The sequence below is a fragment of the Dipodomys spectabilis genome, unplaced genomic scaffold (genome assembly GCF_019054845.1).
Source record: "Dipodomys spectabilis isolate Male_0828 unplaced genomic scaffold, ASM1905484v1 ptg000043l, whole genome shotgun sequence".
Lineage (NCBI taxonomy): Eukaryota > Metazoa > Chordata > Mammalia > Rodentia > Heteromyidae > Dipodomys > Dipodomys spectabilis.
Genome location: NW_024870720.1, coordinates 25,114,242 through 25,258,420, shown reverse-complemented (window position 1 = coordinate 25,258,420; position 144,179 = coordinate 25,114,242). Strand labels below are relative to the sequence as shown.

Sequence of the window (144,179 nt, the reverse complement as noted above, 5' to 3'; positions counted from 1 at the left end):
CTGCTGGGTGAAATATTCGGTAGATGTCTGTTAAATCTAGTTGATCTATGCAGTTGTTTAGATCTGTGGTTTCTCTGTTGAGTTTTTGCCGAGTTGATCTATCTAGTGGAGAAAGTGGTGTGTTAAAGTACCCAACAATTAATGATTTTGAATCTAAGTGCGATTTGAGGGAAAGTAGTGTTTCTTGGATAAATTTGGGTGCTCCGTTGTTTGGCGAGTAGATATTTAGAATTGTAATATCCTCCTGAAGGAGAGATCCCTTAATCAGTTTGTAGCGACCTTCTTTATCTCTTCTCACAAATTTTAATTTGAAGTCTGATCAGATATTAGGATTGCAACTCCCGCCTGTTTATGGGGGCTATTTGCTTTGTAGATTTTGTTCCAGCCTTTCTCATTGACAATGTGTTTGTTTTGATGGGCAAGATGTGACTCCTGAAGGCAGCAGATAGAAGGATCTTGCTTTTTAATCCAACTAGACAGTCCATGTTGCTTAATTGGAGAGTTAAGTCCGTTAATGTTGAAAGATAGGACTGAGAGGTATTTGGGAGTTCCTGCCATTTTATCCACCTTCTTGGGGGCTGCAGCAACTGGGTTCTTCCTGTGGTTCTTGGATTCTCAGTTTGGGTGCGGTTTCTTGGCCTTTATTGTGGTCTTGTTGGTTTTCTATGTGTAGGACATCTTTAAGAATCTTTTGTAGGGTTGGTTTGGTGGAGATATATTGTTTCGATTTTTCTTTGCTATGGAAGGTTTTTATTTGACCTTCGGTTATGAACGAGAGTTTAGCTGGGTACAGAATTCTTGGTTGATAGTTGTTTGTCTTTAGGGCATGGCATACATTATTCCAGGATCTTCTTGCTTTTATTGTCTCCGCTGCGAAATCTGAGGTGATTCCAATTGGTTTCCCTTTATAGGTGATTGATCTTTTCTCCTTGACAGCTTTAAGGATCTTTTCCTTGGTCTGAATTGATCCTGTGTGGATTATAATGTGATGGTGGGATGTCCTATTCTGGTCTGGTCTATTTGGAGTTCTAAAAGCTTCTTGAATCTGAATAGATCTATCTTTTTGCGAGTTTGGGAAGTTCTCTGCTACGATCCTGTTAAACAAATTTCCTAGACTATTAACTTCTGTCTCTAGGTGCTCCTCTACACCCGGTATCCTTAGACTAGGCCTTTTGATGGTGTCTTCCAAGTGTTATATAGAGCTATCATATTTCTTGTATTTGTCTTGGATGGGTGTATGTTCTTTCTCTATAATATCTAGGCTGTCTTCAATCCCCAAAATTCAATCTTCTGCATGGTCTAACCTACTATAAAGACTTTCTACTTTGTTTTTTATTTCTTTTCCTTCTAGTTAGTCGGCTTTGATCTCTTTCAATTCTTTGTTGGAGCTTTGCTTTAGATCTTGAATGAACTTTTTTACTTCCTTAATTTGGTGTTCAGTGTTTATTCTCAAATTACTTAGTCGCTTGGTTATGGTTTCCTTGGACTACCATTCCTTCTGTTGGGTTCCATTCAGCATTGCCTTTGTGGTCTCCCTGACTTCTTTCAGCTCTCTGTTTATGGATTCCATGAATGCCTTTAGTGATTTTTCTGTATTCTCATCCCGTTCTTTCAATTCCTGTATTACTCTTTGATTAGCTTCCTCACATTTACGCAGTTCCTGTAGTTCTCTTTGAGTGTTCTCAACCTGCTTATGCCATCCTGACTTTCTCTTTGAGTGTTCTCAAGTTGCTCATGCAATTCCTGTATCAATCTTTGAGTAGCTTCCTTATGCTTATGATATTCCTGTATTAACCTTTGTTTTGTCTCCTCTCTCTCCCTATCATGCTCATACAGGGTCCTTTGCAGGTTTTCAATTTTTTCATTTACTGTGTTTACCAGTAGTGTTTGTAGAGCTTTTTGGGAACTCTCCTCTGGATTATTCATTATCTATTCTGTTCCCTGATTATCATGAGTGAGAGTTGAGGTACCCAGACTTGCCATTTTTCTTGTTTTTCCAGGTTGCTCTGCCCATTTGGGATGAAAGTAACACCAGTTTTGTGCTAGCACACTATTTTAAGGCAAGCATCAACCAAAGTCTGTAGTTGCACAGTCAAAATCTGCAGATACAATCTAGTTCAACAGATATATCTATTCAACATCAAATAACTATGTATTAGTGGGCTACAATCATTAGTCTTTATAAAATAAAAATTCAGTGTTTGAAAAACACAGCATGAAGTTACGATGGTTGAAATCCTACTCTTGTGAACTGCATGAACATATCCATCCTTTTAGTTTTCAGTTTTTCCTATCAATATCCCAACCTCATTCTTCAATAAAATAGAAGAAGCAATGCACTTCATTTGGAACAATAAAAGATCCCAAATAGCAAAAACGATCCTCAGTAGAAAGAACAGCATTGGAGGAATATCAATTCCAAATTTCAAACTTTACTACAAAGCCATTGTAATCAAAACAGCTTGGTAATAGCACAAGAACAGACTTGAGGACCAATGGAATAGGACTGAAGACCCAGAAATGAACCCACAGACCTATAGCCACCTAATTTTTGACAAGGGAGCTAAAGAAATAGAATGGAAGAAAGACAGACTTTTCAGTAAATGGTCCTATCAAGATTGGTTAAACACGTATAAAAACTAAAGCTAGATCCATATATATCACCCTGCACCAGAATCAACTCCAAATGGATCAAAGACATCTAAGTCAAAGCAGACACCCTGTAAACATTACAGGAGAAACTCTAGGGATACTTAACACAGGCCAAAATTTTCTTAATAGACACCCATAAATGCAACAAATCAAAGAGAGGTTGGACAAATAGGATTGCATGAAACTGCAGAGCTTCTGAATGGCAAAGGATATAGCTAGCAAGATCAATAGAAAGCCCACAGATTGGGAGAAGATCTTCACTAGCCATACAATGGACAAGGGTTTCATATCTAAAATATACTCAGAAACTCAAAAAACTAAACCCCCCCAACAACAAATCCTCAAAGAAACAACTGCCCAATTAAAAAGTGGGCTAAAGACTTAAAGAGAGACTTCTCTGAATAAGAAATAAGAACAGCCAATACACACATGAAGAAATGCTCAACTTCTCTATCCATTAAAGAAATGCAGGGCTGGAAAGGTGGCTCAGTGGTAGAGTGCTTGCCTTGTATGCCTGAGGCCCTGGGCACATCAGCACCACATAAGCAAAAAGAAAAAAGCCAGAAGTGGTGCTGTGGCTCAAGTGATAGAGCGCTAGCCTTGAGCTAAAGAGCTGAGGGACAGCGCCCAGGCCCAGAGTTCAGGCCCCACGACCGGACCCCCCCCCCCCAAAAAAAAAAAAGAAAAGAAAAGAAAAAGAAATGCAAATCAATACAACATTGAGATTCCACCTTGCCCCAGTTAGATTGGCTATAATCAAGAAATCTTATAACAACAGATGCTGGAAGGGATTTGTCCAAATGGGAACCCTACTGCATTGTTGGTGGGAGTGTAAACTTGTTCAACCACTTTGGAAAGCAGTATGGAGGTTCCTCAAAAGACTCCACATAAATTTTTTCTTTTTTCTTAGAAAAATCTCTTAATGATTTCTGTTGTTATACGGCAAAACAATAATCAAATCTCAAATTCCTATTATATTTAATGCTTTCTAAATTCACTATGTTAGTGCTTTGATTCTATCACTGATAACTAGATAGGGCTTTTAAATTTACCTGATTAATCCTGTCAGAAGAAGAGAACATTATTTTGAAATGTATACATATTCTTACATACTAAGGGCTATGATTATCTTATTCAGAGTAATCATAAAGAAAAAGCAATTACCTTCAGAATTGTTATATATCCAAAATACATGCAGCAAGAAAGATTTTCTACTCAAATTATTTCAATGAATAACTTTATTTCCTTTATACTATTATCAATTTTGTCCTATGATCAGTAATAGTCTTTATTTCTTCCCTTTTATCATAACTGCATAAATAAAGCACTATATTTTTAATTGTATTGTATATGACTATAGCAGAAACATTCTGAATGCCATGTTACTTTGATGTTTTGTAGGCACTGAGTTTGAACTCGGAGTTTAATAATCAGCTGGTTTGCTTTTTCAATGGGGATTTTACTACTTGAGCTATGACTCCCATCCTACTTTTTTCAGGTTATTTTAAAGGATAAGTTTTGGGATTTTTCTATCATGTCTAGCCTTGAGCTGGGACTGTCAGGAGCTCAGGCTCTTGGGGTAGACAACTTTATAGGAGCCACCAACATCTAACTCATTGATTTTCTTACAGACATTGAGCAACCTCATGAATATTTGGGTCTTCTACTTTTTTTAAACCAGTGTATTTTTCATAGGTTTTTTGAATATGAACTAAATCTCTCACATATTGTTCTTACTAAATTTTAAACATATACAATGCTGATTCTGAAAAATACAAGGATGTCTTAATTAGATAATATATGCTAAATCTTATGATACAACACACATTTCCCTAGTTTTTGATGCACTTCAGTTTATTTTTACCTGGTGTATAACAAAAGTATACTAAGATTTGTATCACTGGGTCTGAAAAACAGCCATGTCAGTGAGGTTTTTAAATCATAAAGAGAAAAATCACTTCAATTGCAATTGCTACAAGCTCCTCCTTTAGCACCTTGGAAGTTACACTTAATTGCCTAGATACGCACATGTTCACATTACCTATTGGACATAATCATTTCAACACAAATCTCATGTGCCTGCAATACCTGAATGCAAACAGAGATAAAACAATATTGGCAAACACCTTTGATATTCTATTAGAAAATGTGAATAATTAAAACTATTCAAATTTCAGGACATTACTTCTCACAAGGCAAGAAGAACTCAATCATTTCTACTTTTCCATTTCCTATCCTTTGGTTGTGTCATAGTAACAAGGTAAAATGGAGAAGTTTCAAAAGTGGTTCATAAAAGGAAAAGGTAAGCCATAGGGTAATAGTGGAACAAGTAAGTGATAGGGTGAAGAAATAAAAGGAGAGCTGGGTACCAGTGGCTGATGCCTGTGATTCTAGCTAATTGAGAGTCTGCCATCTGAGGATTGTGGTTTGTGGTCAGGCCAGGTACGAAAGTCCACAAGACTCTAATTAACATCCAGAAAGCCAGAATGGAACTGTAGCTCAAGTAGTAAAGGTAGCTCAAGGACAGTGCCAAAGCCCTGAGTCTAAGCCCTAAAACACAGATCAAAAAAAGGAGGAAGAGAAATGTTTACATAATAGTTACACAATAGTTACATAATGATTACATAGTTACATAATAATTCATCAGTGATGAATTATTTCAAAAGTACAAAGTTTGAAGGGGAAAGCTGCTTCATCAAATTTATCTTTCGGTCTCTAAATTGTGATACAATCCTGAACATTGAACAATTGGTGCATTAATAATTATTTCTTGAATTAGTTAGCTTTTCTTCTGCCTTTGGAATTTCAGTGTTTCTACTTTCTACTTCAGAAATTCTTGGTTTTGACAAGATTTATTAAATGCTTAAATCCACTGTCATTAAGAAGCTCTTGCCTTTTACACTAAGGTAACCATAAATACAGCAGAAAAAAGCCTTTCCTATCTCTCCAAATTTTATACAATTATTTTTATCATCTACAGAATAGTACAGTATCTACCTTTTCTAGTTCATTCGATATATTTATGTTAATTTCTTTTACCTTTAGCTACAAAAAGAATGCTATGTGGTTGTCAACCATTCACCATGATCAGCCTATGAAGCCACTGGATCGAGCTGTCTTCTGGATTGAATTTGTCATGCGCCACAAAGGAGCCAAGCATCTGAGGCCACTTTCCCACAACCTCACCTGGTACCAGTACCACTCTCTGGATGTTATCGGATTCCTACTGGCCTGTGTGGCCACTGTTACCTTCCTTGTCTTAAAATGTTGCTTGCTTGTTTACCAAAAGGTTTTGAAGAAGGAAAAGAGCGAGTAGAACTTTCAACACCTGAGGGAATAGACTAAGACCATACTAAGCAAGACCATCCAAATGATTTTGAGCACAGTCAAACTAGGAGAGATTCTCCTCCACATTTTACCTAAACCTATAGCTTTGGTATATTCAAATGGATCTTATTCCTGATTAAACATGAAGTAATGTACAATTCTAATTTCAGAATTCCCTCAAAAGTTACACTTGAGTCGTTGATGCAGTTATTATAACTGAATCTACCGAGACGCATGGAAATTTGAGCATGTTAAGTAGAGAGAAGCATAAAATCCAAAGTTTTGTTGTGATTTCCAGAATGGGAATATTTTGGTAAACTATGATCAAATGAAGTTTTTGCTTATCTGCCCAAAGAAAAGCAGAGAGGAGGTTAAAAGAGGTAACACACTTTATTCAGACTACTGAAATATGGGACAGAGTTGACAATAACTGAAGTGACCTTCTCATGAGTCAAAGCCAAACATAAACAGTGAATAAGAGGAAATGAAGAAGGGACAATTAAAGGGGACAACAGATTTATCTGAAGATAGCCAATTCCAAAAGAAGTAGAAAAACACTGATAATGGTCTGCCCAAGGTGGAAGAGTTAGAGGGTGTGCATTGTACATTGTTGGTGAGACATGATAATTGCTTTTGATCTATGGAAAGATTTTACAGCACTGTATTATGAACATAAGAAAATTAGATTCCAGACTATAGTGGCTGGTGCCTGTAATCCTAGGTACACAGACTGAGATGCAGTTCAAAGGTAGTGCAGGCAGGAAAGTACAGGAGACTCCTATGTCTTTTAACCACCAGATAACTGAAGTGGAACTGTGGCTCAAAGTGGTCAAACATTAGCCTGAGCACAAAAGCTCAGGGACAGCACCCAAACACTGAGTTCAAGCCCCATCACTGAGATAACTAAATAAATAGGAATCAAATGGACATTGTGTTGGATATCTGTAATTCCAGGTCCTTGGGAAATGGAGACAGTATTGTTGTGGTTTGAGGATTGTAAGGGCAATGATGTATAGGCTCAAGTGTTAGAGCACTGGCTTAGCAAATACGAGATTCTTATTTTAATTCCTAGTGCTTCAAAAAGAAGCTGCTAACAATAAATACTAATCAGAAAAGAAACAGGTAATGATGGCTACCTCTTGTAGAAATTTAAATGTATAATCACTCTGAATTTTAAATGTGAAATAAAAATGAATGTGTAAAATATAAAACGAATGCATCAGTGCTCTTTATTACATTAAGTTTTTAATAGAAAAGAAGGTTGCAGGGTACATTTTTCAGAGCTAATAATTAAGCTCTCTCCATATACTACTCAAAGCAAAATCTAGTCTATTTTTATTTCTTCCTCAAGTTATTTTATATTAACACCATATATACAAAGACATATTACTTTACTATAGAAAAAACTAAACTATGTCACTTTCAGGGAAATGGATACAACGGGAAATCATCAGGTTGACTGGTATAACAGAAAATCAAAATACTCTAAATACTGCATGATCTTGCTTTGTGGAGTGGACACCTAGACTGATTGTGATAATGATAGTAATTAGAAGTAATTTACATGAATGCAAATGCAGGACCTTTTAGGAGGGATCAACAAAAGGAGGAAGAGAAAAAGGGTGGGCTGCTGTGGAGCACAGAGGATGAAAGGACATTAAGCACACATATCTGTATCGTGATAAAAATGAACCAAATGCTATTTGAGAAAGCAGGAGAGAGGATTGAGAGGAATGAGAACACAGTGGAAAAACAAACTATGTTCAGATTAATAAATTGTGATTTGCCACACTAATTAATGATACATTTTCCAATTTTATGCAGTTGGTAAAAGATGGGGCCCCAACAAAGTAACCACTGCAGTGCTGGTTTGATGGAGGTATCCATAGCAGACAGCAGAATCTTTACCACTGAAAATGAAAAGTTAACGAAACAAAGCAAGGTATATGTCTCTTTTTTGTAGTGACCATCCGCAGAATCACTCCTTAGTGAAGTTAGTTTAAAAAACATTTTCCAAATCACACTGGCATCAAGTGGGGTAGCTGGCTGCCTTCCCATGGTCTGGGTGTGGAATCTCTTAGTTAATGGAGAACTGAAAGGTGTAGAAAAGAAAAGAAAAGCCATGGCAGGGACAGAGTTATCATATGAACCCTATGATTTTAGACACCATAATCAACAAATGCAGAAAGGTCTCTGACTTGATCATCTATGCATAAAATACTGCATACAACAAAAGGAAACCTTTCACCATTGTAACCATCATTAAAGTAAGCTAAATCATATAAAATGACATATAGATGCCGCTGTAGAGATGAGTGCTTTTCACCCATCTTCAAACAGCCTGGAAGTGAGATAGGCCATTCTTTGAATTACAGATGTCATGTTCTTTAGCCCTTGACTTCCCCTAAATGGAAAGTTTTGCTCACTCCTGAGTATTCCCCTATATGGTTTGGTTCTGTTGGGTTGGATTCTTTTTATCACAAACATGTATTTTGGCTTCACAAGCTTTTGCTAACAGTATTCTTGTCTACAGGTCTCTGAGACAGGAGTCCAACTGCAGTCACCAGCTTTCTAATAGACTCCCAAATCAACCTCTCAAGAGGTGGCTTCTCTATTTCTCACAATTGAATTCCCATATAACGGAAGGGGGACCTGCCTAACAGTAACATATTATCTCATGGTAACATGCTGTTTTACCATATACTGTTGTTGTGATATGGGTGTCCCACCAAAGGAACCTCACAAAAGCCCTAATGGGTAGATTACATGAGGAGGAGCACTGACAACTTGGAATGAAAGGTAAATAGAATTAACTCAGTCTTTTCCAACAGGGCTTCCTCAAGGCTTTGAGCTTGCAGGTCCTAAGAACCATGATTCTATTCTTTCAACATATCCTGTAATGTCCAGTCGTTTATGTATACAGTCCATTAGGTAATCCTGCATGTAACCTTCAGATTAGGCATACAAGTTCATCCTGATGCAGTGGTAGATGGCCAGATGCCATTTTGTGAAAGGAGAAATAAACAGAAACTCCTGGAAGAGAGAGTGTGACAGGGTGGGGGGCAGAATGCATTGGTGCTAGTGGACAGAGATGAACCTATGAACACAATGAGGTGAATGCTGTTGTGAAGAGATTCTGGGTCTGTGCTGAGATGGGCCTTGAATAATGTCCTGTTATGTTGTATGCTGTTGCTGCTGCTGCTGCTGATTATGATGATGATGATGATGATGATGATGATAATGACAAGTCTGAAAACAGACAGCTTTGAATAAAGCATGATCATGTATCTCTATCAGGCCTTGAATTTTTCTTTGGCTTGCGCAAGTTGGGAATCACTTACAACATATTTTGTTACTGCTAAATCAGGTAGATGTTTGAGTCATGAAGAAAGAAGTTCACTTGCAAAGAAATAATGCCACTTAAGGTTAGATAAAATGATAATTAACTATTTCTAAATCAAAGAAAGAGATTAGGAAGTGATTTATTCATCATTATGAGTACAGGCACATTGCAAGAGTTAAGGAAGAATAAAATCAATATTTAGACAAAGATTGAATAACTTCAGAAATATTTGTGTAATATATAAATTAGGTGATTATGGCTAAAGAAGTAAATGGAAACAATGGAAGCTTTTAAAAAATCAAAATTGGGAAATGAAGAGGTGACCAATGTCAAGTGCTCATAATCCACTTTATTGGTAATTTGTAGCACATTAGGTCATTTCTATTAGTTACTGTTAGATACAAATTTTCCTAAGAACACAGAAAATTCACTAAGATTCTCCACTGATCTATTCCAGTTTCTTAAAATTCTCTTCTATTTACTTCTGTGCATGTTTGTGTGTGTGTGCTTACACGTATTTTTCTGGGTATGTGGTTCTATGTTGCTTCCTCTTTAGAATGTGTTTATGTTTGGAGCAGAAGTAGTAGGAAACAGTTAACACTGATCACTTTAGTCTACTGCATTTAATGGAACTCAACAATGCAGGGATTGGGAACAGGCGGTATATCTCACGCTTCTTTACATCGCTCCCTTGATTTCCTTTTGCTGTATTCTGATTTATGTCATATGAACAAGCTAAGACTTGCTGAGATTTCATCTGTGACCTTCCCACAGGGAAATGATAGGAAATGTGCACTTGAAGAGAATACATGTTCTCTCACATAGTGCTCTACAGCTTTAGGAGACAACTTTGTTTGACTGGAAGATACATCCAGCCTTGCCACCAACTTGACTCTTTCAGTTAAATCACCACCCAGTAGGAAGAACATTGAATTAGAAATACTGCCACTGATATCTACTTATATTATTGAGAATGTGGGAAAGCCTAGACTTTCATTAACTTTTGTTTTTTTTACTCCTCATAACTGCAGTCTGTCTAACCAAACTTAGTAAAATGAGAGATAGTAAATAGATTTGAACATTTTAGTTATTTGACTTTCAAATATGAGTAAATAATGTCACAGCATTCTACTAAATGCTGAATATTAATCCTCCTCAAAATAATCCATATTGAAAAAAAATAGTTGTCTTCACAGGTAAAGACCATCATCTGAGCCTTAAAATTATTTGGGGGTAAAAAGAAGACAATCATCTGAGACTAGAAATGATATTTTCACCATTAAGGCATGAATTTATTCAAGGCATAAATTAAAGCATTGATGCTAGGAGAACTATAAGGATGGGTTACCACAGAGTTTTCAACAAAAATCTATATGGATACTTGACACAGCTTCAGATGAAAACAGAGGAAGTGCAGTGCAATAGAAGATAATAAAATCAAATCTTTCATATAAAGGAGAAATACTTTTATTCAAACCTATTTTGCAAAATAGTTTACAAAGGATATGAGTTACCTATCAGACCTTGTATCCAAATGTAAAACACCAACCAAAACCACAGATAATCTGATATGAAAATTGATGAAGGACATGAGAACATAATGAAGAGAAGCAAAAATGGCCAATAATATAAAAAGTAGATGATCATAGTCACTCATATTTGCTTTTTTTCTCTCTCTCTCTCATATTTTGTTTGATCATGGGGCTTGAACGATGGGCCTGGGTGCTGTCCATCACCTGTTCCGCTCAAGGCTAGTGCTCTACAACTTGAGCTACAACATCACTTCCAGTTTTCTGGTGGTTTATTGGAGATAAGAGTCTCACCAACTTTCCTGCTTGGGCTGGCTTTGAACCGCGATCCTCAGATCTCAGCCTCCTGTGTAGCTAGGATTACAGGCGTGAGCCACTGGCACCTGGATTCATAAAAGGCCTTTGAAAAATTTCAATGACCCCAATTCAGCCTTCCTTTGATTTCACTTCAATACCTAGAACAGAAAGAAAATTTCAATTTCTCAATAAAAGTTATACATTCAATAGAATTATAGTTTCCTAGTTATATATAGTATAGTTATATAGTTATGTCATATTGCTATATTCCTAATTATATATCATATAGTTTCCTAATTATATATCATAACTATACATGAACTTTTATTAAAACAAACACAGAATAAAAGTATAAAAAATTTTAAATCCAGATATCTTTGAGTGGTTTGTATGGGTGAATCTAATACCTTCTTTATACATTTAAATTGTGAACTGAGTTCATTTTCTTTTCATAAGAATATCACAAAGGGAATACAAATATCCACATTATTCATCACTATTTCAACAGAGAGGTAGTACTCTACTCCATAGAGACTTATCAACTGCAGCATTAATAGAGGAGGTATTTCTGCCCAGGAGGCAAGGAAACCAAACACTGATCACAAGTTACTTTCAATGGAGATAAATGTCTCTAGACTCACTCCACAGCTCTATGAGTCACAGTGCTTTAGGAGTCATAGGGATAATGCAGTAATCTTCCTATATACTCATATCGTCAGGTTAGATCCAACTTTGGAAATACATTTAAGACAATATATAATCTGCATATTTTCTTCTATATGTAGAGGCTAGATCTAAAATACATATGGAGGATCCTCAAAAGACTCCATATAGAGCTCCCCTATGACCCAGCAATCCCACTTTTGGGCATTTAACCAAATGATCACAAACAAGACCACACTAAAGCTACCAGCACAACTCTGTTTATTGCAGCATTATTTACCATAGCTAAGATATGGAACCAACCCAGATTCCCCTCAGTAGATGAATGGATCAAGAAAATGTGGTTTATGGGGCTGGGAAGGTGGCTCAGTGGTAGAGTGCTTGCCTTGATAAGCAGAAAAAGCTAGAAGTGGCGCTTTGGCTCAAGTGGTAGGGCGCTAGCCTTGAGCTGAAGAGCTGAGGGACAGTGTTCAGGCCCAGAGTTCAGGCCCCATGACCGACAAAAAAAAAAAGAAAATGTGGTATATATACACAATTGAATTCTATGCTTCCATCAGAAAGAATGACATTGTCCCATTTGTTAGAAAATTGAAAGGCCTGGAAAAACGTATGTTAAGTGAAGTAAGGCAGGTCCAAAGAAAAATAGGTTCCATGGTTTCCCTTATTTGCAATAACTAGTATATGTCTGAGTCAAGCAGAAAAGGTCAGATAAGTTGATGTTAGAGAAATGAATCCCAAGATAAGTATTCAAATGTTTTTTTTCTTTCATGCGATTGCTTCTAACATATTTATAAGATGATTTCTTTGTTGCTTTGTATGTCCCTCCCCTATGGTATAGCCCCTGCTCTTTCACTGTATTTGATATTGGTATAATTTGTGGAGGGAAAGGGAAAAAACAAATCGTTTAAATAGGGATACAGGTGGACCCATTGCAACAATGAGATGTACAAGCTGTTATGTCGAAAAACGAACTTTACAACTTTGGTCCCAGGGGCAGGGTGGGGGGAGGATGGAAGGGTGAGAGGGGATGGAAAGGGATGGGAAGCATAAACAAAGGAGGAGGCTACAATGCTTGAAAAGAAATGTACTCATAATCTTGCCCATGTAATGGTAACCCTTCTGTACAGTATTTTCACAATAAAAATAAATAAATAAATAAAATAGAGCTATGCATGATAACATATACAGGGTTCAATTCATTTACACACAAAGTAATCCTGGCCAAAGGGGTATATTTATATAGGTAGTGGAGGAATTCAAAGGCATAACTCCTTGAAACAACTAAACTATGTTTATCAAAACCACCATAGAAAGTGAAGGCATGTTTGGGGGGATGAGTAAAGGAGAGCACAGGAATGGAGGGGGGAAGATGAGAAAATCAGTTATCATATACAATGTACATTAAGCAAAAAAATGAGCTATATAACTTGATGGTACTGATGTGAAAGAGGAAATGGGGGGAATGACGAAAGGGGCAAATTCAAGAAGTGTTGTGCTCATAATCTGACTTATGGGGCTGGAACCCCTTTTTGATATATAGTCTGATATACATAGTTTATAGATACAGTCTAATATTATACATAGTCTGCATTTCATTATTTGGAAATGTTTCCTCTCTTTTCAGTTTTTCTAATCTTTTAGATATAAACTTTGTGACAATAATTCCTTTATAAATTTCACATTTTATATTCAAAGGTTTTGTCATAATTTCACACTGAGGAAAAAATTAATATCACAGGTAATGAAAAATGCCTCCAAGACTGATTGCTGCATGCTTTTAAGCAGATATTAATAAACATTTTTCCCCTTCCCTAAATCTTTCTTTAGTTTGAAGAATACTATTCTTTTCATTGTATATATCCACATAAGACCTGTGTAGGAGGCCCACTCATTAACTGATGGCACTATAAGTAGGTACCATCACTGTAACATAAAAGGTCTAGAAGGAGTTACATTTGAAAAAAATAATGTGGTCTTAAGGGGATATTGACTTCATTTATCTTGAGATTTACAGCTATTAAGTGAGGGACTAGCTATGGTAAACACGCCCAATACTATATATTACATCACCACAGCCCTGACTCCCTGAAAAAATAGAATCATGAAACAAAAGACATCACACTGTATCACCAGAACCATGACACATGACTGTGGAGTAAAACTTCCAAAACTGTGAACCAAATGAACCTTCCCTCCTCAAAAATTGATTTTCTCAGTTATTTTCTTATAGGAACAGAAAGCTGAAGAACACATTATGGGAGGAAAAACCAAGAAACATGAGACAATTACTATCCTACTGTACTACTACTGTCCAGTACTGTACTACAAGCAATTAACATTTTAAAATGATGTTCATTGAGCAACACAAGTGAGAATAACTCTCAAATAATTCTAAGCACACACTTTTTCCAAGGGCTGTATAAAGAATGACATGATTTAATTAAGAGTTTTAACAGATCTAAGCAGGAAATAGGTCTTTTAATACAAACAAACATTTTTCTTTCTCCAGTGATACTGAGGTAAAAATCAATTTCTAATGTGATGGCTCATCACTACAGGAAGTGTCTACAGTACTATCACTGACCAGTTAACCCTTCCTCGCTACAAGAAGTGTTTGAATGCTCTAGTGAAAAATTTGGTCACTGTCTTCAAGATAGAAAGATCAATTGGATCATACTTTTCCTCTGTGAAATAGCAGTATGTTAATGTGAACAGACCATTTTCAGAGAAATGAAAATAACAAATATAGAGCTCTCACAAAATTTAGTCATATTTATAACATTTCACTGACTGTGTTATATGATACTCTTTTGCCAAACCATACTTATAATTCACTAATGCTTAAAATCTATAGTCATTATAATATGATTTATTATTTAACTTTTCTACCAGCAATAAATACAAACTTAAAATCTGAAGTTATTGTATTATTAGTCATTATCTTCCATAAATTTAAGGTCAGGGATTGGAACTGTGGCTCAGTTGGTAGAGCTCTAGCCAATGAGTGAGAGTGCCAGGTACAAGTTCAAGTCCCAGTCTCAGAACTAAAACAAGAATAAAAATAAAAATAAAATCACGGCAACAGTTAATTTTACTGTGACCAAGAATATATTCAGGAATGTGTGTGTAGCTTAGTGGCAGAACAATGCCCTTGCATGTTTTGAGGCCCTGGGTTTTATACAAAATCTTTCACTTGGAATTCTAGACATGCATTTTTTATCCTTTACTCAAATTCATCCTCTGTATTAATGCTAGAGCCACTTCAGAAACAATAGAAGATAATGTACATTAAAGCCATTAATGCTATTAAAGTATTTTTCTCATTTTCTAAAATATTTTTAAATGATGGAAATTTCTACCAGAAATTTAACAGAAAGGGAGGACAAAGATGAGAAAGAATAATAAACAGTGTGAATTTGATGAAAGTCTAATATGTGAATGATTGGAAATACCACAGGAAAATACCTTTGGAGGATGAATATGCTGTAATTTTAAAATATGTGTATACAGAATAGTCAAATGGGCCCTATTAATACACTGAAAACTACTGAGGATTCTTTTTTATAACACAATTACAAGAAGGTTGGTGAAGCCAAAAACAATCACACAAAGAGAATAAGATTATACGCATGATTGTTACTAAGAGCTATAAAGTGAGAATGCTTATTGAGTATGAATCTGGATTTTTGAGTATCATTATTATGATCACATTTCCAACATAAAACAGAAACATCAGATTATCTTCTCCTATGCAGATGTGTTCTAAAAGTCATATTTAAAGCTCTCCTAACTTCTGACCAAAAGTTAATAGTACACTGCATATACACATGTATGTATAAATTAATGCATGGGTGTACAAAAGAGAAATAAGTTCATGTTCATCCTTTTAATAGAGAAAGAAGGACTGAGAGGAGGGAAAGAGAGAAGAAGGGATTTGGATAAGCTTTTCTATTATTTCCTAACTGATTTTTCTTATTTTTATCTTTTGTACCAGTAAAAACATTTTCCAATTGCACAAAGAAGTATCAGATGAAGAGTGCCATTTTTGTTTTAAATTTGTATTTGCTAAATTTCTGTTCACTTACTTTGTGTAATCAATACTTTTCATATTAGTCTAGCCTTTTACATAATTTTTCTAATCACTGCATATTGAGTGTTTATGTTTTCTTTTTTAGTACTATTAATTGAAAAGAGCCTACATGCCTGCCAGGCAAGCATAGTACTAAGTGAACACAATACACAGCTCTGTTTTTATTTAAGTTTTAGAGAATGAGGTATTTTGTATGATCTAATCTCAAAATCAAGATTTTTCTAAACCACATTCACTAGTTGCTGGATTATAGATTTCAGCTACCATCTATACCTAACGATGAGTGTTTCTTTTTTAAAAAGAATTACTGTTTTTCCTTAAGTTGCTATACAAAGCACTTGCCATTCATTGAAAGGGTTTCTTCAATGGGGCTAAAAGATATGAAAACTACAGTCATATTGGGAATTGGCAAACAGGCAGAATGTGAAACACAAGCAATTCAGAGACCAAAATGTATTTGTTCAATTGTTAAGATGTTTCTAATGTGTCTTCGGTATATTTTAATTTTGCAATAAAACGTTCTCAAATAAAAGGCATTGAAATTCATAACCTTGGATTTACTTTGCTCTCACTTGCAAAACTTCGCTTTTGTAAATAGAAATCATTACTATGAATCAGCCTCTTGCTTAAAAATCGAAGCTTAACATTTCATAAAGTACCTTGGTCTAAACACACTATTGGACATCAATACCCAAGTAAGCATGTGATAGTTCTTTAGTGTTCATGAGCACTTCGCAATGCAGAGTAGGAGTCTGAAATAGGTTCTTCACTTTTTACTGTCCAGCCTGGACTATGATGGCCTTCTCTGTGCATTTCTAGGAGTTGGGATGACAGGTGAATACACCCACATTTGCCTGTTTGTATTGGTTTGGGGCTTTGTGAACTTTTCAGACCTGTGTGAACTGTGATCCAAAATGTTCTGCTGAGTGAAATATGATAGGAACTTTGTGATCCCTCAACAATGATCTTCTGAATCGCAAATAGCCACCATGGCAGATGTGAGCCACTAGTGCTTAGCCTCTCAGTAGAGTTTGTAATAGAATTTGCCTTATTTATTGCTCTTTTCTCTCATGTTCAAAATATGTAAAGCAGAGTTCATTCAATATATCTATATTATGAGTCACATTGTTAAAGGCTGAAAAATCTTAGTCAAAATGAGGAAATGCTCATTATTCCTAGCCATAAAGGAAATGCAAAGCAAAACAACTGAGATTCCATCTCACCCCCATTAGATTGGCACATAAACACAAAGAAATTTTACACAGCCATTAGAAAGAATTATAGTTTGTTACTTGCAGTGGAATGGATGGACCTAGAACAAACCATGTTAACTGATGTAAGCCAAGCTCAGACAGAACAATAGTACATGTTTTCACTCCTATGTTGGAAGCTACATCTAAAATACACATTGCCATAGAGTAGCTATACAGTCTGTGTTTAGTCTTTAGGTAGACAAGGCACATTGTGTGGTTGATTCCTTCTTTGTAAGGCCAAGTTGTATCTCTGTACGCTGCCGTATTTCTATCCCAACAATAACCATACATTACTGTGGTACTCTGCTTCATACACTCTGGGAAAATAACTATTGTTTTTACCTATGTATGTCCTTGGTCTAGAGTGAAGCATTCCAAATACATTGAGTCAGCCATTTTACACCTACCTGGGTGGATTTTTAGGATTCCTTATCAGAGGACTTGAATGCTTGAAAATTGGCAGTGAAAGTGGGTACAGGTTTCTTCAAATATACTAGAAAAGGATTGGTGATATTCTTTAAACCAAATTGGATGAGTGTGAATTATATTTCAGCAGAGTTGCTACCAACTGTTTTTGAACCATGATATCTAAGAAACGTTGAACAGTTGTGAAATCACTATATTTATTTCTGTGTCAAAGAGAATGCAGACAAGTCATTACTTCTCAACTGCCCATGTTCTTGAGTAATTATTAAATGGTCTACATAAAACAGATGACACTGGTGGAAAAGCAATGTCTTCATTTCCTTACTTTTGTAACTGTAACCCCTCTGTACAACACCGTCACAATAAAAAATTAAAATAAAACAGGTGACTTGCACATACAGGTTATAGACTCCTAGCTACATGAAAGCATTTATTTACAATTAGTCTTTCCCAAACTAATATTTTTATAAATAAGCCATTCAGTCCACATGCTCTGATTAGTCAATCATTTAAAATATGTACTTTGATCAACCCAAGTTATATTTTAACTTCAGAATCAAGGATATTTTTACTGAAATAGACAGAAGTAAACAGCTTAAAAGGACATTGTGCAGGTAGTCAGGATGACTTGGAAATAGAATTCAATCCTACTGATACTACAGCTGAGTTATTACTTTAATTCTGGAAGCTGTGGGAAAGTACTGGTGTGGCCCATGGAATACAGCCACTGGATGAATATAAAGGTAATACTGGATGAACTCATCTTGAGGGGTCATGAAGTAACTGTTTTGAGACCATCAACTGCTATTTTCATTAAGAGCAATGAAGCATCCAGCATTAAATTTGAAACTTATCCTTCATCTTATACTACTGAAGAACGGATCACTATTTCCACAGAAATGATCAGACGATGGACATATGAAATGCCAAGAACATGTTTGGCATATTCACCATTACTGGAGAATATCATGTGGAAATTTTCTAATATTTGGCTACATATTTGTAAAGAAGCCGCTTTGAACAAGGAATTCATTGCTCGATTACAAAAAGGAAGATTTGACATTGTGATTGCAGATCCCATTGGTCCTTGTGGGGAACTTCTGGCTGACCTATTGAAGGTTCCTTTTGTGTACAGTATCCGCTCCTCTCCTGGCTACAAAATAGAAAAGTATAGCGATGGGTTTCTATTCCCTCCTTCTTATGTGCCTGTCATTTTGTCAGGACTAAGTGGTCAAATGACATTCGTGGAGAGGATAGAAAATATGTTATGCATGCTTTACTTTGACTTTTGGTTTGAGATATTTGATTTGGAGAAGTGGAATAACCTTTACAGTGAAGTTTTAGGTAAGTACACTTTTGTTATTAGTAGATTCAAGATCATAACCTTTGTGGAAGCTGGAAGAGGGACTCAGATTTGTGTGAAATAAGAGAAATTTGCCTTATGTAAGTGAACCAGACTCTCAACCATGGAAAATCTGACCCTATAGGGCCAGAAAGAAGAAAATGGACAATTTCAATCTAGGAAGTCATCCAGTTTGAAAAACTTCATCCACACAGAAAACATTGTTCATTTTTCTTCCTTACCAAAATCACTCACTTAGCCCTGTGGTGGTGGCTCATGCCTGTTATCCTAGCCACTCAGAAGGCTAAGGTCAGAGGATTGCAGTTCCAAGGGACCCCTGGCCAGGAAAGTCTGTTGAGACTCTTCCCTCCAATTAACCACCAAAACCCAAATTTGGCACTGTGGATCAAAATGGCCAAGCATTAGCCCTTGAGTGAACAAAGCTCAGGGGCACTGCCCAGGACCCGAGTTCAAGCCACATAGCCAACAACAGTAGTAACAAAATCATAAATACCTCCCTAATAGACTGATGCATAATCATATATAGCATATACCTATGTATGCCAGAAATAAGGAATTGTTTCCCTTGATCATTTTTTATTTAAAATATTTTACCTGTATTTGCTTTCTTATATTATTTTTCTTTTTGTTTGTACCAAGTTTTGAACTCAATGATGTCAAGTCTCCTGGATTACTTGCTTTGGGCTGGTACTTTACTACATGAGCCATGTGGCCTGCCAGAATTTTGCTACTTAATTGGAGGGGTCATCTTGAGGACATTTCTGCCCCTATTAGCTTTAAACTGCAATCCTTCAGTTTTCAGAATTCTGAGTAGCTAGGGTACAGGTGAGAGCCAGTTTTCTGGATTCTCTAAAATGTTTCCTTATTTATAAGACTTACAGTGTTTTATCAATAATTAAATTGGCAATTTGTTCAATCAACTATGTTACAGACATAAGATATAATAAAGTGGGAATGTACATGTGAAGATTCTCTATTGCTTTTTGGCATGTTTCCCCATTTTGGCTTTTATTTTTATAGTAATCAGGATGTATTGCTACAGGTACATAAGTCAGGAATTAAGTACATCTCATTTTAAACAGGGTTACTCCATCTTCATTTTCTCCCAGCTTTTGCCTCCATACCCACTACCTCCTATGTTGTATAGTTCTTTTCCTATGTGGTGTCTAACATATATCACTGCTGAATTGGTTCACCCTTTATCCCACCGTTTCTCTGCTTACCCTTTCCCTTCCCAAATCAAAGAAACTTACATACAAGAAAAAAGGCACAGATGTCAAAAACAGAGACAAAAGGGAAAAAAAGAGAAAGAAGCTAAAAAGTAAATTTAAAAAAACAAGAACTTCTGTCTTCATTCCTTGAAGTTCATTTCAATAACCATCATTTTGCATGATCACATGTGTATTGCTATTGAGCCCTTGTGATCCTCTCCCAAGAATATCTTTCTTTGGTCTTCCTGAGTGAAAGTTCAGAATGCTGTTTAATGTATCAAGTCCAAGTGTAAATTTTTGCCTTCTAGTATCTCTTGGATTTAGATTTATAGGACATTCTAATTATTATAACTGGGGAAACCATGCAACCAATGTTTCTTTGAGACTGGCTTAGTTTACTTAATGTAATTTTTTCCAGCTTTTCCATTTCCTTACAAATGGCAATGCCATTCCATCTGATGGAACAATTCTGTTAAATATAGTTCCCATCCTTTTAGTTGTCTTCTCCTTCATCTTCTGATTGAGTTCTGAAGTTAGTGCAATATCCTTCCTTCTTCTTGGATTTGTTTGGAAAAAGTCTCTCCTTTTTCTATATCAAATCTATTCTGGATTTGATTCCTGAGATGCTGAGTTCTATTTCATCTAATCAGCTGTCAAGATTTTCTACTTTGCTTAACAATTCCCTGCCTTCTAACTAATAATTTTTGGTAGCTATTTCTTTATGGAAGCTGTGTTTTAGGTCTTATATGTGCTTCTTTACTCCCTTGATTTATGTCTTGTCTCATATCCTTTAGCTGAGTGACTATCTCCCATTGGACTCCCTTTCACTCTATTGGAATTCATATAGCTTTCAGTTTGTGGATTCCATGGATTCCCCCAATACTCTTTGGTTAGTCTCATAGTGCTCATGCATAGCCTTGTGTGGGTTTTCAAGTTTTCATTAGGCATATTTATCAGCAGGGTTTTAAAACATTTTGAAAACTATCTTCTAGATCCTTCATTGACGGCTCAATTGCCTGGTTAGTTTGTGTGGGATCTGAGTTTCTTTGACTTGCCATTTTCCTTATGTTTCTAACATTTTTTTCTGCTTACTGGGAAACAAAAGCAAATCCAAAACCCCCATAGAGCACAATTTAAATTCATAAACCCAGAGCCTTAAGTTTCAATCAGAGGTTTTAAGTTATAGATAGGGTTTTCCCTCCACTATTGTTTGCAGAGGGGGGTTGTGGTACAGAAGAGATTAGATGTACTTGTAGCCAGTGAGCCAATCTGTTCTTAGGATAAATCAAACCAAATCAAAAAGGTAACAGGATGAGTCAACTAGGTAGAGTCAAAAATAGTGAAACTAATAGACAACTAGGGATCAAAGGAATAAAGAAAAAAAAGGACCAGAAATATAGGAAAACAAGTTAATATCAAATGAAAAGAGAATGAATAGGCTGAGATCTGAGGATCATGGTTGAAAGCCTGCCCGAGCAGGGAAAGTCCATGAGACTCTGATCTCCAATAAACTTAGAAAACTGGAAGTGGTGCTGTGGCTCAAGCAGTAGAACACTTGCCTTGAGCTGACAAGAGCAGGGAGAGTGCCCTAGCCCAGAGTTAAAAGCCCCACTTCCAACAACAACATTAAAAAACACAAGAAAAATATAGGGAGGAGTAAATAGGAATAGATTGAAATTTAGATTGAAATTTTGCTTATGTGATAACATGAAGTCTATCAAACACCCCTTCTACTTCGATTTTTTTTATTGTCAAGGTGATGTACAGAGGGGTTTCAGTTATATGGAGGTATGGCTATTATGTATATTCCCACTCTCAGGAAACTTGCTAAATATTGAAGTTTTAAGGCCTGTCTAACTTCTTATGCAATGTGTTTATAATCTCCTCTATGGTGTGTATCTCTAGATAATTATAGCATACTTGGTGTGATTCTCTAGATGTGAAAAGCCTGCTGGGACATTAAAACTCTGCTTTTTCAGAGAGAGAGTAGGTTGTTCCCAATTCTCTTTCCAATACCTTCCTCCCTCTCCCCTATGTTTCTGCATTTAATAAAATATTAGCAACGAACAAGGTGAATGCAATTATCTATTGCCATTATTTCTGAAATTTTTCCAGGTGATATTTGCTAATGTTTCTATATAATGAATACATACTTTTAAGCTCCTAGTGTGAATCTAAAGTAGAAGTAAGAAATTCAGCCACAGACACAAAACATAGAGGAAATGCAAAATCAAGGTCCATCTTCTTAAACTATAGAACACAAGATTGAAATCTCTTGGGAAAATGATAGAATTATTAACTCTGGAGATAAAATATTTCTGTAACTAATAGAAAAGAACTCCATAATTAATTTAAAAAAATCACTTATTTTAATGTTTATATATTACTTCTAATAAGTGGAGGCACCATAGAAAGTCTCTTATCAGTTTCCTTTTCACAAAAATATGCACACACTATATATATCTGTAAAATACACTATCTAAAACCAATAAGTTATCCATTTAAATTGCTATAAATATACTGATATATCAAAACCACATTATATAACATTGAGTAAAAATTATAACAATCCCTGGAGGAAATGATAAATACTATATTAAGAAACAACTCTTTCATAGCCTTACCTACTATTTACTTTTCCTCTCTCCACTCAGGACGACCCACTACTTTAATGGAGACCATGAGTAAAGCAGAAATCTGGCTTATTCGATCTTACTGGGATTTGGAATTCCCTCGCCCAACTTTACCAAATGTTGACTTTGTTGGAGGACTCCACTGCAAACCTGCAAAACCCTTGCCTAAGGTAAATAGACAACTTTTTATCTGTTATTGATTTCTGGTTCAGATAATATGATTCTTTTCTTTTTTTTTTTTTTTCCTTTTTTTGTGAAAATACTGAACAGAGGGGTTACAATTACATGGGCAAGGTAATGAGTATATTTCTTATCAAGTATTGTTGCCTCCTCCTTTGTTTCCCCTTCCCATCTCTTCCCATCTCTCTTATCCCATTCTCCCCACCGCCTGCCTCCCCTCCCTAAACTAAAGTTGGAAAATTCATTTTTCTACATAACGTCTTGTACAGCTCATTGTTGCAATGGGTCTACCTGTTCTCCTATTTAAACAATTAGTTTTTCCCTCCCCCCCCCCCACAAATTATACCAACATCACATACAGTGAAAACAAGGGTTATACTGTGGGGGAGGGACACACAAAGCAACAAAGAAATATCTTATAAATATGTTAGAAAAAATAGCAAGAAAGAAAAAACATTTGAGTCCTTGTCTTGGGGTTCATTTCGCCTAACATCAACTTATTTGACCTTTTCTGCTTGTCTCAGACATATACTAGTTATTGCAAATAAGGGAAACCATGGGACCTATGTTTCTTTGGGCCTGGCTTACTTCACTTAATATAATTTTTCCAAGCCTTTCTATTTCCTAACAAATGGGGCAATGTCATTCTTTCTGATGGAGGCATAGAATTCCATTGTGTATATATGCCACATTTTTTTGATCTATTCATCTACTGAGGGGCATCTTGGTTGGTTCCATATCTTAGCTATGGTAAATAATACTGCAATAAACATTGTTGTGCTGGTAGCTTTAGTAGGTCTCCTTGTCATGGGCCGAAATTTTCTTAAAAGAGAACCAGAAACACAACAACTCAAAGAAAGGTTGGACAAAGGGGATTGCATGAAATTGCAAAGCTTCTGCATGGCAAAGGACATAGCTACCAAGATCAATAGAAAGCCCACAGACTGGGAGAAGATCTTCACTAGCCATACAACAGACAAGGGCCTCATATCTAAAATATACCTGGAACTCAAAAAAAATCCCCCAACAACAAATCCTCAAAGAAACAACTGCCCAATAAATAATTGGGCTAAAGACTTACAGAGAAACTTCTCTGAAGAGGAAAGAAGGATGACCAATAGACACAAGAAGAAATGCTCAACATCCCTAGCCATAAAAGAAATGCAAATCAAAACAACATTGAGCTACCACCTCACTCCAGTTAGAATGGCAAAAATCAAGAACTCTAACAACAACAGATGCTGGAGGGGATGTGGACAGAAGGGAACCTTACTGCATTGTTGGTAAGAGTATAAACTAGTTCAACCACTTTGGAAAGTAGTGTGGAGGTTTTTCAGAAGACTCCACATAGAGCTTCCCTATGACCCAGCAATCCCACTTTTGGGCATTTACCCGAATGATCACAAACAAGTTAATATGATTCTGCACCACTCATCCCAAGTCTTTGCTTACAGTGAAAGAGGTACAGGAAGTGAGGTAAAGCATTCTACCTATTGAACCTAATTTGAATCATCACAAGTTTTTGCATTCCAGAAACTGGAGTTATCCAGAACAAAGTCAGTTTAATTAAGACTTAATTATTCACCACCTAGAAAGAATCCTTGATTCACTCATAAAACTATCAAGTGATTCGCATATAAAGAGTTAGAAACAGTATAACTGTTTCTACCCTACCTCTCACACCTTATAGTCCACTTAAAAAGACAGTTGAGAATCCATTAGTAAGAATTATGTGAAAGCATTTCTGAAAAGAAATGTTTTCAAAAATGATGAAAGTCAAAAAGTTTCTCAGAGTCACTGATAGTAAGATGATATGTGAACACTGCTCAGAAATCAGTTGAAGAATGAGAATTGAGAAAGATACATAAAGAAGAGCAAGGAGTACAGTAAGAAACTTTATAAGACCTAAAATTTTTGCATATCAGAGAAAAGTTTCTAGAGAAATAATTTTGAATCCAGGAAAATTTGTCACACAATGATGTCAGTGTACTTTGTATTAATAGTAGCTTAATAGTAGCTAATTGAAATTTTTGGGCTCTATTTATCTAACTGTTGTTCCTCTGATAATTTTGAAAATATTTAATTTTCTCTCCATAGTTTTATATACCAAAACACCTTATTTTATTTTTCTCTGTTGATCCTAGGTGTGAGGGTAGGGGCATGAATTCACGGCCTGGCATTTTCCCTGAGCTTTCGTCTAATGCTCTACCACTTAAGCCATACCTCTACTTCCAGTGTTTCAGTAACAAATTAGAGAGGATAATCTCACAGACTTTTCTCCCCAGAAGGCTTTAAACCATGATCCTCAGATCTCAGCCTCCTGAGTAGCTAGGATTATAGGCAAGAACCACCTGGGCCTAGCTAGTTTGACATTAAGTAAGCCAGACCCAAAGAAACATAGGCAAAATGGTTTCCCTCAGTTGTAATAATTAGTATATGATTAGGATAGTCCTGGCAGAGAATCATAACAGCTCAATAGCTATGTACATATGACCAAACAAAATGATGCTACTTGAAATGAGCTCCAAGACATGGAAACAAAAGGTCTTTTCTTTTTTGGGTTGGTGACTTTGTATCTAGTTTTTTCTTTTCATTTTATTTCATTTTTCCTTTTTCTTGGTTTATCCCTGGTAATCACTTCTTTGATTCTAGTAGTCTGCATCTAGTATATACACTTACCTAAATTGGGGAAGGCATAGGGAATACCAAAATGCTGAAACAAGGACAAAAAATGGCCCATTGCAACAATATTACTCACAAGACATTATTTTGGAAATGAACATTGTAACTTTGGGGGAAGGGGGAGGAGGGGAGGGAGGGAAAGGATAGAGGGAGAACAACAAAGATGTGGGTAACTGTTTCCCAAGGAATATACTCATATAACAGTAACCCACTTATAAAGCATCTTTATAATAAAATAAAATAAAAAACATGAACTAACGTTTGCTTACTAAGGAGTGTGTGTGTGTGTGTGTGTGTGTGTGTGTGTGTGTGTGTGTGTGTATGTGTGTGGTTGTAATAGAGAGAGAGAGAGCAAGAGAGAGAGAGATCAAGAGAGAAGGAGCACATTTTTTTCTCTTCACAGGAAATGGAAGACTTTGTGCAGAGCTCTGGAGACAATGGTGTGGTGGTGTTTTCCCTTGGGTCAATGGTCGGTAACATAACAGAGGAGACAGCCAATGAGATTGCATCAGCACTGGCACAAGTTCCACAAAAGGTGAGATAGTGTACCTCAATAGTGGTCTTCACTGACTGGGCCTTAAACGCTGCAGGTTTCTGATTATACTAGTTTCTTGGTGAAAGATAGACTGCTAAAATAGCTCTAATTTGTCTTAGCTATTTTAAAGAAAAATATGCATGGCAAATGCTGAAATAGCAAGGAACTTTGGATTGTTTTAAATTGACAATCAATGCAACATGAATTTTCTCACCAGAAAGACACACAGTAGCTACAATATGAAATTGTGTCATTATGATAATATTGCTAGCAAGCATTCACAGAAATCATGAAATTTCATCCAGTCCTTGCAGGAATGTTACAGCCAATCCATACACTAACCATATTTCAGAAAGGAATTCAAAGGCACTAATAAATTGAAGCACTACAGTAATATTTAGCACATAGTTCAGTTTAGTATGAAATGTATTATACAGTTTAGTGTTCTTATAAAATCCTTTCCTTCAGTTTTGAAACGGAGCCACTTAGAATACAGTTGAAGGGGTTACTCAGAAAAAAGAAAAAGAAGATTCATTCCTCATTCCGGGTATGTATTCAGCCTTGTTAATTAAGAGAAAGTAAATAAAACCAACCTGCCCTACTGGACTGGGGCTTGTTATATCTGAAACCAGATCTGTACAGTTCATGGGAAAGTGGCCATTATCTACTGAAAAATACATGTAGCACCATTAAAATTGAGGATCCTTTCAGCAGCCATGTGCCCTATGAACTACAGGCCAGCTCCAGTTCCTACATTTAAGATTTCCCCCATTATAGATCATAACTTGAGATGTCAGTATCATAAATTTGTGATGAAAATTCAACCTGCAATTATCCTATACAACTCAACCAATAATTTGCAAGCTAAAACTAGCTTCATGTAATTGCTCAAAAGAATTCATTGATTTATGATAAAGAATTGCTTACATAGACTTGAATAAGTTTGTCAGAAAAGGCTGTATAAAAATAACATTTGGCCAGGCTCTGGTGGCTCATGCCTGTAATCCTAGCTACTCAGGAGGCTGAGATCTGAGAATTGCAGTTCAAAGCCAGCCCAGGCAGGAAAGTCCATGAGACTCTTATCTCCAATAAACCACCAGCAATCCAGAAGTACCACTGTAGCTCAAGTGGTAGAGCTCTTGCCTTGAGCTGAAGAGCTGAAGGACAGTGCCCAGGCCCTGAGTTCAAGCCCCACAACCAACAAATAATAATAATAATAACAATAACATTTGTTCATGTGCTGGTCATGAATCAGAAGGTGCAGCCTTAACATGAGGTACAACAGTGTGAGTTGTTGATCTGGGTGTGCCACGGAAAGGCCCTGTCAGCAACCCCATTACTGGTTCTAGGGGCCATTTGTCTGTCCATCCAGATAAATGTGTCAAGGTTGACAAAGTATCAGGGAGGCTAGTTTTGTGGGGCCATTCATAGTATGAATAGTAAGGGGAACTATGTACACAGTCCATAGTGCTGAGTATTATGTAACATAATAATCACTTAATAAAATACCCAGTGTAGTGCAGTATATAGTATGGAGTAGTTTGACTCCATTTCTGGTTGGTAAAGCATGACAGCATCTTTTCATAGAATTTCTCTCCAGGGAGAACTGTGAACATAAAGTATTTGTCATAAGTAGGTAGTTAAGAAATAAATGAAAAATGTTAAACTACAATGAAATCCCATAAAATAAGAGAATATCTCTCTAATATCATTTTTAAAGGTTAATAGATAAAATTGGAACAGGAGAGCTAGTTCAGTAAATATGTGTATAGATATACATCTTAATAATTTTAAACACTATTGGACAACAGACCTATGGTTATGACTACATAAAAATTTGTTGAATGCATTCATTTGTCATTTATCACAGCATTTTTTTTTTGGTCAGTCGTGGGGTGTGAACTCCGGGCCTGGGCGCTGTTCCTTGGCTCTTCAGCTCAAGGCAAGAGCTCTACCACTGATGAGCTACCCTCCCAGCCCTATCACAGCATGTTTTAAGTACTGTGAAAATTTTTGATAATAGTCCATCTTCCTAAATATGAAAATAAGTACAGGAAGTGTTGGTGTTCTTTTTTTCTCAGTACTCTAAAAGCCCTCATTAATTAACCCCTCTTCTCTTTTCTTTGTTCATTCTATGAAAGTCACTTAAGTGTGTGATCTCTGAATTTTGAAATGTTACATTCTAAAAGTTACAAAAATAATGTCTTTCCCTAACAGATTCTTTGGAGATTTAATGGAAAGAAACCAGATACCTTAGGACCGAATACTCGGCTGTACAAGTGGCTTCCCCAGAATGACCTCCTTGGTAAGACTCTGAAAAACACATACTAAAAGCATGAGTAACTGTAGAACTAGTTATTAACACCACAACAGGAAACAAACTTATGGAGATGTATTAGTAAAAATTCAAAAATGAAAGCTAACTTTTAGATTTATAATCCATCCTAAAAAAATCAGCCTTACCAGATAAAAATTTTATTATACTCTATTGTATACTTTATGATCACTTCATCTTTTTTCAACGTATACTTACCATTGACAAAGAATTTTCTGTAATTGCCTAAGGTTAGCTCCCTGTCCCTTAATTCAACCATTACATTATCCATCCTCCTAAAGTAGGACAAGTATTTGCAATGCCATTGAAACATACAAGTTTGTTTTATTTTAAAAGAATCTGCATTTTATGTGGGAAAATTCATGTTGCTTAATTTGAAATGATAACACACTCTGTTTCAAGCATACCTCAATGGTTAAATAGTTGCATTATTTTTAAGTTTATGAGAGCACAATCCAACATGAACATTTTCTTGCTTCAGGATTTGCTTTCTATTATCCATTATGTCTTTTTCTATCTGTTCAAAAGGAAATGTTATATTCATTTTCAAATCTCAAGTCACACAAAACCTAAGACACATACCATAAGGTTTTTACTTACCTTTCAAATCGATTATGTAGTTCTTGTGGTGAGCTATGCAGGACAGTAAAATGTAACTTCTCTTGTCCAATATTTCTTATTTGGAAAAGACTGTTCCTTTCATTGCTCATGTTAGACATTTCTCATTTTATGTCTAAGACTTTTAATGAGCAATTGCATTGAAATGCCCCTAATCCTAGGCCATCCCAAAACAAAAGCTTTCATCACTCATGGTGGAGCTAATGGCATCTATGAGGCGATCCATCATGGGATTCCCATGGTGGGCATTCCTTTGTTTGCGGAACAAAGTGATAACATTGCTCACATGGTGGCCAAAGGAGCAGCTGTTCAACTGGATATAAGAGCAATATCAAGTAAAGACTTGCTCAGAGCACTGGAAGCAGTCATTAACAACCCTGTGTGAGTATAACTTCGTGTGTGTGTGTGTGTGTGTGTGTGTGTGTGTGTGTGTGTGTCTCTGTCTGTCTGTCTGTGTTTTTCTGGGCATTAAACCCTGGGGGACTAACTCATGATTGGTAACCATTCTACTCTGTTTGTTAGTCTGATTGTTGTTTTATTAAATACTGATTGTAGATAATTTCTTACATGAATCTGACCATGAAAGTTACCCTCAGTTTAGACTTCATTAATTCTGGAAGACTTCATCAATTACCCATCATGTATTTCACAAGTCACAATCATATTTTTGCATGTTTGTATGCATGTGGTATGTGTGTGTGTTTGAGTCTGTTTGTGTGTTTGTGTCAGTGTCTGTGTTGTAACATTGTCATGCTATAGAAAGCCAGGATGGCCACAAACTTATGATCATCATCTTTCAGCATTTGGAATGCTGAGATTCCACAGACCCACTTTCCTTCCCAACTATGTTGATTTGTACCTCAGTGATTTCAATGCAAAGGAATTATCAGAACCTTGAGAATAGTATGAAAGTCTGAAACAGGGCAAATGTGGACTAGAAGGAATCTCTAAGGATGAAAACAGATGATCACTAGGAAGATGAGGAAAGCAATGAATTAGGGACGCATGAACGCTCCCTCCATAAATGACACTACTCCAGTTCAGTACAACTTACTTTCAACTTAAGATCTCACGAATTTCTCTTAATAAAATAAAAATTCAGTGTTTGAAAAAATAGAGCATCAAGTTAAGATGTTTGAAATCTTACTCTTGTGAACTGCATGAACATATTGGTCCTTTCAGTTTGCAGTTTGCTTTTCTTCCAAAAAAATTTAAGTAGTTTATGTTGTTAAAAAGCAAAATAATAGAGACTGGGAATGTGGCTCAGTGGTAGAGCGCTTGCCTTGCATGCCTGAGGCCCTGGGTTCAATTCCTCAGCACCAAATAAGCAAAAAGAAAAAAACCAGAACTGGTGCTGTGTCTCAAGTGGTAGAGCGCTAGCCTTGAGCTGAAGAGCTGAGGAACGGCGACCAGGCCCACAGTTCAGGCCCCATGACCAGACCCCCCCCCCCAAAAAAAAAAGCAAATAATTATCAAATATTGAATTCCTATTATATTTAATGCTTTCTAAATTCACTATGTTAGTGCTTTGATTCTATCACTGATAACTAGGTAGGGCTTTTAAATTTTCTTGACTACTCCTGTTAGAACAAGAGAACATTATTTTGAAAAGTACACATATTCTTAGATACTAAGGGCTATGATTATCTTATTCAGAGAAATCGTAAAAGAAAAAGTAATTACCTTCAGAAGTACAAGTGAAATATAACTGCTTAATGCCCAAAATATCTGGCCCAAAAATATTTACTACACAAATTATTTCAATAAATATATTTATTTCATTTATAGTAATATCAATTTTGTCTTACGATCAGTAATATTCTGTATATATTTCTCCGCTTTTATCATGTCTGCATAAATAAAGCACTGTATTGTAAATAAGTATAGCAGAAACATTTTGAATGCCATGTTACTTTGATATGTTTTGGAGGCACTGGGTTTGAACTCAGAACTTAATACCCAGCTGATTTGCTATTTCAACGGGCATTGTAGCACTTGAGCTATGACAGCCATCTTATGTTTTCCAGGTTATTTTACAGGAAAAATCTTGGGAATTTTCTGTCATGCCTAGCCTTGAGCTGTGACTGTCAGGAGCTCAGGTAGACAAGTTTATAGGAGCCACCAACATCTAACTCTTATTGATTTTATACAGACATTGAGCAACCTCATGAATATTTTGTGAGCCGTATTTGCTCTTCCAGTTTTTGAAAACCAGTGTATTTTTCATAAGTTTCCTGAATATGAACTAAATCTCTCACATAGTGATCTTATTAAATTGTAAACATATACGATGCTGATTCTGAGAAATGCGGGGATGTCTTAATTAGATAATGTATGCTAAAACTTATGATACAACACACATTTCCCTAGTTTTTGATGCACTTCAGTTTATTTTTACCTAGTGTATAACAAAAGTATACTAAGATTTGTATCAATAGGTCTGAAAAACACCCATGTCAGTGAGGTTTTTAAATCATAAAGAGAAAAATCACTTCAATTGCAATTGCTACAAGCTCCTCCTTTAGCACCTTGGAATTTACACTTAATTGCCTAGGTATGCACATGTTCACATTACCTATTGGACATAATCATTTCAACACAAAGCCCATGTGCCTACAATGCCTGAATGCAAACAGAGATAAAACAATATTGGCAAACACCTTTGATATTCTATTAGAAAATGTGAATAATTAAAACTATTCAAATTTCAGGACATTACTTCTCACAAGGCAAGAAGAACTCAATCATTTCTACTTTTCCATTTCCTATCCTTTGGTTGTGTCATAGTAACCAGGTAAAACGGAGAAGTTTCAAAAGCGGTCCATAAAAGGAAAAGGCAAGCATAGGGTAATAGTGGAACAAGTAAGTGATAGGGTCAAGAAATAAAAGGAGAGCTGGGTGCCAGTGGCTGATGCCTGTGATTCTAGCTACTTGAGAGTCTGCCATCTGAGGATTGTGGTTTGTGGTCAGGCCAGGTACAAAAGTCCACAAGACTCTAATTAACATCCAGAAAGCCAGAATGGAACTGTAGCTCAAGTAGTAAAGGTAGCTCAAGGACAGTGCCAAAGCCCTGAGTCCAAGCCCTAAAACCCAGACCAAAAAAAGGAGGAAGAGAAATTGTTACATAATAGTTACATAATGGTTACATAGTTATGTAACAATTCATTAGTGATAAATTATTTAAAAAGTACAAAGTTTAGAGGGGAAAGCTGCTTCATCAAATTATCTTTCTGTCTCTAAATTGTGATACAATCCAGAACATTGAACAATTGATACATTAACAATTATTTCTTGAATAAGTTAGCTTTTCTTCTGCCTTTGGAATTTCAGTGTTTCTACTTTCTACTTCAGAAATTCTTGGTTTTGACAAGGTTTATTAAATGCTTAAATCCAGTGTCATTAAGAAGCTCTTGCCTTTTACACTAAGGTAACCATAAATACAGCAGAAAAAAGCCTTTCCTATCTCTCCAAATTTTATACAATTATTTTTATCATCTACAGAATAGTACAGTATCTACCTTTTCTAGTTCATTCTATATATTTGTTAATTTCTTTTACCTTTAGCTACAAAAAGAATGCTATGTGGTTATCAATCATTCACCACGATCAACCTATGAAGCCACTGGATCGAGCTGTCTTCTGGATCGAATTTGTCATGCGCCACAAAGGAGCCAAGCATCTGAGGCCACTTTCCCACAACCTCACCTGGTACCAGTACCACTCTCTGGATGTCATCGGATTCCTACTGGCCTGTGTGGCCACTGTTACCTTCCTTGTCTTAAAATGTTGCTTGCTTATTTACCAAAAGATTTTGAAGATGGGAAAGAAGGAAAAGAGCGAGTAGAGCTTTCAACACCTCAGGAAATGGACTAAGGCCATACTAAGCAAGACCATCCTAATGATTTTGAGCACAGTCAAACTAGGAGAGATTCTCCTCCACATTTTACTTAAAACTATAGCTTTGGTATATGCAAATGGATCTTATTCCTGATTAAACATGAAGTAATGTACAATTCTAATTTCAGAATTCCCCCAAAAGTTACACTTGAGTCGTTGATGCAGTTATTATAACAGAATCTACGGAGACCCATGGAAATTTGAGCATGTTAAGTGGAGAAAAGCATAAAATCCAAAGTTTTGTTGTGCATTTCCAGAATGGGAATGTTTTGGTAAACTATGATAAAATGAAGTTTTTGCTTGTCTAACCAAAGAAAAGCAGAGAGGAGGTTAAAAGAGGTAACACACTTTATTCAGACTACTGACATATGGGACAGAGTTGACAATGACTGAAGTGACCTTCTCATGAGTCAAAGCCAAACATAAACAGTGAATAAGAGGAAATGAAGAAGGGACAATTAAAGGGACAACAGATTTATCTGAAGATAGCCAATTCCAAAAGAAGTAGAAAAACACTGATAATGGTCTGCCCTAGGTGGAAGAGTTAGAGGGTGTGCATTGTACATTGTTGGTGAGACATGATAATTGCTTTTGATCTATGGAAAGATTTTACAGCACTGTATTATGAACATAAGAAAATTAGATTCCAGACTATACTGAGTTCAAGCCCCATCACTGAGATAACTAAATAAATAGGAATCAAATGGACATTGTGTTGGATATCTGTAATCCCAGGTCCTTGGGAAATGGAGACAGTATTGTTGTGGTTTGAGGATTGTAAGGGCAATGATGTATAGGCTCAAGTGTTAGAGCACTTGCTTAGCAAATACGAGATTCTTATTTTAATTCCTAGTGCTTCAAAAAGAAGCTGCTAACAATAAATACTAATCAGAAAAGAAACAGGTAATGATGGCTACCTCTTGTAGAAATTTAAATGTATAATCACTCTGAATTTTAAATGTGAAATAAAAATGAATGTGTAAAATATAAAACGAATGCATCAGTGCTCTTTATTACATTAAGTTTTTAATAGAAAAGAAGGTTGCAGGGTACATTTTTCAGAGCTAATAATTAAGCTCTCTCCATATACTACTCAAAGCAAAATCTAGTCTATTTTTATTTCTTCCTCAAGTTATTTTATATAATACAATTTTATATTAACACCATATATACAAAGACATATTACTTTACTATAGAAAAAACTAAACTATGTCACTTTCAGGAAAATGGATACAACGGGAAATCATCAGGTTGACTGGTATAACAGAAAATCAAAATACTCTAAATACTGCATGATCTTGCTTTGTGGAGTGGACACCTAGACTGATTGTGATAATGATAGTAATTAGAAGTAATTTACATGAATGTAAATGCAGGACCTTTTAGGAGTGATCAACAAAAGGAGGAAGAGAAAAAGGGTGGGCTGCTGTGGAGCACAGAGGATGAAAGGACATTAAGCACACATATCTGTATCGTGATAAAAATGAACCAAATGCTATTTGAGAAAGCGGGAGAGAGGATTGAGAGGAATGAGAACACAGTGGAAAAACAAACTATGTTCAGATTAATAAATTGTGATTTGCCACACTAATTAATGATACATTTTCCGATTTTATGCAGTTGGTAAAAGATGGGGCCCCAACAAAATAAGCACTGCAGTGCTGGTTTGATGGAGGTATCCATAGCAGACAGTAGAATCTTTACCACTGAAAATGAAAAGTTAACGAAACAAAGCAAGGTATATGTCTCTTTTTTGTAGTGACCATCCGCAGAATCACTCCTTAGTGAAGTTAGTTTAAAAAACATTTTCCAAATCACACTGGCATCAAGTGGGGTAGCTGGCTGCCTTCCCATGGTCTGGGTGTGGAATCTCTTAGTTAATGGAGAACTGAAAGGTGTAGAAAAGAAAAGCCATGTCAGGGACAGAGTTATCATATGAACCCTATGATTTTAGACACCATAATCAACAAATGCAGAAAGGTCTCTGACTTGATCATCTATGCATAAAATACTGCATACAACAAAAGGAAACCTTTCACCATTGTAACCATCATTAAAGTAAGTAAGCTAAATCATATAAAATGACATATAGATGCCGCTGTAGAGATGAGTGCTTTTCACCCATCTTCAAACAGCCTGGAAGTGAGATAGGCCATTCTTTGAATTGCAGATGTCATGTTTTTTAGCCCTTGACTTCCCCTAAATGGAAAGTTTTGCTCACTCCTGAGTATTCCCCTATATAGTTTGGTTCTGTTGGGCTGGACTCTTTTATCGCAAACTTTAAAAAAAAATTTTTAGTTATTTTTTATTGTGAAAATACTGTACAGAGGGGTTACAATTACATGGGCAAGATAATGAGTACATTTCTTATCAAGCATTGTAGCCTCCTCCTTTGTTTCCCCTTCCCATCCCTTCCCATCCTCCCCCCGCCCCCCCCCACCCAATCCTCCTTGCCCCCCTCCCCCCCCCACCAAAGTTGTAAAGTTCGTTTTCGACATAAAGACTTGTACTTCTCATTGTTGCAACAGGTCCACCTGTATCCTTATTTAAACGATTTCTTTTTCCCTTTCCCCTCCACAAATTATACCAATATCAAATACAGTGAAAGCAGGGGTTATAGGGTGGGGGAGGGACATACAAAGCAACAAAGAAATAATCTTATAAATGCGTTAGAAACAATCGCATGAAAGAAAAAAACATTTGAATACATATCTTAGGGTTCATTTCCCTAACCTCACCTTATGTGACCTTTTCTGCTTGACTCAGACATATACTAGATATTTCAAAAAAAGGGAAACCATGGGACCTATGTTTCTTTGGGCCTGGCTTACTTCACTTAATATAATTTTTTCCAAGTCTTTCCATTTCCTAACAAATGGGGCAATGTCATTCTTTCTGATGGAGACATAGAATTCCATTGTGTATATATACCACATTTTCTTGATCCATTCATCTACTGAGGGGCATCTGGGTTGGTTCCATATCTTAGCTATAGTAAATAGTGCTGCAATAAACATAGTTGTGCTGGTAACTTTAGTGTGGTCTTGTTTGTAAACATTTGGGTAAATACCTAAAAGTGGGATTGCTGGGTCATAGGGGAGCTCTATGTGGAGTCTTTTGAGGAACCTCCATACTACTTTCCAAAGTGGTTGAACAAGTTTACACTCCCACCAACAATGCAGTAAGGATCCCTTCTGACCACATCCTTCAGTTTTCAGAATTCTGAGTAGCTAGGATGACAGGTGAGAGCCAGTTTTCTGGATTCTCTAAAATGTTTCTTTATTTATAAGACTTACAGTATTTTATCATAGACTCAATAATTATAATTTATAAGGATTACACATTCCTAAATTCGTAATTTGTTCAATCAACTATGTTACAGACACAAGACATAATAAAGTGGAAATGTACATGTGAAGATTCCCCCAATACTCTTTGGTTAGTCTCATGGTGCTCATGCATAGCCTTGTGTGGGTTTTCTAGTTTTCATTAGGCATATTTATCAGCAGGGTTTTAAAACATTTTGTAAACTACCTTCTAGATCCTTCATTGACAGCTCAATTGCCTGGTTAGTTTTGTGGGATCTGAGCTTCTTTGACTTGCTATTTTCATGTTTCTAACATTTTTTCTGTCCATTGGGAAACAAAAGCAAATCCAAAACCACCATAGAGCACAATTTAAATTCATAAACTTAGAGCCCTAAGTTTCAATTAGAGGTTTTAAGCTATAGATAGGGTTTTCCCTTCACTTTTGTTTGCAGAGGGGAGTTGTGGTACAGAAGAGATTAGATGTACTTGTAGCCAGTGAGCCAATCTGTTCTTAGGGTCAGGGTAAATCAAGCCAAATCAGAAAGGTAACAGGGTGAGCCAACTAGGCAGAGTCAAAATGAAAACAAAAACAGTGACACTAACAGACAACTAGGGATCAAGGGAATAAAGAAAAAAAGAAAGGACAGAAATAAAGGAAAACAAGTTAATATGAAATTAAAAGAGAATGAAGGAAATATAAAGAAAAATATAGGAAGGAGTAAATGAGAATAGAAGGATAAAGCAAAGGAAAAGGAAAAACCCTCCAGCCTAAATTCTAAAAGTAAAATGAAAAAAAAAAATAGAAAATTGATCAAAAAATATAGCGAGAAGTATGTATGGACACAATTAAGACATAGGCCTAACAATCACCTAGACTGTATGTCTAAGACTAAACAGGAAGAAAGGAAGGAATGAAGAGAGGGAGAGAAGGAGGGAAGTATGGATGGATGGATGGACAGACAGACCGAGGGAGAAACAAAACAATAACAAAAACATCAATGAGATGAAAAAGTAGGTTCTCCAATTGGTGTGGGGAAGCTTGTCTCCCAGTGTCCAGTATGCAGTCTCTCAGTGGAGTCTTGAATTTAGTAGCTGTGATCTGCAGCTGTCCTTGCAGACAAGATCTGGGCAGCACCATCGGGGGTGGGGAAGTTCCTTATTTCACAGGAAGGAGGCATCTGTGCTCTTGGTACGTGGGTTTCCCCAGAGCTTAAATGCATGGGGTTGGTCATAGTTTGAGGTTTCTCTTTTTTTATATATTGAAATTTTACTTATGTGATAGTGAAGTCTATCAAACACCCTTTCTACTTGGATTTTTTTTTTTTTTTTGTCAAGTTGATGTACAGAGGGGTTTCAGTCATATGGAAGTGTAGCTATTTTCTACATTCCCACTGAAGACAACTGGGAAATACTGATGTTTTTAAGGCCTGTCTTCTTATGCAATGCATTTGTAATCTTCTTCTATGGTGTCTATCTCTAGATAATGATAGCTTACTTGGTGTGATTCCACAGATGTGTGTAAATTCAGGATGAAAGCTGAGTGGTAAAACCAGAAAACTAAGAGAAGACATATCTGGTGTAAATCTGGAGTAAATGATGTCGATGTGTTCCTAGTTATCTACTGACCTATCAGTTCAATGATTAGGTCCTGGGTCAATTCCAGCTGTTCTCTAAGCTTTGGCTCACTTACCCTTGAAGCTCTACTTCCAGCAGCTGTCAGGGTCATCTTGTTGAGCTCTGAGCTTTTCAAGACTTTGATCTATAGTTTCAATAATGGAAATATAATTCTAGGAAGAAGCAATTTTAAACAGTATTTTATAGCTTAAGATTTCTTTGTGGTTTCATGGATTTTCTTTGAATTTTAATGGTTTAAGATTTTATGCAAGAGTTCCGGGAAGATGGCGGAGGAGAAGCTGGAATCTGAACAAGCTCTCGCATAGAAAGCAGTTTTAGAGTTCCTGTGAACAGTCCTAAGCCAGAGAATCACACCAAGTGTGCCATCACAGGACAGAGAGTTAGACAAGAGAGGGGAAGCCAAGACAAGGAGACACTTCTGAGTGCCTGCCAGCAGCCGCCGCGGCGGCGGCAGGGTCGCAGTGGCGACCACAGCCGCGGCCATACCTGAGTGCTCACACAGAGAGTCTGGGACGAAGGAGCCAGACGCAGCGGGCGAGAGGATTCTACTCAACACCAGCAAGAACCGACAAGGAACGGACAACTTCATCCTGCACTTTACAGACCAGAGATGACCCAGGATCCAAGACGGCGTGAGTAGAAGCCCGACGTCCTCACTCCTTCTCAGGAAGCAGAGGAGAGAAGGCCACCCCTCCCCCCACAGCACCAGTGATCTCCATCTTGGATACCTACAAAGCTGGGAGGAGCTGCTAGCTCCAACTCAGGCCTTGGAATAAAACGAGTCATTTAACAGGTCACAAGAACTTAATGGCTAAGTGACCTGCCAGACTCAGTTCCATCCAGGGAAAAGTCACCCAGCTCAGGCACCAGCTATTGGAGTGGCTCTCCTCACTGGGTAACCAGAGCCAGAGGCTGCCCCTCCCTCTAGCAGCCACCACAATCAATTGAAAAACAGAAACCCTGAGAATGGCTCCAGGCTGGGCTCTGTGAATTTTTCACAAAATAGCCCCAGGGAAAAGCTACTGTTTGTTGAAAGGCCTCAACTCTACCAGAACCTAGCCTCACCACCCCTCTTTTGTGATTCTCAAAGCAGATCACCCTCCCATTAAACTAACCTGGGAGGGGGATCTCAAAATCTTGGGTAAAGCAGAGCATTTTTCTGCCTGTTCGAACAAACTGACTTAAGAAACAAATCAAGCCACAGGACCTCAAGCTGACCAGAGACTCCAACAAGAGGCTGGTTACAGACAAAAGGGAGATACAGGATTCTTCCCACCCCTCCCAAAAAAAAAAAAAAAAAAAAAATCAAAGAACTTTTTTTTCTTCTTTTCTTTTTTCTTTTTTTTTTTTTGGTACCTTATATATATAAAAAAATTTTTTTTCCTTTTCTAAAACTTTTATTAATCTTTAATTTTTGCCTTTTTTGAAAAAATAATTGTTTTCCAGTAACTTTTTTTTCCCTCTTATAATTTTTATTTTAGGAATACGTGAATGTAGGTTTTCCTTTCTTTTCTTGTCTTCTCTCTCTTTTTCCTTCTTTCCTATATTTTTGTTTTTTGTCTAGCTCTACTGAATTCTGATCTTTTTTTTTCTCCCTTTCTTATCCTTTTCACCTTTTCCTTTCTTTTGTTCTTTTGTATGTGACTTAACTCTTGTCCTGCACATCCTCAGATAAACCCATAGTTAACTAGTAGACCCTATCCCCCATTGTGTACACACTTAATCCACAAATTTATTACTCAATCTAAAACCTCTGAGACTTAAATTCCTTAATAGCAGTACTACCTCTTTATACCTATATAATATTTTAAGCATTTTTTAAGTTTTTCATATCTCCTCTATCTCCCTCCTGTTTTCTCATTATATTCACATTCCTCTCTAAATAGATGGTCTTTCAATCTCCATAACTATATTAATTTTTACGTTTCTAATTTTTTTTTCTGGTCTCTTTTCATTTCCCTTTCCCTTTCTTCTTTTTCTCTCCCTCTCTACTTGCATCCTACCCAACCTATTTCCTGCATTGAGATTAGGACACAGTTAACTATCCCTGTGCCTCCCCACACCAATCTATTCCTAATTTTTACCCACATCTCTCCCTAACCCTAAAAATTTCGGGTTTTCCAAATTCTTCTCTGCGGTTCGAAGCCCATTAACATATAGTTGTTTGATGTTGAATAGATGTATCTGTTGAACTAGATTGTATCTGTAGACTATTGACTGTATAAATGCAAACCTTGGTTGATGGTTGCCTTAAGATAGTGTTCTAGCACAAAACTAGTGCTATTTTCATCTCAAAGGGGCAGAGTAAGCCGGAAAAACACAAGAAAAATGGCAAATCCGGATATCTCAATTCCCAATCTTGATAATCTGGGGTCAGATCAGATAATGAACAATCCAGAGGAGAGTTCCCAAATAGCTCTACAAACACTGGTGGCAAACATGATAAATGAGAAGTTTGACAACTTACAAAGGACTCTGTATGAGCGTGAAAGGGAGAGAGAGGAGGCATCCCAAAAGTTTATACAGGAATATCATAAGCGTGAGGAAGCTACTCAAAAACTGATACAGGATTTGCGTGAACAACTTGAGAATACTCAAAGAGAAAGGGAGGAATGGCGTGAGTAGGCTGAGAACACTCAAAGAGAACTGCAGGAATCCCACGAACGGGAGGAAAGAGAACTGCAGGAATCCCACGAACGGGAGGAAGCTAATCAAAGAGTAATTCAGGAATTGAGAGACCAGGTAGAGAACACACAAAGATCACTAAAGGCATTCATGGAATCCATTAACAAAGAGCTGAAAGAAGTCAGGGAGACCACAAAGGGAATGCTGAATGGAACCCAACAGAAGGAATGGGAGTCCAAAGAAACCATAACCAATCAACTAAGTGATTTGAGAACTAACACTGAACACCAAATTAAGGAATTAAAGAAATTCATACAAGACCTAAAACAGAGCTTCAACAAAGAACTTGAAGCCATCAAAGCTGACCAATTAGAAGGAAAAGAGATAAAAAACAAAGTAGAGAGTCTTGACAGCAGGTTAGACCATACAGAAGATCGAATCTCAGGGATTGAAGACAGCCTAGATATTATAGAGAAAGAACATACAACCATCCAAGACAAGTCCAAGAAGTATGATAGATCTATCCAACAACTGGAAGACACCATCAGAAGGCCTAATCTAAGGATAATGGGTGTAGAGGAGCACCTAGAAACAGAAGTTAATGGTCTAGGAAATTTGTTTAACACGATCCTAGCAGAGAACTTCCCAAACATACAAAAAGATAGGCCTATTCAGATACAAGAAGCTTTTAGAACCCCAAATAGACCAGACCAGAATAGGACATCCCACTGTCACATTATCATACACACAGGATCAACTCAGACCAAGGAAAAGATCCTTAAAGCTGTCAAGGAGAAAAGGGTAATCACCTATAAAGGGAAACCAATTAGAATCACCTCAGATTTCTCAGCAGAGACAATCAAAGCAAGAAGAGCCTGGAATGATGTATGCCATGCCCTAAAAACAAACAACTATCAACCAAGAATACTGTACCCAGCTAAATTCTCCTTCATAACTGAAGGCCAAATAAAAACCTTCCATAGCAAAGAAAAATTGAAACAATACATCTCCACCAAACCAGCCCTACAAAAGAATCTTAAAGATGTCCTAAACATATAAAACCAACAAGACCGCAACAAAGGCCAAGAAACTGCACCCAAACTGAGAATCGAAGAACCATAGGAAGAACCCAGTTTTCGCAGCCCCCAAGAAGGTGGATAACATGGCAGAAACTCCCAAATACCTCTCAGTCCTATCTCTTAATGTTAACGGACTGAACTCTCCAATTAAGCGACATAGACTGTCTAGTTGGATTAAAAAACAAGACCCTTCTATCTGCTGCCTGCAGGAGTCACATCTTACCCGTAAAAACAAACACATTTTCAATGTTAAACGCTGGAACAAAATCTACCAAGCAAACGGCCCCCATAAACAGGCTGGAGTTGCAATCTTAATATCAGATAAAATAGACTTCAAATTAAAATTCGTGAGAAGAGATAAAGAAGGTCGCTACATACTAATTAAAGGATCACTCCTTCAAGAGGATATTACAATTCTAAATATCTATTCGCCAAACAATGGAGCACCCAAATTTATCAAAGAAACACTACTTTCCCTCAAATCCCATATAGATCCAAAGACATTAATTGTTGGGGATTTTAACACACCACTCTCCCCACTAGATAGATCAACTCGGCAAAAACTCAACAGAGAAACCCCAGATCTAAACAGCTCCATAGATCAATTCGATTTCACAGACATCTACCAAACATTTCACCCAGCAGCATCAGAATACACGTTTTTCTCAGCAGCACATGGAACGTTTTCTAAAATAGACCACATTTTAGGCCACAAAGCAAACTTGTCTAAATTCAGAAACATTGAAGTTATACCTTGCATTCTCTCTAACCACAAGGGAATAAAATTAGAACTCAACACCAAAAGCCACCAAAGAAAGTCCGGTATCACATGGAGGCTGAACAACACACTGCTGAATCAAGAGTGGGTCATGAAGAGATTAGAAAGGAAATTCAAATGTTCATGCTATTCAACAAAAATGAACACACAAATTACCAGCTCCTCTGGGACACAGCAAAGGCAGTACTCAGAGGCAAGTTTATAGCTCTGAGCTCCTACATCAACAAATTGGAGATATCTGAAACTAGCAATTTAATGACACATCTAAATCTCCTTGAAAAAGAGGAGCAAGATAAACCCCAATCCAGTAGACGGAAAGAAATAATCAAAATTAAATCAGAATTAAATGAATTAGAATCCAAAAAAACTATAGAAAGAATCAACAAAACAAAGAGTTGGTTCTTCGAAAAACTTAACAAAATTGACAGACCCTTAGCAAATCTTATCAGAAAAAGAAGAGAACACACCCAAATTAATAAACTCAGAGATGAGAATGGAAACATCACCAGAGAAACAACCAAGATTCAGAACATTATAAGGGAATACTTCTCAAAACTTTATGCTAATAAGTTTGAGAACTTGACAGAAATGGACCTTTTCCTAGCTAATATTGACATGCCAAAACTAAACCAAGATGAGTTAAACCAGCTTAACAGGCCCATATCAAGCATTGAAATAGAAACAGCAATAAGAGACCTCCCAGCTAAGAAAAGTCCGGGACCAGATGGTTTTACAGCGGAATTTTACAAGGCCTTCAAAGCAGAGCTCACACCAATACTCCTCCAACTCTTCAATGAAATTGAAAGAGAAAGCTCACTACTGAACACATTCTATGAAGCCATCATAACCCTCATCCCAAAACCAGGCAGGGACTCATCAAAGAAAGAGAACTATAGACCCATTTCTTTGATGAACATTGATGCAAACTTCTCAACAAAATTTTGGCCAATCGACTTCAACAATTCATCCAAAAAATCATACACCACGATCAAACAGGATTCATTTCAGGGATGCAAAGCTGGTTCAATATACGCAAATCAATTAATATTATTCATCACATCAACAGGAACAAGAATAAGAACCACATGGTTATCTCAATAGATGCAGAAAAAGCATTCGACAAGATCCAACACCCCTTTATGATGAAGGTTTTGGAAAAATTAGGAATCCATGGAACATTCCTCAATACAATAAAGGCTGTATATGACAAACCTACAGCCAGCATTATACTCAGTGGTGAAAAACTAAAGCCATTTCCTCTTAACTCAGGAACAAGACAAGGATGCCCACTCTCTCCACTTCTCTTCAATCTAGTATTAGAATGCCTAGCTACAGCAATAAGACAAGATGCAGACCTAAAGGGGATCCAAATAGGAAAAGAAGAAATAAAACTCTCCCTCTTTGCAGATGACATGATCTTGTATCTAAAGAATCCCATAGACTCCACTCCCAAATTACTCAAGCTGATTCAAAACTTTGGCAAAGTAGCAGGTTATAAAATTAACCCCCCAAAAATCAATGGCTTTTCTGTATGCCAACAATGAGAAAAGTGTGGCTGAAATAAGGAAAGCAACTCCATTTGTAATAGCCCCACAAAAAATAAAATACCTAGGAATTAACTTAACTAAAGAAGTGAAGGACCTCTATGATGAAAACTTTAAAATCTTGAAAAAGGAAATCAACACAGAACTTAAAAAATGGCAAAACCTCCCATGCTCCTGGATTGGAAAGATTAACATCGTGAAAATGGCAATACTTCCCAAGGCTATCTACAAATTCAACGCAATACCTATCCAAATTCCAACCTCACTCTTCAAGGAAATAGAAAAGGCAATCTAAAAATTCATATGGAACAATAAAAGACCCCGAATAGCAAAAACGCTCCTGAATGGAAAGAACACTGCTGGAGGAATATCAATACCAAACTTCAAACTCTACTATAAAGCCATAGTAATCAAAACAGCTTGGTATTGGCATAAGAACAGACCTCAGGACCAATGGAATAGAATTGAAAACCCAGAAATGAACCTACAGACCTATAGCCATCTAATCTTCGATAAGGGAGCTAAAACAATAGAATGGAAGAAAGACAACCTCTTCAGTAAATGGTGCTGGCAAAATTGGTTAACTACATGTAGAAAACTTAAGCTAGATCCTTATATATCACCCTGCACCAGAATCAACTCCAAATGGATCAAAGACCTTGAACTCAAAGCAGACACTCTGAAAACATTACAGGATGGAATAGGAGAAACCCTAGGTCTCCTTGGCTCAGGCCGAAATTTTCTGTATAGAGACCCGGAAACACAACAAATCAAAGAAAAGTTGGACAAATGGGATTGCATAAAGTTGCAGAGCTTCTGCAGGGCAAATGACATAGCTAGCAAGATCAATAGAAAGCCCACGGACTGGGAGAAGATCTTTACTAGCCATACAACGGACAAGGGTCTCATATCTAAAATATACTTGGAACTCAAAAAATTAAACCCCCCAAAAACAAATCCTCAAAGAAACAACTGCCCAATAAATATGTGGGCGAAAGACTTAAAGAGAAACTTCTCTGAAGAAGAAAGAAGGATGGCCAATAGACACATGAAGAAATGTTCAACATCCCTAGCCATAAAAGAAATGCAAATCAAAACAGCATTGAGATATCACCTCACCCCAGTTAGAACGGCAAAAATCAAGAACTCTAACAACAACAGATGCTGGAGGGGATGTGGACAGAAAGGAACCTTACTTCATTGTTGGTGGGAATGTAAACTTGTTCAACCACTTTGGAAAGCAGTATGGAGGTTCCTCAAAAGACTTCACATAGAGCTCCCCTATGACCCAGCAATCCCACTTTTGGGCATTTACCCTAATGTTTACAAACAAGACCACACTAAAGCTACCAGCACAACTCTGTTTATTGCACCATTATTTACCATAGCTAAGATATGGAACCAACCCAGATGCCCCTCAGTAGATGAATGGATCAAGAAAATGTGGTATATATACACAATGGAATTCTATGCCTCCATCAGAAAGAATGACATTGCCCCATTTGTTAGGAAATGGAAAAACTTGGAAAAAATTATATTAAGTGAAGTAAGCCAGGCCCAAAGAAATGTAGGTCCCATGGTTTCCCTTATTTGTAATATCTAGTATATGTATGAGTCAAGCGGAAAAGGTCAGATAATGTGATGTCAGGAAAATGAACCCTTAGATGTGTATTTTAATGTTTTTTTCTTTCATGCATGTGTTTCTAACACATTTATAAGATTATCTCTTTGCTGCTTTGTATGTCCCTCCCCCACAGTATAACCCCTGCTTTCACTATATTTGATGTCAGTATAACTTGTGGAGGAGATGGGGAAAAACCAGTTGTTTAAGGATACAGGTGGACCTGTTGCAACAATGAGAAGTACAAGTTGTCATGTCCAAAACGAGCTTTACAACGTTGGTGCGGGTGGGGGGGGGGTGGAGGGGGGGAAGGGGGGGAAGGAGAAGGATTGGGATTGGGGGGGAGGGGGGAGGCTGGGAAGGGATGTGAAGGGTAAACAAAGGAGGAGGCTGCAATGCTTGGTAAGAAATGTACGCATTATCCTGCCCATGTAACTGTAACTCCTCTGTACAGTATGTTCACAAATAAAATTAAATTAAAAAAAAAGATTTTATGCAAAGTTTACAATGACATTTTTCTTTTAAATGTTTACCTAGGAATCATTTAGGTTTAGAGACAAGTTTCAGGACAATAAAATGTCACTCAGCTTCCTCTGTTAGTTTTGACAGATGAGTTCTGTACTTGTGCAATACTAAGAACTGAATTTCCAACTTGAATGAATTTTCCTATTAATGTACTTTTGTGTTTCAGGCTCAAATCGAGTATCACATTGTGTTTAGCCCTCATGTCTCCTTAGTATGACCTGTATGTGACATTTTTTCTATCCTATTTTTCATACTCTGGATAGTGATTTTCAGGAGTTGTGGTTAGGATCTCGTCCCACATCTCTGAGTTTGGTCATGTCTGATGTTTGCCTCATGATTTGATTGTACTACTTGGTTTTAAAGCAAACCACAAAGGTGAAGGGCTCAACTCTCCATGTCACATCAAGGAATGTGTAATAAGATGTCTTATCACTGGCTACCTGGGATCAACATCCTATCACTGACAGGTTTTTTGTTTTTTGGTTGTTTTTTTTTTTTGCTGTAAAGTTAATTTTTCCTTTACTACTTGAGGGGGAAGTGTACATATATGTATTATTGCAAAGTCATAGGTATAGGAGGTATATCACTTCTCTCCAGTTATTAAATCATTTCTTTGTATTTGTTTGATTATGTAGTAATACAAAACAAATGCTTTCCCCCCCCCAAGTGTACAAAACAAATGCTTTTCACCCTCCCCACCCCCCCCAGTGTACAAATGAAACTGACTTTCTAGAATCATCTGCAGGCTGAGAATTTCATACTAGCTAGTATGCAGTATGAGGAGATGGTTTGCTCCATTCCTCCTTGCTCCAGTTCAATCATAAGCCTTAATGTTTGAGTTCATGAAAACCCCCCAAAACCAAAAAACTACTATTGTAAAGTCAGATCAGAAAGCCTGGCCTATTTTATTTAGCTAGTCAGAAAGATCTCCTTGAGACCCTGAGATCTGAGTTTTGAGAAGCCGCTAAGCCATGACAGAGGGTTTTCAGCAGAACTAGCAAGTACAAATGTCCTGAGGCAGAGAGAATGGAACCAGAGGTGCCTCAAAAACAGGGAGGGAGGGGAGGAAGACGAGATCAGAGAAGAACAATAGCAGCCAAGATCCCACTACAGGCCTTCTGGGCCCAGGGAGGGAGAGCCTGCCTGGTGTGTTAGCCATGGGTCCAGTGGAGAGCCAGGGGAAGGGCAGTGGCTGGGGCTTTGGGGTGGACTGGGATCAAGGGATGTTAGGAGGATGAAGTGGGGTGATGTAGGCGGGTCTCTCGGATGTGCTCTGCCTCCTGGACACCCTCACTCACTGCACCCTCTCTCCTGACAGACACAGGGAGGCTGGACTGGACTGCAGGGATGGGGGGGGGGGCAGTTAGGAGGGAGTTGCAGTCATACAGGAGAGGAATGGGGGCGGCTGCAGGGGTGGGAGATGCCCAGGTAACGCGGCATGGTGACATCTGCGGTGTAACCTGGTGTCTCCTTGTTTCTGCAGATAGCCTCTGCCGCCACGTTAGCTGTACCCAGCCCCCAATAACAGATCTAGCTAAGTCGAAGCCCCTTCATTCAGACTATCTCCCTGCCCGGGACACCAAATGCCCAGTGACTTAAGCTGCTACCCATTCAAAAACACCTCAGAGAAATTGGAGCTTATGAATCCAAATCCAAGGTATGTTGGTTTAAGGCCAGTGTGGGACAGCAAGGTTTGGGAGGAGTGGGAAGGTTAACCTGATCACATTAAAAGAGCAGTAACATTTCACTGGTTACATCTACCATGCCCTAAGTATGAATATGAGTTGTTCATCTAAATCATATCGTAGAGCTAGATGCAATGGTTCATGCCTGTAATCCTGACTAGTCAGGAGACATACCTGGAAAATCAGTGTTTGATGTTAGTCTGGGCAATTTGCAAGACACCCTATCAACTAACAAAAAGCTGGATATGTTGGTCTTTTTTTTTTTTTTTGTCGGTCATGGGGCTTGAACTCTGGGCCTGGGCACTGTCCCTCAGCTCTTCAGCTCAAGGCGAGCGCTCTACCACTTGAGCCACAGCGCCACTTCCAAAGCTGGATATGTTGGTACACACCTGTCACCCTAGCTACTCAGGAAAGCCTGGAACAAAAAAAAAAAAAAGAGACCCAATTTGAAAAACAACAAAAGCAAAATGGGTTGGGGATATGGCTCACATGGTAAAGCATCTGTCCAGCAAATTGGAAAACCTGACTTGAAATCTCAGGATGGCAAAAAAACAGAGGCTTTGTAATCTGACAGATAGGCACATGTGGACATATTTTTTTATTTTTTGGTGTGCTGAGAATTGATGCAACTTGTGCTTCATCTCCTTGGTTTTTTGAGAGGCTTCTGCTCTGTAATGTCACTGAAGCTGTCACTGAATTTGGAGTCACCCACCTCAGCTTCCCATTTGCTGAAATTAGAGGCATACAGATGACATGCAACCCCTAGCTCATTATCTCTGAGCCTTCATGAAAGTGCTGTTAAGTGGGATAGTATCTCATTGTTTACCACTTGGGGAGAGCACTAGTCTCTTCAGTTCATTTAAATTCAGGTTCATTTCTTCTTCCATTTCAGGGCTCCTGTGAACATGACCTATTATGACCCCGATGCCCTTAAAGTCAAGCTGGCTGCTCTGACAGCACATTGCTCTGCCAGAGTCTAACAGTTGGCAGAACCTGTGTACACTAGGTACAGACCAGCATCTCCGCCACACACCAGCCGAGTATACAGAACAAGTATTAGGTGACATAGTTTCCTGCCTTGGTTTACCACCCTGACCCCTAAATGTGATGCGCTAGAGAAGACCCCCATGAGCACCAAGTACAAATTGCTGCAGCCGCCTGGAAGTGTGGCATTAGCAGGTTTAGGGACCACAGCATGCAATAAAGAAAAGTAGAGCCTCCTCCATAGCCTTCCACCTAACTGTAGGCCCCTGGCTGCCCAGGACTGTGGCTGCTGCTCTTCCACTTGGGTCCTCGGTCTTCCTCTCCTGCTGAATTCTGGTTCCCAGGCCCTGCACCTGCTCCAACTCTTCCTTCTCTAGCAGCTGTGGCCACTGTGATCACTGTGTGTGCTACTTCCCAACCTCTCCATGCCACCTGCAACTACAATGAATGGGGCCAGGGCTTTCTGGAGAAACTAGAATGCTTTTCATATTCAGCTGTCATTTAGGGAATTGGTTACCATAAAAAGAAGACATCTTCCCCAGTATTGCTTCTGTCCCTCACGTGCAGACTTCAATGACAGGAATGACAAGAAAAGCCACCTTGCTCAGCAAGGTGGTGCAACCTGTAGACCGAGATTCCAGGGAAGGCTGAAGTGGGAGGATCTCCAGAGTCCAGATGTTCAAGATTTGTCATGGCAATGACAGTCCATCTCAAAGTTTAAGGGAGAAAAAAAGGTAGACAGAGACCAGACATTTCTTTTAATTTTTTAATTGTTATTATAAAGGTGATGTCTAGAGAGGTTACATTTATATCAGGTAAAGAGTATGCTTCTTTTTGAACAATGTCAACCCTTTCTCACTCTCACAGTTTTTCTCTGTGCTTAGACACTGTTTCTGAGCTCTTCAGCTCAAGGCTAGAGCTCTACCACTTGAGACATATACTACTTCTATTGGAGATAAAAGCCTCATGGACTTTCCTACCCAGGCTAGCTTTGAACTGCAATCCTCAGATATCAGCCTCCTGAATAGCTAGGATTACAGGTGTGAGCCACAAGTGCCTGGCCCCCAAAATTCTTTTGCTCAAGGCTAGCCCTCTACCACTTGTGTGCTACAGCACCACTCCCAACCTTTTCTGTAGTTAAGTGGAGATAAGAGTCTCACATTTTCCTGCTTGGGCTGGCTTTGAACTGGATCCTCAGATCTCAGCCTCCTGAGTAGCTAGGATTACAGGTGGGAGCTACCAGCACCCACCAGACATTGCTTGTAATGTATATTCCCTGGGTTTTATTTATTCTATGCTCTCCAGGTACCTGTTTTTGTCAATTAAACTACCTTTACAGAGCATATGAGATTTTCATGAAATAAACTTGTTGGAAAGCTTAAGTTGGAGATGGGTAAGTTCTATCTTGAAGACCTTCCTTTAGATAAAAACTTGAGTTTGTATTTCCCAGGGGTCATTTCACAGGTGTATGATCTTAAAATTTTTTCCTCACTCCCTTCCCTGTGCCTCATTGTCTATGTGTAAAGTGGGTTCTTACCACACTGTTGTAAAGACTAAGGGAGAAAATGCATCTGACAAAGCATTAATTTGTATTACAATGTTTAGGGGTAGACTAAATGGCTCATCCCTATAATCCCTGTTCCTGAGGAGGCAGATTGAGAGGACCACAGTTTGAGACTGGTCCCACACAAAAACTTGAGAGCCCCACCTGAGAAAGAACTAAAGGAAAAGCAGCTGGGAGTGTGACTCAAGTGGAAGCAGTTCCTGTCTTTTCTTTGGCATATTTGAATAGCTATCATAACCACTTCTGCACCTTGGGGCCATTATTAAATGAACACTAAGATACACGAGCAGTGGCATCACCTGACCAGAAGGAGGCTACTGAGACACTAATGGGTGGGTTTCTTCTGTGTGGATCCACTGGACAAAGGAATGAACTGTACTCCATGCAAGAGGAACTGGAGAGTGTGAGATTTCCCTATTGTACCTGCAAGAGCATACAATTTGGAAGATCAAACTGTTTGCCTCTGGACCTGTCCAACTGGGATATTTTCAGATCACAGTTGACTTCGGTAACTGAAACATTGATAAATAAAACCACAGATATGTGGGGGAGGGGAGGGTTACTGCTGTTATATGAAAGCAGGCACTGGTCAATCATCTTGGGAGTATGACGGGTGAAAAGAGGAGCAGGGGTTAGAGGAAGAGGCTAGCAGGGAGGGAAGAATAGGGGTAAAGGAGATGGGAAAGGAGGAAGGATGGGTGAAAAAAGAAAAGGAGAAGGGAAAAGGAGGGATAGGGAAGGAGCAGGAAGAGAGGGAGGAGGGAGGAGGAGGTGAAAGAGTAGGAAGAGGAGAAGATGGCTTTGAGTCATCTGTGGAAAATCTTATGTGTCTGCCTTTGAGATATAGCCTGGTTCTTCTTCAAATTCCCGTACAAGCTCTGCCCTGGTACCCACCATGGGGTGGTAGGACAGAACCAGGCACACATGTGGATGGGCACATGTGCAAACACGTGCAAACACACACACACACACACACACACACACACACACACACACACACACACACACACACACGAAAATCTAAAGAAGGAAGAAGGAAAATGCAAAAGAGAAGAGGATAGACCACCTAGGACAGATGAGCAGAGGAAAAAAAAATACTGTTTTTGTAGTTTGTCATGGGGCTTGAACTCTGGGCCTGGGCACTGCCCCTGAACAATTCAACTTAAGGCTAGCACTCTATCACTTGAGCTACAGCGCCACTTCCGGCTTTTTCTGCTTTTGTGGTGCTGAGGAACTGAACCCAGGGCTTCATGCATGTAAGCCAAGCACTCCACCACTGAGCAGCCACCTTCCCTGCCCAGGAAAATTTTTAGAGATAATTGAGTGTTACCTTGATTGTTTTCATTTTTGTTTTTGTTTCTGTTTTGTCAGTCCTGGGGCTTGAACTCATGGCCTGAGCCCTGTCCCTGGGCCTCTTTGTGCTCAAGACTTGTGTTCTATCACTTGAGCCACAGTGCCACTTTTGTTTTTTTAATAATTTACTGTACGTAAGAGTTTCACGAGCTGGGAATGTGGCTTAGTGATAGAATGCTTGCCTAGCATGCAAGCACGAAGCCCTAGATTCAATTACTCATTACCACATAAGAAAAAGCCAAAAACAGTGCTGTGGCTCAAGTGGTAGGGGACTAGCTCTGTCCCTGACTAGCTCAGGGACAGTGTCTAGGTCCTGAATTCAAGCCCCGAGACTGGCAAAAAAAATTTTTTTTTTTAAAGTGTCTCATGGACTTTTCTGCTCCAGCTGGCTTCTAACTGCAATCCTCAGATCTCAGTCTCCTGAGTAGCTAGGATGACAGACCTGAGCCACTGGTTCCTGACCTAACTGTGGATTTATAACAGGCATATTCAAGGCTCAAAGCTCATCGAATTATACACATAAGGGTGTACAGCTTTTGGGGTTTCAACTGACCTCCAAAAGAATGAACGAAGGAAAACAAATATGAAACTAAGTCTCCAAGTCCAGAATCACCAAAGGACAAAGACAAAAGAGGGAGAGGAGAGGAGGAAAGTAAGCACTAAAGTCAGTGCTGCCCTCTTTTCTATTTACAGCACAGAATAGAAATTCCATGAAAGTACACGAAAGTAAGTATATTACAGGTATCCCATAGTATAGATACTGTATTTTATAAAATATATTACATGTAAGTGTATATTTATTATATAATGAATTATACATGTACTTTTAACAGTGATATGGTTTGATCTCAGTAGAGCTAAGAGGAACAAATCTTTGCCATGAGCACTGGCATTTGAGCTCTGCTTCCTGGCTACCATGCTGTGAGGGGCTCTCCTGTCACATACTCTCTGTGGCCTTGACACAAACACCAGAAACCGTGAGCCTCAATGACATTTTCCTTGCCTTAAGTTATGTATGGCAGCTTGGCAGAGCCACCACAGAGCCAACACAAACACATCTAAGTATTCTCTCCTGCTCCTCAGGAATGCTTTACATACTTTGGAGAGAAATGTACTAAAACTTATATAAGAACTTTTCAATTTCCAGTCCTTAGGACATGGTAAAGATTTCTTTGGCAATTCTTCCTAGAAACCCCAAGTGCTTCCTTCCGCTGCCATCTCCTCGACAGCTCCTCTTGTGCCTCATCCCTTTCAGTCCAAGGTGCTGAGCTGAACTCTGCACTGTGGTGCAGAAGACAGCCTAACTCACCCGGGACATGATCTGAAGCACTTGAGGATGGAAGTGGAGTTGAAGACAAGACCTCCAGAGTCGGATCTACCCTCTGACCAGAGACAGACCATCCTTCAGTTAATCCTAACCCTTCTGACAGCCACAGATACCTCATAACCCATAAGCCTTATGAATTGTTTCCTCAGATGTAGCTATTCTCACTGACACACAGGGCAGCAACAGAAAACTACCAGCGAGCACATGGCTCAGCCCCAGTCACCTGTGACACCGTCTGTCCTCCAGCCCCACCCACAGCAGCATAGAGGTGGTGCATAGAGAGTCACGATGCACATTGATGGTCAGACTGTTTGCAAAATTCAATTGCCTCAGATCCAAGAGCAAGAGCCAAGGCACAGGCCACAGCTCATTTCTTGGATATTGAATTTGCTTTTGGCATTAGAATTAAGACCAAGGAAAAGGGCTTGGACCCACCCAAAGGGCAGAGAGCATTGCCTTTGGCAATGGAGCACAATGGGCAAGGAGCAGAAGGCCAAGCCACCACCAGCCAGCCATCCAGATCCACAGGGCCAGCTCCCACTGACATCTAGGAGGTGACCCTAGGCAAACTTTCTTTTGCCAGGTTTCACTGGCACTCCACTGCTGTGGGCAGAAAACATCTCAGGGGATCCGGTGGCTTTCCAGAACGAAGACTTTTTGAGCAGCCCTTCCTGGCGGTTAGACATCAGCCAATATCTGGCATCCTAGGCCCTCATACAGGGAACGATGGGAGTCCGGCAAAAAAATCCATGGGGGCTCCAATTTATGTGACTAAGGAGTGCAGTATGCGCAGACCCTCGTGGCTTATGGACACCAGCCAGTGTGCCCTTAGCGTGTACTACGGACCTCCAAGAAAATCTTCTCTATTTTGTCACTGAGGATCAGGCTGGGCACAGAACCTCTGAGTTTAGTGACTGGCAAATGTCCAGCCCTGGCCCAGTGTCTCCTCAGTGGAGGACAGAGGCCCTAAAAAAATCATCCCTTGCCTTTTTGACAGAAGATGGACACCTTCACACATCCTCCTGGCTAGAGAACACTGACAAGTACACCACCATCGCAGGGCCCCAAATGCAGAGGGGTGGAACGCGCAGAAAACCATCTATAGGGGCTCCTGTTTCGGGCACTCCCGGGGATCATCCTCGAAGACCCCCAGTGGTTGCTTTTGAAGATCTAATCCCGCATACCCATGGAGTGGACAGGAAAAAAATCCCACGGGGCTGCTCTGTTGGCCACCTTTAGGGAGGCCACCTAGGAGGAACATCCCCGAAGACTGTCCCAGGTCAATGATGAAGGTCGTCACCCCGGAGGAACATCCCCGAAGACCACTGAGGTTTGTGGTAAAGTCCTGAGTGCGCTTTGAGAGGACAGAGCACCCCAAAGATCCCTTGGGGCTGTTCTATCAGCCACCCCAGAGGAACATCCTTGAAGCCCATCTGAGATTTCTGACAAAGTCCTGAGTGAGTGTGGCGTGGACAGAGAACTCCAAAGATCCCTTAGGGCTGTTCTATCAGCCACCCCAAATGAACATCGTTGAAGACCATCTGAGGTTTCTGGCAAAGTCCTGAGTGCACGTAGAATGGACAGAGCACCCAAAGATCCCTTGGGGCTGCTCTGTTGGCCACCCCAGAGGAACATCCACGCTGACCCACTCGGTTGATGATGAAGGTCAGTTCACCCCGGAAGATCATCCGCCAGACCCTCTGCAGTTGCTGATGAAGATCAAGTCACCCCAGAGGAATACCCCACAGACCCTCCACACTTGCTGGTGAGGTCAGGTCACCCCAGAGAATCATCCTCAGTTGATGATGAAGGTCAGGTCACCCAGAGGAACATCTGTGCAGAACCTCCACAGGTTTTGATATATACCAGTGTGCACTGCTTCCCATGTAGGGACTGAAACACCAACTGGGGCTCCTGCGCTGGCCGCCAAGAAGCATCATCTGCAGAGTATCCTGGGTTGGTGATATCCAGTCCCCCTAAGTCCACACGGAGAGGATGCAGCAGCCCAAAAACCATCCATGGGGGCTCCTGTTGTGGCCACTCAGGAGATTCATCCACCAAGATCCTTCTGGATTTCAGGCCACGGAAGGACCTAGTGTACCACCTCCTCTGAGGCAGCAGCCAGATTCAGCACAAGTCCCCCTCTTTGAGGAGCAACCCCTCAGCTCCTCAGGGAGCAGAGATGAAGACAGCATTACCACCATGGACACCCAGTCATCACCTGTATCCCCTATACCTTTAATTGAAAGCAGAGGCATTTGGAACCTGGCTGCCAGGAAATATTCAGCAAAGAGACTAAAACAATCAAGGGCAAGGTGTCCTCAGAGGTCCCCAAGACAATGCAATCTGACCCAATCCCCGCAGAGGCTCCAGACCTCCTGCCACCAGGCATAAGGCCACAATGAAGGAAAATCCACTGCTCCTGGCCCACTCACACACCAAGACAGGAAAAACAGCGCAAGACGTCCCTAAGGCCTACCAGTGCCACTACACAAATCAAGAAGGGACAAGATTCAAATGTCCTACTAACAAAAACACCTGCCAGCTCTCTAACTGTTAAGGGTAAATCTGTTGGAAACACTTCCACATCAGCAGCAGATGATGTTCAATTGGACCAGTCCTCCCAAAGATCACTTAGAGGATGTCCTTTGACATGAGCCCCAAAAGAGCTGAGCAACAAGCCACTGAACACCTGGCTGACAGGGTTGCAGCCAAGAGGCTGAAACCCAGCAAGGCTGCTTCCCCCACCAAGATTGGAGCCGAGCTCTCAAACCTCTGAACAGCAAAAGGAGGTACCTTCATAACCCAGGCTGCCCAAGCTACTTGGGAAGTAGAGGATTTAAAGCAAGACAGGACCACCTGCTCAGGAAGAGCACACAAGAAACTGAGAGCTCTCAGTCAGCTGAGGCTATATCTGCTGATATCCAGGCTGCTGGAACTCATTCACCAGCCTAGGACACTACAGTGGACAAGGCCACTGGGAGCACCAAGATCCTGGATTGAAAGCTAGCCCCACAAAGTTAGCAGGCAAACCCACTGGCCTTCTACCTCCTCGGGCTAAGGAATTAGCCCCACTCACTGTCCTCAGTGAACACAAATAAACATAAATATAGTATTGGAAGTCCCCAGGGATAAGTCAATATAATCTGAAATCTAAAGAACCTACACTACCCCACCATAACTCAACAACCAAATGTGTACTTCAAACCCTGCACACTACTTACCATGTTTATTTAAGCCAGAGAATTGGAACAGATTAAAGCACATGAGCGTGATCTTAATATTACAGGCATTAGTATTAATGCCCCAATGGAGAAATCACAACAACAATGAGACCTTGAGTAAAACCTCAAGATGAAACTAAACCAAGAGAAAAACCACAAGATGTGAGGAATTCTAGAGCAGTTACAAGAACTAAATCTCGATGCAGTCTCAGTGGGTGCCAGCCCCTCTCCCCAGTCCACACTCCTCCATCTCAAGTGAACAACTGAATCCCTATGAGCAGGTGTATTCTAAGGACTTCCTTATTGAGTACCCACAAATCAGACCGAGTCACCAAACCAAAAAGTCACCTATCAAGTCTGCAAACCACACAAATTTTCTCAACTGAAAGACGATTTGCAGCAGAAGAGATTGGATGCACTAAGGAAAATATCTGTGCTGGAAAAAGAACTACTTCAAAACCAGCTGCAACTAAACAAGAAGCAGCTATGAAGACATTTTACTACAAGTATAACACATCCTTGCTGGAACATTCATTCAGTCACAAGTAATGAGCCATATCGAAAAAATTCCGATCAGCCAACAAAAGATTTTCTATAACATGAAATGACAGAGGAAAAGAAAAAGAATTGTAACATATAGATATAAGACAGACACATAATTTAAAGAACTGTTAAAAATTATTAAAGTTTATAGCTGAAGATAACCAGGTTTTCCCCACTTCATTACACATGAGAAATGACCGCACAGACATACCCAGGGATGTGCTTTCCTAGTCTCCTAGCCCCTTCTCAATCTAATCAACTTAGCCTGATTAAACGTCACAGCCCACGTTCTGTCAACTGTGTAGCCAAACACATCTCATCTAAATGGAGGAGATATCTATACCTGACCCACAAAAGCTCATGTTTATCGCAACGCAGAAAGTATTCAGTTCCTAATCAAGAGTCCATATAGTTTCACAGTTCCAGTATTGCTCAAAAATTCAAGTCCAAATTTCTTCTGAGACTCAGGACAAACTCTTAGTTTTGAGGCCCTGAAAAACAAAAATCAAAAAGTAAGTTATACATTTCTTTTTCTTTTGTTAGTGTGGGGCTTGAACTCTGGGCCTGGGCACTGTCCCTTCAGCTCTTCAGCTCAAGGTTAGCACTCTACCACTTGAACCATAGAGCCATTCCGGGTTTTTCTGCTTATGTGGTGCTGAGGAATCGAACCCAGGGCTTCATGCATGCAAGGCAAGTATTCTACCACTGGGCCACCTTCCCAGCCCAGTTATATATTTCCAATGTGTACAAATACATGATGTGTACAAATATACATCATGAAAATTACCATCACCAAAGTGCTGAGTTATGATATAGGAAGAATGGAACCAAAACAAGACTTAGATAATGGCAGTAGGATCATTAAATACAATGGCTATGTAACCATCATCCAGAGTCTATGGTAACCTCATGTAAGTCCCAAGAGTTCGGGGCAGCTCTGTTCCCAAGCGCACCAGGTACAGCCTGTGTTTTCTTTTCCTTTAGCCTATACTACTCCTTGTCTGTGGCTCTCCTTGACTGATACTAATTTCCTGCATTCTCCATTATATCTTCAAGGTGAAATCTATGTGGAAGCCTTTGTGTCCTAACTGTTCCATTGCAAATGCCAGCATGGCTAGCAATGTGGCACCAATGCCAAGATCTGCTGCAGTTCAAGCAGTAGCTGGGTTCTAAAAGATCATGGCTTTAGCTGTCCCTGAATACCTGGATGGCCAACCAAGGGAAATACTTCCCTAGCCGCCTTCATGAACAGACACCAGAGTACGTACGCATGTGCTCCCCCACCCCTGCCCCTTTCTCTCTCTCTCAGATGTCCTTTTCTCTTTATGCCAGCCCTGGGGCTTGAACTCAGGGCCTGGGCACTGTCCCTGACCTTCTTTTGCTCAAGACTAGCACTCTACCACTTGAGCCACAGCACCACTTCAGGCTTTTTCTATTTATGTGGTACTGAGGAATTGAACGTAGGGCTTCATGCATGCTAGGCATGCACTTTACCACTAAGCCACATTACCAGCCAGCATGTTCTTATCAATGAATTCAACCATTTCAGGCTTGAGCTTGCCTATGGGTGCATTCTACACATTCATAACATTCCCTTAATCTCTTTCTTTCCTATTGTCCTGATGAAGAGTACCTGTTCTCCTCCCCCTCCTCCACCGCCTCCTCCTTTTTCGCTAGTCCTGGAACTTGAAATCAGGGTCTGGGGCACTGTCGGTACAGAAGAATTGAACTCAGAACTTCATGCATGCTAGACAAGCACTCTATCACTAAGCCACATCCCAGCCCTTGGTTTCTTTTTAATTAATCTCTCAATTGCCACTATTACTTGGTCCCAGTTTTGTATATGTGCCTTTTTTTTTTCATCTTACAATATTCATTTTTATATATATATGACTAAAGTACCTGGTAATAGACATGCCACAGCCCCCCATGCTGATTTGTCTTAACATTTCCTCTGTCCTATCAACTAGTCTAGCATCTCTATATTTACCCTCACTCACATGGAGTTTCAGGACATAGACAAAATAGTAACAAGCTCTGTACTAGAGTATAACACATATGGCTTTGAATCCAATTCCCAAGAGGCCGCATTCCTCCTAGGAGACATCATACCAACTCTTTACTGTCTACGTCCCCCAGCAGCATTGTGCTCCTGGGTACCCAATAGAATTCTCCATTAAGCTGTACTTACAGCATTTCAAGCCTTTCCTAGACAGTATCCAAAACATTTCCAAATTCTTCCCACCATATATTTGCAGAGACTTCAAATCACATCATCAGGAATAGCAAAATGTTCACTCGCAGTACCAATTTGGTATGTCAATAACTTCTGTCACTGTAACAAATACATAAAAAAGGCATTTATTTATTCATTTATTTACGTTTTGCCAGTCCTGGGGCTTGAACTAAGGGCCTGGGCCCTGTCTCTGAACTTCTTTTGCTCAAGGCTAGTACTCTACCACTTGAGCCACAGCACCACTTCAGGCTTTTTCTATTTATGTGGGACTGAGTAATTAAACCCAGGGCTTCATGCATGCTAGGCAAGCCCTCTACCAGTAAGCCACATTCCAAGCCCTGCATTTTTATTTTTAGCTCATGGTGGCAGAACGGACTTCTTTGTTCTAATCCCATGAGGAGTCAGAACCTCATAGCAGAGAGGCCTCTGGATGAGGCTACTTACCTCAGGGAGGCCAGAAGAGAAAAGTAAGAGAGATGTAGAGGGGAAAGGAAAAGGGAGAGGAAGCCAGGTAAGAGATTTGCCAGGCATGTGCAAAACCCTTGGTTTGATCCCCAGTGCTCAACAATAATAACAACAACAACAACACAGCTCTTAAATGTTGTGGGTTTATTTCTTGTTCCATGAACTCCATACTGCAGGCCTGAAAGAAAATAATGCATTGGATTTCAAGTCCCTAGAGGATTTGTAATTCTTACTGCACAATCATAAATGGGTTTTTTATCTTCTATATTTGTCTGTGACCTCAGTTAACAGGAATCTGCCTTTAATTGAACAATATATGTCCTGAAGTCTCTGAGTCAAGCAATTTATACTTCGCTTTAGAGAATTTTAAGTTGTCCCCATGGGGGTTTTAGGATACTGCCAGTCTCTTTAACTCCACTATGGCCCATGACAAATTCATCTTTTCTAGTCACAGTACACAAATGGCACCATCAGTCATATCTAATTTAGAGAAAAAAATGTTCACACACACAGTCCTAAAGCCTTAAAATAAGGGGGAAAAACCCCAATGTGAAATGAAGGAGAAAGCAGAAGTATAATAATCCATGTCCTCACAAACCATCTTCTGATTGTCAGCTGTCTTCTAATGTGTTGTGTTTTCCCTGTCCTGATGAAACTCAGAACTAGATGATCCCCTGAGAAAATGCTACTTCTAATTCAGTGACACTTATTTTTATCTTTTTCTGAAATTTTAAAGCAGTACCGAAAGACTTTTGTACTATGAGTAGCAGGTAAGTCCTCACTCAACACTTAAAAATCTTTATTGTGAGCTGGGCGCCAGTGGCTCACGCCTGTAATCCTAGCCAGTGGCTCACGCCTGTAATCCTAGCTACTTGGGAAGCTGAGATCTCAGGATCCCGGTTCAAAGCCGGCCCAGGCAGGAAAGTCCTGAGACTCTATCTCCAATAAACCACTCAGAAAACCGAAAGTGGCTCTGTGGCTCAAGTGGTAGAGCACTAGCCTTGAGCTAAGGGACAGCGCCCAAGCCCAGAGTTCAAGCCCCACCACCACCAAAAAAAAAAAGGGGGGGGGGGCTAGGAAGGTGACTTAGTGGTAGAGCACTTGCCTTGCATGCATGAGGCCCTGGGTTCCATTCCTCAGCACCACATAAGCAAAAAGAAAACAGCCGGAAGTGGCGCTGTGGCTCAAGTGGTAGAGCGCTAACCTTGAGCTGAAGAGCTGAGGGACAGCGCTCAGGCATAGAGTTCAGGCCCCACGACCGGACCCAAAAAAAAAACAACAAAAAACAAAAAACTCATTGGACAGGCGATAGTGGCTCATGTCTATAATCCCAGCTAATCAGGAGGCTGAGATCTGAGGATCACCATTCAAAGCCAGCCCAGACAGGAAACTCCATGAGACTCTTATCTCCATTAAACCACTCAGAAAAACTGAAGTGGCGCAGTGGCTCAAGAGGTAGAGAGCTAGCCCATACAACGGACAAGGGTCTCATATCTAAAATATACTTGGATCTCAAAAAATTAAATCCCCCAACAACAAATAATCAAAGAAACAACAAAACAAACAAGTGCTCAATAAACAAGTGGGCGAAAGACTTAAAGAGAAACTTCTCCGAAGAAAGAAGGACGGCCAATAGACACATGAAGAAATGCTCAACATCTCTAGCCATAAAAGAAATGCAAATCAAAACAACATTGAGATACCACCTCACTCCAGTTACAATGGCAAAAATCAAGAACTCTAACAACAACAGATGCTGGAGGGGATGTGGACAGAAGGGCACCTTACTTCATTGTTGGTGGGAATGTAAACTTGTTCAACCACTTTGGAAAGCAGTATGGAGGTTTCTCAAAAGACTACATAGAGCTCCCCTATGACCCAGCAATCCCACTTCTGGACATTTACCCAAATGTTTACAAACAAGACCACACTAAAGCTACCAGCACAACTATGTTTATTGCAGCATTATTTACCATAGCTAAGATAGGAAACCAACCCAGATGCCCCTCAGTAGATGAATGGATCAAGAAAATGTAGTATATATATACAATGGAATTCTATGCCTCCATCAGAAAGAATGACATTACCCCATTTGTTAGGAAATGGAAAAACTTGGAACAAATTATATTAAGTGAAGTAAGCCAGGCCCAAAGAAACATAGGCCCCATGGTTTCCCTTATTTGCAATATCTAGTATATGTATGAGTCAAGCGGAAAAGGTCAGATAATGTGATGTTAGGAAAATGAACCCTTAAGATATGTATTTTAATGTTTTTTTCTTTCATGCATGTGTTTCTAACGCATTTATAAGATTATTTCTTTGTTGCTTTGTATGTCCCTCCCCCACAGTATAACCCCTGCTTTCACTATATTTGATGTCAGTATAACTTGTGGAGGAGATGGGGAAAAACAAGTCGTTTAAGGATACAGGTGGACCTGTTGCAACAATGAGAAGTACAAGGTCATGTCGAAAATGAGTTTTACAATGTTGGTGGGGGGGCGGGGGGGGGGAGGAGAAGGATTGGGATTGGGGGGGGAGGGGGGAGGCTGGGAAGGGATGAGAGGGGTAAACAAAGGAGGAGGCTGCAATGCTTGGTAAGAAATGTACGCATTATCCTGCCCATGTAATTGTAACCCCTCTGTACAGTATGTTCACAAATAAAATTAAATTAAAAAAAAAAAAAAGAGGTAGAGAGCTAGCCTTCAGCTGAAGAACTGAGGGACAGCACCCAGGCCCAGAGTTCAGGACCCATGACCGACCAAAAAAAAAAAAAAAAAAAAATATTTATTGTGGTTGATGCTTTGGAATTATATAGAAGAATCAAATAGAAGATTTATGGCATTAGCAGATAAATATAAATATCTTCCCATCATTAATGTGATTCTGTAAGAATAAATGGCATTTAAAAAACGTCCAAGTGTACTAATTTATTGAACTTAAAATGTAACATCAATACGTCAACAATATGTGGCCTATTCTTAACACAGTCTCACAGTATTTCTTACATAACTTTCCCATTTCTGCGCAACCCATGCCCTTACATCCTTCTGGATCACCATCTACTACTCTGCTGCCAGGTGGAATCTTCTAGTTCAATCTCCCCTGGCTGTGAGCTTGTGGCTCACGGTCTGTCCAGTTGCTCACTCCTGGACTCTACATAGCCTTCTTTCTCTCTGCCTTCTAGTTTTGGTTCAAAGAGTATCTTCTCAGAAATCCTTCCTTTCCTTCAACCTTACCATTATCCTTTTATTACTGTTCTTTATTTGACCCAATTTGTGGCTTTGAGCCATAACATTTTCCTAACATGTCATACCTCTTTTGTCCTATGCCATATATCATTATCTGTTATTAGTGCTTCCTGAAGGCGCGTATGTTCCGTGGAAATGAGAACTTTGCTTTTGATCACATAGCCAATTACCCTGCACCTACTCTATGGCCTAACATATCAGGCACTCCATAAATATCTGTTATCTTACTACTGCTATTTGTGGTACACATTCTGTCTAGAATAATTCTCTCTTTACTCCTTCCTTCTCATGACTTTACTTCCTTTATCATTTAGTAAGTAGAATTCCTGATATGGCCCATAAGTACCAAATTTTCAATGAGATGTTTCCTCTTGTTGAAGTAATAATATATATATATATTTTTTTTTTTTTTTTTGCTAGTCCTAGGGCTTGAACTTAAGTCCAGAGCATTGACCCTGAGGTGTTTGGTTTTTGGCTTTTTTTTCCCCCCTCAAGGCTACCATTCTACCACTTGAGCCACAGTGCCACTTCCAGCTTTTTCTGTTTATGTGTACTAAGGAATCGAACCCAGGGCTTGATGCAAGCTAGGCAGGCATTCTATCACTAAGCCCCATTCCCAGTCCTGAAATAATTTTTTTTTCTCTCCTCACAATCCTTTATTTTTCTTAAAATACGTTATTTATTGTAAAATTACTGTACAAAGGGGTTACAGTTACATAAATAAGGTAATGAGTACATTCCCTATTGAGCATTTTTACCTCCTCCTTTGTTTTTCCCTACCATTCCTTCCCTTCCCACCTCCCTAACTCCTCCCCCCTCCCCCCAACAAGTTACAAAGTTCATTTTCAAAAAAATGTCTTGTATATCTCATTGTTACACTGGGTCAACCTGTATCCCTATTTAAGCATTTTGTTTTTTACCTTCCCCTCCCCAAATTAGAAAGTGTATATACAAGATTCAGTACACCGGAATCAAATACAGTGAAAAAGGGGTTATACCATGGGGAAAGAACATTCAAAAGAAACAAAAAAAATCACATATTACATTATAAGTACTTTAAGAACAATAGCAAGAAAGAAAAAACCACTTATGATCCTGTGTTGGGGTTCATTTCACTTAACACCATCTTATACGGTTATATGTACACAGCTTTTGACCTTTTCTGCTTGTCCTAGACGTATACTAGTTATTGCAAATAAGGGAAACCATGGGACAGATGTTTCTTTGGGCTTGGCTTACTTCACCTAATATTTTTTTCAAGTCTTTCCATTTCCTAGCAAATGGAGCTGATGGAGGCATAGAATTCAATTGTGTGTGTGTGTGTGTGTGTCACATTTTCTTGATCCATTCATCTACTAAGGGACATCTGGGTTGGTTCCCTACCTTAGCTATGGTAAATAATGCTGCAATAAACATAGTTGGGCTGGTAGCTTTAGTACATACCCTTGTTTGTGATGGTTTGGGTAAATGTCCAGAAGTGGGATTGCTGGGTCATAGGGGAGCTCTATGTAGTCTTTTGAGAAACCTCAATACTGCTTTCCAAAGTGGTTGAACAAGTTTACACTCCCACCAACAATGCAGTAGGGTTTCCTTTTGGCCACATCCCTTCCAACATCTGTTTCTTTTTTTTTTTTTTTTTAATTTAATTTAATTTTATTTGTGAACATACTGTACAGAGGAGTTACAGTTACATGGGCAGGATAATGCGTACAGTTCTTACCAAGCATTGCAGCCTCCTCCTTTGTTTACCCTTCACATCCCTTCCCAGCCTCTCCCCTCCCCCCCAATCCCAATCCTTCTCCTTCCCCCCCTTCCCCCCCCCGCCCCCCCCCCCCCCCGCACCAACGTTGTAAAGCTCGTTTTGGACATGACAACTTGTACTTCTTATTGTTGCAACAGGTCCACCTGTATCCTTAAACAACTGGTTTTTCCCCATCTCCTCCACAAGTTATACTGACATCAAATATAGTGAAAGCAGGGGTTATACTGTGGGGGAGGGACATACAAAGCAACAAAGAGATAATCTTATAAATGTGTTAGAAACACATGCATGAAAGAAAAAAAACATTAAAATACACATCTAAGGGTTCATTTTCCTGACATCACATTATCTGACCTTTTCCTCTTGACTCATACATATACTAGATATTACAAATAAGGGAAACCATGGGACCTACGTTTCTTTGGGCCTGGCTTACTTCACTTAATATAATTTTTTCCAAGTTTTTCCATTTCCTAACAAATGGGGCAATGTCATTCTTTCTGATGGAGGCATAGAATTCCATTGTGTATATATACCACATTTTCTTGATCCATTCATCTACTGAGGGGCATCTGGGTTGGTTCCATATCTTAGCTATGGTAAATAATGCTGCAATAAACAGAGTTGTGCTGGTAGCTTTAGTGTGGTCTTGTTTGTAAACATTAGGGTAAATGCCCAAGAGTGGGATTGCTGGGTCATAGGGGAGCTCTATGTGGAGTCTTTTGAGGAATCTCCATACTGCTTTCCAAAGTGGTTGAACAAGTTTACACTCCCACCAACAATGAAGTAAGGTTCCCTTCTGTCCACATCCCCTCCAGCATCTGTTGTTATTAGAGTTCTTGATTTTTGCCATTCTAACTGGGGTGAGGTGGTATCTTAATGTTGTTTTGATTCGCATTTCTTTTATGGCTAGGGAGGTTGAGCATTTCTTCATATGTCTATTGGCCATCCTTCTTTCCTCTTCAGAGAAGTTTCTCTTTAAGTCTTTAGCCCACTTATTTATTGGGCAGTTGTTTCTTTGAGGATTTGTTGTTGGGGGATTTAATTTTTTGAGTTCCAAGTATATTTTAGATATGAGACCCTTGTCCGTTGTATGGCTAGTGAAGATCTTCTCCCAATCCGTGGGCTTTCTATTGATCTTGCTAGCTATGTCCTTTGCCATGCAGAAGCGCTACAGTTTCATTTGTCCAAACTTTCTTTGATTTGTTGTTTCTGCCAGCCCAGAAATAATTTATCTTAAACTTTGGCCTCTCTGTCTCTCTCTCCCTGCTCCCTCCCTTCTCCCCCCTCTCCCTCTTTCTCTCCCTCTCTGCCCTTCTCTCTCCCTCTCCTTTCCCTCCTTCCCTCCCTTTCCCTTGCCCCTCTCCACCCTCTCTCCCCTCTCCCTCTCCCTCCCCCCTTTTTCTCTCTGTCTCTGTCTGTCTGTCTCTCTCTCTCTCATCCTGGGCCTTGAACTCAGGGCCAGGACACTGTCTCTGAGCTTTTTTGTTGAAAGCGCGCACTATACTACCTGGGCCACAACTTCAGTTCCAGCTTTTTGGTGGAAAATTTGGAGAGAAGAGTCTCATGGACTTTCTGCATGGGCTGGCTTGAAACCTCAATTCTAAGATCCTAGAATCCTAAGCCTCCTGAGGGGCTAAGATCTTAGGTTTGAGTGTGAGCCACCAGTACCCAGCTATCTGGCCTTTCTCTATCCTTACATTTAACACATAGGAGTATGATAGTCCTGCCCTCACAAGTCACCATATCCTTGTGTTATTAAAGTTAAAACCACAGATAACTCCATCAAGTAGATAGTCATTGCTAGGTATTATACACTTTGCCTCAATTATATTTTTTAATTCTTATAATAACCTAATTAGCTAATAGCTCTGTTGTAATTTTTAAAAATCATATTGTTATATTAAGAAGGTCTCAAACCACAAGATTACTATGACACAGAAGATCATGTTTTTAGTCACTTGAAAACATAACCTCAGCCAGGTGTCGGTGGCTCACGCCTGTAATCCTAGCTACTCAGGAGGCTGAGATCTGAGGATCATAGTTCGAAGCCAGCCCAGGCAGGAAAGTCCATGAGACTCTTATCTCCAATAAGCCACTAAATAACCAGAAGTGACGCTGTGGCTCAAGTGGTAGAGCACTTGCCTTGAGCTATAGAGTGCAGGGACAGTACAGAAGCCCAGAGTTCAAGCCCCATGACGAAAGAAGGAAAGAAAGAAGGAAGGAAGGGAGGGAGGGAGGGAGGGAGGGAGGGAGGAAGGAAGGAAGGAGGAAGGAAGGAAGGAGGGAGGGAGGGAGGGAGGGAGGGATGAAGGAAGGAAGAAAGGAAGAAAGGAGGAAGGAAGGAGGAAGGAAGGAAGGAAACAAACATACCTACATACCTCATGGATACTTTGTAGTTTTAACAGCACAAATTATATTTCTGGCACAAAGTACTTAAGGAATAAGTGAATAAGAAAATGCATTAAAAAATGTTTCTTTCCTCAGTTGTGAGTTTTCTGAGCAAACATATATCATTGAGATTGGTGGGAGACTTGGCTTTGGGAATATTGCAAAATTCAATTGTCAGAGATAGAGTTGAAGATTAAGAGGCTGTTTAGAAACAAAACACACATTCATTCAAGCCACTCATGTGCTTGTTTAGAATTCAGTCAATCCCTCACAAATCAGAATTGTCTCTAGAGCTGTTGGGAAACAAAATGAGGGCTGGTAACTAGTCACAGTGACCTTGAAAAATCTGGTTAGGTTACTTATTCTCTCTGCAGCTCAATATCCTGGCTTAGGCAATCAAACAACAACTATCTACTCAGAGCTTTGGGATGATTAAGTGAATTATTTTATGCAAGGAGCTTAACATACTGCTACCTCACCTAAACACTGTCACCCTTGCTAGCTACAATTCCATTTTGCAGACACTTCAAGCAGACCCAAGGATTGAAGGTATACGGTTAAGTTGCTGACTTTCTCTGAACCACAACTTCAACCTTAATACTCTAGGTCTTCTTAGAAAAGAAGTGGATTCTTCACACCTGTTAGCAATTATGACTTTGGTAATGAGATGTATCAAATCTAAGGATTTCTCTTATCAAAGTTTAAAGATTTTGTGTGCTGAGACCAATAGTACTATTTAATGAGTTTTGTGAAAACTGACCCCCACTTCAGTTTTGATTTGACTGTGGACACCAGGTCATAGTGTGCTGAGATGAGTTCTTGAAATAACCAAAGAACCCACAACAAACAAGAGCTAGCAGATCACAGTAGAAGCTTGATTCCTGAGGCTACCAGGCAACAGTCATGTACTCAGCATTGTACTTAGTTCCCACAACACATTATCAGAAGCCATTCAGACATGCTTGACTTGGGATGTGTACACATCCTACAAACAGAACTAACTCTTTTAAGTTAGTTCCTGCTACTAGAGAAAATTCTGGTACAAATCCTCTCAACACCCCACCTATCAGCCAGCAGAGAGATTCAGACTGATTTCACTCAGAAGCATTAGGATTGACTGAATTAAATAAAACCTTTGAAAAGTAGAAAATCATTACTGGTAAGAAATCAAGTGCTCTTTTCTCTATTTCCACATGCTGTGTTCCAGCTCCTCCTCTTTTTTTCACTTTCCACAGTCAATTGATAGGTCTGCAAGTCTTATAATTCTACCACAACAGGGTTTTTGTTGTTTTTTGTTTTTTTTATTGTGAAAATATTGTACAGAGGGGTTACAATTACATGGGCAAGATAATGAGTACATTTCTTATCAAGCATTGTAGCCTCCTCCTTTGTTTCCCCTTCCAATCCCTTCCCATCCTCCCTCCCACCCCCCCCCCCCCAACAAAGTTGTAAACTTCTTTTCGAGAAAACGTCTTATACATCTCATTGTTGCAACGGGTCCACCTGTATCCCTATTTAAACGATTTGTTTTTTCCCCTTCCCCTCCACAAATTATACCGACATCAAATACAGTGAAATAGGGGTTATACTGTGGGGGAGGGACATACAAAGCAACAAAGAAATAATCTTATAAATGTCACAACAGGGTTTTTTTATTGTTTATTTTTTGCCAGTCCTGGGGCTTGAACTCTGGGGGGTGCTGTCCCTAAGCTTCTTTTGCTCAAGGCTAGTACTCTACCACTTGAGCTATACCTCCACTTCCAGATTTTTGGTGGTTAAATGGAGATAAGGATCTTACAGACTTTTCTGCCAGGGCTTCAAACTGCAATCCTCACATCTCGGCCTCCTGAGTAGCTAGGATAACAGGCATGAGCCACTGGCACCCAGCTACAACAGGAATTTGTTGTTGTCATTGTTGTTAGTTGTTTGGACTATAGTCTAAAGATTTTGGGGCTGGGAAGGTGGCTCAGTGGTAGAGTGCTTGCCTTGCATGCCTGAGGCCCTGGGTTTGATTCCTCAGCACCACATAAGCAAAAGCCGGAAGTGGTGCTGTGGCTCAAGTGGTAGAGCACTAGCCTTGAGCTGAAGAGCTGAGGGACAGCGCCCAGGCCCAGAGTTCAGTCCCCATGACCGGACCCAAAAAATAAAAATTAAAAAAAAAAAAAGATTTTACTATGCTTTGAGAGAGTCAAATTAACAGTATTGGAAGATTTTCTTTTTTCTTTTCTCTTTTTTTTTTTTGTTGCTCATGGGGCTTAAACTCAAGAGCTTGGCTCTGTCCTTGAGCTCTTCTGCTCAAGGCTAGTGCTCTACCATTTTGAGCCATAGCTCCACTTCCACTTTTCTGGTGATTAACTGGAGATGAGTCTCATGAACTTTCCTTCCAAGGTTGGCTTTGAACCACAATTCTTAAATCTCAACCTCCTGAGTAGCTAGGACTTTTTTTTTTTTTTTGGTCGGTCGTGGGGCCTGAACTCTGGGCCTGGGCACTGTCCCTCAGCTCTTCAGCTCAAGGCTAGTGCTCTACCACTTGAGCCACAGCACCACTTCTGGCTTTTTTTTCTGCTCATGTGGTGCTGCAGAAACGAACCCAGGGCCACATGCATGCAAAACAAGCACTCTACCACTGAGCCATCTTCCCAGCCCGGCTAGGATTTTTTTAAATAGGCTTGTGCCACCAGTGCCTAGATTTTCTTTTGATTTCCACAACAATGGAAGACAAGTGGTTACCAGGGGTTATGTGGAAGTAAGGAATGTCTAGGAGAATCTCAAAATAACACTTTGATGCAGAATTCATAGATGTGAATTGATTTTGTAATTGGTTTTTTATATTAAAATTTGTATTTCATTGCAGAAGACAATAAACATCAATCAAATCATGGAAAGAAAACAAATGTTGTAGAGATAGACAAATCCATGAAGTGGTTTCAATTGATTTTGTGACAATTATATTGAATTCCGTAAACTCATGAGTTCATTAAAAAGTCACTTAAATATGACATAAAGTCTTGCAGATATTATTTTGAACATTTGTGCAGATTTGCTTTCCTAGTCATGTTTACATTCCATCATCCTCTCCTGTCTCTTCTTTCTTTCCTTTTTCTACGCCTGCTCTTCTTCCTCACCTCCCTCCTAGTCAGCTTTCTCCTCTTCTTTGTTCTCTTCCTGTGCTTCCTTTTCCTACTCCTCTCTCTCCTAATCCTCCTCCTTCCTTCCAATCCTCCACCTCTTCCTTCTCCTTCCATTCCATATTTCTTCTCTGCCTTCCTCTTTCCCTTCTTCTTTTACTTTCTTTTACTTTGCACATGCTAAGGCAATATTCTACCTGAGCTACATACCCAACTCACTCTCTCCTTAAAGAAAATGGTGGCATGCTCCAAAGCTGCTGAACTTCAGTACAGATATATTGTGCTCTCAGCCTATAGGCTTCCAATACAGAACCTTTCAATAAGATAGGAGCCTGGTTCCAAAGCCATTTGGATATCTTAGATTTGATTACTAGTTGACCCAGTTCTCAAGAGCTCTGGCAAGTTGCCAGTACTCCTGAAACTGACTGACATATTACTGTTGGGTTTAATCATAGAAAATAGCTACAACTAAAAACTCACTCATCAAAGGACTCACACTAATCATGGGAAAATGTTTCTGCAATGACTTCCACAAAACACCCTGGCATTTGTTTGGGTCCTTACTATGAAAGTCAATCATTCACGGTTGCTTCCTTCCTTTCAGCTTTCCTAAAAACAAAGCCTTTCTCTGTGGTGACATCTGCTTCTCAAGTACATTCCGCAGACTAGTTATTACTATGTTTTAAAAAGAGCTGTCCTGTTTCACTTTGAAATGGATAGAAAAGCAAAAGGCAACATCCATCAGAATGGGTCATGTCAGCAGGAAGTTTAACTAACTTTAAATCTTAAATGCTAGATGGCCTAGAGCTTATAGCAAGCCTCCCGAGGTATGGTGACAAACTTGTGCATTCAAATGTGTCATGTAATTGTTCCCCATCCTTTTCAATTGTCACCTCTTTTAGCAAATATATCATTTCTCTAATGTATAAACTATAGATAAATGCACGCATATGTATATTATGTGGATTGGCTAAGTTGTTTCTCAGTTCTTTTTGACTACTTTGCTCATGAAGTAGCTGGAGAGAAACATCTGCTTTCATCCATTTTGAAAATAGTAATAATTATGAAGTCATGATTTTAAAATTTATCATTTCACCATCGTATGTTAGTAATTATTTGTATGTGCACGACAGGATTGGGACTTGAACTCACAGCCTGGGCACTGTCACTTAGCTGTTTTGTTTAATCCTGACACTCTGCCACCTGAGCAAAGATGCACATCTAGCTGAACTGGAGATGAGAGTCTTAGGGACTTTTCTATACCAGCTTGTTGCCAACTGCAATCCTCAGCTTGCTGAGTAGCTAGAATTACAGGAATGAACTACCAGTACTCAGCTAGTTTTTTGGTTTTTTTTTTAATGTGATAAGAGGGAATAAACAGAAAGGCAAAGATAGAAAATAGAAAGGCAGAGATAAAGAAAAAGAGACAGAGAGGAAAAGAGAAAGAGAGAAGTTATACAGCAGATACTCAGCCATCTATCTGAATTCCCTAGGACTAGGTATTTTCCCCTTGATACATAGGTTTGAGACTCCATTGTACTAAAACTGATATGAAAAGCAAGTACAGATAAGTCTCTGACTTACAAATGTCTCTTGGCTAGTGATAGTCTGACTAACAATTGTTCCCTTTGTAGACTTTAAAATAATATGAATCAGTATCTGTAAGTGGAAAGGGGTATTTTGAATTCTGATCATGAGACAATATTAGCAATCTGATCTACCCAAAAGGCCAAGGTCTGAGGATCACGGTTCAAAGACAGCCCTGGCAACAAAGTCCTTGAGACTCTTATCTACCATTAACCACAAAATGGGATGGAAGTGGACCTGTGGCTCAAGGGGTAGAGTAATAACCTGGAACAGACAAACTTAGGGACAGTGTCTAGGCCCTGAGGTCAAGCCCTATGACTGGTACACAAAAAAAAAAAAAAAATTGAACATAGATTGTAAGTGTGCAAATTAATGGATTTTACATAGGTACATATGTAACTGTGTATGTGAAACTCCTGAAATGCTACCCAAATCAAAAACTATAATACTTCAATGTTCAAAAAACAACCCATGCTTCTCAGCTAACAAACATCTGAGTCCCATAGAGCTCATGTCCAAATACCAGTTCTACACCTTCTCCTACCAAAGATGTGTTTTCTTTGCCCTGTGTACCCATACTTGGAGTGTGGCCAGTGTCCTTTTACAGCCAGCCTGTGTCTCTGAGAGCTTTTCAAACTCTGTACATAATGCAACAGTTGCCTATCTGCTTCTACTGCTGTCCATCATCTCATGGTCTAAATTTTACCAGCTAAATAGGTGTTGTTATTGAAGTGTCATCGATGTCCTTGTCCACTCTGAGGGGTGGGGTCCATGAGGGCTAGGCCCCAGTCTTTTACTCAGTCTTCCTACTTCTGTTTCCCTACTTTAGGGTTTCAGCAATCTCCATCAATGGGCTGGGACCCTGGCTCCCTGAAAAGCTCTCAGTGCATCTTTAATGGTCTAGAATATCTGGTACAACTCCAAACCAGATCTTTAAGGACTTCCATGATTTGGCCACCACCACCTACCCAGGCTTACTGTGGTCCAACTGTGAGATTAATGACTTCCCACAGCCTCTCATCCAAACATACCATGTTGAAAATGAACTAGTGGGACTGGGAGGAAAAAACTGGGAGACAGCCAGAGAAGTCTGGCATTGTCCAAGAAAACATGTACACATTACCTGGTGAATGTAATAACCCCTCAGTACAAGAAAAAAAGTTTAAAAGAGAATTACCTCAGAAAATCCAGAAGTTACTTGGGTCGATTTTAGTGGGGACATCTGGGGTAGAGAGGGGACAAGGAATGTTCTCATTTCTTCTGTGCTCACTGCTCACAGTCCAGGGCTTTCACTCTCTTAGGAGTTCAATGAATCCATTTTGTGGTCCATTCATCATTCCATAATCCATCCCACACTTAGGAGGAAGCTGTCCTTTGCTTGTATGAAATAAAAATAATTTTAGAGTAAATTAACATTTCTCTCCCAAATTCCCACTGACTTGGCACTGGCCCTTAGGCTGGCACTCTTACCACTTGAGCTACAGTTCCACTTGCAGTTTTCTGCTGGTCATTTGAGGTAAGAATCTCAGTTTTCTGCCTGGAATGACTTTAAACCAAGATCCTCAGCTCTCAGCCATCTAGAATTACAGGTGTGAGCCACCAGTGTCCATCGGATGACCACAGGCAGCACACGACACATTCTCTTTCACTGTTGACTAGTTCTCAGAGTCTAACCTGGTGCTCTGCAGTTATTTGAAGCCCTGAGGTGTTCCATCATCTCCTTCTTTAAAATCTCTCCACTTCCCTATTAGGCGAGATTTAGAAGTGCCTGAGTAGCTGTGGGAAAGATGGAGGCCCTGGTCCATCCAGTAACTGTCAACTGTCAGGGGAGGCAGGGTTCTGCACAGGGAATGAGCGGGGGAGGGCCACAGGGAAGAAGGGGGACCAATGTCTTCACACCAATGGTCACCAGGCCCTGGAGCCTCTTCTCCTCAGAGAAGTTTTGCTCTTTTAGCTTTTAGAATAAACTTCTTTGGGGCTTGTGTCCCATTCCTTTGTTTTGGCTCCTTTACCTTTTCATCTGGTTAAACCTCCTAAAAGACAAGGCAGCCCACCACGCTCTGGTCAGTGGATTATACTGTCTCTGTCTCACTATCTCTGTCTGTCTCTGTCTCTCTCTTCCCCTCCTCCTCTCTATCTCTGTCTCACTCTGTGTAGCTCTCTCTTTCTCTCTCTCTCTCTCAATCTTTGAAGCTCTCAACTTTTTGAGACTGAGTGTGAAGATGAATTTTAATCCTACCTGTTTAGTTCTAGACTAACCAGGGGGAAGCAAAAAGGCTCTGTGAGCAGCTGGATGAGAGTGCAGGTTCCTAAGTGTGCCTTTCACTTGGGTCTGCTAAAACTGCAAGTACAACCTTCTTCTGGTGGTGTAAGCCTCCCATCAAAGTCTGTGAATCAACTTAGAGCAGATCTGCACTGAAATGCCTAGTAGGTTGGCCACTAACCTGTGTGAACAGAGGTAGATGGGGTTGGGAAGGTAGCTCAGTGGTAAAGTATTTGCCTCACATGCATAAAGCCCTGGGTTCAATTCCTCAGCACCACATAAACAGAAAACACTAGAAGTGGCGCTGTGGCTCAAGTGGTAGAGCGCTAGCCTTGAGCTAAAGAGCTGAGGGACAGCGCCCAGGCCCAGAGTTCAGGCCCCACAACCGACCAAAAATAAAAACCAAAACAACAACAACAACAAAAACAGAGGTAGAGGTATAATTTGGCCACCACAGGAGCTACCTACCCTCCCACCCTTGCTCTCCTAGCCTCTTCCTTCATAGGGCCCGATCCAAGAGGTCCTGACCTGTGGATACCCTAGACCAGAGACGGAGGCCAGACAACCTGACGGAGCCTGAAGACACACATTCCTTCATGGTATGTGTTGATTCTCCTTTTCCATCTGAGTATTGTTCTCAGATGAGAAGACATCCCCACACACCAGCAGGTTGTGCCTGTGCTGGCCAGGTCCCTCTTCTCAAGGTGTAGCCTGCTAGAACTTCCTGAGGGTTGCAAATCCTGCAAAATTGTAAGACAGGGCAGATACCAGGCCACAGATGGAGAAAAGTGAATGAAAGAAGTGGTATCTTAACACTAACTCTAATTCAATTTCAGAGATCCTATAAACCCAAGTAAAATATCATTTACATACTGCAACTGTACATCTAGAGCTCCGAGCAAAAGTTAGGTGTAATAAAATGCTGGGAAATTTCCTCAACTTAGGAACAAGACAAGAATGTCCACTCTCTCCACTTCTCTTCAATCTAGTATTAGAATGCCTAGCTTCAGCAATAAGACAAAATGCAAACATAAAGGGGATCCAAATAGGGAAAGAAGAATAAAACTCTCCATCTTTACAGATGACATGATCTTGTTTAAAGAATCCCAGACTCCACTCCCAAATTACTCAAGCTGATTCAAAACTTTGGCAAAGTAGCAGGGTATAAAATTAACCCTCAAAAATCAATGGTTTTTCTGTATGCCAACAATGAGAAAAGCGCAGCTGAAATCAGGAAAGCAACTCCATTCATAATAGCTCCACAAAAAATAAAATACCTAGGAATTAACTTAAACAAAGAAGTGAAGGACCTCTATGATGAAAACTTTAAAAACCTAAAAAAGGAAATCAAAACAGAACTTAGAAAGTGGCAAAACCTCCCATGTTCCTGGATTGGAAGGATCAACATCATGAAATGGCCATACTTCCCAAGGCTATCTACAAATTCAATGTGATACCTATCAAAATTCCAACCTCATTCTTCAAGAAAATAGAAGAGCCAATCCAAAAATTCATATGGAACAATAAAAGACCCCAAATAGCAAAAACGATCCTTAACAGAAAGAACAGTGCTGGAGGAATATCAATACCAAATTTCAAACTCTACTATAAAGCCATAGTAAGCAAAATAGCTTGGTACTGGCACAAGAACAGACCTCAGGACCAATGGAATAGAATTGAAAACCCAGAAACGAACCCACAGACATATAGCCATCTAATCTTCGATAAGGGAGCTAAAAAATTAGAATGGAAGAAAGACAGCCTCTTCAGTAAATGGTGCTGGGAAAATTGGTTAATCACTTGTAGAAAACTAAAGCTAGATCCTTCTATATCACCCTGCACCAGAACCAACTCCAAATGGGTCAAAGACCTCAAAGTCAAAGCAGACACTCTGAAAGCATTTCAGGATGGAATAGGAGAAACCCTAGGTCTCCTTGGCACAGGCCTAAATTTTCTTTTTTTTTTTTATTGTGCTAAATTTTCTTAATAGAGACCCAGAAACAAAAGAAATCAAAGAAAGGTTGGACAAATGGGATTGCATGAAATTGCAGAGCTTCTGCATGGCAAAGGACATAGCTAGCAAGATCAATAGAAAGCCCACAGATTGGGAGAATATCACTAACCATAAAACGAACAAGGGTCTCATATCTAAAATATACCTGGAACTCAAAAATTAAATCCCCCAACAACAAACTCTCAAAGAAACAACTGCCCAATAAATAGGTGAGCTAAAGACTTAAAGAGAAACTTCTCTGAAGAGGAAAGAAGGATGGCCAATAGACACATAAAGAAATGCTCAACCTCCCTAGCCATAAAAGAAATGCAAATCAAAACAACATTGAGATACCACCTCACCCCAGTTAGAATGACTATAATCAAGAACTCTAATAACAACAGATGCTGGAGGGAATGTGGAGAGAAGGGAATCTTACTGCTTTGCTGGTGGGAGTGTAAACTTGTTCAACCACATTGGAAAGCAGTATGGAGGTTCCTCAAAAGACTACACATAGAACTCCCCTATGACCCAGCAATCCCACTTTGGGGCATTTACCCAAATGTTCAAAAATAAGACCACACTAAAGCTACCAACACGACTATGTTTATTGCAGCATTATTTACCATACCTAAGATATAGAACCAACCCAGATGCCCCTCAGTAGATGAATGGATCAAAAAAATGTGGTATATATACACAATGTAATTCTATGCCTCCATTAGAAAGAATGACATCGCCCCATTTGTTAGAAATGGAAGGACTTGGAACAAATTATATTAAGTGAAGTAAGCCAGGCCCAAAGAACATAGGTCCCATGGTTTCCCTTATTTGCAATAACTAGTATATGTCTGAGTCAAGCAGGAAAGGTCAGATAAGTCGATGTTAGGGAAATGAACCCTAAGATATGTATTCAAATGTTTTTTTCTTTGATGCGATTGTTCCTAACACATTTATAAGATTATTTCTTTGTTGCTTTGTATGTCCCTCCCCCACAGTATAACCTCTGCTTTCACTGTATTTGATGCCGGTATAATTTGTGGAGGGGAAGGGAAAAAACAAATCGTTTAAACAGGGATACAGGTGGACCCATTGCAACAATGAGATGTATAAGTTGTTATGTCGAAAACAAACTTTACAACTTTGGTGGAGTGGGGAGAGGACTGGGAAGAGAAAGGGGGGAGAGAAAGGGGAAATAAAAGAGGAGGCTACAATGCTTGATAAGAAATGTACTCATTATCTTGCACATGTAAATTATAACCCCTCTGTACAGTATTTTCACAATAAAAAAATAAAATAAAATGTTGGGAATAGGGTAAAAAAAACTATTAATTTAGGAGACAACACTCTGAGACTGGTTAAAATTTTTCAAGTTGTTTGCCAGTAGATCACAACTGTAAATAGAGCACTTCGTGAGTCTGAGATCTGAGGATTGCAGTTCAGAGCCAACCAGGGAAGAAAAGTCTGTGAGATTCTCTCTATAATCAACCAGCAAAGTGATGGACTGGATGAATTGTGGCTTAATTGGCAGGGTGTATCCGTGAGCATGTAAGTATGAGGCTTCTATGTTCAAGCCCCAGTACCAAGCAAGTGTTCCTTCCAAACATTATAATCAACATTAAAGAGAGCTATAGATGTTTCTATTTCAGGAACACAACCTTCAAGCTCCTGTGTATTCCTGTGGGAGAAGGAGCCTTGCGTAATGGCAGATCCTCAGATATTTGTTCCTTAAAACAATGATTAAGGCTCAAGTGACTTACACCTGTAATCCTAGCTACTCAAGAGGCTGAGATATGAGGATCATGGCTCAAAGACAACCTGGGCAGGAATGTGCATGAGACTCATCTCCAATTAACTGCCAGAACACCAGAAGTGGAGTTGTGGCTCAAAGTAGTAGAGTGCTAGCCTTGAGCAAAACAGCTAAGGTTCCTTTTTGTTTGAGTTTTCAAATGGGCTCTTGCATTATAACCAGTCTTGTCTGTGCTGGGCTCCTTCTATTCATGGGATGGCAAGTGTGTACTACCACATGCAGCTATAGGTTGAGATGGGGGTCTCTCAAACCTTTTGCTAGGACTGGCTTAACCTGTCAGATCCTCCTGATCTTGCCTTGCGTTAGCTAGAAATACAGGCATGAGCCACCATTTAAATGGGCCCCACTTTTTAAAGATAAAAGTCTTATTCTATTTCCATTTTAGTTTATCTTCCTCTGGTGCCTGGAAATTATAACATTCTCTCAGGAATAGTTTTGTCAAGAGCCATTTCTAAGTTAATCATTTGCAGTGGATTTTTTCTTTTACTATTTTATGTCTTTTAGAGGCTGGGGGTTTAGCCCAGAAGAAGGGCGCCCGCCCGGCGCGCGCAATACCCAGGGTTCGGTCCTCAGCCCTTGGGGGAAAAAACAAGCTACTATTTTATGTCTTTTAAAACCTGAATGCTTTGAGGAAACCAAGATCCCTATTTCTTTTTTTTTTTTTTTCCCAGTCCTGTGGCTTTGAACTCAGGGCCTAGGGACTGTCCCTGAGCTTTTTTTGCTCAAGGATAGCACTCTACCACTTGAGCCACAGCACCACTTCTCACTTTTTCTGTGTATGTGGTACTCAGGAATCGAACCCAAGGCTTCATGCATGCTAGGCAAGCACTCTACCACTGAGCCACATTCTCAGCCCATCCATCCTACTTCTAAGCATGCTTTGAAGGCTCAGCTAACCGAGAAAAGCCCAAGAAGGCTTCCTGGCTTATGTACCCAACAGGTTAGTGCCTACCTGTCATCTCGCCAAGATGCCTTAGAGAAAATGAACATAGAACCCAGGGTTTTTTTCTGAGAACCACAGATCCTTCCATCTGCAGACAAAATGTTTTGAGGACTAGAGGATGTATATCTATTTCCAATTTATCCAGAGTAATTTCTAAACTTTGCAGGATTGTATGATATTTCTTAGGCTTTGCCCTAAGTTTAAAAAAAAAAAAAAAAAGGTGTTGTAAAGAGACCCTGAGGTTTTTTTTCCCCCTTCCATTCTATTTTGTTTCTCTCTCTCTTCTTCTACAATGTAAAATATAATGTTATCTCAGCACTTGTTTTTCTAGTGCTGTTGATTGAACCAAGGTCTTCATGCATGCTAGGCAACACTCTACCAATGACCTCTGTCCCCTGAAATAACACTTATCTCATCCAGGTATTTTTCATCTCCTACATTGTATTTTTCAACTCCAGAAGTTCAATCGATTTATTAAAGGCATGGCTCAAGTGGTAGAACACCAAGAATGGATGAGTGTAAAGGTCTTGAGTTTAAGCACCAGGATTGGCATGCATTTATGCGCATGCATGCGTGTGCCCACGCGCTCACACACACACAGTTCAATTGGGGTATTTCTGTGGTGTCTGCCAGTTCTGGGGCTTGAACTCAGGGCCTGGGCACTGTCTCTGAGTTTCTTTTACTCAAGGCTAGCACTCAACCACTTTAGCCACAGCTCCACTTCCAGATTTTTTTCTTTATTGGAGATAAGATTGTCATGGATGGGCTGGAAAGATGGCTCAGTGGTAGAGTGCTTGCCTTACATGCATGAGGCCCTGGGTTCGATTGCTCAGCACCACATAAGCAGAAAAAGCTGGAAGTAGCACTGTGGCTCAAGTGGTAGAGCGCTAGCCTTGAGCTGAAGAGCTGAGGGACAGCACTCAGGCCCAGAGTTCAGACCCTGCAACTAACAACAACAACATAAAGATTCTCATGGACTTTTCTGCTCAGGATTGCTTCCAACTGTGATCCTCAGATCTCAGTCTCCTGAGTAGCTAGGATTATAGGTGTGAGCCACAGGTGTCCAGCTCAATTGGAATTTTTTTAAATCTTTTTCTACTTAACACCCTTAATGTTCTCTCTACCTTCCTGAATTGCTGGAATATAGTTGTGATTGCTGCTTTTTGTTTTGTGCTAGTACTAGAGCGATATCCCCTAGCATTTTCCCTCAAGGCTCTACAGTGGAGCCATAGCTCCACCTGTGGCTTTATGTTGGTTAAGTGGGGATAAGAGTCTTATGGACTTTTCTACCCGGCTTTGAACTTCAATCCTCATACCTAAGCTTTCTGAGTAGCTAGGATTATACTTGTGAACCAACACAGCCCAGCATGATTGCTGCTTTTACATTTTTTTTAATTGTGAGTATACCATACAGAGGAGTTACAATTACATGGGCAAGATAACCAGTACATTTCTTATCAAGCATTGTTGCCTCCTCTTTGTTATGTCGTTTTTCGACATAACAATGTTTTTAATTTTTTAAATCTATAATTTTACATCGTTTCTAGGTCTGTTTCTAATGATTGCTCTTTCTGATGGATCAAAATTTACTACTTTAGGGCTGGGAAGATGGTTCAGTGGTAAGAGTGCTTGCCTTGCATGCATGAGGCCCTGTGTTTGATTCTTTAGCACATTAGCAGAAAAAGCAGGAAGTGGTGCTGTAGCTCCAGTGGTAGAGCACTAGCCTTGAGGTGAAGAACTAAGGGACAGAGCCCAGGCCCAGAGTTCAGACCCCACGACCGACCCACACACACACAAAATAACTACTTTACATATTTGGGGCTTTTTCTGTTTTCGTTTTTTGTTTTTTGTCAGTCCTGGGGCTTGAACTAAGGGCCTGGAAGCTGCTCCTGAGCTCCATTTGCTCAAGACAAGCACTCTACTGCTTGAGCCACAGCATCACTTCTGGATTTTTCTGTAATCAACTGAAGCTAAGAGTCTCATGGACATAAGAGTCTCAGAGACTTTCTTGCTGGGGCTGGCTCTGATCTGTGATGCTGAGATCTCAGCCTCCTGAGTAACTTGGATTACAGGTAAAAGCCACCAGCACCGGGCCTTTTCATTTTTTGGTCAGTTGTGAAGCTTGAATTGAGGGCCTGCCCAGTCTCTCAGACCTCTTGTACTTAAGGCTAGCACTCTACTACTTTGAGCCACAGCTCCACTTCCCGTTTTCTGATGGTCAACTGGAGTCTCATGGATGTTCTGACACAGGCTGGCTTTGAACTGAGATCCTCAGATCTCAGTCTCCAGAGTAGCTAGGATTACAGGTGTGAGCCACCAGTGCCTAGCTGATTTCTCCTTGTCCTTAAAAAACATTTAGGCAGCACCTTATCCATGAGAGCCAACTTGTGACATGGATGCTGTTAGAAGGTTATAGTAAAACAAACACAGAATTGATAGTGTTTCTGTGTACTATTCGACTCAGAACACAAAAGGTGAATGTGTCCAGTATGGATTCTATCTATGCTTTCGGATACCTGTAGCCCTTGCCTACAATCCTAACTACTCAGGAACCTGAAACCTGGAGGATCGTGGTTGAAAACCAGCCTGGGTAGAAAAATTTGTCAGGCACCAGTGGCTCTTCCATGTAATCCTAGCTACTCAGGAGGCTAAGATCTGAGTTTCAAGATTCAAATCCAGTCTGAGAAGAAAAATCCTTATGAGACTCTTATCTCCAATTAACCACTCAGAAACTGGAAGTGGCGCTTTGGCTCAAAGTGCTAGGGCACTAGCCTGGTGCAAAAAGAGCTCAGCAACAGGGCCCAGACCCCAAGTTCAAGCCTCATGACCAAAAAGGAAAAAAAAAAATCTGTAAGATTACATCTTCAATTAATCAGCAAAATGCCAGACTGAAGGAATGGCTGAAGTGATAGAGTGTCAGTCATAAGACATGTGAGCAAGAGGCCCTGAAGTCAAGCCTAGGTACTAGCACATGCGTGTATGCACACGCATGTACACACGTATACACACACACACACACACACACACACAAAGAATCTATTAATAAATCTGAGAAACTCAGGAGGACCTAAATGAGATGAAGTTTTTGGATGCCAAATTACAAAAAGAGAAATGACAGATTGATCTTACAAAAGAGACCAATGTTCAAATGTTTAATGGGTTGGCAGTTGAAAGGGGCAGAAGAGGTGTGTGTAAAATTATTATTTTTTCTTTTTTGGGTCTGGTCATGGGGCCTGAACTCTGGGCCTGGGCGCTGTCCCTCAGCTCTTCAGCTCAAGGCTAGCACTCTACCACTTGAGCCACAGCGCCACTTCTGGCTTTTTTTTTCTTTTTACTTATGTGGTGCTGAGGAATCGAACCCAGGGCCTGATGCATGCAAGGCAAGCACTCTACCACTGAGCCACCTTCCCAGCTCTAAAATTATTTTGTATTCATCCATGTTCTAGAAACAAAATTTATAGGGCAGCAGGTATAAACTGAATAGGAGAAAATACATGACCAGCCCCTCCAGAATGGGAACCACTACCTGGCAATAGAAACCACAATTTCCATTTTTTTCAATATACTTTTCATTTCTTCATTTTGGTGCCAGGGATTGAATCCAGGTGTTTTGTACCATCCCCATCATCTTTCTTTTTGCTTAAGATACTGGTTATGATAACAACTATCATATAATACTTCAGAAAAACCTCTTGATCCATTTATATATGAAGTACAGTTTTTCTTTTTTTTATTGTGAACATACTGTACAGAGGAGTTACAATTACATGGGCAAGATAATGAGTACATTTCTTATCAAGCATTGTAGCCTCCTCCTTTGTTTCCCGTCCTATCCCTTCCCATTCTCCCCGCCCTCCCCAATCTCCTCCCCCCTCACCAAAGTTGTAAAGTTCGTTTTTTCACATAACAACTTGTACGTCTCATTGTTGCAATGGATCCACCTGTATCCCTATTTAAACGATTTGTTTTTTTCCTTCTCCTCCACTAATTATACCAACATCAAATACAGTGAAAGCAGAGGTTATACTGTGGGGGAGGGACATACAAAGCAACAAAGAAATAATCTTATAAATGTGTTAGAAACAATCACCTGAAAGAAAAAAACATTTGAATACATATCTTAGGGTTCATTCCCTAACATCAACTTATCTGACCTTTTCTGCAGTTTTTCTTCAGCTGAATGTTCTGAGTCCTTTTTTTTGGGGGGGCAGGGGGAGGGGGGGGTGGTTGTTGTTGTTGGTTGTGAGGCCTGAACTCTGGGCCTGGGTGCTGTCCCTCTAGGCTAGTGCTCTACCACTTGAGACACAATGCCACTTATGCTTTTTCTGCTTAGGTGGTGCTGAGGAATCAAACCCAGGAACTCATGCACGCAAGACAAGCACTCTACCACTGAGCCACCTTTCCAGTCCGAGAGTGCTTACTTTATAAAACACTTCTCAGAGTTTCTCACAGACTTCTCTTTTGGGGAGTATAGTTTCGTGTGTGTGTGTGTGTGTGTGTGTGTGTGTGTGTGTGTGTGTGTGTGTGTGTGTGTGTGTGTGTGTGTGTGTGTGTGTGTGTGTGTGTGTGTGTGTGTGTGTGTGTGTGTCTGTTTTATACTGTGTGTGTGTGTGTGTGTGTGTGTGTGTGTGTGTGTGTGTGTGTCTGTTTTATACTGAGGCTTTGAACTCAGCTTTGCACTCTTGCTTTGTTTCTTTGCTCAAGGCTGGAATTCTATCACTTGAGTCACACCTTCACTTCCAGCTTTTTTGTTGGTTAACTGGAGATAAAAGTCTCACAATCTGTCTGAGCTGATTTAGAATCTTGATCCCCAGCCTCTTACATAGCTAGGATTACAGGTGTGAGCCACCAGAGCTCAGCAAATCAACCTCTTTTTGGCTCGTCTATAAATTGAAGACTGAACAGGTGCTTGTGAGGACACACAGCTCCCCAGTAAATATGCTGCCGAGCACTGGCGTTGTGATCCAAGGGGATTAACTCACTAGAGTTTTCCTGCACACAGGAGCAGGCAGAAGACTTGAAGATAAGTCATTTGAGATCATCAAATCTAAAGAATTAGAAAGGAAAAATAAAGTGAAATGAATGAAGCTTCAGAGAAATGTGTATACTATCAGTAGTATCAGTGAACTCATGGTGGGAATTTCATTTAAAAAGAGAGTGGACAGGGGCACTGTGGCTCAAGTGGTAGAGCACTAGCCTTGAACTGAAGGGCTCAGGGACACCGCCCAGAGTTCAAGCCCCATGACCACCAAAGGTGGAGGGAGGGGAAGGTAAGAATGAATATTTGAAGAAATAGTGATGCCAAACATACCAAGTGCCTCACACCTGTCATCCTAACTACTCAAGAGGCTGAAATCTGAGGATCCTGGTGCAAAGCCAGCCTGGGCAATAAAGTCTATGAGATACTTAGCTCCAATTAACTACAAAAAGCCAAAAATGGAGCTGTGGCTCAAAGTAGTAGAGCATTAGCCTTGAGTACAAAGCTCAGGGACAGTGCCCAGACCCTGAGTTCAAGCCTCAAGAACGGGGCGGGGGGGGGGGGGGGGGGGGGGGACACAACTACAACAATGTAACAGAGATACTCACAAGACAATATGTTGGAAATAAGCTGTACAACTTGGTGAGGGGAGGAGAGAATGTGGGAGAAAAATGAGTACGTTACTCCCAACCTTATGTATGTAATTGTTACCCCTCTGTACATCACCTTGACAATGATTTTTTTTAAGGCAAAAAGAAAAACGCTAAGATGGAAGAACTCAAAAGAGATCCAAAATTTGATACCTCCTAAGTAAACTCTCAAACAGTCAAAGATTGAGGCTTTTGTAAAAACTCCAAGAGGCCTGGTGCTGGGTGGCTCATGCTTGTAATCCCAGCTACTCAGGAGGCTGAGATCTGAGGACTGAGACTCAAAGCCAACCACCCAGACATATCTGAATCACTCTAATTATAACTAGCAAAAAAGCCAGAAGTAGAGATGTTGCTCAAGTAATAGAGCACTAGGCTTGAGTGAAAAAGCCAAGTGAGACCGAGGCCCCAAGTTCAACCTCCAGTACTGCAAAAAAATAAATGAAATAAAATTCTAAGAGAAAACAGACACTTCACATAAAATCATCTGCAATAAGATTAATAAGTATTTCATATCAGAAACCTGTTGTCAGAGGCATTGTTGGGATGATATAGTTAATGCACTGAAAGAAAACTATTGTCTCTAATTAAGCATCAAAGAATATAGCTGTCATTCAAGTGGGAGAGCATCAGTCTTGAGCAAGTTCAAGCCCCACACACAAAAAGTGAATAAAGCTGGGTGCTGGTGGCTTATGCCTGTAATCCTACCTACTCAGGAGGCTCAGATCTGAGGATTAGGGTGCAAAGCGAGCCTGGGCAGAAAAGTCCCCGTGAGACTTTTTATCTCAATTAAGCACTCAGAAACCAAAAGTGGTGCTGTGGTTCAAGTGGTAGGGTAGCAGCCTTGAGCACAAAGAAGCTCAAGGACTGTGCCCAGGCCCTGAGTTCAAGCCAGACAACCAAAAACCAAACACCAAAACACAAAACCCCATAAAACCCAGTAGTAACTTGTCACTGTTTACACTGACTATAAGAAACATATGATAGTCCTAATCAGTGATGGTAGATAGAGATGAGCTGGGTACTGGTGGCTCACACTTGTAATCCTAGCTACTAAGGAGGCTGATATCTGAGCATCGAAGTTCAGAGCCAGCTTGGGCAGGAAAGAGGTGCTGTGGCTCAGTGGTAGAGCGATAGACTTGAGCAGAAGGGCTCAGAGACAGTACTGAGGTCCTGAGATCAATCACTATAACCAACAACAACAAAAAGTAGATGATAAGCCAGGCGCTGGTGGCTCATGCCTGTAAGTCTAGCTACTCAGGAAGCTGAGATCTGAAGATCACGGTTCAAAGCCAGTCTGGGAAAGTCTGCGAGACTCTTTATGTCCAATAAACCACTAGAAAATGAGAAATAGCGCTGTGGCTCAAGCGGTAGAGCACTCGCCTTGAGCTGAAGAGCCCAGGGATAGCGCCCAAGCCCAGAGTTCAAGCCCCACCACTAACAAAAAAAAAAAGTAGATGATAGAAGTTTTAACATTAAAGGGTTAGCAGACAGCCTGATGTGGTAGTATATGCCTATAATCCCAGAGCAATATAGAGGCTGTGGTTCGAGGGCATCTCTGGTTCCAGGCCAGCCTGACCTACAGCATGAGTCTGGCCCAACATTCCTTACCCCCCCCCCCCCACCAGTCTAAAAAAGGGTAATGAGATATGAACATGAACTTGTTATCACAATGATGCTTTTCAGAGGTTCACACCTATAATCCTTACTCAGGAGATATATATTGAAATCAGTGTTTGATGCTGGTCTGGGAAAAAGTTCTCAAGATACCAGTATCAACCAATAAAAAGCTGGGTATAGTGGTGCACACATGTCACCCTAGCTACTTGGGATAGCGTGGAGCAGAAAGTGAGACCCAGTTTGAAAAATAAGCACGATGGGCTAGGGCTATGGCTCACATGGTAGAGCATCTATCCAGCACGTTTGAAACCCTGACCTGTGGTAAAAAGCAGAGGCTTTGCAGTCTGACAGGCACATGTGGATCTGGTCATAATTTTTCTTTTTTTGGCATGCTGAGAATTCATGGGACTTGTGCTTGATCTTCAGCCCTTGGTTTTTTGAGAGAGGGTCCTGCTCTGTAATGTCGTTCAGTGTCCCAAGTGCTGAACTTCCTGACATGCACTACAACAGTTAGCCTCTGGCTCACTCATAACTTCTCTAGTCTTCCTTACCAATTACTATGAGAGTGATAACAATCTAACAGATAATTCCCAGTGTTGACCAATTGGGGAGAGCACTGGTTCTCTCTTCATTTCACTTCAGGTTGATTTCTTCTTTTTCAGGGCTCCTGTGAACATGACCTATTACGACCCCGATGCCCTTAAAGTCAAGCTGGCTGCTCTGACAGCACATTGCTCTGCCAGAGTCTAACAGTTGGCAGAACCTGTGTACACTAGGTACAGACCAGCATCTCCACCACACACCAGCCGAGTATACAGAACAAGTATTAGGTGACATAGTTTCCTGCCTTGGTTTACCACCCTGACCCCTAAATGTGATGCGCTAGAGAAGACCCCCATGAGTACCAAGTACAAATTGCTGCAGCCACCTGGAAGTGTAGCATTAGCAGGTTTAGGGATCACAGCATGCAATAAAGTAGAGCCTCCTCCATAGCCTTCCAGCTCCCTGTAGGCCCCTGGCTGCCCAGGACTGTGGCTGCTGCTCTTCCACTTGAGTCCTCGGTCTTCCTCTCCTGCTGAATTCTGGTTCCCAGGCCCTGCACCTGCTCCAACTCTTCCTTCTCTAGCAGCCGTGGCCACTGTGATCACTGTGTGTGCTACTTCCCAACCTCCCAGTGCTACCAGCAACTACAATGAATGGGGCCAGGGCTTTCTGGAGAAACTGGAATGCTTTTCATATTCAGCGGGCATTTAGGGAGCTGGTTACCACAAAAAGAGGACATCTTTCCCAGTCTTGCTTCTGTCCCTCATATGCAGACTTCAATGACAGGAATGATAAGAAAAGCCACTTTGCTCAGTAAGGTGGTACACACCTGTAGACCAAGATTCCAGGGAAGGCTGAGGTGGGAGGATCTCCAGAGTCCAGATGTTTGAGATTTGTCATGGCAACACAGTGACAGTGACACTGACAGTGACAGTCAATCTGAAAAAAAATATATTGAAAAAAGTTTAAGGGGGGAAAAAAGGTAGACAGCGATCAAAGACATTTCTTTAAAGAAGTTCTATCATTATTATGAAGGTGATGTAAAGAGAAGTTGCATTTACATCAGTCAGGTAGAGTATACTTCTTTTGGAACAATGTCAAACCTTTCCTCACTCTCTCCCAGTTTTTCTCTCCCATCTCCACAGATACTGCTTTCATTTTTGTTTCAGTCTTGGGCCTTGAACTCGGGACCTGGGCACTGTCCCAAAGCTCTTTTGCTCAAGGCTAGACCTCTACCATTTGTACTACAGCACCACTTCCAGCTTTTTCTGTGATTAACTGGAGATAAGAGTCTCACAGACTTTCCTGCCTGGGCTGCCTCTGAACTGATCACAACCTCCTAAATAGCTAGAATTACATGTGTAGGCAACCAGCACCCAGAACACATTGCTTTTAATGGTAAACCTGAGTTCCATCAAACTTATGTTTCCCAGGTTTTATTTATTCTGTTCTCTCCAGGCACCAGTATTTTGTCAATTAACCTAATTTTACAGAGCATATTAGAGTTGCATGAAATGAATTTGTTAGAAAGCTTATCTTGCAGATGAACGGGTTATATCTTAAAGACCTCCATTTCACTGATAGGCAATTCCACACAGTAGTTTTGAACTGGACTTTTAGAATTAGACAAAGTTGAGTTTATATTTCCCAGGTGTATGATTTTAAATTTTTTCCTCACTCCCTTCCCTGTACCTCATTGTCTATGTGTAAAATGGGTTCTTACCACACTGTTGTAAAGACTAAGGGAGAAAATGCATCTGACAAAGCATTCATTTGTATTAAACAATGTTTAGGGCTGGACTCAGTGGCTCACCCCTATAATCCCTGTTCCTGAGGAGGCAGATTGAGAGGACCACAGTTTGAGGCTGATCCCACACAAAAACGTGAGAGCCCCACCTGAAAAAGAACTAAAGGAAAAGCAGCTGGGAGTGTGACTCAAGTGGAAGCAGTTTCTGTCTTTTCTTTGGCATATTTGAATAGCTATCATAACTACTTCTGCACCTTGGGGCCATTATCAAATGAACACTAAGATACATGAGCAGTGACATCACCTGATCAGAAGGAGGCTACTGAGAGACTAACGGGTAGGTTTCTTCTGTGTGGATCCATTGGACAAAGGAATCATCTGTACTCCATGCAAGAGGAACTGGAGAGTGTGAGATTTCCCTATTGTACCTGCAAGAGCATACAATTTGGAAGATCAAACTGTTTGCTTCTGGACCTGTCCAAGTGGGGTATTTTCAGATCACAGTTGACTTCGGTAACTGAAACACTGATAAATAAAACTACAGATATGTGGGGGAGGGGAGGGATACTGCTATTAAATGAAAATGGCAATCATCTTGGAGGAAGAGGGGTGGAAAGAAGAGGAGGAAGGGTAGAAGGAAGAAACCAGCAGGGGTGGGAGAAAAGGAAAAAAGGGTATGGGAGAGGAGGAGGGGGAGGGATGGGTGCAGAGAAAAAGAAAAAAAGAAGGCAGAGGGAAAAGCAGGGGCAGGGAAGGAGAAAGAAAGGGAGAAGGAGAGGAAGACCATAAAAAGAAGGCGGGAAATAGGAAGAGGGTGGGGAGGGAAAGTGAAGGAGTAGGAAGAGAAGATGGCTTTGAGTCAGCTGTGGAAAATCTTGTGTGTGCCAGCCTTTGAGATACAGGCTGGTTCTTCCTCAAACTCCTGGGTGAGCACTATCCTGGTATGCACCATAGGGTGGGGAGAGAACTAGGAACAGTGTGATATGTGAACACACACACACACACACACACACACACACACACACACACACACACACGAAAATCTAAAGAAGGAAGAAGGAAAATACAAAAGAGAAGAGGATAGACCACCTAGGACAGATGGGCAGAGAAAAAAATATTATTTTTGTAGTTTGTCATGGGGCTTGAACTCTGGGCCTGGGCACTGCCCCTGAACAATTCAGCTTAAGGCTAGCACCACTTCCGGCTTTCTCTGCTTTTGTGGTGCTAAGGAACTGAATGAACCCAGGGCTTCATGCATGTAAGCCAAGCACTCCACCACTGAGCAGCCACCCTCCCAGCCCAGGAAAATTTTTAGAGATAATTGAGTGTTACCTTGATTGTTTTCATTTTTGTTTCTGTTTTGTCAGTGCTGGGGCTTGAACTCAGGGTCTGAGCCCTGTCCCTGGGCCTCATTGTGCTCAAGACTTGTGCTCTATCACTTGAGCCACAGTGCCACTTTTGTTTTTTTGTTTGTTTTAATAATTTACTGTACGTAAGAGTTTCACCAAGCTGGGAATGTGGCTTAGTGATAGAATGCTTGCCTAGCATGCAAGCACGAAGCCCTAAATTCAATTTCTCATTACCACATAAGAAGAGTCAGAAGTAGTGCTGTGGCTCAAGTGGTAGGGGACTAGCTCTGAGCAATAAAAGCTCAGGGACAGTGTCCAGGTCCTGAATTCAAGCCCCGAGACTGGCAAAAAAAAAAAAAAAAATTTTTAAAGAGTCTCACGGACTTTTCTGCTCCAGCTGGCTTCTAACTGCAATCCTCAGATCTCAGTCTCCTGAGTAGCTAGGATGACAGACCTGAGCCACTGGTTCCTGACCTAACTGTGGATTTATAATAGGCATATTCAAGGCTCAAAGCTCATTGAATTATACACATAAGGGTGTACAGCTTTTGGGGTTTCAACTGACCTCCAAAAAATGAATGAAGGAAAACAAACATGAAACAAAGTCTCCAAGTCCAGAATCACCAAAGGACAAAGACGAAAGAGGAGGAGGAGAGGAGGAAAGTAAAGCACTAAAGTCAGTGCTGCCCTCTTTTCTATTTATAGCACAGAATAGAAATTCCATGGAAGTACACGAAAATAAGTATATTACAGGTATCCCATAGTATAGGTGTTATATTTTTGAATTACATTACATATAAATGTATATTTATTATATAATGAATTATACACGTACTTTTAACAGTGATATGGTTTGATCTCAGTAGAGCTAAGAGGAACAAATCTTTGCCATGAGCACTGGCATTTGAGCTACCATGCTGGCGACCATGCTGTGAGAGGCTCTCCTGTCACATACTCTCTGTGGCCTTGACACAAACACCAGAAACCGTGAGCCTAAATGACACTTTCCTTGCCTTAAGTTATGTATGGCAGCTTGGCAGAGCCACCACAGAGCCAACACAAACACACATCTAAGGATTCTCTCCTGCTCCTCAGGAATGCTTTACATACTTTGGAGAGAAAGAACTTTTCAATTTCCAGTCCTTAGGACACGGTAAAGATTTCTTTGGCAATTCTTCCTAGAAACCCCAAGTGCTTCCTTCCGCTGCCATCTCCTCGACAGCTCCTCTTGTGCCTCATCCCTTTCAGTCCAAGGTGCTGAGCTGAACTCTGCACTGCAGTGCAGAAGACAGCCTAACTCACCCGGGACAGGATCTGAAGCACTTGAGGATGGAAATGGAGTTGAAGACAAGACCTCCAGAGTCGGATCTACCCTCTGCCCAGAGACAGACCACCCTTCAGTTAATCTGAACCCTTCTGACAGCCATAGACCACCTCATAACCTATAAGCCTTATAAATGGACGTTTCCTCAGATGTAGCTATTCTCAAAGACACACAGGGCAGCAACGGAAAACTATCAGCGAGCACATGGCTCAGCCCCAGCCACCTGTGACACCATCTGTCCTACAGAGCATCATAGAGGTGCTGTGTAGCTACAGAGTCACAATCCACACAGATGATAAGACTGTTTGCAACACTGAACTGCCTCAGAGCCAAGGCACACACCACAGCTCATAACTTGTGTATTTACTTTTGGAGAGTTGAGCGAAAGATTTAATTATGGGGCCTTTGACCTAAGGGAGATCCCAAAGGCAGACAGCATTCATTGCCTTTGGCAATGGAGCACAATGGGCAAGAACCACAAGGCCAAACCACTATCAGCCAGCCATCTGGTTCTCCACCTGACATCCAGGAGGCGACCGCACTCAGCCCATCATGTGCCACATACCACCAGCACTCCAGTACTGTGGAGCCCCACCTGGAAAACATCCTCGGGGATCCAGTGGCCTTCAGAAATGAGAAGTATCTAAATAGGCCCTCGTGGCTGTCGGAGAGAGGCCGATATCCCGTCACCTTGAGCCTTCATATGGGAGACGATGGAGTCCCCCAGAAAACATCTTCGGGGGCTCCTATTTACAAAACTGAGGACCGCACTGTGCGGAGACGCTCATGGGAGATAGACACCAGCCAGCATGCCCATATTGTTCACTATGGACCCCGGCGAAAATCTTCCACCGGGACTCCCTATTTTGTTACCACCGATGAGGCTGGGCGAAGACCATCTCAACTGAGTGGTTCTGGCAATTTTCCACCCCTGCGCAGTGTCTTCTCAGTGGAAAATAGAGGACGCAGAAAATCATCCTTGGTCTTTGCCACAGAAGACGGCGGCCTTCACATACCCTCCTGGCTTGAAAACCCAGAGAAGTACCCCACCATCGCGGGGCCCCACACGCCAGGGGGGGGAGCCCCCAGGGAACCATCCAATGGGGCTCGTGTTTCGGGCATGCTGGAGGATCAGCCTTGCAAACTCTCCCAGGTTTCACAGAAACACCCCAACGTCCCAAGGCCCCATAAAGACCACGGACCACCCAGTAAAAAGTCTACCCAGGCTCCTGCGCCAGCGGCCCAGGAGGATGATCGTCCACCAACACCTTCGTTCAACAACTTGGTGAGCCCCACCTCTCAAGTGGAGGTCACACCGCCCCCACAGAAGCAGCAGTCCATGTTGAACATCCCCACCCCAGTGAGCATTACTTGTGACCGGGGAACCACTGAGAAGCTCCATCCATCACCTGGGGCTCACAGGCTGCTGACAATTGTGCTCTCTCACAACTTTGAGGATGGAGCTCACCAAAAGAAAGCCAAATTACCCACAACTGCTTCCCCTTTAACTGTAACTAGAGACATTGTGAACCTGGCTGCCAGGAAATACTCAGCAGCCAGAGGGACTGAAGCTAGCAAGGGCAAGGTGTCTTTCGAGGTCACCAAGAGAATACAATCTGACCTGAGCCCCCGCAGAGACCCCAAGCCTCCTGCTCCCAGGCATAAGGCCACAGCCAAGGAAAAGGCACTGCTCCCGGCCCACTCACATACTGAGAAAGGGCACCAGGAAAAGCAGGAGATGTCCCGAAGGCCTACTACTACCACTACATATACCCAGAAGGGACAAGGTTTTAGACCATTAAACACTCTATGGACAGTATCACCTATCAGCTCTCTAAGAGTTGAAGGCAGAGGTGTTGGAAATACTACCCTAAAATCTACTCCGCCAATCGGTGATGGTAACTTAGACAGGTCGTCCCAAAAAGTCTCTAAGATAACCACTAACCTGACCCTCAACAGAGCTGAGCACCAAGCCACTGAACACCTGGCTGATAGGGATGCAGCCAAGAAGCTGAAACCGGACAAAGCTGCTTCCCCCATCAAAATTCAACACAGAACCCCAACCCTCCAAACCACCAAGGGAGGAACCTTTAGAACCGAGGCTGCCCAAGCTACTTGGGGAGTAGAAGATTTAAAGAAATATAGGACCTTCTTGATCAGCAAGAGCACGCAAAAAACTGAGAGTCCTCAGTCCACTGCGGCCACAGCTGCGGACATCCAGACTGCTGGCACCCATTCAACAGTGGGCGAGGCCACTGAGAACACCAAGATCATGTCTCAAACTACTAGCCCCATAAAAGTAACGGATAAATCCACCCGCCTCTTTTCTCATTGGCCTAAGAAATTCTCCCCAACTACTGTCAATGGTGAAAATAAATATAGTAGCAACAACAAAGGAAGTTTGGCTACCAGGGGTAATACGAAAACCAAAGATCCTAAAGCGACCAAGAATGATTCAACAAACTATGTGTATCGAACCCTGCATGTTGGTGGGGTTCAACTTTTGCCTCTTATGTACCACCCAGAAGAAGCTAAACTGTGGAAGGATGCAAAGTGTGATCTTCAAATTACAGGCACTAGTCTTAAGTACCATCATAGCCAGGTGAAGAAACTACAGAAATAACTAGACCTACTGAAAAATAACAACAACCAAATAAACCTGATCTTGATGCCCAAAGCCTCCTCAGAAACCACATGAATGTGTCTATTGTAAGGAAATACTTCTTGTACGTACGGGAGTAACAGCAAGAAAAAACTGACAAGATGGTACACCTGCTCAGGAATGGAATGCACCTCAAAAATAAATTCAACAAAGAAAGAGTTTGCACACCTGGGAGATGACCAAATAAAAAAACAGAAGACAAAACCACCATTGTCAACAGAGAGCCTCATAAAGGTTTTTCTGTCTACAAAGACAAGGAAAAACAGCAAGATTCTAATCAGAAGCAGGATAGTTAAGACATAGGTAGAAAGTGAAGGAGAAAAGAAACTGAAAAACTGATATGGGTATAATCAATACCCAATAGAAGATGTTCCAAGAACCCTCTGGAAGATGCCAAGAGCAAATCTATCCTGTTTCCATGGACTACACACAAATCAAGAACTGGAAGAGACACATATCAATTCCTCTAGAAGATAATGGAGAACTACTACCATGGAGCACCTTTTTAAAGTTTTTCAAAACAATGATTTAGCTATACAACATTGATTGTGTTTTCACAGACAAGAACACCACCAGTCAGGTGTTGAGAGTCTTACTAGACTCTCATGGATATGTTAGGAAATGAAAAACTTTCCAACACTTTATTTGAAAAGTTTCCTTACAATTTGACAGATAAAGTTTACTCTTATTTCCAGTGTCAGGAAAATTTGTCAAATGGCTACAGGCCCACTAGTGACTGATTAGGACTATTTCTGTCAATCTTCACAGACTGTTGAGGACTGCACTGTGAACCCAAGCCTGGGAATAGGAGCCAATGCTGCAGTAAAGCTCCTGCATAGGAAAATATACACACTTTCATATTTCCAGAATTGTTAGTGATGCAAATATCCAAATATAAATTTCCATTTTATTTTTAGCTGAGATCATTAAACTAATTTTTAAACTTTATTTACATTTTGTATTTTACTTTTATTTGCGTTCCTATGTTATTAGAAAATTATGTTAAAATGTAAATTTAATTTTATGTATATTTATATTATTTTAATCATTTTTTGTTTTTATATCTGATATTAAAGTATTTATATTTTATGCTTATATTACTATTTATGTTTAGAATTGTTTGCTTATATTTTATTTTTATTAGTATCTTTGTTTTTTGTTTATATTTGCATTAAAATATTCATATTTAAAATTATTTATATTTTGCTTTATGTATATTTGTCTAGTTTCATTTGTATATGCTTTTATTTATAGTAATATTTGTTTACTGTTCACTTATATATCTCTGCATTTTTCTTTATATTTCATTATAATTTTCAAATCAATGTTTATACTTAAAATTATTTTTATTTTATTAAAATATTTAATTTTTAATTTTCATATTTAATTTTTTTCTTTTTTAGTTTTTATTTTTATATTTATGGTATTATTAAAACATTTATATTATTCATGTTTATTTAGTTACATTTTTTAATCTTTTTTTGGGGGGGGGTTCCTGTTGTGGGGCCTGAACTCCAGGCCTGGGTGCCATCCCTCAGCTCTTCAGCTCAAGGCTAGCGCTCTACCACTTGAGCCACAGTGCCACTTCCAGCTTTTTTCTTTTTGCTTATGTAGTGCTGAGGAATCGAACCCAGGGCCTCATGCGTTCAAGGCAAGCGCTCTACCACTGAGCCACCTTCCCAGCCCTCTTCTAGCTTTTGCCTCCTGTCCCCACAGACATTGCTTTTAATGGCACATATGAATTCTATCAAACTTTATGTGCCCCAGGTTTCAACTTTATTTATTCTATTCTCCAGGCACCAGTATTTTGTCAACTAACTTTACAGAGCATACTAAGATTTGCATGAAATAAACTTGTTGGAAAGCTTGTCTTGAGGATGAATGAGTTCTATCTTGAAGGCCATTGTTCCACAGATAGGCAGTGCCACACAGTCCTTCTGAACTAGACTTTTAGAATCAGATAAACTTGAGTTTGTATTTCCAAGGGGTCACTCACAGATACATGATCTTAACTGTGCCTCGGTGTCTATGCATACAATGGGTTCTTACACTGTTGTAAAGAGTAAATTAAAAATACATCTAAAAAAGCACGAATCTGAATTTAAAAATTGTTGGGGCTCATCCTGATAATCCCATTTATTCAGGAGGCAGATTGGGAGGATCTCAGTCTGAGGCTGACTCCATGCAAAAACTGGAGCTCCCCACCTGAAAATAACTAAAGCAAAAGCAGCTGAGAGTGTGACTCAAGTGGAAGCATTTGGCTTTTCTTTGGCATATTTGAATAGCTAGCCTAACTACTTTGGCACTTTGGGGTCATTATCAAGTAAAAGGTTACTGACACACAAACCAACACTTGGATACTGGAGCAGTGATTTCACCCTGGTAAGAAGTGCCTGCTGAGATTTCCCTATGCTACTTGGAATAGCATACAAAGTAAAAGATTGGAGCTGTTTTACCCCTGGAATTTTCCAAAGGTCATGGTTGAGTTCAGGTAACGGAAACTTTGATAGATGCAACCACACATGTGTGGAGGGGGCTACTGCTACTAACTGAAAGCCAGCAATAATCTGGGAGGAGAAAGGGAAAATGGGGGGAGGGAGCCGGGAGGGGAAGGGCATGTGAGGGAGGAGCAGGGGGAAGTCAGGCAGGAGGGGGGAAGGAGGGGGAGAGGAGGAAGAGGGAGGTGAGGAGGAGAGGATGGCTGTGCAAATCCTTGGGTGTGGGAGCCTTTGGAGTGCAAATTCCCAGGAGAGCCTTGCCCTGGTACACATGCATGTGGGAGGAGAGAACCAGGCCTCCCAAGAAGGAAGTAAAGATACAAAATGGCGGTGAAGAGAAGGCTACATCTCCTAGGGCAGAAGAGCAGAGAGGAACTTTTAGAGGTGACAGAAATGGATGTTACCTTGATTGTGGCGACAGTTTTATAATAGACATATTCAAAGGTCAAAGCTCATCCAAATATAAACATAATAGGGTATTGGCTTTTTGTACTTCAACTGATGTCCAAAAAGCAAATGAAAACAAAAAACAGAGTCTCCAGAGTCCAGCATCAAAAAAGCAAAAGAGAAGAAATCAGTGAGGAGGGAAAGCACTAAAGTCAGTGATGCCTTCTCCTCCACTGACCACACAGAATGGAAATTCCATGGAATGAATGAATGTATTACAGGTATCACATAGTATAGGTATTGTATTTTATGAGGTAAAAACATATGTAAAAATACATCTTGTATAATAAAATAGTATATGTTTCTTTTGTCAGTGATAGGATTTGATCTCAGTACCTTAAACTTACTAATGTAAGATTAAGAAATCTTTAACAAGAGCACTGGCATTTTAGCCCTCTGCTTCCTGCCTGCCATTCTGTCAGTGGCTCTCCTGTCACATACTCTCTGTGGCCTTGGAAGCACTAGAAAATGTGAGCCTAAATGCCACTTTCCCAGGCAGGCGCCGGCGGCTCACACCTGTAATTCTAGCTACTCAGGAGGCTGAGATCTCAGGATCCCGGTTCAAAGCCAGCCCGGGCAGCAAAGTCTATGAGACATCTCCAATAAACCACTCAGAAAATCAGAAGTGGTGTTGTGGCTCAAGTGGTAGAGCGCTAGCCTTGAGCTGAAATGCTGAGGGACAGCGCCCAGGCCCAGAGTTCAAGCCCCATTAAAAAAAAAAAAAAAAAAGACACTCTCCTTCCCTTAAACTATGTATGTCAGCTTGGCAGAGCCATGACAGAGTTAACAAACACCCTGCTAAATATTCTCTTCTGCTCCTCAAGGACTTTTTTTTTTTGGTCGGTCATGGTACTTGAACTCTGGGTCTGGGTGCTGTCCCTCAGCTCTTCAGCTCAAGGCTAGCACTCTACCACTTGAGCCACAGGACTACTCCCGGCTTTTTCTACTTATGTAGTACTGAGCAATCGAACCCAGGGGCTCATGCATGCAAGGCAAGCACTCTACAACTGAGCCACCTTCCCAGCCCTTCCATGAGACTCTTATCTACAATTAACCACCAAAAAGCTAGAAGTGGGTGGTAGAGCACTAACTAGCCTTGAGCAAAAAAGTTCAAGGGACTCAAAGCAGACACTCTGAAAACATTACAGGATGGAATAGGAGAAACCCTGGGTCTCCTTGGCTCAGGCCGAAATTTTCTGAATAGAGACCCGGAAACACAACAAATCAAAGAAAGGTTGGACAAATGGGATTGCATAAAGTTGCAGAGCTTCTGCAGGGCAAATGACATAGCTAGCAAGATCAATAGAAAGCCCACAGATTGGGAGAAGATCTTTACTAGCCATACAACGGACAAGGGTCTCATATCTAAAATATACTTGGAACTCAAAAAATTAAACCCCCCAACAACAAATCCTCAAAGAAACAACTGCCCAATAAGTAAGTGGGCTAAAGACTTAAAGAGAAACTTCTCTGAAGAAGAAAGAAGGATGGCCAATAGACACATGAAGAAATGTTCAACATCCCTAGCCATAAAAGAAATGCAAATCAAAACAACATTGAGATATCACCTCACTCCAGTTAGAACGGCAAAAATCAAGAACTCTAACAACAACAGATGCTGGAGGGGATGTGGACAGAAAGGAACCTTACTTCATTGTTGGTGGGAATGTAAACTTGTTCAACCACTTTGGAAAGCAGTATGGAGGTTCCTCAAAAGACTTCACATAGAGCTCCCCTATGACCCAGCAATCCCACTTTTGGGCATTTACCCAAATGTTTACAAACAAGACCACACTAAAGCTACCAGCACAACTCTGTTTATTGCAGCATTATTTACCATAGCTAAGATATGGAACCAACCCAGATGCCCCTCAGTAGATGAATGGATCAAGAAAATGTGGTATATATACACAATGGAATTCTATGCCTCCATCAGAAAGAATGACATTGCCCCATTTGTTAGGAAATGGAAAAACTTGGAAAAAATTATATTAAGTGAAGTAAGCCAGGCCCAAAGAAACGTAGGTCCCATGGTTTCCCTTATTTGTAATATCTAGTATATGTATGAGTCAAGCGGAAAAGGTCAGATAATGTGATGTCAGGAAAATGAACCCTTAGATGTGTATTTTAATGTTTTTTTCTTTCATGCATGTGTTTCTAACGCATTTATAAGATTATTTCTTTGTTGCTTTGTATGTCCCTCCTCCACAGTATAACCCCTGCTTTCACTATATTTGATGTCAGTATAACTTGTGGAGGAGATGGAGAAAAACTAGTTGTTTAAGGATACAGGTGGACCTGTTGCAACAATGAGAAGTACAAGTTGTCATGTCCAAAACGAGCTTTACAACGTTGGTGCGGGGAGGGGGGGGTGGGGGGGGGAAGGAGAAGGATTGGGATTAGGGGGGAGGGGGGAGGCTGGGAAGGGATGTGAAGGGTAAACAAAGGAGGAGGCTGCAATGCTTGGTTAGAAATGTACGCACTATCCTGCCCATGTAACTGTAACTCCTCTGTACAGTATGTTCACAAATAAAATTAAATTAAATTTAAAAAAAAAAAAAAAAAAGTTCAAGGGACAGCACTCAGGCCCTAAGTTCAAGCCTCAGGACTAGCACACGCGCGCGCATGCACGCATGCATGAACACACACACACACACACACACATACACACACAAAATAGATGCAGAATATACATACACTAACTTGCTAAAATGAACTCCCCTTATTAACTGATGTTAATAAGAAAAAAAAAGAAATATGCCAAAATAAATGAATTAAATGAAAAGAAATAACACACCAAGAAGCTAGGTATGTTATTTTATACATGTGTAATCCCAGCATTGGGAGGCTGAGGTAAAAGCACTGGGTTCTAGTCCAGTCTGTGCAACATAGAAAGAGATTTTTGTCTCAAAACAAACCACCACCACCAAGGGAAAAAAAACGAAACAGGCACCAGTGGCTCACACCTGTAATGCCAGCTAATCAAGAGGCTGAAAGCCAGCCTAGGCAGAAAAGTGTAGGACTATTATCTCCAATTAGCCACCAAAAAGCCAAAGTGGAGCTGTGGTTCCAGTGGTTGAGTATTAGTCTTAGCAGAAAAGCTCAAGGACGGTGCTGGAGTCCAAGCCCCAGGACCAGCACAAAACAAACCAAAAAACAAAGAAAATCCAGAAGGGATGACATTGTCTAAAAGAGAAACAAATGCGTTACCGATATAGTAAAATGGTAACCACTCTGTACAACATCTTAATAGTAACAAGAAAATTATACTTAAAGAAAAAAAAAAGCAGCCAGGCACCAGTAGCTCACACCTTTCATCCTAACTATGCAGAAGGCTTAAGATCTGAGGACTGCAAAGCCAGCCCAGGCACCAAAGTCCATGAAACTCTTTCTCCAATTATCAAAGAAAAAAGTGGAAGTGGCACTGTGGCTCAAATGGCAGAGCACTAACCTTGAGCAAAAGGAGTCAGGGACAGCACCCAGACCCAGAGTTCAAGCAAAAAATAAATAAATAACAAGCACACTCTCCATTTTCCTTTCCTCCTAAAAATGTTCCTAAATCAAAGGTTCAATTTATTATTGAAAGTATTTTAGCCCTAGTGGAAAACTGGTACATTCTACCATAACAACACAGTTTAGTAGTCATCAAAATATACCTCCTCCTCTCCAAATCTAAATTTGTAAGCCGCAGAACACCTACCTTCCACAAACAAGGCCATGCTCCATTGCCATGGGGCAGGGGAGATCCAAAAAGGCAAATGAAGAGAAATGGGAAGAGTGTGAGACCCTGAGTTCAAGGCCCCACACTAACACGAAAAACACAAATGAAGAGTTCATCCATCCATATGCACCCAATCACCACCACCACCACCACTACTACTACTATATTACTGTATCCTTTAACCCTTTCTTTCTGCTTCACAGATGAACTTAGATCCCTAAGACCTCCAATGCATGATCACTCCCCAGGTCCTAGCAAGGTGTACTCAGAATCTTTACTTCCAATAACAGGGTGGCTAGAAACACACAAAAAAAAAATGTAATAAGTATCTTTCCCTCTCACAAAAACTGGAAAATTCCTCTATCACACCAGGTATTGAGAGACCAGCTTGGCTCATATCACAACATAACTAAAACACTCATCTGTGTCAAGTCAAAACTATTCTAGCAAGGCAAGGGAGGCTCACCTATAATCCTACTTACTCTTCTGAGGATGGAGGCCTGAAGTTAGTCTGGGCAGAAAAGGCCAGGGGACTCTATCTCCAATTAACCAGCATTAAAACTGGATAGAACTGGAGCTCAAATTTGATAGAGTGCCAGTGATGAGCAAATATCACCTTTAAGCCCTGAGTTCAAGCTCTAGGACTGGCGCGCGCGCGTGCACACACGCACACTCGCGCGCACACACACACACACACACACACACTATTCTAAATTAAGATAGGTGTGTTAGCACACATCTATAAGCCCAGCTTCCCAGCTATTTGGGAGAGGGGAGAAAAGAAGGATGAGGCAAAATTCAAGGGCAATATAAGCCCAGGGTTCAATCTTCCTATCAAAAAAAACCCACAAATACAAAAACCTATTCTAAATTTGCCAGGTAGTTGGCTGAAGAAGTCGTCTCTGGAAAAAAGAAAAACTGTAAACTCTTCAGGGAATGTTAGATGATTAACTTTTTGCAACCCATTAGTTAGAAAAAAGAGAATAAAGGATAACTGTTATGTGCCTCTTATATTCACATAAAATTAGGGGTGTGTGTGTGTATGTATACATATATATATATATATATATATGCATATACACTGAAATGAACTTCAAGACATGGAAACAAGAGATCTCTCTTTTTAAAAAAAATTAATGTTTTGATGGTTCTGTCTTATTTTCTTTATGTATATGGTGTATTCACATGTATTATCTTTGGAAGGAAGAGGGGAAAGAGTATGGAACTCAAGTGAAGAAGTGCAGTAGAGGAGTTCATTGGACACTAATACACTATACAACTCATGGTGGAGAATAGAATGAGGAACTGGGAGAGAGTAAGGGAAAGGAAGATACTGTACAAAAGAGTACGTACTCACATAATTGTAATTCCACTGTACATCACCTTTAACAAAATTTAAAATAATTAAAATTTGAAAAAGGATAACTGTTAGGATAATAATCAGGGTGGAGATTGACTGCACACTTAGAATAAAAACAATCCTGGCTCAGGCATGATTGGCTCATACCTGTTATCCTAACTACTCAGCAGACTGAGCTTATTATTCTAAGACGGTCAAGGTAAGGAAGTCCATGAAATTCTCATCTCCCAAAAGCCAGAACTGGAGCTCTGGCTCAAGTGGCAAAGCACTAGCATTGAGCACAAACTCTCAGGACAGCATCCAGAACCTGAGATCAATGCCTAGGACTGCCACTAACAAACAAACAAACAAATAAATAAATAAATAAAACCTTGCAATTGTAGCTTCTCAGGAGGCTGAGATCTGAGGATCACATAGCCAGTCCAGGGAGGAAAATCCCTGAGACTCTTTTTTTTTTTTTTTTTTGGGTCCAGTCGTGGGGACTGAACTCTGGGCCTGGGCGCTGTCCCTCAGCTCTTCAGCTCAAGGCTAGCGCTCTACCACTTGAGAGAAAGAAAATGGTGGATAGTGAATAATACTCAGAAGTCTGCATGGGAACACACGCACTGGAACTGAATCCTTGACCTAGGACAATTAGCTTATTTTGCTTATTTACCCTTTTAATCCCTGTAGGATTTTGGAAATAGTCCTTCTCATTCCTGATCATTGTATTTGGGTCTTCTCTTTTGTTCTGGGTCAGTCTGAAATTTTTAATCATTTTTTCTTGTTTGGAGGGGTTTTTTGCTATTTGTTTTTGGCAGAACTGATGTTTGAACTCTGGGTCTTACATTTTCTAGCCAAGCACTCCAAATTTTTCATATTGTTTTAGTGTATTTTCTTAGGAAACTGGCTTCGCTGGTGGTAATTCCACTCATCTTTTCAAACTAATTTCTCACATTTCTATGGTTTGATGAGAAAGATAAGTTGTTCCACTTAGAGATTATGCCACAAGTCAAGTTTTAAAGTTTGAGGGCTCCATTAAATACACTATGTAAGGTTCACCATTGTGCTTCCTGTCTGTCTAAGCACTCAATTCCACTGGGAAACTATAGTACAGGTTAGCTATGGTCATTGTCACACAGATCCACAAACTTAAATGCAGTCAAAGTTAGGGTCATGCAACTCTACTATCACAAGATGTTACAGTACATACTTGAGGAAGTGCACAAGTAAGATGTCTTACGAACTAGCCAGACACCGGTGACATATACATGTAATCCAGGATACTTAAGGAGCTAACATGTGGCATGAAACAGCATGAAAGGTCTGTGAGACATTTACTACCAAAGAACTGTGGCTCAAGTAGTGGACTCCTAGCCTTTAGGCAAAAATAAAGGAAGGAAGGAGGGAAGGGAGGAAGGGAGGGAGGGAGGGAGGGAGGGAGGGACAGAAGAAAAGAAGGGAAGGAGGGAAAGGGAAGAGAAAGGGAAGGGAAAGAAAAATCAGGGATAGCTCTCAGATCCTGAGTTTAAGCCCCAGGACAGAAAAGAAAGATGCCCTGTGTCTGTTCTTATTTCTGAGCTGGTACTGTGATGCTCTACCACTTGAGTCACACCTGAAGTGACACCTTTAGCTGGTTAACTCTAGGTGAGAGTCTCTCAGATTTGTCTGCCCAGGCTGTCTTCAAACCTCAATTCTCAGCCTGCTAAGTAGCTAGGATCACAGGTGTGAGCCACCAAGGCCAGGCTTCTTGTGGCTATTCTTTTAAATAATTCAGTGCTCCCAATGTTTCATTTCTTCATTGCATCCCCCAAACAGATGTATGTTCTACTGATGTGCCAAGATGCAGAGCCTCCCTCAAAGACCACCAGGGAGCCGTCGCCGATGTAAATGCCCGAGAGTCCTTTATTACAACTGGAACCCGACTCACAACCCTTCCTGACGCAGCAGGTTGGAAATTATGAGCCCCGATCCCTTGTCCAGAAGGGTTTTTATTGAGTATGTAGAGGGAGGAAGGATGTCTCAAGCTCATTGGTTAGGGGTATGATCATCTCCAGTAAGGGCAGGGACTTTCTAGCTTAGCGGTTACAGGATAGGTGAAATCATACATCATTGGTTGGGTAAGTGGAGCTAACCACAGGAATGCTGAATTATGTCTTGTCCTAAATGTTTTCCGGACAGTTGGGGGAAGAGACTGCCCAAATTCCTGGACTGGCCAGGGCAGCCTGATCCCTTAATAATTCTTACTGTTATGTTGCCTTGGTGCAGGATCTAACACTTACTTTCCAGTAACAGATGACAAATGTTTTCCTTATAGTTATGTCTGAAATTACTGCTAAACTTATTTTTGGACTCTCACTACTCCATGAAGAAAATGGAGCACAAGGAGGTCCAATATCACCACAATAGCAAGTAATGGAATCTAGACTCTTTCAAGCACTATTTAAGAAAGCTGACCAGCAATTAGAAGTGAAAAAGAACTTAATGGGCTAAAAAGCATCCCTTACCTGTATGAGTCCAAACATGGTGCATATAATTGATTTTTCTGTCGGAAAAGTAGCTGCATTTTCCACATTAAGTACACTTCTCCTAGGAAATGGTTTTAGTGTTTCCTCCAGTGGTACTCGTTTACTGTCATGTAAGTACAAATGATGCACTTGTAGACACGCTCATTATCCCCAGTCTGAGTGTGATGCTTAAAGAGTGCAGTATAGTGATCATATTGATTGGTATTATAGCCACAGCAGTCACAACAAATGGCCCTTCGAGAAATCTCCCTCTTCCGAAGTGGAAGAACAAGATTCCCTGGCTTTGGCTTCTCTGCACTTTCTTCCACAAAAACTTCTTGGCACTGTGAACTCTGATATGATACATAAACTGCTTCTCAGATTCTGCTTCACACTGGCAAGGCTTACAGAGAAAGGGTTTGTCCTTTGAGTTCTTGCATTTGTCCTCTGCTCCAGATGTTTCAGGAGGAAGATCTTTAGCTTTCAGGAGGAAGATCTTTAGCGGAGGAACTGTAGACTTCAGGGGCAGCTGATGAGGCCTCAAAGACAGGCTGTGGTTCTGCAACACTAAGCTCCATACTTCTCAGTTCCATGCTTCCTAACCCATCAGCTTCACCTTTCATTACAGCAGATTCCTCAAGTCCTTCTCCATCACTATCTGAAAAGTTGTTATCGCCAACAGGCATCAATTCCACCATCCGTCTCTCTTCTCCAACCAGATAATCACAGCAGTTGCCATTGACTTCCCCAGTTAAGATGACATTGGCTAACAGGATAAGCTGAGGGGCAGCCAGCTCAGCTTTGGAGAGGTCATGCAAGTCATACATGTTGTTAGTTAAGGCCATGCCCATGTTGCCACTGTTGGTGAACAAACCTCCTCCTCCAGAAGACTGGCCCATCACTTGGGTAGCCATAATTGCATTCTGAATAAAGACCAAACAAAAGAGCACCCGTTAAAAACAACTCTAAGTGGAAAACCAAAGCATCATTCAGGCTCCTCATGACCAAAAACAACCATTTTTGAACATAATCTCTAAAATTCAATGATACTCATTAACTACTAACAACAAACCTTGGATACATTCATGTGGTGTATGGTGTAGGGCTTCTAATGTCAGTACTCAAGGTTAAGCATGATCAACATCCAGGCTAGCCTGGAGTGTGTGCTATATATATATAGCACGACTGTGCCTTAAAAAGCAATATATAAGGCTGGGAATGTGGCCTAGTGGTAGAGTCCTTGCCTAGCATGCATGAAACCTTGGGTTCGATTCCTCACTACCACATTAACAGAAAAAGCCAGAAGTGGTACTGTGGCTCAAGTGGTAGAGTGCTAGCCCTGAGCAAAAGAAGCTTAGGGACAGTGGCTCACCCTGAGTTCAAGTCCCAGGATTGGAAAAATAAATAACAATAATAATTATAATAATAATTTTAAAAGCAATATATAAGCTGGGTGCTGCTGACTCACACCTATAATGCTACTCATGAACCTGAGATATAAAGATGGCAATTTGAAGCCATTCTGGGCAGTAAAGTCTGTGAGACTCTCATCTCCACTAAACTACCAAAAAGGACGGAATAGAGATGTACCTTAAGGGCTAGAGCACTAGCCTTGAACAAAAGAAACTCAGGAACAATGCTCAATCCTTTAAAGACCCAGAACTGGAAAGATGCACACGTGGGCGATCTTCATTAACCACCAAAAAGCCAGAATGGCACTCACCTAATAAGTGTGCCAGCCTTGAGCAAAAACTGCTGAGGAACAGTGCCCTGAGTTCATGCCCCAGAATTAGATAGATGACTGACAGAGAGATGTTAATTCTCAATTCTCTTTACTGAAAACACTCAAAACAAATCCTCATCTACAAAAAACCTTTCACCACTTGTTTGACATAATTCAATTCTCAGGTTGGTCTACCATTGTTTTGCAAGTAATCAAAATATTTTTCAAGTGTGTGGGAGCCAATCTTTATTTTTTATACTAATAAGAAAATTGTAATACCAGAGGAATAAACAGTCCTCCCATTCTTGCCCTTCAATAGTGATAGGAACCAGAAAGCCCAGGAATCCACAAACAATTCTTTGTCTATAGTAAGTAAAGCAAGCAGTCTGGAAGGAAATCTCTAAGAACTCAACCAACTCAACTACCTCCAAAAGAACAAAGCGACTGCGAAAAACATTTCAACTCTCAAATTTAAAATGCAAAATAAAGACCCACTGATGATGCAAATGTCACACGTGAAAGTCGTATTTTTTCCTAACACCCGCAATTACATGGTACTGAAGCTCCACAGGGCAATCTGCACTTTCGGCATTGTGTTCCTCTTGGCCTACTGGCTGGAGGAAGCCATTACGAGATCACCTTCTTGAAAACAAGTTGGGTGTTTTGTCTTAGCGAAGTTAGCTCGCGGGTGAAGAGGCGCTGCCTCCCAGACTCGGTGTCCTCTTGCAAATCAGAAGAAGAAAAGTAGGGGAAGGTGCCAAACACAGAACAGCCGAGCACACGAGCCCCCGGGATCACGAGCCGGCCTCAGGACCGGGACCTCGAGCAGCTCCGCGCTCGGCCTCCGAGATCGCGATCGCGAGAGGCGTGCGGCCCGCGCACGGGCGGCGGCGGCGGCGGGCCTCGGCTGAGGAGGGGTCCCGGAGACGGGCCGCTCCGCGCCGGCGCCCCCCGGCCCAGCCCCCGGGCCCGCGGGCGCAGCAGCCCCCGCCGCAGCCGCTGCGTCGGCAAACCAGCCCCGGACAGCGGCCCGCGCCGCGTCCTTCCGCGCCCTCCCCTCCCCGCGGCCCCCGGCCCCGCGCGCGCCTCACCCGCCGTCCTCGGCTCCCGGCGGCGCTCGGGCCTGCGCCGCCGCTCCCGCTCCGTCTTCGTTGCTGGAGTTTCGGGAGAGGGGAGAAAAGTCAGGCCCCGGGCCGTCAAGGGCCATTAAGGCCCAGGACATACAAGACGGTCCGCTCAAACCGCCGCCCCGGCCTGCCGGTGCCAACCGCCGGCGCCACTCGGGTCTCAGGCCCCGGCCTTGGCGGGGCTCAGACAGACTCCACGCGGGGAGTCGCTGCGCAGCGCAACCGGCTCCCGGATCCCGGCTCCCGGGTCCACCAACGCCCGCCGGGCACGCGCCCTCCAGCGCCCACGTGCGCTCGCGGCCACGCCCCCTCCGTTGCTTGTGCGCAAGAAGCTAGGCGCGCCCCGCCCCTCGGCGCAGGGGAGGGGTAGGGCGGCCCGCGGGGCGCGCGGGGGTGGGCGGGACGGAGGTGGGAGGGAGGGAGTGGCGCCCAATCCGCCGGCCTGGAGATCATTAAGGGGGCGGGGCCGCACACATATAAACCAACAACAAAAGCTTGCCTTCACTCCCTGCGAAGTGCAGACTAGAGGTGTTCTGAATGCGCTGGCTCGAGCCTGCAATTCTAGCTGCTCCCGAGGCTGAGATCTGAGGATCTCGAGTCAAAGCCAGCAAGGGCAGAAAAGTCCTTGAGACCAGCCACTAACCAACAAAGCCTAAGGTAGCCCCAAGCAGAATCTTTTGAAGTCTCCATCCATCACTACCCTTAGTTGGTTTTAAGCTTCTACAGGGAAATGCCTTCTAATTTTCAATGGGGGATATGAAATCATCTTGGGAGTTGTAAGAAAAAAAGTTATCCGGAATAAAGTTTCATTCTATTCTAATAAAGATTAGAACTAAGGTTAAGAGGAGCCAGCATCATGGGTAGTGACTCATGCTTGTGACCCCAGCACTCAGGAGGCTGAGGCCGGAGGATCACAGGGAGAACTTGTATCAAAAAAAAGATCCACTATACACATGAATTGACATGCTGAATTGAAACCCCTTTGTACCACTATTTAAAGATTTAAAAAGTAAATGTATTTACTTTGTAAAAAAAATTAAGTACCTGTGGCTGAGCTGGTAAAATCTTGTTTTGGTGAAGGAATTACTCCGGGATTACAGGGGTAAAGATGGTAGTGGCGGTGTGGGGCAGTGTTATGTTGGAGACTGGTCTTGACTTCTATGTCTTAAAGCAGGTAACTATAAGGTTTATTAAATAGGTAGGTTTCATTGGATAGCCGATGAAGAGAACACCTTACTATTTAGGCTGTGCATGGTGGAGAGGCATGGCTGAAAAAGGAATGGGCATCCACCCCTGGGTCGGGACTTATCTAGGCCAGGGACAGGAAGAGGTGTGGCCAGGTGGGGGAAAGGTGTGGACACACCGGATCTGGATGTGACCTCAGGGTCTGGGACCCTCCTAAGGTCAGATGGGAGGCATGTGACCAGAGGTGGCCCAGGTTGTGACCTAGCAGGAGCGGAAGGTGACTGCTTCTAGGTCTGCCAGTTCCCTAGGTAACAGATACTGGGCAGAAACGTAGCCAAGAGGTAGGGAGGTGTCCTTGTGCAAACCTTACACTAACCATGCTTAATGGCTGCTTGGCATATAGTAATTCACAGGGTGGAGGAGGACAAGGAATGACGAATTTCATTATGTTTTCACTGAAATACCTTCTTAGCCTGCCTTGGATACTTTCCTAAAATGGAGTTGCAAACTTAGGGCCTATAGCTTACATCTGTAATCCTAGTTACTCAGGAAGCTGATATCTGAGGATTGTGGTTTGAAGACAGAGCAGGGAAGAAATACCTATGAAACCTATTTCCAGCTAACTACCCCAAAAAAAGCCTGAAGTGGAGCTGTGGTAGAATGCCAGATGAGTGAAAAAACTCAGGCCCTAGAATCAAGCCCCAGTATGAGCATTAAAAAAATAAATAAATAATAAAAAGTTCTGGTGCTGGTGCGTCATGCCTGTAATTGTAACTACTAAGGAGGCTGAAATCTAGAATCATGGTTCAAGACTAGCCCCAGCAGGAAAGTCCCTGTGACCCTTTATCTCCAAAGAGCTGGAAGTGGAGCTGTGGCTCAAGTGGTAGAATGTTAACTTTAAGGGAAAAATAATAAAATGGCCAGGCACAGGTGGCTCCCGCCTATATCCTAGCTACTCAGGAGGCTGAGATCTGAGGAGCGCGGTTCAAAGTCAGCTAGGTCAGGAAAGTGCATGAGACTCTCATCTCCAATTAACCACCAGAAAACCAAAAGTGGTGCTGTGGCTCAAGTGGTAGAGTTCTTGTCCTGAGCTGAAGAGTGCAGGGACATTGCCCAAGCCCAGAGTTCAAGCCCCACAACTGACAAAAACCAAATAAATAAATCCTTGCACAGCACCAGAACACCCAGATCCTGAGTTCAAGTGCCATGACTGGAACAAAAAAATAAAATAAATAAAAATTAGCCAGACACTAGTGATTTACACCTATCTGTTATCCTAGCTACTCTGAAAGCTCTGATCTGAGGATTGTGTTCCGAAGCCAAGTGAGGAAAGTAATTCCTGTGAAGCTTATATCCAATTAACCACCCAAAAAGCCTAAAGTGGGCTGGGAATGTGGCTTAGTGGTAGAGTGCTTCCCTAGCATTCATGAAACCCTGGGTTTGATTCCTCAGTACCACATACACAGAAAAAGCTGGAAGTGGTGCTGTGGCTCAATGGTAGAGTGCTAGCCTTGAACAAAAAATTCAGGGACAGTGGCTAGGCCCTGAGTTCAAGCCCCAGGATTGGCAAATAAAAAATAAAATAATTTTAAAGCCTGAAGTGGAGAGTGGCTCTGTGGAGCACATGGGCAGCAAAGATGGCGCTGGGAGGGGGTTGAGTGGGCAGAGCCTAATTTACTGGAGAGCACAAGGCCAGCCAAGATGGCTCTGGGAGGGGGTTGAGTGGGCAAACCCCAATTGATCTTCTGATCAGTGCCTAACCAGCCCGTGAAGGCTCAGGTGAATGATAGGGTGTGACCTTGACAGTGATTGGTTCCTCTTCCTCCCTTACCATACCACCCACCCTTGTTGTCCTTAAAAGGGGCTGCTCTCTGTTAATAAACGAGTTTTTCTACCTTCTGGATTTGGCTCCCCGCTGTGTCTGATTGTCTCCTGGGCTGAGGGAGGCTAGGGAACCGGCGAGCGCCACACTTACCTTTCCTCGGACCCCGTCCGTCTTTCGTGGGACGGACGAAGACCCAACAAGGCTCTACTGGTGTCCTGGAGCAGAAAAAGTCTCAGGACTTTTCTACCCAGGCTGGCTTCAAACCATGATCCTCAGTTCTCAGCTTTCTGAGTAGCTAGAATCATAGGTATGAGCCAGTGGCTCCTGGCTTATACCCCAATTTTTTTTCTTTTCTTTCTTTCACCTGCCTTTCTTTCTTTCTTTCTTTCTTTCTTTCTTTCTTTCTTTCTTTCTTTCTTTCTTTCTTTCTTTCTTTCTTTCTTTCTTTCTTTCTTTCTCTCTCTCTCTCTCTCTCTCTCTCTCTTTCTTTCTTTCTTTCTTTCTTTCCCTCCTCCTCCTCCTCCTCCTTCTCCTCTGCTTCTTCTTCCTGCTAGTCCTGGAGCTTGAACTCAGGGCCTCAGCACTGTCCCTGAGCTTCTTTTGCTCAAAGCTCACACTGTACCAGTTGAGCCACAGCGCCACTTCTGGCTTTTTCTGTTTATGTGGTACTGAGGAATTGGACCCAGGTCTTCATGCATGCTAGGCAAGCACTCTACCACTTAGCCACATTCCCACTCATGCCCAGTTTTTTATTGGTTGAGAAGGTCTCATGAATATTTGCCTGGGTTTGCTTTGAACCACAGTCCTTCCAATCTGTTCTTTCCAAGGAGCATGGATCGCAAAGGTGAACCACCATACTCCAGTCATTTATTTTATAATGTTAGCAATTAAACTCAAGGCCTCATACTTGCTTGGTGCTGAGTTTGAGTCTCCAAGAATTATTAGTTAATTACTTTATCCTACACATGAGCCCTGAGGGCATATTTTCACGGTTGCCTCCTCCAGGAAGTAATCCCTGGAATTTGGAAGTAGAGTCTTCAGGTAGCATTGGACAACATTTGATCTCACGTTTGATCTCAGAACAGTATTAGTGGTCTTTACAGAGGCCTGTAAGGTCCTGTGGAATTAAGGACTGAAGTTCAGGAACATGTCTTATGTCTTATGTGTCTCTCCTTCCAATGGCCTTCAGATGATCATTTGTATTGAGGAAATGATAAAGCAAAAGTGTGGTTCTCATATACTAGGAAGAATTAAAGAAAGCAAGTTGGTCCTGAGCTATTGCAGGATTTTCTCAGTAATGCTTAGGTTGGCTAGAAGACCCTATATTCCTTCAACAATTGGTGAATATGGAGTGAATGGCATCTGCCAGTGTGACAGGTTGGTTTCTTGGCCAGTAGGAGACAAGGAGGAATACTAAGGTTAAGATGCACTTGTAGGAAAAGGTGAAAATCATATTTCTTCTACTTGTTCTAGCCTTTTGTGGATTGGCTGCCAAATTGTTGGGCACTACATCTATGAGAGTGGAAGCACCCTGCAGCTTAAGCATGTCTGCTTTATTTTTAGAAGGGTCCTGGCATAGGGGAGAACTTCCAGTAAGACATTCCTGATGCTATGGAGAACTGATGTTATCCTGTGGTAGAGCTGTGTTTTCTAATCTTAGGCTTGGACTGCTCTAGTCCTGTGTTGCATAGGTGATTAAGGACAGATATATGAGATGTAGACCTTTTGGTAGAAATAGGAGAATCTATTTCTCTTTAGTTTGCAGGGGCAGAAAAATCTATATGTGGGTCAATAATGTGCTGCTCTGTATTCAGCTTCCTTGTACAACACATGCTTCTCAAATGCAGGAGCTGTATCCATAACCCAACTAAGGAAAATCAGTCTGGAAAATTCTTGCAAAGGCAAGTCTATGTTTAAAAGGCACACTTTTTTTGTAGACTCCTTTATATGCTCTATTGGACCAGATTAGTCAAAATAGAGCATTGGAGGTAATCTTTCTCGGTAGTAGAGAGATGATTTCTGTCTCTGCAATATGAAAGTGGCCAAAATTGAAGTACCTAACTATTAGCTGTTTTTTATTTACCCTACAAAATACTGGTAGTCCTGAGTACCATTCTCTTCCTGACTGACAGTGTTGGTGGCAGAATCAAAATGAATGGCTGGAGTAGACATGTGGGGACTGAGATTAATGTATTGGCCAGCAGATGGCAGCACTCAGTCAAATAGCAAAGCTGTTCCTGAGTCACTTGGGCTTCATTGTGATTAAATGGGGGAAGCTTTTATTAAATTTTTAAAAATTTTAATGTAAAGATGCCGTCCAGAGGGGTTAGAGTTACATGAGTAAGGCAATAAGTACATTTGTTGTCAGGCATTGTTACCCCTTCCCTCGTTCTCCCACTATCCCTTCCCTCTCCCACTTCCCTCACTCCTCATACTTCCCTCATTCCCCCCACCCCCAAGTTGTAAAGTTCATTTCCAATATACTGTCTTGTGGGTATCCTTGTTGTAATTGGTCATCCTAAGTCCTTGTTTCAGCATCTTGTTATTCCCCTCCCCTCCCCAAATTAGACAAATGTATATACAAGATGCAGCGTACCAAAATCAAGTACAGTGACAACAGAGGATATACCATAGGGGGAGAACATATAAAGGAAAAAAAAATCAGACAGTATATTAAAAACAACAACAACAAAGAAAGACCTCGTGTGTCCATATCTTGGGGTTCATTTCACTTAGCATCATCTTATGTGGTCATATGTACATAGCTTTTGAGCTTTTCTGCTCATCTGATAAAATTATCTTAGACCTATACTAATTATTGCAAATGAGGGAAGCCATGGGACCTATATTTCTTTGGGTCTGTCTTATTTACTAAATATGATTTTTCTTTGCCGCTGTTGTTTTAAATGTACTATGTAATATTTTTTGTTTCTTTTTCTGTTCTTTCCCCGTGGTATAACCCCTGTTGTCACTGTATTTGATTCCGGCACCCTGCATCTTGTATATATATTTGCTAATTTGCTGAAACAAGGATACAGATTGACTCCTTGTAACAATGAGACATACAAACCCTACATTGAAAACAAACTTTACAACTTCGGGGCAGGGGGAGGAGTTGGGGATTTATGGAGGGAAGGGATAGTAGGGGAAAAACAAAGGAGGGGATAAAAATGCTCAATAGGAAATGTACTCGTTACCTTACTCATGTAACTGTAACCCTTCTGTACAATACCTTTACAATAAAAAATATTGAAAAAAGGAAAATGTGGTACACACACACACACAATGGAATTCTTATGCTTCCATCAGAAAGAATGACACTGCCCCATGTGTTAGAAAATGGAAAGACTTGGAATAAATGGGGAAGCTTTTGAGAAGAATTCCTGGTTTAAGAGAATGAGTAAAATGGTCTAGAAGACTTTGTAGCGTGTAGACCACTGGATGGAGGCAGTGTTCACAGGAAGAGAATGGGTTAGGAAAGATGGGTCCCAAAGCAGTACTTTTGGTGCTGGGAATCAAACTAAGGACACAAGCCTAAGTACTCTACCACTGGGCCATATCCATGAAATCGATTCATCCAGATTTTGAGCACCTGGTTCTATCGCTTTTTTTGGATCACGATTGCTAGGATAACCGTACTTTGAAGCTGCTCTTCCAGCCATTGTTTGGTTCTGGGACACTCTATAAGTCCTGCATGGCTAGATACACCCCTCGCTTATGTAATAGAAATGTAATTGCTCATGATCAGGGTAATTAACATCAAATCTGCCATTAGATTGACTTTCCTTATTGATTTATTGCATAAATGACAAGATGACAACTCCAGACATTATATGGATTCCACTTTGTATCTCTTGAATGGTGTATTCTTGTCTGGATAACAAAACTTTTCATCAAGCAAGGGCAGAAATTATAAAACAGGGTGTACTCACTCTAGCACCAAAGGATGTTGGATGATGATGACAGGATCCATATAACATCTCCCTTTGCTATTTTGGAGTAAAAAACATCACTTAGCTCTTCAACTTAATGTCTAATTTGGATGTATGCTACTGAAGATATTTAAGGGTTGATGCAATACTAGATGAAATGTATCTTGAATTACAGCACGAAACTCCTGGTTCTGAATTCTGGCCAGGCATTAAAAATGCTGATATTGAAGTCTGCTAGGTTCTCATGCTTCAACTTTGTTCTTAAGGTTGAACTTCTTATAACGATACGTCCTAGCTTGCTTGAGGCTCATACTATCAATTGATTACCCATATTTTTTCCTTCAGGAAAAAAAAATGCCTCTTGATGGCATTCAAGAGGCATTCACTTTTGCCAGGGAGTAGGAATAAGAATTTTGCAGGATTGAGTGTATGTGGATTATGTGGACAAACTGTACGTGGAATATAGAATAGTATGTGGGGATTCAGCAGAGTTCAGATCAGGTTTACCCAAGGGATACTAGATAAAACTCCATCAGGGAAGAGAACAGTGAAGTCTGACTGGAAAACCTTCAGGATGTCATTGATACCAATGCAGTTCCTTCTGTCAGATGTCAAAGTGGAAAAGCCTGTAGAAATAAATCCTATGACTAAATTACCAAGAATCAGGATAAAAAAGGGATCAGGTGCAAGTTGACTAAGTGACAGCATCTCATGCCTGTATGGAAGTGCTCCTGGGTTCATGAGCACTTGTATACTTGGAGACAGGTATTGACCATGATAGATACTGAGGGGTCAGAAATCTGATCAGATTTTGGAATTCTGGAGATACCTAGAAATCTGTAGTTAAGAGAAAACTCAAATGGTTCCCACACTGTGATATAAAGACGCAGATAATGAAAATGTAGATGGAATTGTCAATGAATTCTAAGTCAGATAAAGGTATGGAGATTACAATTTGATTTCTAGGTCTTTTATTTTTTGGAAGGAAGAGTACAGCAAATAAACTTTCTCTCCTGAATTCAGGTTCCACCTTCTTTCTGTTAGTGAATATGGAGCTACTGTGTGTGGATTGATTTTATATCCTAGTACTTTGCCAAAGTTTTTTTTTAATGTACAATCATATCAATATATTTTCATGTAAGTTCAGCATTTTGTGGGTTAAAATATTTTTTCATGTAAGTTCAGCATTTTGTGGGTTAAAATATTTTTTCATGTAAGTTCAGCATTTTGTGGGTTAAAATATTCTTTAAGCAGATGTATAATACATTTCACATATTAATACAAACCACAGAACATTAAATATGACATTTAAAATAACATATTTTATGCAAAACAATAGTTATAAAAAATCAAAACAGGGGCTGGGAAGGTGGCTCAGTGGTAGAGTGATTGCTTTGCATGCATGAGGCCTTGGGTTTAATTCCTCAGCACCACATAAGCAGAAGAAGCCAGAAGTGGCGCTGTAGTTCAAATGGTAGAGCACTAGCCTTGAGCTGAAGAGCTGAGGGACAGTGCCCAGGCCCAGAGTTCAGGCTCCATGACCGACAAAAAAAAAAAAAAAAAAATCAAAACAGCTCTGACAATGACTATAAATATGCTCTGCAGGAAACATTAGAATCATAGCAATAGATTTCATGTCACCTACTAACCTGTATCTACCAAGGTGACCAAAGATTTTTGGTGTTTTTTTCTTTTCTTTTTCGGTTTTGGTGTTTTCTTCATCAGCATCTAAATCTTTCTTCATGTGAGTTTTCCAAAACAAGCATTCATATTAATGGGAGAGGTCAGGTTGGGGACAGGAAGAGGACATGGGAAGAAGCTTTTCTTTACTGGTAGTAAAGTTCCAGCCTCATGCCATCATGGATTTCATAGTCAGCCAGAGACACCTGGTGCTTGAAAATGGTGTACTATTTCTTCAAAACAATCTTGTTTCCTCAGGTGCCAGTTTGGGCAGCGATGAGCTTTTTCAGGTCCCCGATGGTGTCATCGGTGTTGCCCTTAATGCGGACTTTCTTGCCCAGGCGGTTGTTGCAAACAACCTCCATCATCCTGTCAGGAACTTTCACCTGGAAACTCTGGAAACCTTCTTTCCAATGAGCCACAAAGCCTCAAATGTATAATCAGATCCCACAGCTTGGGGGCAGGGTGGAGTCTGACTTTCTTTGCCAGAGATAGGATTCTGTGCTATGTAAATGAGGATGGGTTTCCTTCTGCTTTCCCTTCATCCTTCCTTCCTTCCTTCCTCCCTTCCTCCTACCTCCCTGTTCCTGTTTGCTTCTCCCTGGTCCTTCCCTTGCCTGTATAGTGTTGGATGAAGGAAGGAACGCCTATGTTGAATAGGAGTGGAGAAAGTGGACATCCTTGTCAGGTTATTGGTTTACAAAGGAATGACTTCAGGTTTTTACCTTTGAATATCTGTTCTGGACACTTTATGTAAACACACTTTCCTTTGTGGAGAAAGTTTCCTTGTAGTTTGAGCTTCACCAGAGCTTTATTATCAAAGTTTGCTGGATCTTATGAAAAGTCTTTTCTGCATCTCCCACATGATTCTAGTTTTTTTAGGTTGATGTGTGGCAATTATGGATTCCCATACATTGAACAAGCCTGCATCCCTGGGATGAATCCTGTTTGCCTGGTATGTCTCAGTGTTTGTAGCTGATTTTGGTTGGCTAGTATTTCACTGGCCAGTTTTTTTTTTTTTCATTTTTTTTCCTGTTTTCTTCTTCAGCACCTTAATATTTATTAGTGTGAGTTTTCAAAAAAAAGCATGCGGGCTGGGAAGATGGCTCAGTGGTAGAGTGCTTGCTTTGCATGCATGAGGCCCTGAGTTCAATTCCTCAGCACCACATACGCAAAAAGAAAAAAGCCGGAAATGACCCTGTGGTTCAAGTGGTAGAGTGCTAGCCTTGAGCTGAAGAGCTGAGGGACAGTGCCCAGGCCCAGAGTTCTGGCCCCATGACCGGACCCAAAAAAAAACCCAAAAACAAAAAACAAGCATGCATAGTAATTCTAGAGGTGAGCCTTCAGGATCAGAAGAGGATGCAAGAAGCAGTTAGTCTCTGCTGGTAGCATAGCTGTAGGCTCATTCCACCATGGATTTGCTAGCCATCCAGAAAATGGCCAGTCATCAATTCCCTTATCCCCTCTTAAAATTGGTCTTGGTGTTTCCTGGTCTGTACAATTGTAACACTATGACAAGCCACAGATTGTGTCCCAAAGCCACAGGCCAACATAACAAGTGTTCACATTTGCAGTGACAGGGGCTTTGTTTAATTTGCCTCTGTGGTATTCTATTTCCCAGAACACAGTGTATTCTGTGGCTAAAGGAAAATTTGAAGGAATGTAACCTTCCTATATGGGTGTTCTACTACCTGTGTCTTTTCAATGCACATAGGACATTCATTCCAAATGTTCAGCATGTTTTGCTTCCTGACAGCTGTGCTGATATATATATATATATGTATATATGTATACATATATATATATATAATGTATTATATATAATATTTTTTGTTGTTGATTGTGGGCTTGAACTCTGGGCCTGGACATTGTCCCTGAGCTCTTCAGCTCAAGGTGAGCACTCTACTACTTGAGCCACAGTGTCACTTCTGGTTTTCAGGTGGTTAATTGGAGACAAGAGTCTCATGGACTTTCCTGCTCAGGCTAGCTTTGAGCCATGATCCTCAAAGCTCAGCCTCCCAAGTAGCTAGGAGTAGAGGCATGAGCCACCAGCACCCAGCCCTGTGCTGATATTTTAAAAGAATACTTGCTGGAGGATATTATGTGGCAGAACTTGTGTATATCATAGTTAGTGTGACCATCCTGCATTTCCTTTTCTGAAATAAGAGTCTATTAGTAAGATGTCTGTGCCTTCCCAATGACTAGAAATGAAACTGATACTGAAGAAGGGCTCACTGTCCAAGAAACACAGAATGCAGGCTTATAGGTTGACTGGTAAGGAAAGAGAAGGTGTGGTCTACTTTTCTTCCTTACTGGCCAGTAGTAAACTGACCTAAGTGGCTTTGGGTTTGTGGAAATAGACAGCTGATTGGTTGTAATTTGGCTTCTAGTCTGTTTTCTATTGCACAGCTATTGTTGGCACCTCTGGCTTCTTCATCTAACCTAAAGGTCCTCTTCTAATTCTGGTTTTGCTCACTAGAGATTTAGGTTCCACCAGGCTCTCAGGGCCATTTAAGGCCAGGTCTAAGGGCTCTGCATCTGCATTTTGGAAACTATCTTGATTGAGTTTTAGAAATGTCAAGGTTATAGGTCTTTATATCCATGAACAGGATTTTCAGAAGCCCCAGGAGTTGTAGTAGATGAGATCTTGCAAGCAGAAAGAGACAGACCTGTATGGGGATTAGATGCCTACACCTAAAAATGTCTTGCTAGATCTTCTAGAATGGACGTGACTTTATATATTCACATGCTCACATTCCATAACAGAATGACTCAAACTGATTCACTGGTATGTTATGTGCAAGAATATAGACGCAGGATGAATAGGTCTTAGATGCTAAGTGAAACCGTGCTACCATTTGCCCTTATCTGTTTCTTTGTAAAAGTATGGAAAGTGGAGAATATACATCTGGATCAATAAAGTATTGCCTGGTATCCAGAGTTTCATTTTAGAAGATAGGGTTTCCTTTTAAAAATCAGTTTGGAGATTTCTGTGATGGCAATTTTCTGGGTGGAAATTTTTCTGCCTAAGACCTTAAAGTTGTAGGTTGCTTCCTGTAGTATTTTAATTTTAAGTAGCATGGTCCAAAATGCAAACTAGAACCTTTTGAATAAGGAATTAATTTTAAAGAGAAATAATTCCATGCCTGAGGTTCAGATCTCATTACAGATCTAGTATTCCAGCAATAGTATATGGTCTCTGAAAACTGATGTTCTGTGTGTTCAGGTACACTGTAGCTTCCAGCCCTGCCACATTACTTGCATATTGGCTCATGCATGTTGGTAAACAGGAAGAAACAATACAGTTGTCAGCGTTCAGGTACTTGTAGTGGGACTTAGTACGTGACACGATAAAGTACATGTACTTTATCAGATTCATATTCACTTCCTAAGACTCCTTAGTCTCTTGACTTATCAAGGGTGCAGAATAGGTGACACTCCATTGACCATGGCCAGATGTCAATATACTGTGTCATCTAGGGAAATTTAGTACTCCATTGAATTTGATCCTCCCCCCCACCGCCCCTAAAGCTAGAAGTATCACTGAATTACTTCACCCTACACATGAGTCCTGAGAGCATATTTTTATGTCTGCTCCCACCAGTGAGGAATGCCTTGACATTGGAGGTAGGGTCTTCAGGTAGCATTTGGAGCATCATTTGGTCTCTCTCTTGATCTCAGAACAGTATTAGTGGTCTTTTCAGAGGTTTGTAAGATCTTGTAGAATGAAGAACTATAATTCAGGAATGTGTCTTATGTCTGTGTCCTTCTAATGACCTTAGGGTGTTCATTTGATACTGAGGAAATGATGTAGCAAAATTGTGGTCCTTATTTAGTAGGGGAAAGGAAAGAAAGCAAGTTAGTCCTAGGCTATTGCAGGTATTGTTCAGTGCTTAGGTCTGCTAGAAGACCCCATGTTCCTTTATGAATTGTGGACTAGGGAATGAATGGAAATGAATGGCATCTGCCATTGTGAGAGGTTTCTTAGCCAAGTTGCAACAATTAGGAATACTAAAGTTAAGATGTATTTGTAGGAGAAGGTATAAACTCGAGTTTGGAGATCTGACACCAATTCTAGCCTTTTGTGGACAAGCAGTCAGTTGTCTAGAACTACACATCTATGTGAGTGAAAGCATGCTAGAGCTTAAGCAGGTCTGCTTGTTAGAAGGGTCTTGTCATAATGAAACTCTTGGGGAGTTATGGGAGAACTGCCAATGAATCATTCCTGATGCTTCAGAGAGCTGGTAACAACCTGTGGCAAACCTGTGTTTTCTATACTTAGTCTTGATTGATCCAGTCCTGTGTTGCATAGGAGATTAAGAACTTAAGATATGTGCAGACTTTTTGGTAGAAAGGGGAATATAACAATCCTCATAGTTTAGGGGGGGAAAAGAATCTATGTCTGGGACAATAAAGTGCTGCTCTGTATTCAGCTTTCTTGAGTACTCCTTTCTCAAACTAGCCCTATCCATAACACAACTAATAGAATCAGTCTGAAAAGTTCCCATGAAGGGAAGTCTATACTTAAAAGTACACCTTTCCTGTGGACTCCTTTACCTGATGTGTTTCACCAGGTTGGCTAAAATAAAACATTGGAGACCATCTTTCTTGGTAGGAGAGATTATTTCAGTCTCTTCAGTGTGAAGGTAACCCCAAACAAAAGGCCTATCTGGTAACAGGTTTTCATTTACCTTACAAAATATGTGTGGTCCTTGTAAGGTCTGCTCCTGGAAGGTGAACAGACTCCATGCTCCTCGAGTCTCCACCCAGTACCTGCATTACCTAGGCAACTGGCACACCTGGAAGAGGTCACATCTGCATCTGCTGAGGTCACATCTGGATTCTATGTGGCCATACTCCCCCCTTCCCCCCCCTCCTACCCTAGATAAGGCCTAACCCGGGGCCAGACACTTTTCCCAGGCCTTTCCCAGCCATTTGGAGTGCTGACATGGCTTGGTGCCAGCCAGAACGATGAATAAATCTACCCCTTACCTGACTACCACTTGTGTGCATGGTGTGGTTCTTACTCGACTACCTCTTATTTAAAACCTAACAGTCCTGAATACCATTCTCTTCCTGACTGGCAGTGTTGGTAGCAGAATCAAATGAATGCTTGGAGTACAGGTGTGCGGACTGAAATCAATATGGTGGCCAGTAGATGGCAGCACTCAGTCATATAGCGAAGCTGTTAGAGTCACTAGAGCTGCGTTGTTAAGCCTAAATGGAAAAGCACTTGAGAGGACTCCCTTCTTTGAGAGCAGGACTAGGGTAGTCTAGAGGAATTTGTAGAATTTAGAGCTCTGAATGGGCACAGTCTTGGAAGGAATATAATGAGTGAAAAAAATGGGTTCCAAAGCAGTATTTGTGGTGCTGGGAATCGAACCAAGGATACAAGCCTAGCCATTCTAAGTACACTTCCACTGGGCTACATCCAATAACTTTATTCATAATGGATTTGAGCACCTGGTTCTATCGCTCTTGTAGGGACCTGACTGTTAGGATAACTATACTTCAGCTGCTTTTCCAGCACTGTTTTTTAGTGAGGCACTCTGTAAAGCTTCTTTGGCTAGATATAGTTCTCCCTTATGTAGTAGAAATGTACTTCTTCATGATCAGGGTGAGTAGCTTCAAACCTGCCAGTAGAGTAAATTTCTCTCCTTATTAGTCTATTGGAATAAAATGCCAAGATAATGACTGTAGATAATATATGGATCACATGCTTCAATTTGTCCCCAAGATTGAACTTCCTATAAAGAGATCTCCTCGCTTACTTGGAGTTCATATTGTCATTTTTTACTGTAGGATGCTTTTCTCCTTCACCAGATAATAGGGGTGAGCATTTTGCATGATTGAAAAACTGTATATGGATGATGTAGTAACATGTGGAGATTCAGCAGAGTTGGGTTCAGGTTTTACCCATGGGATACTGATTTAAAACTCCACTGAGGGAAGAGTGCAGCAAAGTCTGACTTTACAATCTTCATGATGCCATTGGTACCTCTCAGCTCTGTCTGCCAGGGGCCAAAGTGGCAAAGCCTACAACCTATGACAAAACACCAAGAATTAAAATGGGAGGGAGGATCAGGTGCAAATGACTGACAGTATTTTATGTCTGTCTGGAATATTATGTATATATTTGCAGATAGGGATAGTCTATAAAAGATTAAAGAGATCAGAGATCTGAATTTGTGATTAGGATTTATGTCTAAGTACAACTTCATAAAAAATGATGGGAGAAAATAGGAATCAGTGAGGAACACTGCACTCTTTAATGAGTGCTGTTGTCTCCCATGGCAAAAGCCCTCAGACAGTGTAAGACAAAACAAGTCCATAATGCCTGCTGGGAATCACCATCTTGTTCTTGACCATCTTGTGCTGAACATGGCTTCTCAAAGGTTTTTTTTTTTTTTTCCTTTAGCATCTAAGTCTGAAGTATTGTGAGTTTTAAAACAAGCATCCAAAGCAATAGGAGAGGTGGAGACTGAGGGATTACAAGAGGACATGAGAGGTGCTTACCTACTAAAGTTCCAGCTTCATTCTATCATGGATTTCATAGTCCGCAGAGACACACGGTCCTGAAAACTCAAGTTCCATTTATTAAGTAATTGGAGATGAGGGGCATGCTCTCAACATTACTAGTGATAGTGTTTTGAGGTAGAAAAGTAGAATTAGGTAGCAATTATGGCACTCCTTTGTTCTCTTAAATAACATGGATAAAGTGTCTCATGACTTGAAGATTAGCCTGTAGGCTTTAACAATTGCTCTCTCCTAAGGCCCAGTTTAGAAATGTGGGCAACCTCGACCTGGGAAGAATCTTTACAAATATCTTGTATTTCAAGCTATATTGAAATCAGTGCTCATGTTAGGTAGTCGGCCTATGTGTAAAGGTACCCAATGCCATTTTTGTAGAGAAATTTTGAACTCCTAGTTGTACTCACAATTTTTTAGAGGCCAATGAGTCTTTTTTGTTGTTGTTGTTGGTCGTGGGTCTTGAACTCTAGGCTTGGGTACTCTCCCTCAGCTCCTCAGCTCAAGGCTAGCGCTCTACCATTTGAGCCACAGCACCACTTCCGGCTTTTGTGGTGCTGAGGAATCGAACCCAGGGCCTCATGCATGCGAGGCAAGCACTCTACCACTGAGCCAGCTTCCCTGCCGCAAGAGTTATTTTTAATAGAAACTAGATGATTCTGGAGAATAGATTCTAATAGAAATTTTGTGCTTAGTCCTTTCTTGACTCCAAAGTATCAGGATAAACCATTGTAGCTGTTTGAGGAGGTAAATGAGTCCAATGTGCATGTAGTTGTCACAGGACTCAGGAATTTTCCAGGAAGCTGATCCTTAGATGGAAATTAATTGCCAGGAATTGATTAAGGAGATGTTTTGGGCTTAATTCTATGAAAGACTAGATGGATCAGAAATTAGAGAAAAGATGTTGATCTGAAGAGCAGGCGACATAGGAGCTTCTGCTAACTGCGTTTAGGATCTCTGAAGCCGAGTCCCTTTTAACCTGTCCTGAGTGAGAGGTCTAGGCTTTTGCTCTGAGCTGGAGTCTTTGGATGGTAGTCATTCAGGAATGGAAATGACCTTGATTTCTTCAGCTAAATTAGAGCTTTCAGCAGCCACAGAGCTTATGTGCTTAGGACATTCCCAGTACCTGTGAGAAAGACTTCTATTCCTGGAAGGTAAAATGGGTGCTGAATCCAGTACATCAAAATCGTGAAGGCCAAAGCACAACCCCTTCCCTCAAATGAATGGACAGCTGCATGTAACATCTATCTTGTAGATTTGCCTAAAAAGTAGTTACAAGCTGGCTTTTGTATCTATAGAAGTCAGTAGGATGTTTGGGCAGGACAATATATTCAGACAAGATTATTGTATGAACTTTGAAGGATAGTGAGCCTCACATCCAAGTTTTTGGTAATCTTCTGGGATAAGAACTTTAGGTGTTTGGCCAGATAACAGGATGAAAATAGTCTAAGGATGCCCTGTGCTTTGCCATGGTACCCATGGCCCTCATCATCAGAAGCCCCTCCCTATGACCCCAGGCCTTGTAGGAGATGGTTGTGTATGGATGATTGAAACGAATGATCAACCAAATCAAATCCTCCAGGCATATCTGTTGGATATCTGTAGAATGCAGATCCCACATAAATTGAACATTGGCCAACCAGCAGCTCCAGATTGCTTGATACCAGACAGTGGCTGAGGCTTGCTTTCATGGTCAAAACTGAACTTCTAGAGCTCAGGGGGCCACATGTGCAGCAGTTAGGAGTCAGGGATCTCCTTCACTGTAATCGTCTGGTGGTTGCTCCTATAATGAATGGAAGGAGTACACTACAGTGACTGCTGCTTCCATTGGACTTGATGCTTTCCACATAAGCCATCATTGCTAATTCTAAGCCTAGGAGGGAGCCATGGGGCTAGTTCCAATTTGGGAACATGTTAAGGACATCTCCTTTCTCAGTTGCTCTGGACTAAATCTTACAATATGCCAGGTAGTATGTTGTGAAACTTCTGACATCAATGATCTTAGCTATGCGATTACTTTGCTGTGTGCTTTGGAGCTTCTGCATCCTGTATTTCTTGGATGTAGACAGTCTCGAGCAATGCTTATGCTGTGAGACAAATGACAGCTGCATCTGTAGAAGCTCAACCCATCCACAAAGTAAATTGCTCCCCAAACTGGATAGACTTAAGTTGAATGTTTTGATCAGCAATACGAAGGACTTGATTATAGAACAGAAATCAACATTCTCTGAGAATTTGGTCAGTTGGAGTCTCAGATGACCATGTAAAGAAGAGCTGTCTGAAGAGGATCACGGTATAATGCCTGGACCATGGATGCATTTAAATCAGAAGAGAATTAAACTAGAAAGAAGAATCTCAAAATAGACTGCCCCATGGAGAAGTTGCTCAGGAGGATGAGGACCTTGATTGGGGACAAGATGCTAAAGTCTCACAGAGCAAATTGCCAGAGAAACAAGTCATTTCTAATATGCCACTGCATCTACCTACCAAAATGATCCTGCTTGTCTTGTTTTTATTTGGTTGATGGGTAGTAAATACTGACTTACATACATTGAACTAGCTTTGCATCCATACGATGAATCTTTTTTGCCAGCATATCTCAGTTTTTGAGCAGTTGAATTTGGTTGGCTAGTATTTCAGTGAGAAGCCTTGTTTTGATGTTCATTACAAAGAGCTGTCTTTATTTCTTTTTGAGTTGGGTCTATAATGCACACTCACAATATAGGTTCCATAGGAAAAGATCTGAAAATGGAATGGGCAGACAGATCTTGGGAGGAAGTCAAGGCTAATTGTTCTAGGGAACAATCTTGTGTTCTGTTTGCTTCTTTGATCCACCCTTCGTAAAATTCTCAGCTGTGAGTGTGCCTGACACATGTACTTAGATTAGGACTAGCATTCATAGCTGCTCATGTGTCCATGTACACTTACAAATATAGGTATGGATGCCAAAACTTTACCTCTCCAGGTGGAGGAACTTTCCAGGTACAATTGCCCAAATAGGTGCCCCTGGGATTAGAGTTCTTCCTGAATTGTGGGTTCCCGCTACAGTGGGATGCAAAATCCTTTCTGACTAGAGGCTGGTTCAGGTCACCACCAATAAACTCCTTTACCCTCCCAAGCATTTGGCCTTGGTGTTTGCTTTTCTGCACTGCTGTAACAGTATGACAAACCACACATGGTGTCCCAAATATCCTGAAGGGATGGCACCTGTAGTGACAGGTGTGTAGTTCCTGTCTGCCCTGTTGTATTCCTTGTCCCAGAACCCAGGGGCTTCTGTGGCCCTTAGCAAGTTTCTTCAGTATATATCCTAGGTGGTTACTTCAGGGACTTGCTTTCCTGTAACATCTCAAAGAGTTGGGTAATGTTATATTGTAAGGAAACTCAGTCTTAAGAAACAGAGAAACCATCCCTTATCAGGCCAAATTATGAGTTTTTATGGGATAGCCAGGTGACTGCTGATCCACTCTTGTCTCAAAGACCAGCAGCCCAGAATACAGTTAGCACAAATTTATATAGGCCAAAATTATGTAAGTGATCTAAGTGTCTCCTAGATAATTGGTCCTTAATTTCTCCCTAGTTGTTTCTTAAGATAGTTTGCTTTCATTTAACTCTTCTATTAGGTTTAAGTGTCCTCATGTGCTTTCCCTTGCTCATGTATAACACTTTTGTTAGGTTTAATTCCACATTTCTTATGTGGTTAGCAGCTCCAGGTTACTTGGTACCAATGCACTCCATAAATTTTGTCATTCCATGGGATTTGTAGGAAAAATAGTTTTTACTGTGTCGTCATTTTCTGGTGGCACAGAGAGGTATACAATTGTCATATTCCTCAAAGTAATTAAGGAGAGAAAGCAAAGATGTAGACTTGCTGGTTTTGGCCTCTCTGTGAGGATGTGACTCCCAAGTCATTAAATCCATCTGATGCCACTACAATGATTAGTATAATTGTATCGGCTAAAAAGAACACGTCCAATGGACATCAAACTTGGGGAAAAGTTGTTTTGTTATTCATTTAAGTTTTGTTTTTTCACCACCAGTCAATTTTTGCCTCCCTCCCTCAAAAGATACAAAAATGAACATATCAGAATGGTTTCATCCAACATTCAATTGGACATTCCAATTCACGCAGCCGCTATCTCCCATACAGGAGGAAGTGGAAAGGCATTTGTTTAGTAAAACAATGGTAGTAAGGATCTGTGTTCCTGGCAGCTTATCTGAAGTCCACTGAATCTTTCAACACATGGAGGGAAAGCATTACAGTCATTCTCTGCCTCTATCTGAACATATTTAGCCACCATGGAAACTCCAAAGGAAGGGAAATGTATTTATTCCAAGATTCATTAACTGAGATTTGAAAGCACTCCTGAGTAGCAATGCTGTGCTAGTGGCTGCTGTGTTTTTCCATCTTCTGAGGGTCCTAAGAAGGATAGTGGATTGGTTCTGGAGACCTCATGAAAAGAGGAGGAGGTCTCATGGGAGGAACGTTGGTGGCCTAAAACTTGGTGATGGGGGTGGGGTAATAAGGCAGTGGTATCCGGGTAATGTTCAGCACAGCTGGAGGAAGACATGGGCACAAGTTGAAGTAGTTGGCAGAGAGTTCTTCCACCAGAGGAGGAAGAGGAGGATGAGGATGGGGAAAAGGAGGAGGAAAAGGCAAAAGAAGAGCTCTAAGCAGGACAGGTACAGGCTCTAGTTTGATAGCAGAGTCTGGCTAACATCCTTCTCTTTGTCTTGTCCTCTGGCTGCTTGGGATCTTCCCCAGTTTATTATGAGTCTGCAGCCATTGACAATCAGCTGGTTACAGGATTTCTCAGTGGGCCCTTCTGCAGCCCACCTTGTGGCAAACTGTATTAAAGCCCATTGCTACCTCTGCATGACGGTGCTGGAGTTGAAGACACAGCACTCCATTTTAGAAATCCCTTCTCATACCAAAACACTTCCCCCTTTCCTTAAAAGGATCCAAGCCATCAGGCCAAAGTAAGCACTACATGTCAATCAATAGAAAAGGCAGGTTTTCTCACACAGAAAGAAATGTATTAATTACTAGAATTATGAACCTGTAGACCCTTTGTACATCATATCTAAAATAACAATAAAAAAGGAAAAGAAAAAGAATTCCCAAACCTAAGAAGCAACGGGAAAACTCAAAAGCTGTATCATTAGCAAAGTTGTTTATTTTCTGATGTAGGAGAGCCAATGTTCCTATGTCTTTGCAGATTTGGCATACTCATACAGTTTTTGGTTACAACAAACAATATCATAATGATACAAAAATATATACGTGCATCTACAGGATGAAAGGCGTGACTTTTGATTTAAACCTACGTAAAACCACAAATTCTTTTCCAATTACTGTTAACACCTGTGAACACACGCTCTCATACTTTTTTACAAAGTCAGTTTCATGTCTGACAATATTCTGTGCTTGCACAGATGTTTCATTTGTGGTAGGCATTGTCATCTTTCTCAAGGTAAGTCTTTACATTAATTCAAGCCATCTGCCTGGCCAAGTGCCTGTCTCTAGCTGCCATTAGAGTTTCCAAATAGTTGTTCTTTGCAAACTTGCTCACAGACTCTTGCATTCTTTCTTCCTTCTCTTCTTGCCTTTGCTCCAGGAGTCTGTGTTTAGTTCGTAGTGTCATCTGAGAAGCAGAGGCTTTCTCTGGGTTTCCTTTTTCTCTTTTTCCACAGTTTCCATTTTGTTTGACCTTTGTTGGTCAAGAAACTCATCGGTTGCCCAAGCATTTGGGCTGCTTTCCTTTCTATATTGAATTCTTTCTGAAGTTTGAGCATTTCCTTCTTACTTTTCCCTATCTCCATATTTGTCAATATGCTCAGCTCTGTCTTTCCTTCTTTTTATATGGCCTTCCTTTTCTCTACCTTTCTCTTCCTTGTCCCCCTTCACATTGTATGGTTCACACCTCTTTACATGATTCTCCTTTGTCTTTCTCTGGCCTTAAAGCTCTCCAGGTGGTACTTTCAGAGTGTGGCTACTGTGAGCTTGTATAAAGAAGCATCCTTATCATTGGGAGAAGTAAAGGTGGGGGATAAGCAGAGGACAGAGAAGTCCTCAACTGGTAACTAGGTTCATTCCATCAGGGATTTCACAGGCCCCCAGAAAAGAATGGTCCTTCAAAATGGTGTCCCATTTCCTGAGAAGAATCTTGTTCCAGCAGGTGTCAGTATGGGAAATGATCAGCCTTGTCTGGTCCCTAATGTTACTGTCACCAGTGTTGGACTTCAAGCAGCCCTTCTTCTCCACATGGTCCTTCCAAGTAAATGATCTGGGTGATCCTGCTGGGAGCTTTCACTTGTGATCTCCACAACTTTCTTCCCAAGAACACACCAACTTCTTCCTCTTACCCAAACTTTTAAGCAGATCTAAGAGCCTGGGGGCAGGGTAGAATCTGAGATCCTTTCACTCTACAGAGGATTAAGTTGTATGCAAATGAGCATAGTTTCCTTTCTTCCTACCCTCCCTATTTGGTTCTGCCTTGTCTCCTCCTTGCTTTAATGCTATAGCAATAAGAATTCCCAGTAGCATATTGAAGGGGAGTGGAGAGAGTGGACACCCTTGACTTGTTCCTGCTTTTAGAAGCAATGCATGCTTTTAGGATTTCACTTTTGAGTGTGTTCACTGGAAATGTGTCCTAACTAGTCTGCATTATGTGCAGGAAGGTTCCACGTATTCCTAGCTTCTCCACAGCTTTCCCCTCAGAGAATGTTGGATCCATTGACAGGCTCTGTCTCCATCTTCCAACATGATCCTGTATGTTCTCTGTGTTTATGTGTGTTCATGTGTAGCATTTGTTGTTTACATATATTGAACTAGCCTGGCATCCTAGTATGAATCCTGTGTTATCCTAGTGTATGATGTTGTAGATTCCTTGTATTCATTTGGCCAGTCTTTCACTGAGCACCTTTATTTTGATGCTCATTAAGTCAGGTTGGCAGTCTGTTTTTAATAGGATCTCTGAGTGTGAGTATTTAGGGTTTAACTACCCAGGAAAAAAGATCCGGGGAAGGAAAGATAAAGCTAGAGAGGAAGTCACTGAAAGTGGATTAGGTGGGGCCATTGAAATGGATAGTGGGAAGCCCACAGGCATTGCTTTAAATAACAAAAAGGGTAGAGACAACTAAAACACAATTGGAGACCTTCTCAGCTCACCTGACTTTTCCTGTGTTGGATTAATGCCTATTATGTGTGGAACCTGCTTGCATAAAATGCAGTTTCTGCTCCCTTGGGATTGAACCTCCTGTCTAACACTAGCCTGGCTCTGATATCTGGCAAGAAATTCCTTTTTGCTTTCCAAAATTTAGTCTTGATCTTTGCTGGCCTGCACTGGTGTTAACGGTATGACAAGACACAATGGAGGCCCAAAGCAACAAACCAATATCCCAAGGGCTAACACCTTCAGAGCCAGATGTGTAGTATGAGTAATTCATGGCAGAAATGTACCAGCTGGTTGTGAGAATCCAGTGGCAGACATAGCTTAATAATAATAACAATAATAATCCTCATTACTCAGCAGGCTGAGATTTGCAGATCATGTTTCGAATCCAGCCCAGGAAGGAATATCTGTGAGACTGTTACTTCCCATTAACCACCAGAGTATTGCAAGTGGTACTGTGGCCCAAGTGGTAGAGTGGTAGGCTTGAGCTGAAGAGCTCAGGGACAGTGCCCAGGCCCAGAGTTCAAGCCCCACAACTGACCAAAAAATGAAGAAGCCATTTCTTGTTCACCTCCATCTCCTGTCCCAAAACTGCATGCATCTTTAGTCTTTAGTTGTATCCAACAGAATGCTATCTGCCCAGTCCTGATCACAGCTGTTGATGTGCTATCTTTAATGTCCAGCAGCTGCAGAGTACCCCCTGCTCCTAGTGACTAATGATGACCAGTAGTTACAAAAAAATCCTCACTCCTAATGGACTTAACTCCTGTTAAGTCATGGTATGTGACTTAACAGGGCTAACAGCAAAATTAGCTTCTGTATGTCAGGTTGCTTGCCTGTGAAACTGGTACCTATGTGTGATTTTTGCCTTTATAAACTCTGCACCATTAGACTTGGAGCTATTCTTAGTTCTGAGATATGGTAGTCCAATACAAGGGAGTCAACCAGCCAGCTAATAAAGACTGCTTTTTCACTGGTGACCCTGCTTCCATAGATTTCTTGATTCTGAGGCTATTTCAATTGCCCGAGGAAGTAGAATCTTGGCAACATTCCCAGGAGTTTGGTAATGTTGTAGCACATTAAGAGTTAGACAGCAGAAAATACCTGCTGCTTACTCCTCCAAAATGATCAGGACTGTATGACCAGATAGGGTGTCTGAGTTAGCTCTACTGAGGTTCCCTCTTAGGTAGGTCACCTACTACTCTGGTACTGATTCTTTGCTGCAGCTGTGGAGATGAAATGTCCAGGTATGGGTCCCTGGACTCTATCCATTTGTATAAGGAAGAAAGTCGTCCTCTGGGAGTTTTGATCTTATTTCCACTCAAGGAGGAATTGGAGAAAAGAGGATGTTGATCTGTAAAGCAGGTACCCTAGGAGCTTCAGCTAACCCACTTAGATTTCAGTATGTACTGAAAAGCCAGACAGCACTACTGTTAACCCTTTTATTGACTTATCCAACTTAATCAGGTGGATATAGGAGATGATCCTCCTTTCCTCAAATGCCTTTCCTCTGAGTGAAAGGCATTTGATCTCTGGAATTATGAGTCCATAAGATATTGCTATTAACTGAGTTTTGAACCAAGTGAATTGAGTATATTTCAGTTGCTCTTCCAAATTTGCTTTCTCTGTGCCCAGGGAGATCTGCCCACACTGATTATCTCACTGGTACATTTGTCCTCTGCTATTGCTTGGTGTGGCCAGGGAGAAGGGTGGGAAGATGAGAGAAGAGAGAGTTCAGCTCTCGTCTTGCCAGATGACTGTTGTTTGGGTATGCCATCTGCTGAAGGCCACATTTTCTGATGGTTGGTTTCTTGTTGTCGCCTTTTCTGGGCTCTAAGAGCTAGTATTTCTTCTTGTACCTAAAGGTCCTAATGCAGCCACAGCTCCAGCTGGACCTGACTAGAGATTCTTTGCCTGTCTACAACTTTGCAAATGTCTTTATTAAACTCTCCTTAATTATACCATTGGAGGGTGTTACATACTTTCAGATGAAACATCTTAGACATTTCTTCATGCATAATTCCTTCATTCCTAACTCCTTCATTCCCTCAAGAGTCATGACTCAGTAACTCTATCTGAATGGGAATTCTTTTAGAGATTGAGGATACAAAAGCAAAGAGGTCATTGTATTTATTATGAGTCTAATTCTGCTGACAACCCAGAGAAGTGACTACTTTGTCACATCAGAAGTATATCATGTGAGCCATGTGAGCATTTTTGTTCTTAGAGAATGCAAGAGAGACTGTGTCCTTGGGGGTTAGGTATGGCCTGAATGTGTATGACCCAGAACTCATATGTCCAAATGCTCACTTCCAGAGTGAATGTTTTAGGGTCTTCAGAAGATGATTCAGTGAGGAAGAGGATAGGGCTTTCATGAACGGGATTAGTAGTTCATAAGAGACCCCATCACTCCATCTGCCCCATCATTCAAGTGAAGACACAGCAACCAGGTGCCACCCATGATCCAGAGAACAACCCTCCCAGACACCAAGTCTGATGGTATCTTGTTCTTGGATATAGCAGCCTCCAGACCTATGACAAACATCTGTGGTTTACAAGCTACCTATTTTATGGCAGGGATTCTTTTAAAATTTATTAAAATCCCCTTTAAGTAGTTGTACACAGGGGTTTCAATTCAACATTCAGCTTATGAGTACAACACATTTTAATTAATGTACCTCATTTCTTTCGGCCTCACACATGTCCTCAATTTTCCATTTTCACATATATAAATTGAATATTATGCATAGATTTCCCATCCTTTCCCCCTTCATTTTTCTACTCCCCTCCCCTTGACCTCATCCCTTCTTCATTCCATATGCATCTTTAAAAATGTATACCAGGGAGCTGCAACTTATGGTAGTGTTTCTTTAATAGCATCACAAATAAGGTTGAGCAGAGAAATGTTTCCTAGTTCTTGTTCTTTTCCTTTTTGCCAGTTGTAGAGTTTGAATTCAGGGCTTTGCACTTGCTAGGCAGACACTCTCACACTCTAACGCTGGGAGACATGCTCCCAGGTCAAGAAGTACTTTCAGAAAAACAGAACACTTTCTCTGACCTTGAATGATAAGTGGTCATTAGTTGGCTGAATGGGAGGTTGTCAAAGAGAAGAGAAGAGAATGAACCAATGGAGGGAACAGCAATGGAATATTGCTGCAAGGACCACTGAAGAGGCCAGAATCTAGGTGGCATTTGAATGCCTGATGGATCAGCATCTCACAGAAAATGTGCTATTTCTTTATTTATTAGTATGAGAGGAATTTTGTCTTTATTCTTAACTTGATGAGGAATCAAGAATAGGTTAATGGCTTAGAGTCATCAGCACTAGTGGCTCACAACTGTCATCCTAACCACACATTAGGATGAGATCTGAGGATCACAGATTGATGCTAGCCCAGGCAGGAAAGTCTGTGAGACTGCTATATTCAATTAGCCACCATAAACACCAGAAGTGGAGCTACAGCTCAAGTGTAATGCACCTGCATTGAGAAAAATGATAAATGACAAGGTCCAGGTCTCATTTCAAGCCCCAGGACCAGTACACACACACACACACCACCACCACCACCACCATCATCATCATCAACAACATCACCATAAATTTCATCATCTCTCGGGATGTAGTGTCGACAATAGTCTAGAAAGTATGCCTCAAAAGCAGTGAGAAGAATGGGAAGGTAGAGGCAAAGGATCAGGTGATAAGCAGGGCCTCTACTAGGGGTAAGAGAAGAAGAAATGTTGAGGAGGGAAGGGGTAATGTGGAAATTTTCTGGGACAGCATCATTAGTATAGAACTTGCAACTGATTTCTCAGTTGCTGCGGGCATTTTCTTTTGTTTTCTGGTGCTGGAAGTTAAATGCAGGGCATTAAGCATGTAAGGATGCACGCACTTATGCTATCACTAAGCTGCAATGATAAATAGAGATATATCATTGGCATAGAATTGGGAAAATCTCACACTGTATAAATTTTGTTAGATTTGCCCGTTCTGGAATTCAATATCTTAACACTGTAAGGCTGAATAAACACTGTTGGATACCACCTGCATAGAGCATAGAGAGATCTCTGCATATCTGCGAGCAGCTGCATCCAATTTCCAAAGAGCAGATACAGAGATCTTCCTTCTGTGCTGGGGTGGGCTGAGGTAGGGTGAGCAGGGCCCACCTCCTGCCACCTGTTCCTCTGGCTGACCTGCTCTTCTGCTGTATACCCAGGATCCAGGCAACGACCATCAGGTGAAAATGAATACCCTACAGAGATTAGTCCAATTCAGACTGATTTATGAAAATTGGGACTAGACTTGTTCCTTGCACAAAGCCCATTTTCTTTTCCTGTTTCCACCTCTATTTTTTAATACATTTTTATTGTAAAAAATATTGTACAGAAGGGTTACAGTGACAAGAGTAAGGTAATGAGTACATTTCCTATGGAGCATTGTTGCCTCCTCCTTTGTTTTTCCCTTATATCCCTTCCTTACCCATTTCCCAAACTACTTCTCATGCCCCTTTGACCCCACCAAAGTTGTAAAGTTTGTTTTCAACATAGTGTCTTGTACATCTCATTGTTACAATGGGTCAACCTATATCCCTATTTAAGCATTTTGTTTTTTCCCTTCCCATCCCCAAATAGAAAAGTGTATATACAAGATGCAGGGCACTGGATTCAAATACAGTGAAAACAGGGGTTATACCATGGGGGAGGAACATACCAAAGGAAAAAAAAATCACATAGCACAATTTAAGTATGTTAAAAACAATAGCAAGAAAGAAAAGACCATTTGTATTCCTATCTTGGGGTTCATTTTACTTATCATCTTATTTGGTCATATGTACATAACTTTTTACCTTTTCTGCTTGTCCCAGACATATACTAGTTATTTCAAATAAGGGAAACCATGGGATCTATGTTACTTTGTTTCCTCCTTTATTGACGCAGGTTGTGTTGGAAGTGGTGAGGATAGAGTTTGCTTTGGCTCAGTAGTAATGTAATTAAAAACAAGACTCCAGAGATAAAAATGGGATGTTCTGCCCACATCTCTCTGTGTCCATCCCTAAAGATAGCTTCTGTGGCAACAATAAAGAATATTTGTCTTTAGAGTTTCAGAGCTTTCTTACTGAAAATAAATGATCATGGAGCCATAACAAGTTAGTATAGGTCTGCTAGCCCAATAAATCCATCGAAATTCCTGTTCTTTTGAGAGGCACTGGGTTGTGAACGCAGTAGCTGATGGGACATTAAAACTCTGTTCCTTCAGAGAAAGTGTAGGTTGTTCCCTATTCTCTTTCCAATACCTTCCCCCCTTTTTTCCTATATTTAATACTAGCATTTAATACTAGCAATAAATAAGGTGAATACAGTTATCTATTCTCATTACTTCTGAAATTTTCCAGGTAATATTTGCTAATGTTTCTATGTAATGAATACATACGTTCAAGCTCCTAGTTTGAATCTACAATAGAAGGAAGAAATTCAAACACAGACACAAAACATAGAGGAAACCAAAAACCAAAGACCATCTTTTTAAATTGTAGAACACTAGATGGAAAACCCTTGGGAAAACGATTTCTGACAATATGATAGAATTATTAACTCTGGAGATAAAATGTTTCTTTAATCAACAGACAGAAAAGAAATCTATAATTCATTATATAATCACTTTAATGTTTATATATTACTTCTAATAAAGAGTCACCATAGAAAGAGTCTCTTACCAGTTTTCTTTTCACAAAAATATTCACACACTATATATACCTGTATAATACATTACCCAAAAAGAATAAGTTATCCATTTAAATTGGATTTAAACATACAGGTATACCAACAAACACATTATATAATATTGAGTGACAATAACCCAATCCCTTGAAGACATAATAAATATTAAACTAAGAAATAACCCTTTCTTTTCCTTACCTACTATTTACTTTCTCCCCTCTCCACTCAAGATGACCTACTACCTTAATGGAGACACTGAGTAAAGCAGAAATCTGGCTTATTCGATCTTACTGGGACTTGCCCAGCTTTACCAAATGTTGACCTTGTAGGAGGACTCCATTGTAAACCTGCAAAGCCCTTGCCTAAGGTAAATAGATAAGCTTCTTTTCTGTGTTATGTGATTTCTGGTTCAATAAATATGATTCTGCACCTCTCATCCCAAGTCTTTGCTTACAGTAAAAGAGATACAGGAAGTGAGGTAAAGCATTCTACCAATTGAAACTCATTTTTGATTCGTCACAAGTTTCTGCATTCCAGAAACCCCAGAGTCATCCAGACCAGGTCAGTTTAATGAAGATTTAATGATTCAGCACCTAGAGGGAATCCCTGATTTACTCAAAACTATCAAGTGATTAGCCTAAAAGAAGTAAGGGTTAGATATTTAAGGAAACAGCATAATTGTTTCTACTCCAACCCTCACATCTTATAGTGCACTTAAAATGATAGTTTAGAATCAAACTCTGGGGCTGGGAAGGTGGCTCAGTGGTAGAGCTCTTGCCTTGCATGCATGAGGCCCTGGGTTTGATTCCTCAGCACCACATAAGCAAAAAGAAAAAAAGCTGGAAGTGGCGCTGTGGCTCAAGTGGTAGAGCGCTAGCCTTGAGCTGAAGAGCTGAGAGACAGCACCCAGGCCCAGAGTTCAGACACCACGACTGACCCCACCCCCCTCCAAAAAAAAGAATCAAACTCTGTGAAAACATTTTTGAAAAGAAATGTTTTCAAAAATGATGACAGTCAAAAAGTTTCTCAGAGTCACTGATAGTAAGATAATACATGACGACTGCTCAGAAATCAGTTGAAGAATGAGAATTGAGAAACATACAAAAAGACCAATGAGAATAGTAAGAAAAATTTACAAGGCTTAAAATTTTTACATATCAGAGAAAAATTTCTGAAGAAATAATTTTGAATCCAGATGGATATGTTTGGAAAATTTGTTGTACCATGATGCCAATATACTTCATATTTTTGCCTGTGCCCTTAATAGTAGCTAATGGAAAATTTTATGCTGCATTTATCTAACTCTTGTTCTTCTGATAATTTTGAAAATATTTGATTTTCTCTCCTTAGTTTTATATACCAAACGTCTTATTTTTTGGGGGGTGGGAGTGGGGTCCTGGTCCTGAGTGTATGTGTATGTGGAGGGGGGTGGAGGAGGCATGAACTCAGGGCCTGGACATTCTCCCTGAGGTTTTGTCCTCAAGTCTAATACTCTACCACCTGAGCCACACCTCTACTTCCAGCGTTCTGGTGACTAATTGGAAAGGAGAGAATCTCAGACTTTTCTTCCCAAGTAGGCTTTAAACCGTGATCCTCAGATCACGATTTAAATCCTAGCTACTCAGCTTCCTGAGTAGCTAGGATTATAGGCAAGAACAACCTGAGACTATCTAGTTCGATATTAAGTGAAGTAAGCCAGGCCCAAAGAGACATAGGCAAAATGGTTTCCCTCTGTTGTAATAATTAGTATATGTCTAGGATAGCCCTGGAAGAGAATCATAATAGCGCAATAGCTATGTACATATGACCAAACAAAATGATGCTACTTGAAATGAGCTCCAAGACATGGAAACTACAGGACTTTTTCTGGTTGGTGACCTTGTTGATGCCAATGTACTGTATCTAGTTCTTTCTTTTCATTTCCTTTTTCCTTTTTCATTGGTTTGTCCCTGGTAATTACTTCTTTGATTCTAGTAGCCTGCATCTTGTATATACATTTATCTGATTTGGAGAAGGCATGGGGAATACCAAAAAGCTGAAACAAGGACAAAGAATGACCTATTGCAACAACGTTACTCACAAGATATTATTTTGGAAATGAACATTGTAACTTTGGGAAGGATGGGGAGGAGTGGGGGAATGATGGGATAATGGTAGAACACCAAGGAGTCGATAACTGTTTACCAAGAAATATACTCGTGTAACAGTAACCTATCTATAGAGCATCTTTACAATAAAATGAAATAAAATAAAAACCATGAACTAAGGTTTGATTCACTAAGTTGTGTGTGTGTTTGTGAGAGAGAGAGAGAAAGAGAAAGAGAGAGAGAGAGAGAGGATGATGAAGCAAATTTTTTCTTCACAGGAAATGGAAGACTTTGTGCAGAGCTCTGGGGACAATGGTGTGGTGGTGTTTTCCCTGGAGTCAATGATTGATAACAGAAGAGACAGCCAATGAGATTGCATGGGCCCTGCCGCAAGTTCCACAAAAGATGTGATGTAGTACCTCAATTGTGATCTTCACTGAATGGGCCTTAAACTCTATGGGTATCAGATTATAGTTTCCTGGTGAAAGATACACTGTTAAAATAGCTCTAATTTGTCTTAGCCTTTTAAAAGACAAAGATATGCATAGCAAAGGCTGAAATAGCAAGGAATTTTGTCTTGTTTTAAATTGACAATAAATGCAACATGAATTTTGTCACCAGAAAGACACACAGCAGCCTCAATGAGAAATTGTGTTATTATGATAATATTGCTAGCAAGCATTCATAGAAATGATGAAATTTCATCCGGTCCATGCAGGAATATTACTGCCAATCAATACACTAACCATATTTCAGACAGGAATTCAATGTCACTAATAAATTGAAGCAGTACAATAATATTTAGCATGTAGTTTAGTTTAGTTTGAAGTGTATTATATAATTAGGTGTTCCCATGAAATCCTTTCCTTCAGTTTTGAAACTGAGCCACTTAGTGTACTGTTGAGGGGGTTATTCAGAGAAAGGAAAAGGAAGATTCACCCCATCCTCATTCCAGGTGTTTATTCAGCCTTGTTAATGAAGAGAAAGTAAATAAAACCAAACTGCCCTACTGGGGCTTGTTATATCTGAAAACAGATCTGTACAGTTCATGGGAAAGTGGCCATTGTCTACTGAAAAATACATGTAACATCATTAAAATTTAGGATTCTTTCAGCAGCCATGTGCCATATGAACTACAGGCCAGCTCCATTTCCTACATTTAAAGATTTTCCCCCATTATAGATCATAACTTGAGATGTCAGTATCATAAATTTTTGACGAGACAAGCAGAAACAGTCAGATACGTTGATGTTAGGAGAAATGAACCCCAAGATAAGGATTCAAATGGTTTTTCTTTCTTGCTATTGTTTCTAACATATTTATAAGATGATTTCTTTGTTGCTTTGTATGTCCCTCCCCCACAGTATAACCCCTGTTTTCACTGTATTTAATGTTGGTATAATTTGTGGAGGGGAAGGGAAGAAACAAATTGTTTAAATAGGGATACAGGTGGACCCATTGCAACAATGAGATGTACAAGACATTATGTTGAAAAACAAACTTTACAACTTTGGTGGAGGTGGGAAGAGGTGGGAAGGGAAAGGAAGGGATGGAAAGGGGAAACAAAGGAGGAGGCAACAATGCCTGATAAGAAATGTACTCATTACCTTGCCCATGTAATTGTAACCCCTCTGTATGGTATTTTCACAATAAAAAAAACTAATTAATAAAAAAAAATTTTGATGAAAATTCAGCCTGCAATTCTCCTACTCATCTCTACTAATAATTTGTAAGATAAAACTAGTTTCATGTAATTACTCAAAAAATCAATTGATTTATCATAAATAATTGGCTACATAGACTTGAATGAGTTTGTCAGAAAAGGTTGTACAAAAATAACATTTGTTCATGTGCTGGTCATAAATCAGAAGGTGCAGCCTCAAGAAACAGTACAACAGTGTGAGTTGTTGATCTGGGTGTGCCATGGAAAGGCCCTGTCAGCAACCCCAGTATTGGTTCTAGGGGCCATTTGTCTGTCCATCCAGATAAATGTGTCAAGGTTGACAAACTCTCAGAGAGGCTAGTTTTGTGGGGCCATTCGTAGTAAAAATAATAAGGGGGAACATGTACACAGTCCATAGTGCTGAGTATTGTGTAATATAATAATCATTTAATAAAACAGTGTAGTGCAGTACAAATTATGGAGTAGTTTGACTCCATTTCTGGTTGGTAAAGCATGACAGCATCTTTTTATAGAACTTCTCTCCAGGGAGAACTGTGGATGTAAAGTATTTGGCACTAATAGGCAGTTAAGCAACAAATGAAAATTGTTAAATTAAAATGAAATCTGACAGACAGAGAGAATCTTACCCTAATATCCCTTTATAAAGGTTAATAGATAAAATCAGGAGAAGAGAGCTAGTTCAGTAAATATTTATATGTAAAGATATAAATCTTAATAATATACTATAATTACCTGAGGTAAAAGCTATTGCACAACAGATCTATGATTATAACTACATAAAATTTGTTGCATGCATTCATTTGTCATTTATCACATCATTTTTTTTTTTTGGGTCTGGTCGTGAGGCCTGAACTCTGGGCCTGAGCGCTGTCCCTCAGCGCTTCAGCTCAAGGCTAGCGCTCTACCACTTGAGCCACAGCTCCACTTCCAGATTTTTTCTTTTTGCTTATGTGGTGCTGAGGAATCGAACCCAGGGCCTCAGGCATGCAAGGCAAGCGCTCTACCACTGAGCCACCTTCCCAGCCCCTATCACATCATTTTTAATACTGTGAAAATTTTTGATGATATTTTGATGATATTCCATCTTTTTTTTTAATTTAATTTAATTTTATTTGAGAGCATACTGTACAGAGGGGTTACAATTACATGGGCAGGATAATGCATACATTTCTTACCAAGCATTGCAGCCTCCTCCTTTGTTTACCCTTCACCTCCCTTCCCAGCCTCCCCCCTCACCCCCACCCAATCCTTCCCCTCGCCCCACACCGACATTGTAAAGCTCATTTTTGACATGACATTTTATACTTCTCATTGTTGCAACAGGTCCACCTGAATCCTTAAACGACCTGTTTGTCCCCATCTCCTCCACAAGTTATACTGACATCAAATATAGTGAAAGCGGGGTTACACTGTGGGGGAGGGACATACAAAGCAACAAAGAAATAAACTTATAAATGCGTTAGAAACACATGCATGAAAGAAAAAAAACATTAAAATACATATTTAAGGGATCGTATTCCTAACATCACATTATCTGACCTTTTCCGCTTGACTCATACATATACTAGATATTGCATATAAGGGAAACCATGGGACCTATGTTTCTTTGGGCCTGGCTTACTTCACTTAATATAATTTATTCCAAGCCTTTCCATTTCCTAACAAATGGGGCAATGCCATTCTTTCTGATGGAGGCATAGAATTCCATTGTGTATATATACCACATTTTCTTGATCCATTCATCTACTGAGGGGCATCTGGGTTGGTTCCATATCTTAGCTGTGGTAAATAATGGTGCAATAAACATGGTTGTGCTGGTAGGTTTAGTGTGGTCTTGTTTGTAAACATTTGGGTAAATGCCCAAAAGTGGGATTGCTGGGTCATAGGGGAGCTCTATGTGAAGTCTTTTGAGGAACCTCCATACTGCTTTCCAAAGTGGTTGAACAAGTTTACATTCCCACCAACAATGAAGTAAGGTTCCTTTCTGTCCACATCCCCTCCAGCATCTGTTGTTGTTAGAGTTCTTGATTTTTGCCGTTCTAACTGGAGTGAGGTGATATCTCAATGTTGTTTTGATTTGCATTTCTTTTATGGCTAGGGATGTTGAACATTTCTTCATGTGTCTATTGGCCATCCTTCTTTCTTCTTCAGAGAAGTTTCTCTTTAAGTCTTTCGCCCACTTATTTATTGGGCAGTTGTTTCTTTGAGGATTTGTTGTTGGGGGGTTTAATTTTTTGAGTTCCAAGTATATTTTAGATATGAGACCTTGTCCGTTGTATGGCTAGTAAAGATCTTCTCCCAATCCGTGGGCTTTCTATTGATCTTGCTAGCTATGTCACTTGCCCTGCAGAAGCTCTGCAACTTTATGCAATCTCATTTGTCCAACCTTTCTTTGATTTGTTGTGTTTCTGGGTCTCTATTCAGAAAATTTCGGCCTGAGCCTAGGAGACCTAGGGTTTCTCCTATTCCATCCTGTAATGTTTTCAGAGTGTCTGCTTTGACTTCAAGGTCTTTGATCCATTTGGAGTTGATTCTGGTGCAGAGTGATATATAAGGATCTAGCTTTAGTTTTCTACATGTGGTTAACCAATTTTGCCAGCACCATTTACTGAAGAGGCTGTCTTTCTTCCATTCTATTGTTTTAGCTCCCTTATCGAAGATTAGATGGCTATAGGTCTGTAGGTTCATTTCTGGGTTTTCAATTCTATTCCATTGGTCCTGAGGTCTGTTCTTATGCCAATACCACGCTGTTTTGCTTACTATGGCTTTATAGTAGAGTTTGAAATTTGGTATTGATATTCCTCCAGCAGTGTTCTTTCCATTCAGGAGCGTTTTTGTTATTCGGGGTCTTTTATTGTTCCATATGAATTTTTGGATTGCCTCTTCTATTTCCTTGAAGAATGAGGGTGGAATTTTGATAGATATTGCGTTGAATTTGTAGATAGCCTTGGGAAGTATTGCCATTTTCATGATGTTAATCTTTCCAATCCAGGAAATTGGGAGGTATTGCCATCTTTTAAGTTCTGTGTTGATTTCCTTTTTCAAGATTTAAAGTTTTCATCGTAGAGGTCCTTCACTTCTTTAGTTAAGTTAATTCCTAGGTATTTTATTTTTTGTGGGACTATTACAAATGGGGTTGCTTTCCTAATTTCAGCCACACTTTTCTCATTGTTGGCATACAGAAAAGCCATTGATTTTGGGGGGTTAATTTTATAACCTGCTACTTTGCCAAAGTTTTCAATCAGCTTGAGTAATTTGGGAGTGGAGTCTATGGGATTCTTTAAATACAAGATCATGTCATCCGCAAAGAGGGAGAGTTTTATTTCTTCTTTCCCTATTTGGATCCCCTTTAGATCTGCATCTTGTCTTATTGCTGTAGCTAGGCATTCTAATACTAGATTGAAGAGAAGTGGAGATAGTGGGCATCCTTGTCTTGTTCCTGAGTTAAGAGGAAATGGCTTTAGTTTTTCACCATTGAGTATAATGCTGGCTGTAGGTTTGTCATATACAGCCTTTATTGTATTGAGGAATGTTCCATGGATTCCTAATTTTTCCAAAACCTTCATCATAAAGGGGTGTTGGATCTTGTCGAATGCTTTTTCTGCGTCTATTGAGATAACCATGTGGTTCTTATTCTTGCTCCTGTTGATGTGATGAATAATATTAATTGATTTGCGTATATTAAACCAGCTTTGCATCCCTGAAATGAATCCTGTTTGATCGTGGTGTATGATTTTTTGGATGAATTGTTGAAGTCGATTGGCCAAAATTTTGTTGAGAAGTTTTGCATCAATATTCATCAAAGAAATGGTTCTATAGTTCTCTTTCTTTGATGAGTCCCTGCCTGGTTTTGGGATGAGGGTTATGATGGCTTCATAGAATGTGTTCGGTAGTGAGCTTTCTCCTTCAATTTCATTGAAGAGTTGGAGGAGTATTGGTGTGAGCTCTGCTTTGAGGGCCTTGTAAAATTCCACTGTAAAACCATCTGGTCCTGGACTTTTCTTAGCTGGGAGGTCTCTTATTGCTGTTTCTATTTCAATGCTTGATATGGGCCTGTTAAGATAGTTTAACTCATCTTGGTTTAGTTTTGGCATGTCAATATTTGCTAGGAATAGGTTCATTTCTGTCAAGTTCTCAAACTTATTTGCATAAAGTTTTGAGAAGTATTCCCTTATAATGTTTTGAATCTTGGTTGTTTCCGTGGTGATGTTTCCATTCTCATCTCTGAGTTTATTAATTTGGGTGTGTTCTCTTCTTTTTCTGTTAAGATTTGCTAAGGGTCTGTCAATTTTGTTAAGTTTTTCGAAGAACCAACTCTTTGTTTTGTTGATTTTTTCTATAGTTTTTTTGGATTCTAATTCATTTAATTCTGATTTAATTTTCATTATTTCTTTCCGTCTATTTGATTGGGGTTTATCTTGCTGCTCTTTTTCAAGGAGGTTTAGACGTGTCATTAAATTGTTAGTTTCAGATCTCTCCAATTTGTTGATGTAGGAGCTCAGAGCTATAAACTTGCCTCTGAGTACTGCCTTTGCTATGTCCCAGAGGAGCTGGTAATTTGTGTGTTCATTTTTGTTGAATAGCATGAACATTTGAATTTCCTTTCTAATCTCTTCCATGACCCACTCATGATTCAGCAGTGTGTTGTTCAGCCGGACTTTCTTTGGTGGCTTTTGGTGTTGAGTTCTAATTTTATTCCCTTGTGGTAAGAGAGGATGCAAGGTATAACTTCAATGTTTCTGAATTTAGACAAGTTTGCTTTGTGGCCTAAAATGTGGTCTATTTTAGAAAACGTTCCATGTGCTGCTGAGAAAAACGTGTATTCTGATGCTGCTGGGTGAAATGTTTGGTAGATGTCTGTGAAATCTAATTGATCTATGCAGCTGTTTAGATCTGCGGTTTCTCTGTTGAGTTTTTGCCGAGTTGATCTATCTAGTGGGGAGAGTGGTGTGTTAAAATCCCCAACAATTAATGTCTTTGGATCTATATGGGATTTGAGGGAAAGTAGTGTTTCTTTGATAAATTTGGGTGCTCCATTGTTTGGTGAATAGATATTTAGAATTGTAATATCCTCCTGAAGGAGAGATCCTTTAATTAGTATGTAGCGACCTTCTTTATCTCTTCTCACGAATTTTAATTTGAAGTCTGTTTTATCTGATATTAGGATTGCAACTCCTGCCTGTTTATGGGGTCCGTTTGCTTGGTAGATTTTGTTCCAGCCTTTAACATTGAAAATGTGTTTGTTTTTACGGGCAAGATGTGACTCCTGCAGGCAGCAGATAGAAGGGTCTTGTTTTTTGATCCAACTAGACAGTCTATGTCGCTTAACTGGAGAGTTCAGTCCATTAACGTTAAGAGATAGGACTGAGAGGTATTTGGGAGTTCCTGCCATGTTATCCACCTTCTTGGGGGGGCTGCGAAAACTGGGTTCTTCCTATGGTTCTTGGATTCTCAGTTTGGGTGCAGTTTCTTGGCCTTTATTGC

General features: G+C 40.6%; 3 protein-coding genes, 2 long non-coding RNA genes and 1 pseudogene across 6 annotated transcripts in view; 3 read left to right on the top strand and 3 right to left on the bottom strand.

Annotated features, from left to right (window-relative positions):
- Nucleotides 1–6,012, top strand: part of LOC122106623 (UDP-glucuronosyltransferase 2B15-like) — an 18,729-nt gene extending 12,717 nt beyond the window's left edge. The window contains exon 6 of the mRNA XM_042678026.1: nucleotides 5,698–6,012. Coding sequence (XP_042533960.1) covers nucleotides 5,698–5,968 — 271 coding nt within the window. The 3' untranslated portion in view covers nucleotides 5,969–6,012. The remainder of the gene's footprint in view (nucleotides 1–5,697) is intronic.
- Nucleotides 6,013–18,181: 12,169 nt separating this feature from the next.
- Nucleotides 18,182–34,026, top strand: LOC122106624 (UDP-glucuronosyltransferase 2B17-like). Of its 2 annotated transcripts, none has more exons than XM_042678027.1 (6): nucleotides 18,182–18,924; nucleotides 22,809–22,957; nucleotides 26,053–26,184; nucleotides 28,402–28,489; nucleotides 29,299–29,518; nucleotides 32,702–34,026. In XM_042678027.1, the coding sequence occupies exons 1-6, from the start codon at nucleotides 18,294–18,296 to the stop codon at nucleotides 32,979–32,981; spliced, it is 1,500 nt and encodes a 499-aa protein (XP_042533961.1). In that variant the 5' UTR covers nucleotides 18,182–18,293; the 3' UTR covers nucleotides 32,982–34,026. The 2 variants fall into 2 exon arrangements, with proteins under 2 accessions (XP_042533961.1, XP_042533962.1); XM_042678028.1 differs by having other exon boundaries at nucleotides 18,190–18,323.
- An 18,458-nt stretch (nucleotides 34,027–52,484) lies between these two features.
- Nucleotides 52,485–73,018, bottom strand: LOC122106628. Its single transcript, XR_006147222.1, has 3 exons — nucleotides 72,824–73,018; nucleotides 59,021–59,164; nucleotides 52,485–57,320 (listed from the first exon to the last, which is right to left on the bottom strand). It is a non-coding gene; the product is annotated as an uncharacterized LOC122106628 (long non-coding RNA).
- Nucleotides 73,019–87,278: 14,260 nt separating this feature from the next.
- LOC122106629 lies at nucleotides 87,279–107,039 on the bottom strand. Its single transcript, XR_006147223.1, has 3 exons — nucleotides 106,852–107,039; nucleotides 104,038–104,960; nucleotides 87,279–87,382 (listed from the first exon to the last, which is right to left on the bottom strand). It is a non-coding gene; the product is annotated as an uncharacterized LOC122106629 (long non-coding RNA).
- An 8,511-nt stretch (nucleotides 107,040–115,550) lies between these two features.
- Nucleotides 115,551–115,889, bottom strand: LOC122106627 (ubiquitin-like protein 5). The gene is given in 1 exon segment (XM_042678029.1): nucleotides 115,551–115,889. A coding segment is annotated over 1 exon segment (222 nt). The 5' UTR covers nucleotides 115,878–115,889; the 3' UTR covers nucleotides 115,551–115,655.
- Nucleotides 115,890–135,161: 19,272 nt separating this feature from the next.
- The window catches only part of LOC122106847, a 17,909-nt pseudogene continuing 8,891 nt past the window's right edge, over nucleotides 135,162–144,179 (top strand).

Coding starts and splice junctions, on each gene's coding strand:
- LOC122106624 (XM_042678027.1), top strand. CDS start 18,294: ATGGAATACAGCCACTGGATGAATATAAAGGTAATACTGGATGAACTC. Junction 26,185..28,401: donor TGGCACAAGTTCCACAAAAG/GTGAGATAGTGT, acceptor TTTCCCTAACAG/ATTCTTTGGAGATTTAATGG. Junction 28,490..29,298: donor TCCCCAGAATGACCTCCTTG/GTAAGACTCTGA, acceptor CCCTAATCCTAG/GCCATCCCAAAACAAAAGCT.